Source organism: Rhinoderma darwinii, chromosome 3, assembly GCF_050947455.1.
Source record: "Rhinoderma darwinii isolate aRhiDar2 chromosome 3, aRhiDar2.hap1, whole genome shotgun sequence".
Lineage (NCBI taxonomy): Eukaryota > Metazoa > Chordata > Amphibia > Anura > Rhinodermatidae > Rhinoderma > Rhinoderma darwinii.
Window position 1 is genome coordinate 300,332,696 of NC_134689.1, and position 144,179 is coordinate 300,476,874.

A 144,179-nucleotide genomic window follows, 5' to 3' on the forward strand; every position below is an offset into this window, starting at 1 on the left:
CAGGTGCTGATAACTAATGTAATAGGGGGGGGGGGAGTCAGATTAAGGAATGTGATAGGCCTGTCTGAAAAGATCAGTCTTCAAGGCACACTTAAAACTGTGGATGTTGGGAACTAATCTGATTGTCTGGGGTAGCGCATTCCAGAGAACTGGTGCAGCACAAGAAAAGTCTTGGAGACGGGAGTGGGAAGTACAGATTATATAGAATGTTATTTTAAGGACGTTGACAGAACGTAGAGCATGGGTAGAGTGGTAGACAGAGATGAGGGAGGAGATGTAAGAAGGTGAAGCACAGTGGAGAGTTTTGTGGGTGAGAGTAAAAGCCCTTTTATACTTGCCAATTATCTGGCAAACGAGCATTCACTGAACGCTCGTTCCCGATAATTGAAAATGCTCGTTCATCGGCTGATTGTATCATTTTAAATGGCCAAAATATTATCATTGTCAGCAGCTCATCTCCCTGTGTAAACTGTAATTTAGTGTAGTGGCTGGTCTGAAAGATGAGCCTAGCTGCTGCATTAAGGGTAGATTGGAGAGGGGAGAGTTTAGTGAGGGTAGCACAAACCATTGGACACTTGCTTCAAATAATATGTTGGCCAAAAAATGACTACCATATCCTGTCCAGGGAGAATTTATAAGCCATGATGTGCTAAAAAGAGCTTGTTATAATAATAATATTAATAATAATAATAATAATAATAATAATAATAATAATAATAAAAAAATAATTCCTCCTTTTTTCAATTCTTTCCTATGGGGTCTATGAATGTTCTGTCAAAGAAATTAGCTCTAAAAATAACTCCATATATGCCACATGATGAACAGCCAACAGTTAAGACTTGATTACTTATATATATCTGATAAGCCATTTTACAATTTAATCAAGAGGTTGTCACAGCCCCGCCCATATTACTTGTATTCCTGAACAGCAATATAATCATGTGTATATTCATGACCTGTAATAAAGGATAATACCTCCACTGTGGAAGATATGTGGAAGTATTATTTAGATATTTTATTCTGGTTATCTAACTATTCGCCCAACTATACTTTAGGCTACGTACAGTATGTTTAAAAAATATTAAAGGGTAACTAAATGTTCGAAAAAATTCTGACATGTCATAGTGCATGTCAGAAGTTTTGATTGTGGGGGTCCGAGCACTGAGACCCCCACCAATCGCTAAAATTAAGTGGCAGAAGCGCTCGTGTGAGTGATGAGCCGCTTAGTTTCTGTTCGGCTTTTCCCGGAAAGCCGATGTATCGGAGTAGGGGCTCATAGATTTTCTATGGAGCCCGTAATCTGATACATTGATTTCCGGAAAAAGCCGAACAGAAACGAAGCGGTTTAGCGCTCACACGAATGCTTCTGCCATTTCGTTTTCTATGACATGTCAGAAGTTTGTCGAACGTTTAGTTACCCTTTAAGTTTATCTGCACTTCACAGATACTCATGTGACAATTTTTCTCTAACAGTGCACTGCTCTCTGATAACTGCAATCTAGCAAAACTTGTAATTTAGCCTTTAGCACTCATGTCTGAATGGAGAATAAATCATCATACAATACACCAAAAGTAAAGCAAATTCAGAACAAACATACGGTAGTCAACATTTTAGGTAAATTTAAACAGTTGAATCTTATAATAATGTTATGCAAAAGTAGAGTTTTCCTTTAACTGTGCTGTTTAGGCATATTTCTGTATATCACTGACCAATATAACAATGAAATATACGGCTTGTAGCCTATTTACCCATCTGGAAATATGATTTGTAAATTGCTCGATAAAAGTGTGTAAATATGTATTAAATGTGTTGTCCAAGATTAGAAAAACATGTCTGCTTTCTTCCAGAAACAGTAATATGACTGTCCACAAGTTGTATCTAGTATAGCAGTTCAGCTACACTTAAAGAGAACCTTTCACCTCCCCATACATGTGCAGCTGAGTGCAGCATGTAATGGGGAGGGCTGCACAAACACTGGGGAACTTTACATTTATTTTCTACCTGCCACCGTTATTTAGATATCGGTGCCGTTATATTTGGTGCCCGATATTTAAATAACCCCCTGAACAGTCAACGGGGCGTGTACTGTCAAAGGGGCGTGTTACTATGGCTGTGACACTGCCCAATCAGATATGGACAGTGCCACAGCATGAGAGATTGTGCGATTGCAGTCTTTTCATCCGAACAGGCAAGGGGGCGTGTCAGTGCTACGGACCGAGCTGTGGAGAGGAGAGCGCGCATGCGCGCTCTCATCTCTTCAGCTCTTGCGAGAGATCAGTCTTGTATTGTCTGCCGAACTGGCAAGGGGGCGTATCTGCTACGGACAGTGGCAGCGCTCCCTATCTCTTACACTGTCCGTAGCAGTGGCACGCCCGCTTGCCAGTTCGTTAGACACAGTACCAAGACTGATCTCTCACAAGAGCTGAAAAGATGAGAGAGCGCATGCGCGCTCTCCTCTCCACAGCTCGGTCCGTAGCACTGATACGCCCCCCTTGCCTGTTCGGATGAAAAGACTGCAATCGCACACTCTCTCATGCTGTGGCACTATCCATATCTGATTGGACAGTGTCACAGCCATAGTAACACACCCCCTTGACAGTACAAGAAGAAAGAGCATGACAGAGAAAATACATAGATGTTAGATAGACAGACATACATGGGATAGATAGATAGACAGACAGACAGACAGACAGATAGATAGATAGATAGATAGATAGATAGATAGATAGATAGATAGATAGATAGATAGATAGATAGATAGATAGATAGATAGATAGATAGATAGATAGAGCAAGAAAATGGCGACAGCACACTGCGAACACTAATGCCACCTAAGCCACTAAATATAAATAAATATGAATTACTGCTAAATCTAATTACAATAGGGAGGTTCTTAGCGCACATTTTGATCAAATTGTGTGAGCCCACCTGCCACAACAAGGCGACCTCTATGAGGTGGGAACCTATGCTGCACATACACCCAGACCTGGGACTAAACCTACATATTCTTGGAGATGGTAGGAAACAGCATTAGGGCGGATTTAGACGAGCGTGTGTGTTTTGCGCACGCAAAAAATGTGGCATTTTGCTTGCGCAAAAGGCACTTAACAGCTCCGTGTGTCATCACATAGGATGTGCGGCTGCGTGATTTTCGCGCAGCCGCCATCATTATGACACTCCATTTGGATGTTTGTAAACAGAAAAGCACGTGGTGCTTTTGTGTTTGCAAACATACTTTTTACTGCTGTTGCGCGAATCACGCGCGTCCCACGGAAGTGCTGCCGTGTGGTGCGCGTGATTTTCACGCGCCCATTGACTTCAATGGGTACGTGATGCGCGAAAAACGCAGAAATATAGGACCTGTCGTGAGTTTTGCACTGCCCCATAGACTAGCATAGGTCCGTGCGACGCGCGTGAAAAACACGCGCGTTGCACAGACGTATTACACATTCGTGTAAATCCGCCCTTAGGTAGATAGATAGATGTCACGGCACAGGACCGTACCGCGTAGCGGAATAGCAGCTGGTCAAACAGGTACAATACAAAGTCTATAGTCCAGGAAGGGAAGACACAACTCGACTTCAACTCTAGATGGCACAGAGGCACGGTAGCACGGGATACAGGGTACAGGCAGCAGGAACGGGTAACACTGGTAACTGGAAAACACTAGGACACTGTGAAGGATTTGCCTGACACAGCTTCTGTGTCGACGCCCGTGGTTAATCAGCCTGCATCTGTTCCTAGGTCTGCTAGAGTGACTCGATCTGCTAGTACTCAGGCTGGTAGGCTGAGGAGTGGGAGAGCCTATCGCAGCCTGGCCAGACGGTTCTAGCTCCTGCCCTTGGTCTACTTATACCTTAATTTGCTGCTTGTCCTTTCCTGTGATTCTCCTGTTTCCTGGCTCTGCTGTTCCTGCTGTTACTATTGACCTCTGCTTCATATTGACCCTAGCTTGACTGACTATTCTCCTGCTCTGCATTTGTTACCTCGTATACTCCTGGTTTGACTCGGCTCGTCCACTACTCTGTTGCTCACGGTGTTGCCGTGGACGGACTGTGCAAGTAGGCAGGGACTGAGTGCCGGGTAGATTAGGGCTCACCTGTCTGTCTCCCTATCCTGACATTACAGACACCATTTGCAAGACAAACTTTAGGTACACAACAACGCTCAGGCGAAGATCAAGAGGGCAAAGACCTTTTTATAGTCTAGCAGCATACTGGACTGATGGAAGACTTCCTGCAATTATGCACGCACTGGCCCTTTAAAGCCTTGCGCGCTCTCTGTGGCAGACAGTCACAGAACCAGGAAGTGAGTGCCAGCCTCTCTCAGGAGGGAGATGCCGCCGAGCCCTCACACGTCCATGGCCGCGGCCGTGAGAGGGTAAATCAGAACGATGGGCCGCGGCCATAGACGTTACAGTATCCCCCCTTTTACGCCACCTCTTCTTGGGACCAGAGCGGGAGAGAAGCTTCCTCACGAGGAAAGGAGCATCAATGTTTTCCTCTGGCTTCCAAGACCTTTCTTCTGGACCAAATCCCCTCCAATCCACCAAATAAAACGTCCTTCCTCCCACTTTCTTGGTGGCCAGGATCTCCTTTACTTCGAAAGTCCCTGGCGAGCTGCCAGGAGACACAGCGGAACTAGGAGTCCTGGAGTAGCGGTTCAGGACCACGGGCTTCAGCATAGAGACATGGAAGGAGTTAGGGATCTTGAGGGTGGGAGGCAGTCGAAGTTTGTAAGACACAGGGTTAATTTGTAGCAGAATCTCGAAGGGTTCGAGGAACCTCGGAGCAAATTTGCAAGAGGGCACCCTCAGCCGGATATTCCTGGAAGACAGCCAGACCTTCATACCTGGAAGAAACTGAGGAGGCTCTCGTCTTCTAGTGTCTGCCTTTCTCTTCATGCGGTCCACCACCAGCAGAATAGAAGATCGGGTTTGTTGCCATATCTGCAGTCCCTGAAGGTAGAGTCAGCTGCAGACACCTGGGACATAGTAGTGACAGGAAGAGGTATTCCAGGATGTTGGCCGTAGACAATGAAGAACGGACTGGAGGTGGTGGACTCACTAGTATGGTTATTATAGAATAACTCAGCCCACGGGAGCAGCTGCACCCAGTCATCATGCCGCCTGGAGACAAAGTGCCGCAGATAGTTCTCTATAATCTGGTTAACCCTCTCGACTTGACCATTGGACTGGGGATGGTAGGCCGAGGAGAAGTCCAACTTTACACCGAGGAGACTGCAGAGTGCTCTCCAGAACTGTGAGGTGAACTGGACCCCTCGATCCGAGACAATGTGCAGAGGCAAGCCGTGCAGACGGAAGATGTGTTGAACGAAGAGGTCGGCCAGTCGAGTAGCAGAAGGCAGGCCAGTCAGGGGGAAAAAAATGAGCCATGATGAATTTAACCTCCATGTGCCTCACATTAATAGTAATTAACCCCATCATGTTTCTCAGTCATAATGAGTTAATGTGTGAGGTACATGATGGGGTTAGTTACTATTAATGTGAGGCACGTGGAGGTTAAATTCTTCACACCTTGTGCCCCATAATAAGTGATAGAAAGCAGTTTGTTTTTTTTTTATTTACAGCGTACACATCATAAATGATGCAAAAAAATAGTTGTGCAGGTTATTACTGCCGCACCAATACCGAATATGTGTATATTTTATGTATTGAGACTTATTTTAATGTTTATTGTAAAAAAGGTGTATGTGTATTTTTTTAAATTTAACATTACTTTATGTTTTTACTTTATTTTTTAAACTTGAATGTACTGGCATATATCTATATACTGATAGTACACAGGCATATATCTATATGTTAGTACCTTAGCCTGTGTACTGATAGTACACAGGCAGTTGTTAGGACATACCTCAGTATGCCCTAACAACAGGAAATATGGTAGGACAGCCCTGGGGTCCTTCAATGGACCCTGGGCTGACTGCCCATATATGGTATGTTTCTCAATCGCGTCACAGGAATTCCCTGTGACGCGATCCAAGTTGCATCCCCCCTTCTCATTTTCCCCTGAATGCTGCAGTCAGCTTTGATTGCAGCATTCACAGGAATAACGGCGGAGATGAGAGGTTTCTTTGATCTCCGCCAGCGGGGCTGCGGCTGTGTAATAACAGTCATTGCCCCGCTCCTGACAGGAAGTGCATGTGCGGTCAGCATGAGGAGATGCGGCCAGCGCTGCAATAATGAGCGGCAGCACAGGCACTGAGGACAGAACATGGGGGCGTTTTGCAGTGCGCCCTCCATGTTCTGATTTCAGTTCCGCCGCTCATTAGTGCAGCGCCGGCCGCATTGCATCATCCTGACCCCGCGCACTTGTTGTCAGGACTCAGGAGTGCGGCAATGGCTGTATTACACAGCCGCAGCCCTGCTCTCATACATTCATGTGTTACAATACTGAGCTGTGCGGCGGCACAGCTAAGTATCGAAATACATGAAACAACGGTATCGAACCGTTTGGGGATGCAGAGTATCGAAACAGTATCGAAGTTTCGATGCATCGTGCATCCCTAATCAGGACACTGCAGTAATGTTAGTGTGTGTGTATGAGGCTGCAGATAGCGATATAGCTATATCGCTAGTGCAGTGTAAATGAACGGAGAGAAGTGTATGACGCTGATTGGTCAGCGTCATACACTCCTCTGTACAACGCCCACTTGGTCTAAAGTAAAAACACGCTAATTAAGAAACGAATTAGCATAAAGCTAAAAATCGCTCATAAAGTGGTAAAAATAGATCATTTTTCTAACTAAAAAGCACTGCTGTCACGTACATTATAGCGCCCATCTCCTTATGTAGGAGATAGGCCACTTATAATGTGGTGACAGAGCCTCTTTAAGGTTTTAAATGCAGCTTCTGCATTCGGAGTCCACACTTTGGCATTCATGCCATTTTTGGTGAGGGTAGAGATGGGACCTGTCAATGAAGAGAAGTTGGGGATAAACAGCCGGTAGAAGTTGGCGAATCCCAGGAAGCGTTGTATGGCCCTTAAGCCTTGGGGGCGTGGCCAATCCAGGACAGCTTTTACCTTCTCAGGGTCCATTTTGAGACCCTGATCGGAGATGATATAACCCAGGAAGGGTAGACACTTTTTTTCAAACACGCATTTCTCCAGCTTGACATAAAGATGATTCTCCCTTAATCGAAGCAACACCTGGCGGACATGACTCTGATGAGTTACAGGATCTGGGGAAAAAATCAAAATGTCATCGAGATACACCAAAACACAGACATAGAGGAGATCACAAAAAATGTCATTGACAAATTCTTGAAAAACCGCGGGGGCGTTACACAGGCTTAAGGGCATGACCAGGTATTCATAGTGCCCACCACGTGTATTAAATGCAGTCTTCCACTCGTCACCCTGACAAATCCGGATTAGATTATAGGCCCCCTGCAGGGCTATCTTAGAATAAATAGTTCCGAAGTCAAAGGCAATGGGTACCTGTTCTTCACCGTGATCTGGTTGAGGCCCAGGTAGTCAATGCAGGGTCGGAGGGATCCATCTTTTTTCTTGACAATGAAAAACCCGGCTCTGGCCGGGGATGAGGATTTACGAATGAAGCCCCTCTCCAAATTCTCCTTAACTGGTTGCCGACACAGGACGAGAATGCTCGTCCTGAGCGGCGGGTACTTCGCGCATTAGGACGAGCATTCTCGTCCTGTGTGACAGCCGTCTGTGCGCGCGATCGAGAGCAGGGCAACGGCTGTAATACACAGCCACGGTCCTGCTCTGACAGCGGAGAGGAGAGAAACATCTTCTCTCCGCCGTTAACCCTTTGAACACCGTGATGAAAGCTGATCGCAGCATTCAAGGAGAGGGGACTGCACTTTGATCGCGTCACAGAAGATAACTGTGACGCGATCAAAGCCCACAACTCGTATGGCCAGACATCCCAGGGTCCATTGAAGGACCCCAGGGCTGTCTGAACATATTTCCTGTTGCTAGGGCATACTGAGGTATGCCCTAACAACTGCCTGTGTACATTCAGTACACAGGCTAATGTACTGGCATACAGATCTATGCCAGTACATTACAGTTACAAAATCAAAATCAAAATGATCAATCCCTTTATGGGATTAAAAAAAAAAAGTTAAATGAATGTAAAAAAAAATGAATGATAAATAAATAAATAAATAAAAAGTAAAAAAAATACACAGAAATACACATTTTTTATAATAAATAAACTTTTTAAAATATAAGTCCCAAAACATGAAATAATATAGACATATTTGGTATCGCCACGACCGTAACAACCTGTACAACAAATGTATAACATTATTTATGATGATCGGTGTATGGTGTAAAAAAAAATATTAAAACTGCAGCGGAACTGCTTTTTTTCTGCATTTTCGCCAAAATAAAAATTTATAGAAATTAAACGATAATGTATTTGTACCAAAAAATGGTACCTACATAAAGTACAACTCGTCCCGCAAAAACAAAGTCTCATACAACTACGTCGTACAAAAAAGAAAAGAGTTATGAGCGTCAGGATGCAAAGAGGGAAATCTAAAAAAATTGTTCTGTCCTGAAGGCCAAAATTGGCCGTGTCCTTAAGGGGTTAATGTAGGCCGACTGTAATGACAGGGTAGGGAGACAGACAGGTGAGCCCTAATCTACCCGCCACTCAGACCCTGCCAACTTGCAACGACCCGTCCTAAGCGACGGGGTACAACTGGGCGACGGTCCCTACGCTCAGTAAGTGCAAGACAGACAAAACAGACAGGGGTACACAGAAGCTAGGGAAACGGGGCAGCTGCCCACGGAGACACCGTGAGCAACAAGAGTGGTGAACGAGCCGAGTCAAACCAGGAGAGAGCGAGGTACAAAACGCTGAGCAGGAGAGTGGTCAGAAAGCCAAGGTCAATAACAAGCAGAGGATCAGTAGTACAAGCAGCAGCAGCAAGCCAGGAAACAAGCATAGAAGAATCACAGGCAAAGGAGGAACAGGAAAGGCAGGTATAAATAAACAGTGGGCGGGAACTAGCTCCATCTGGCCAGGCTGTGATAGGCTCTCCCACTCCTAAGCCTGCCATCCTGAGTGGTGAAAGATGGAGTCAGTCTCACAGACATAGGAGCAGGTGCAGACTGATTTCCCACGGGCGTCGACACAGAACCTGTGTCTGGCAAATCCTTCACACCGACATAGACTGGGTTTCAGGTAAGGAGAGAGGGTATACTCTACCGTGAGGAGGGGACGAATCAGGAACTAAGTCAATAGGACAATCATATGCTCGATGTGGTGGTAACATCTTTGCTTCGTTCTTGTCGAAGACATCTGAGAACAGAGATCAACAAGAAGGCAACCCTGTCAATGACTGATGTGGAGAAGACTGAGGTGGATGGATATGCCCCAGACAGCGACCGAGACACTTGGGGCCGCCCCACTAGGGAACCTCTCCGGAGTACCAATCCAGGACTGGGTCGTGAAGACGGAGCCAAGGCAAACCCAGCATCACGGGGTTGACGGCCTTGGGCAGGACAAACAGGAAGATGAGCTCGGAATGGATGGCTCCCACTTGAAGCCTCAGCGGCTTGGTCACGGATAAAATAGGATCAGGCAGTGGAACAGTAGGCAAATGAAGCAGGTCCACAAGGTCTTGGCAGATGAAATTGGCTGCAGAGCCAGAGTCCAGGTAGGCAGAGACCAGATGAGGCCTCTCGCCTGCGACGATGGTCACAGGAATGAACAGTTTGGAGGAAAGTTCTCTATTAAATGCTGTATCGCACAGGGTTGTCTCCCCAACCAATCCTAGGCATCGGGGTATTTTGGCTTCTGGGGACACAGACACAAGACATGGCCAGCGAGGCCGCTATATAAGCTGAGTCCAAAGGTGTGTCTGCGCTGCTTCTCCTGGACTGAGAGTTTTAGCCGGTCCACCTGTATAGGGACCTCGGGTGGAGCAGTAGAAGAAGGCAATAGAGGTTGCTGGAAGTTGGGCGCCAGTCTAGGAAGCCGTCTCTCTAATCGAACCTCTTGAGATCTTTCCTTGAGCCTTATGTCCACTCGAGTAGCAAGTAGAATCAGGTTGTCCAAGGTAGATGGTAGATCCCGGGCAACAAGTTCGTCCTTGATCTCTGGTAATAGGCCATGCCAGAAAGAAGCTACCAATGCCTCGTTGTTCCAGGACAATTCTCCTGCCAGGGTCCGGAACTGCATAGTGTACTCGCCCACGGAGGCGTCTCCCTGTCGAAGGTTCAGCATAGCAGAGGCTGCTGACGAGACTCGTCCAGGCTCCTCGAACACAGTACAGAATAACTGCACGAACCCCTGGAAGTCTTGAGTCTTGGGTCCCTATCGTTCCCAGATTGGGTTCGCCCATGCTAGGGCCTTGCCGGCAAGTAAGGAGATAATGAAGGCAATCTTGGCTCCGTCTGAAGGAAAAGCTCTGGCATGCAGGGTGAAGTGGATATGACACTGGTTAAGAAATCCCCTGCACGTGCTTGCGTCTCCATGGAAACGAGGTGGCAGTGTCAGCGAGAACCGAGGATCAGAACCGGAGCTGCCAGGAGGTGTAGCTGGAGGTTCAACCGCAGGAACTTGAACAGGAGCAGAAAAGTAAGCAGCTAGCGCCGCAAGCTGCTGTGCCATGGAATCTACTGCCACAAGAAGTTGATCCTGTCCCACTCGCAGATCCTGCAGGTCCGCCTGCATGGCTTGGGAAGGCGACAGGCCCTTGAATTGACCAGTGTCGTCCATGGCCTGAGCGCACTGTCACGGCGCGGGCTGTGGACCCACTGGGCTGTACCGCATAGCGGAATAGCAGATGGCCAAACAGGTACAATACAAAGTTTATAGTCCAAGAAGGGTACCTGAGGCAATGTAGACCGTAGCGGTGGTTCAGGCTGAAGATAAGGCTCCGGCAGTAGACAAACACCCGGTGGTGTGTAACGCAGTAGAGGCAGCGGAAGACACAACTCTAGGCGCGGTAGCACGGGATACAGGGTACAGGCAGCAGGAACGGGTAACACTGGGAACTGGAAAACACTAGGAGACGATTTGCAAGACAAACTTTAGGTATACAACAACGCTCAGGCGAAGATCAAGAGGGCAGAGCCTCAGGAGGGAGATGCCGCCGAGCACTCACACGTCCATGGCCGCGGCCGTCAGAGGGTAAGTCAGAACGATGGGCCTTAGCCATAGACGTTACAATAGATAGATAGATAGATAGATAGATAGATAGATAGATAGATAGATAGATAGATAGATAGATAGATAGATAGATAGAAGAGGCCGGACTGCCGCCCAAAAAAGGGGAGGCCTATATGACAGTTATAGGAGGGAGTAGGTTTAATAAGAGTAAGTTCATGGAGCGGTCAGAGAGGGGTTGGCTAGGAGGAGTCGGTGGGAGGAGTATGGAGGGGACGCGTTTGATATAGTGTTTTTCCCGCTGTTTTCGGCATTGCGCAGGAAGCAGGAGGAGGAACAACAGGTTAGAAATTTTCTGCCGCCCCGCCCCTTTTTTTATTGTGTTGTCTGTTGTGTACGGTTTTGCATCGCACAGTCGGTTTAGCTAGCGCTTGCAAGGGTGTGTTTGGCACGAGTTGTGAGGCTGTGTGTGTGATGTTTGGGGGGGTTGCGGTGTCAAGGCAGCTGGCGAGGGTGCCCTTGAGGTTGGTCAGTACAAACTGGCGGGGGGGGGGTCGCATCGGGGGTATGCGTCCCCCAAAAAGGAATAATATTTGGAAGACTTCATAGGGTGTTATCCCTTTGAAGTAGTCTTCTGGTCGGAGCCATCTGCAGAGGTGATCGGTGCCTCTGGGACGGTTTACGGCTGGAGGTAAATAGGCGGTGGTTGCGGATGGCTAACTCAATTTAAACAAAAAAATAACTTCAACGACTTCCCCTGGCGCACTTAATGTTATTTATGTTTACTTATGTTTAATTATTTATGTTATTATTATTGATTTGTTTATTTGCATACTGACCCATGTAGGGTCATATGAATTGTTGGAGGAATTCATTGGGGAGAATTCCTTGTGTATTTATCCGAATGTTTTTCGGATTAAATTGCATTATTTTATGTTGTAAAATCAATAAACGGCTGCTGTGGCAATTAATATCCAACCTCGGGTGTCATGTGTCTTTCGTGGATAAGGGCAATAGAGGAAAAGCTAAGAAAGGTACAATTACACACAACTCTACCTAACCAGGTCTAGATAGATAGATAGATAGATAGATAGATAGATAGATAGATAGATAGATAGATAGATAGATAGATAGATAGATAGATAGATAGATAGATAGATAGATAGATAGATAGATGATAGATAGATAGATAGATAGATAGATAGATAGATAGATAGATAGATAGATAGATAGATAGATAGATAGATAGACTGACTGCTACCCTCATCCATAAACAGGTGCATTACCCCTTTAAGCTTATTGTATGCTGCCTAGCAGTAGATCGCTCATGTGCCAGAATGAAATGTACTGTAATCTCTGAATGGTGAACTGCCAGGTAAGTAACGCCGCTGCAATAAAAGGCACCCAGAAGAGTTCTGAGAGACTATTGCTTTTAAAAAATGAGCTAATTGGACTGGAACAATAAAATGTATTTGCTCATGTGGCAAGCCTTAATAGCATTTGTTCTCTGTTTATTGTCACAGGTAATGGGTGCAAAAGATAATGTTGCTTGCGGTTTCTTTGTATCTTTCTTCCCACCCCACTGCTCTGGCAAACAATGTCCACAGAACACAGGAACTCCTGAGAAGATGAAGCGGCTGAATTCCGCTAACCTGCTTCGCTTGACTGTGCTGCTCCTCAATTATCTCTGGAAAGGTATCTGCTGATTCCTCTCTGTACTGAAACATTTTTACAATTTGACTACACAAGAGAATTGCCAATTCTGCCATTATAAGATGCGGTTTATTTGATCCTTGACTTCATATGTCGTTTTAACAGAATTATCCACAACCTTTCTGCAGCTTCTTCGGAAGACTTCAGCTTTATGTTTAAATGGCAAGAAATCATATTTCTCCTGCCTTCTTACTTTCCTTCGGTCAGGAGGCTATGACAAAAAGTGACAGAGACATAAAAGTTCTAACAATGAATGCATTAGGGTAACTTGAGCAGAATAGAATTTATCATTTATACAAAATGAAAGGCAGGTGGCCAAGGATAGTAAAACAAATCCTAAAAAATTCTTCAAGCATATAAATGCAAAAAAACCAAGGTCTGAACATGTAGGACCCCTAGATAGTGGTAATGGGGAGTTGATCACAGGGGATCAAGAGAAGGCAGAGTTACTAAATGGGTTCTTTAGCTCTGTATATACAACTGAAGAAAGAGCAGCTGATGTAGCAGGTGCCAGTGCTGTTAATATATCAGTTGATATACTGAATTGGATGAATGTAGAGATGGTCCAAGCTAAATTAAATAAAATAAATGTGCACAAGGCTCCGGGACCAGATGGGTTACACCCTAGAATTCTTAAAGAGCTTAGTTCAGTTATTTCTGTCCCCCTTTTCATAATATTCAGAGAATCTCTAGTGACTGGTATAGTGCCAAGGGACTGGCGCAGGGCAAATGTGGTGCCTATTTTCAAAAAGGGCTCTAGGTCTTCCCCGGGTAATTATAGACCAGTAAGCTTAACATCCATCGTGGGGAAAATGTTTGAGGGGCTATTGAGGGACTATATACAGGATTATGTGACAATAAATAGCATTATAAGTGACAGCCAGCACGGTTTTACTAAGGACAGAAGTTGTCAAACTAACCTAATCTGTTTTTCTGAAGAGGTGAGCAGAAGTCTAGACAGAGGGGCCGCTGTGGATTTAGTGTTTTTGGACTTTGCAAAGGCATTTGACACTGTCCCCCATAGAAGCTTAATGGGTAAATTAAGGACTATAGGTTTAGAAAATATAGTTTGTAATTGGATTGAGAATTGGCTCAAGGACCGTATCCAGAGAGTTGTGGTCAATGATTCCTTCTCTGAATGGTCACCGGTTATAAGTGGTGTACCCCAGGGTTCAGTGCTGGGACCACTATTATTCAACTTATTTATTAATGATATAGAGGAAGGGATTAATAGCACTATTTCTATTTTTGCAGATGACACCAAGCTATGTAATATAGTTCAGACTATGGAAGATGTTCATGAATTACAGGCAGATTTAAACAAACTAAGTGTTTGGGCGTCCACTTGGCAAATGAAGTTTAATGTAGATAAATGTAAAGTTATGCATCTGGGTACCAACAACCTGCATGCATCATATGTCCTAGGGGGCGCTACACTGGCGGATTCACTTGTTGAGAAGGATCTGGGTGTACTTGTAAATCATAAACTCAATAACAGCATGCAGTGTCAATCAGCTGCTTCAAAGGCCAGCAGGATATTGTCGTGTATTAAAAGAGGCATGGACTCGCGGGACAGGGATGTAATATTACCACTTTACAAAGCATTAGTGAGGCCTCATCTAGAATATGCAGTTCAGTTCTGGGCTCCAGTTCATAGAAAGGATGCCCTGGAGTTGGAAAAAATACAAAGAAGAGCAACGAAGCTAATAAGGGGCATGGAGAATTTAAGTTATGAGGAAAGATTGAAAGAATTAAACCTATTTAGCCTTGAAAAAAGACGACTAAGGGGGGACATGATTAACTTATATAAATATATTAATGGCACATACAAAAAATATGGTGATATCCTGTTCCTTGTAAAACCCGCTCAAAAAACAAGGGGGCACTCCCTCCGTCTGGAGAAAAAAAGGTTCAAGCTGCAGAGGCGACAAGGCTTCTTTACAGTAAGAACGGTGAATTTATGGAATAGCCTACCGCAGGAGCTGGTCACAGCAGGGACAGTAGATGGCTTTAAAAAAGGGTTAGATAATTTCCTAGAACAAAAAAATATTAGCTCCTATGTGTAGAAATTTTTCCTTCCCTTTTCCCTTCCCTTGGTTGAACTTGATGGACATGTGTCTTTTTTCAGCCGTACTAACTATGTAACTATGTAACTATGTAACTATGTGGTCATAAACGGCTGTTTGGACACATAGCAGGGCTCAGAAAGGAAAGAGCGCCATTTGGCTTTTGGAGTTAAAATATAGCAAGAATGGTTCGTGGAGGCCATGTCGCATTTGCAAAGCCCCTGAGCGGACAAAACAGTGGAAACACCCCAAAAGGGACTCCATTTGGTAAACTACATACCTTGAGGAATCATCTAAGGGTATAGTGAGAATTTTGAACCCAAAGGAATTTGCTGAATTGATTAGAATTAACCCATGAAAATGAAATGTATTTATTTTTTCCAATAAGATGTACCGTATTTTTCGGACTATAAGACGCAGTTTTTAGCAAGAATCTTGCTAGAAAGTCCCTGCGTCTTATAGTCCGCAGTTTCATTACTCAACCCCTTCCCGAGCCATGATGTGCCGGCACATCATGGAGCGGGGGGGGGGGATGATGTATGGAGACCGCTCCATACACTGCAGATGTCAGCTGTCTTTTACGGTTCTAATGGCAGTTTAAAGGGGTTGTGCCATAAAACACATGTATCCCCTATCCTCAGGATAGGGGATACATGTGTGATCGATAAGGAGAACGGGGACCGAAAATCACCAAATCACCAAGAGCGCTGCATGAGAAGCTTTGTGTCCGGCAGCTTCATAGAGATCAATGGGATTCTTCTGCGCATGCGCGAGCGGCTCTCCATTGATCTCTATGGAGCTGCAGAACAGATAAGCCAGACACAGAACCCGGAAGTCCAGGCTTCTCATGTAGCGCTTTGTGTACCTTTCGGTTTCCTGTTCTCCTTATCACTGGGGGTCCCAGCGGTCAGACCCCCAGCGATCTCACATGTAGCCCTTATCCTGTGGATAGGGGATACATGTGTTTTATGGCAAATCCCTTTAACTAGTTAAATGCCGCGGCCAATTGCGACCGTGGCATTCATAGGGGTTTTTCTATGAAGGACATTTATGACATATCCACAGGATATGTCATAAATGTCAGATAGATGCAGGTGTCACATCTGGGACCCGCACATATCTCTAGAACGGAGCACCCTAAACCCTGTTCTAGCTTTCTGTGCTCTCCCGGCCACTTGCTTGCATGTGGAGTTACTGAAACAGCATAACTCGCTGAGCTACGCTGTTTCTGTAACTCCGATAGAACTGAACAGTACTTACGGAAACAGCGTAGCTCACATGCTTCCGTAACTGACATTCACTACTATGGGAAGGGAAACAGTAGCTTAGCGAGTTACGCTGTTTCAGTAACTCCACATGCAACCAAGTGGCCGCTGATTCAAGTCCCCTAGGGGAACTAATAAAATGTGTAAAAAAAACAAAATGTTAGATACATTTTCAGGAGTGTAAAAAAAAAATATTAAACGTTCAAAGAAACACAACCTTTTCTAATTTTTCCCCAAGCACAATGTAAAAAATTTAATAATTTGGTATCGCTGCGTCTGTAAAAGTCCAATCTCTTACAATATACCATTATTTAACTCACACGATGAGTTTAAAAATGTAGAACATAAAAAAAAAATGTGGTCACCTTAGCGCTTAAAAAATGAAATAAAAAAATCGTATGTAGCAAAAAATGGTGCCAATAAAACTACAGCTCGTCCCGCAAAAAATAAGCCCTCACACCGCTCAATCAATGAAAAAAATATAAAAAAAGTTTTGGCTCTCAGAATGTGGTGAAACCGAATAAATTATTTTTTAACAAATACTTTTTTTCGTATTTTCTGTTGTGTAAAACCTGGATGCATCTTATGGTCAGGTGCGTCTTATAGTCCAAAAAATACAGTAGTTTTAGACGGTTTCAACATTTTTCATTTTCACAAGGAATAAAGAATAAAAAGCACCCCAAGATTTGTAAAGCAATTTCTCCTGAATATGGTAATAAACCTTATTTGGTTATAAATGCTGTTTACATATATAGGAGGGTTCAGAGGAAAAGGAAAGGTATTTGACTTTTGGGGCGTAGATTTTGCTAGAATGGTTTGTAGATGCCATGTCGCATTCGCAAAACCCCTGAAGTACCCAAAAAAAAGTGACCCCATTTTAGAAACTACACCCCTAAAGGCATTTATCAAGGGGTGTAGTGAGAATTTAGACCCCACAGGTGTTTTTCAGAAATGAATACGCTGTAGATGATTCAAAGTGAAAATTGCCATTTTTCCACTGATCTGCCATTTCACTGCTCAATATGTAGTGCCCAGCTTGTGCCACTGGAGAATCTTACCCCATAAATTGTTAAGCAGGTTCTCCCGGGTATGATAATGCCTTACTTACGGACGTAAACTGCTGTTTTGGCACACTGTAGGGCTAAGAAGGGAAGGAGCGCCATTTAGAGCGTGGATTTTGGTTGGTAGTAGTTTTCTTTGAGTATTACTGGTATTTCAGTTTATAATGTGGAGGCATATGTAATCAGGGCATAATAAGAGGGTATAATAATGGGGTAAATAATACAATTATCCATAGATGTGTGGTACGCAGGGGTGGGATTAAAATTTTTAACAGGTCCCCTGTTTGTCGGACGAAGACATACGCGTCGCCGGGGGGGGGGGGGTGTCCCGGTGTTTCACAGTGTATTGCGCCATTGAAAATTATTCTAATAATAAAATAAAATAATTACGATGTTCCAAATACCCCCTACATTAAAGTGGGCTCTAAATAAAGACATTCCCAGTCCAGAATGCTTTAGTGTGGATTGCCACACTATTTATATAATTACATAAGCGTACAGACCTACCCAAACATTATATTAAAGTCACCCATTACGTATAGGCCTGTATGAGCACATTAAATATCCTAAGCGTGCTCAGCCCATTTAGTTAGGCTGTGCACATGAGAAGGGTGGAGGACAGTGTGGAGTGCGCAGTAAGCCGCGACAACTCTCCCGGCTAATGCACAGATATGGTGCCATGAGCAAGCTCAGTACATATATACAGCACCAGAACAAAGCTCAGTACAAACATATAGCACCAGAACAAAGCTCAGTACATAAGTACAACACCAGAACCAAGCTCAGTACATAAATACAGCACCAGAACCAAGATTAGTACATATATACAGCACCAGAACTAAGCTCAGTACATATATACAGCATCAGAACCAAGCTCAGTACATAAATACAGCACCAGAACAAAGCTCAGTACTTAAATACAGCGCCAGAACAAAGCTCAGTACATAAATACAGCACCAGAACAAAGCTCAGTACATAAATACAGCACCAGAACCAAGATTAGTACATATATACAGCACCAGAACAAAGCTCCGTACATATATACAACACCAAAACCAAGCTTAGTACCTAATTACAACACCAGAACCAAGTTCCGTATATATACAGCACCAGAACCAAGCTAGGAACTTATATACAGCACCAGAACAAAGCTCAGTACATATATACAGCACTAGAACCAAGCGTAGTACATATATACAGCACCAGAACAAAGCTCAGTACATATATACAACACCAGAACCAAACTCAGTGCATAAATACAACACCAGAACAAAGCTCAGTACGTATTTACAGCACCAGAACCAAACTCAGTACATATACAGTGAAGGAAATAAGTATTTCATCCCTTGCTGATTTTGTAAGTTTGCCCATGGTCAAAGACATGAACAGTCTAGAATTTTTAGGCTAGGCTAATTTTACCAGTGAGAGATAGATTATATATATTAAAAAAAACAACAGAAAATCACATTGTCAAAATTATATATATTTATTTGCATTATGCACAGAGAAATAAGTATTTGATCCCTTTGGCAAACAAGACTTAATACTTGGTGGCAAAACCCTTGTTGGCAAGCACAGCAGTCAGACGTTTTTTGTAGTTGATGATGAGGTTTGCACACATGTTAGATGGAATTTTGGCCCACTCCTCTTTGCAGATCATCTGTAAATCATTAAGATTTCGAGGCTGTCGCTTGGCAACTCGGATCTTCAGCTCCCTCCATAAATTTTCGATGGGATTAAGGTCTGGAGACTGGCTAGGCCACTCCATGACCTTAATATGCTTCTTTTTGAGCCACTCCTTTGTTGCCTTGGCTGTATGTTTCGGGTCATTGTCGTGCTGGAAGACCCAGCCACGAGCCATTTTTAATGTCCTGGTGGAGGGAAGGAGGTTGTCACTCAGGATTTGACGGTACATGGCTCCATCCATTCTCCCATTGATGCGGTGAAGTAGTCCTGTGCCCTTAGCAGAGAAACACCCTCAAAACATAATGTTTCCACCTCCATGCTTGACAGTGGGGACGGTGTTCTTTGGGTCATAGGCAGCATTTCTCTTCCTCCAAACACGGCGAGTTGAGTTAATGCCAAAGAGCTCAATTTTAGTCTCATCTGACCACAGCACCTTCTCCCAATCACTCTCAGAATCATCCTGATGTTCATTTGCAAACTTCAGACGGGCCTGTACATGTGCCTTCTTGAGCAGGGGGACCTTGTGGGTACTGCAGGATTTTAATCCATTACGGCGTAATGTGTTACCAATGGTTTTCTTGGTGACTGTGGTCCCAGCTGCCTTGAGATCATTAACAAGTTCCCCCGTGTAGTTTTCGGCTGAGCTCTCACCTTCCTCAGGATCAAGGATACCCCACGAGGTGAGATTTTGCATGGAGCCCCAGATCGATGTCATTTTCTTACTATTGCACCAACAGTTGTCTCCTTCTCACCCAGCGTCTTACTTATGGTTTTGTAGCCCATTCCAGCCTTGTGCAGGTCTATGATCTAGTCCCTGACATCCTTAGAAAGCTCTTTGGTCTTGCCCATGTTGTAGAGGTTAGAGTCAGACTGATTAATTGAGTCTGTGGACAGGAGTCTTTTATACACGTGACCATTTAAGACAGCTGTCTTTAATGCAGGCACCAAGTTGCTTTGGAGCGTGTAACTGGTCTGGAGGAGGCTGAACTATTAATGGTTGGTAGGGGATCAAATACTTATTTCTCTGTGCACAATGCAAATAAATATATATAATTTTGACTATGTGATTTTTTTTAAATATAATCTATCTCTCACTGGTAAAATTAACCTAGCCTAAAAATTCTAGACTGTTCATGTCTTTGACAGTGGGCAAACTTACGAAATCAGCAAGGCCCAGCTCGCAACCTGCCGAGCAGGAGGACGCCTTCAAACAACCGACCCTTCCAAGCCATCGGAAGAAAGTCGAGGACAGATGGAAAGATATCAACCAAGAGCCCCGTTGGAGGACGCAGATTGGCTCTGATACCGCAACCAGGTTTCGCGACCAGCATATTGCCGGTCAACCGGGGGTTCAAGATTACCACTACGACGCATCGGGACAGTCCGGGCTACGTACTCTCACCGGCGGCCCAGCTCGCAACCGGCCGAGGAGGAGGACGCCTTCAAACAACCGACCCTTCCAAGGCATCGGAAGAAAGTCGAGGACAGATGGAAAGAGATCAACCAAGAGCCCCGTTGGAGGACGCAGATTGGCTCTGATACCGCAACCAGTTTTCGCGACCAGCATATTGCCGGTCAACCGGGGGGTTCAAGATTACCACTACGACGCAAAGGGACAGTCCGGGCTACGTACTCTCACCGTCGGCCCAGCTCGCAACCTGCCGAGGAGGATGACGCCTTCAAACAACCGACCCTTCCAAGGCATCGGAAGAAAGTCGAGGACAGATGGAAAGAGATCAACCAAGAGCCCCGTTGGAGGACGCAGATTGGCTCTGATACCGCAACCAGGTTTCGCGACCAGCATATTGCCGGTCAACCGGGGGGGTTCAAGATTACCACTACGACGCATCGGGACAGTCTGGGCTACGTACTCTCACCGGCGGCCCAGCTCGCAACCTGCCGAGGAGGAGGACGCCTTCAAACAACCGACCCTTCCAAGGAATCGGTAGAAAGTCGAGGACAGATGGAAAGAGATCAACCAAGAGCCCCGTTGGAGGACACAGATGGCTCTGACACCACAACCAGGTTTCGCAAACTCAGACCACCGCTCGGAAGCGGCAAGTGAGCGGTCAACCGAGGGGTTCAAGCATCACCACTACGACGCTTCGGGACAGTCCGGGCTACGTACTCTCACCGGCGGGCCAGCTCTCAACCTGCCGAGGAGGCGGACGCCTTCAAACAACCGACCCTTCCAAGGCATCGGAAGACAGTCGAGGACCGATGGAAAGAGATCAAACAAGAGCCCCGTTGGAGGACGCAGATTGGCTCTGATACCGCAACCAGGTTTCACGACCAGCATATTGCCGGTCAACCGGGGGGTTCAAGATTACCACTACATTACCGGGCTACGTACTCTCACCGGCGGGCCAGCTCTCAACCTGCCGAGGAGGCGGATGCCTTCAACAGCCGGACCCTTCTGCGGCAGCATCGGACCGATGGAAAGAGATCAACCAAGAGCCTCGTTGGAGGATGCAGATGGCTCTGACACCACAACCAGGTTTCGCAAACTCAGACCCCCGCTCGGAAGCAGCAAGTGAGCGGTCAACCGGGGGGTTCAAGCATCACCACTACTATGCTTCGGGACAGTCCAGGCTACGTAATCTCACCGGCGGCCCAGCTCGCAAAGTGCCCAGCAGGACGCCTACGAAGACCGGTCGCGGCAGCATCGTTAGTCGAGGATCCATGGAGAGAGGTCACCCGAGAGCCCCGCTGGCGGTGTTAGGTTCTCGCCCCTGATTCCTGCTACACAACACCTAAACTGCGCCAAGCGACTGAGGTGGGAGCTGGAGAGGTGTTACTGCTAACGACCCAACACACGACAATCGGGGCAACTTGTTCTCACCGGCGATCCAGCTCGCAACCTGCCGAGATGGAGGACACCTACGAAGACCGGTCGCGGCAGCATCGTAAGTCGAGGATCTAGAGAGAGAGCACAACATAGAGCTGAGAGATGGAGCGCACTCAGCGTCCCTTACCGTTAACCATTAGGCCGAAACCGATGGTGCAGGTATTTTTGGACACCGCAACGACAACCTCGACAATCCGGGTTAACTGCTCTCACCGGCGATCCAGCTCGCAACCTGCCGAGATGGAGGACGCCTACGAAGACCGGTCGCGGCAGCATCCTAAGTCCAGGATCTAGAGAGAGCACAAGATAGAGCCGAGAGAAGGAGCGCGCTCAGCGTCCCTTACCGTTAACCATTAGGCCGAAACCGATGGTGCAGGTATTTCGGGACACCGCAACGACAACCTCGACAATCCGGGTTAACTGCTCTCACTGGCGGTCCAGCTCGCAACCTGCCGAGATGGAGGACATCTACGAAGACCGGTCGGGGCAGCATCGTAAGTCGAGGACCTGTTTAGAGAGAGCCCAACATAGAGCCGAGAGATGGAGCGCGCTCAGCGTCCCTTGCCCTAACCATTAAGGTAGAAAACCGCTGGTGCAGATAATATGGGACACCACAACGACAACCTCGACAATCCGGTTTAACTGCTCTCACCGGCGGCCCAGCTCGCAAAGTGCCCAGGAGGACGCCTACGAAGACCGGTCACGGCAGCATCGTAAGTCGAGGACCCGCGGAGAGAGGTCAACCAAGAGCCCCGCAGGAGGTCGCAGCTGGCTGCCAACTTGGTACCGGTACAACCTTGTCACCGCTCGGAAGCGGCCCAGGTCGGCAGGACATGGATTGGCATAACTGCTACGACGCGCCCCAAGACAATCCGGGCTACGTGCTCTCATCGTCGGCCTAGCTCTCAAAGTGCCGAGGAGGACGCCTTTGTCGCCCACGGGGAACCGAGGCCGCTTTCCCGGCGGCTTAGCAGCTCCACATGGGATGGGGCCGCCCCCCTCTTGAGAGGGGGGAGGGAAGCCACCATGGAGCCACGTGTGGCTTGCATGCGGGCGCCAGGCCGACACTTCCAGCCTCGGGCGAGGCGGAAGACGGCTTTGGACTGCTTGGGAGAAACAACCGTGCCCCATGCGCGGATGCGCCTGGGAGCACATCGGCAAGAGAGGCCCTTGCGAGCAGCGGACATACGGGGGCGGTCACTGCTTCCCCGTCGCTTAAAGCTTCCTCTCGCGCCTCGGGCTCCGGCGACACCAGCACGCTCTCGGACGCCTTTTAGAGTGATAGAAGCAGCACTGAGCAAACGCACCTCGCGGGAGCGAGAGGTACTGGCGCCCGCCTTAGCAGGACCGCCGGGCTTTTTGGGACACCGGCCGGGGGCGAAACAGACCCGGACGGTGTGGGAGGAAGACGCGCTCGCCGTAACCGAGAGGGCTCCAAAGCACTGCCGAGCGAGTGGTCCCTCCGCCGCCGGGTCGCGGGGAGCCAGATCAATCTGAGGAGTCTTGGACAAATCCCAAAGACTCAAACAGTGCGGGAGCACGTGCTCCTCTCACAGCTTAACGACAGGTGGCTGAGGCCGACGGGGACTTCCAGGAGGCCGGCATGACGCGACACTACATACCGGTCACACCATGGAAGTCCTTCCCTGCTTGGAACGGGTGCAGCTCCCGCTAGAGCGTGCAGCACGTCCTCCTTCACGGTACTCGGTAGGAGTCGCCAAGGTGGCCGAGCTCCTGCAACTGCTGGTCGGCCTGGGACTCCGGAAAGAATGCACCAAAGTTCTTTCATGGAAGTTCAGGCGCAGCGGACCGAACAGCGAGCGAGGCCGACGGGGACTTCCAGGAGGACACCATGAGGGGGCCGGTGCCTACAGCTCACTCCCTGGAAGTCCTTCTCGGCCACGAACGGTTAGGACTTCCCGCTAGGAAGAACCGTTCGGACTTGGAACGCGGAGCAGACATGCCCTCTTGCAGGATTTCAGGTGAAGGAGATATTTGCACCCCTAAAAGTGTCACCTGCTCAAATACACCGGGGTAAGGTGCCAAAGTACCCGGGCTCCTGGAACTGCTGCCCAGCTGAAGCCCAAAATAAAAAACTCATAGGGTTTTTCCTCCAAAACGTCAATGAAGACCGACCTGCGAGCGAGGCCGACGGGGACTTCCACGAGGCCGGCTTGATGTGCCACTACCTGCCGGTCACACCATGGAAGTCCTTCTCGTCTTGGAACAGGTGCAGCTCCCGCTAGAACGTGCAGCACGTCCTCCTTCATGGTACTCGGTAGAACTCGCCAAGGTGGCCGAGCTCCTGCAACTGCTGGTCGGCCTGGGACTCCAGAAAGCATGCACCAAAGTTCTTTCATGGAAGTTCAGGCGCAGCGGACCGACCAGCGAACGAGGCCGACGGGGACTTCCAGGAGGACACCATGAGGGGGCCGGTGCCTACCGCTCACTCCCTGGAAGTCCTTCTCGGCCACGAACGGTTAGGACTTCCAGCTAGTAAGAACCGTTCGGACTTGGAACGCGGAGCAGAAATGCCCTCTCACAGGATTTCAGGTGAAGGAGATATTTGCACCCCTAAAAGTGTCACCTGCTCAAATACACCGGGGTAAGGTGCCAAAGTACCCGGGCTCCTGGAACTGCTGCCCGGCTGAAGCCCAAAATAAAAACCTCATAGGGTTTTTCCTCCAAAATGTCAATGAAGACCGACCTGCGAGCGAGGCCGACGGGGAGTTCCACGAGGCCGGCTTGATGTGCCACTACCTACCGGTCGCAACATGGAAATCCTTCTCAGCTTGGAATAGGTGCAGCTCCCGCTAGAACGTGCAGCACGTCCTCCTTCACGGTACTCGGTAGGACTCGCCAAGGTGGCCGAGCTCCTGCAACTGCTGGTCGGCCTGGGACTCCAGAAAGAATGCACCAAAGTTATTTCATGGAAGTTAAGGCGCAGCGGACCGACCAGCGAGCGAGGCAGACGGGGACTTCCAGGAGGACGGCATGAGGGGGCCGATGCCTACCGCTCACTCCCTGGAAGTCCTTCTCGGCCACGAACGGTTAGGACTTCCCGCTAGGAAGAACCGTTCGGACTTGGAACGCGGAGCAGAAATGCCCTCTTGCAGGATTTCAGGTGAAGGAGATATTTGCACCCCTAAAAGTGTCACCTGCTCAAATACACCGGCGTAAGGTGCCAAAGTACCCGGGCTCCTGGAACTGCTGCCCAGCTGAAGCCCAAAACAAAAAACTCATAGGGGTTTTCCTCCAAAACGTCAATGAAGACCGACCTGCGAGCGAGGCCGACGGGGACTTCCACGAGGCCGGCTTGATGTGCCACTACCTGCCGGTCACACCATGGAAGTCCTTCTCGTCTTGGAACAGGTGCAGCTCCCGCTAGAACGTGCAGCACGTCCTCCTTCACGGTACTCGGTAGGAGTCGCCAAGGTGGCCGAGCTCCTGCAACTGCTGGTCGGCCTGGGACTCCAGAAAGAATGCACCAAAGTTACTTCATGGAAGTTAAGGCGCAGCGGACCGACCAGCGAGCGAGGCAGACGGGGACTTCCAGGAGGACTGCATGAGGGGGCCGGTGCCTACCACTCACTCCCTGGAAGTCCTTCTCGGCCACGAACGGTTAGGACTTCCCGCTAGGAAGAACCGTTCGGACTTGGAACGCGGAGCAGAAATGCCCTCTCACAGGATTTCAGGTGAAGGAGATATTTGCACCCCTAAAAGTGTCACCTGCTCAAATACACCGGGGTAAGGTGCCAAAGTACCCGGGCTCCTGGAAATGCTGCCCGGCTGAAGCCCAAAATAAAAACCTCATAGGGGTTTTCCTCCAAAACGTCAATGAAGACCGACTTGCGAGCGAGGCCGACGGGGACTTCCACGAGGCCGGCTTGATGTGCCACTACCTACCGGTCGCAACATGGAAATCCTTCTCAGCTTGGAATAGGTGCAGCTCCCGCTAGAACGTGCAGCACGTCCTCCTTCACGGTACTCGGTTGGAGTCGCCAAGGTGGCCGAGCTCCTGCAACTGCAGGCCGGCCTGGGACTTCAGAAAGAATGCACCAAAGTTCTTTCATGGAAGTTCAGGCGCAGCGGACCGACCAGCGAGCGAGGCCGACGGGGACTTCCAGGAGGACGGCATGAGGGGGCCGGTGCCTACCGCTCACTACCTGGAAGTCCTTCTCGGCCACGAATGTTTAGGACTTCCCGCTAGGAAGAACCGTTCAGACTTGGAACGCGGAGCAGAAATGCCCTCTCACAGGATTTCAGGTGAAGGAGATATTTGCACCCCTAAAAGTGTCACCTGATCAAATACACCGGGGTAAGGTGCCAAAGTACCCGGGCTCCTGGAACTGCTGCCCGGCTGAAGCCTAAAATAAAAACCTCATCGGGTTTTTCCTCCAAAACGTCAATGAAGACCGACCTGCGAGCGAGGCCGATGGGGACTTCCACGAGGCCGACTTGATGTGCCACTACCTACCGGTCACAAGATGGAAGTCCTTCTCGGCTTGGAACAGGTGCAGCTCCCGCTAGAACGTGCAGCACGTCCTCCTTCACGGTACTCGGTTGGAGTCGCCAAGGTGGCCGAGCTCCTGCAACTGCTGGTCGGCCTTGGACTCCAGAAAGAATGCACCAAAGTTCTTTCGCGGAAGTTAAGGCGCAGGGGGCCGACCAGCGAGCGAGGCCGACGGGGACTTCCAGGAGGACGGCATGAGGGGGCCGGTGCCTACCGCTCACTCCCTGGAAGTCCTTCTCGGCCACGAACGGTTAGGACTTCCCGCTAGGAAGAACCGTTCGGACTTGGAACGCGGAGCAGAAATGCCCTCTCACAGGATTTCAGGTGAAGGAGATATTTGCACCCCTAAAAGTGTCACCTGCTCAAATACACCGGGGTAAGGTGCCAAAGTACCCGGGCTCCTGGAACTGCTGCCTAGCTGTAGCCCAAAATAGAAACCTCATAGGGTTTTTCCTCCAAAACGTCAATGAAGACCGACCTGCGAGCGAGGCCGACGGGGACTTCCAGGAGGCCGGCATGGCGTTCCACTACCTACCGGTCACACCATGGAAGTCCTTCTCGGCTTGGAACAGGTGCAGCTCCCGCTAGAACGTGCGGCACATCCTTCTTCACGGTACTCGGTAGGACTCGCCAAGGTGGCCGAGCTCCTGCAACTGCTGGTCGGCCTGGGACTCCAGAAAGAATGCACCAAAGTTATTTCATGGAAGTTAAGGCGCAGCGGACCGACCAGCGAGCGAGGCAGACGGGGACTTCCAGGAGGACTGCATGAGGGGGCCGGTGCCTACCCCTCACTCCCTGGAAGTCCTTCTCGGCCACGAACGGTTAGGACTTCCCGCTAGGAAGAACCGTTCGGACTTGGAACGCGGAGCAGAAATGCCCTCTCACAGGATTTCAGGTGAAGGAGATATTTGCACCCCTAAAAGTGTCACCTGCTCAAATACACCGGGGTAAGGTGCCAAAGTACCCGGGCTCCTGGAACTGCTGCCTAGCTGTAGCCCAAAATAGAAACCTCATAGGGTTTTTCCTCCAAAACGTCAATGAAGACCGACCTGCGAGCGAGGCCGACGGGGACTTCCAGGAGGCCGGCATGGCGTGCCACTACCTACCGGTCACACCATGGAAGTCCTTCTCGGCTTGGAACAGGTGCAGCTCCCGCTAGAACGTGCGGCACATCCTTCTTCACGGTACTCGGTAGGACTCGCCAAGGTGGCCGAGCTCCTGTAACTGCTGGTCGGCCTGGGACTCCAGAAAGAATGCACCAAAGTTATTTCATGGAAGTTAAGGCGCAGTGGACCGACCAGCGAGCGAGGCAGACGGGGACTTCCAGGAGGACTGCATGAGGGGGCCGGTGCCTACCCCTCACTCCCTGGAAGTCCTTCTCGGCCACGAACGGTTAGGACTTCCCGCTAGGAAGAACCGTTCGGACTTGGAACGCGGAGCAGAAATGCCCTCTCACAGGATTTCAGGTGAAGGAGATATTTGCACCCCTAAAAGTGTCACCTGCTCAAATACACCGGGGTAAGGTGCCAAAGTACCCGGGCTCCTGGAACTGCTGCCCGGCTGAAGCCCAAAATAAAAACCTCATAGGGGTTTTCCTCCAAAACGTCAATGAAGACCGACCTGCAAGCGAGGCCGATGGGGACTTCCACGAGGCCGGCTTGATGTGCCACTACTTACCGGTCGCAACATGGAAATCCTTCTCAGCTTGGAATAGGTGCAGCTCCCGCTAGAACGTGCAGCACGTCCTCCTTCACGGTACTCGGTTGGAGTCGCCAAGGTGGCCGAGCTCCTGCAACTGCAGGCCGGCCTGGGACTTCAGAAAGAATGCACGAAAGTTCTTTCATGGAAGTTCAGGCGCAGCGGACCGACCAGCGAGCGAGGCCGATGGGGACTTCCAGGAGGACTGCATGAGGGGGCCGGTGCCTACCGCTCACTCCCTGGAAGTCCTTCTCGGCCACGAACGGTTAGGACTTCCCGCTACGAAGAACCGTTCGGACTTGGTACGCGGAGCAGAAATGCCCTCTCACAGGATTTCAGGTGAAGGAGATATTTGCACCCCTAAAAGTGTCACCTGCTCAAATACACCGGGGTAAGGTGCCAAAGTACCCGGGCTCCTGGAACTGCTGCCCGGCTGAAGCCCAAAATAAAAACCTCATAGCGTTTTTTCTCCAAAACGTCAATGAAGATCGACCTGCGAGCGAGGCCGACGGGGACTTCCAGGAGGCCGGCATGGCGTGCCACTACCTACCGGTCACACCATGGAAGTCCTTCTCGGCTTGGAACAGGTGCAGCTCCCGCTAGAACGTGCAGCACGTCCTCCTTCACGGTACTCGGTAGGACTCGCCAAGGTGGCCGAGCTCCTGCAACTGCTGGTCGGCCTGGGACTCCAGAAAGAATGCACCAAAGTTATTTCATGGAAGGTAAGGCGCAGCGGACTGACCAGCGAGCGAGGCAGACGGGGACTTCCAGGAGGACGGCATGAGGGGGCCGGTGACTACCGCTCACTCCCTGGAAGTCCTTCTCGGCCACGAACGGTTAGAACTTCCCGCTAGGAAGAACCGTTCGGACTTGGAACGCGGAGCAGAAATGCCCTCTTGCAGGATTTCAGGTGAAGGAGATATTTGCACCCCTAAAAGTGTCACCTGCTCAAATACACCGGGGTAAGGTGCCAAAGTACCCGGGCTCCTGGAACTGCTGCCCAGCTGAAGCCCAAAATAAAAAACTCATAGGGTTTTTCCTCCAAAACGTCAATGAAGACCGACCTGCGAGCGAGGCCGACGGGGACTTCCACGAGGCTGGCTTGATGTGCCACTACCTGCCGGTCACACCATGGAAGTCCTTCTCGTCTAGGAACAGGTGCAGCTCCCGCTAGAACGTGCAGCACGTCCTCCTTCACGGTACTCGGTAGGAGTCGCCAAGGTGGCCGAGCTCCTGCAACTGCTGGTCGGCCTGGGACTCCAGAAAGAATGCACCAAAGTTCTTTCGTGGAAGTTAAGGCGCAGCGGACCGACCAGAGAACGAGGCCGACGGGGACTTCCAGGAGGACGGCATGAGGGGGCCGGTGCCTACCGCTCACTCCCTGGAAGTCCTTCTCGGTCACGAACGGTTAGGACTTCCCGCTAGGAAGAACCGTTCAGACTTGGAACGCGGAGCAGAAATGCCCTCTCACAGGATTTCAGGTGAAGGAGATATTTGCACCCCTAAAAGTGTCACCTGCTCAAATACACCGGGGTAAGGTGCCAAAGTACCCGGGCTCCTGGAACTGCTGCCTGGCTGAAGCCCAAAATAAAAACCTCATAGGGTTTTTCCTCCAAAATGTCAATGAAGACCGACCTGCGAGCGAAGCCGACGGGGACTTCCAGGAGGCCGGCATGGCGTGCCACTACCAACCGGTCACACCATGGAAGTCCTTCTCGGCTTGGAACAGGTGCAGCTGCCGCTAGAACGTGCAGCACGTCCTCCTTCACGGTACTCTGTAGGAGTCGCCAAGGTGGCCGAGCTCCTGCAACTGCTGGTCGGCCTGGGACTCCAGAAAGAATGCACCAAAGTTCTTTCATGGAAGGTAAGGCGCAGCGGACCGACCAGCGAGCGAGGCCGACGGGGACTTCCAGGAGGCCGGCAGGAGGCGCCACTACATACCGGTCACACCATGGAAGTCCTTCTCGGCTTGGAACGGGTGCAGCTCCCGCAAGAACGTGCAGCACGTCCTCCTTCATGGTACTCGGTAGGAGTCGCCAAGGTGGCCGAGCTCCTGCAACTGCTGGTAGGCTTGGGACTACAGAAAAAACGTCAAAGTCTTTTTAAGACGGTAAGGCGCAGCAGCAGACCGACCAGCGATCGAGGCCGACGTGGACTTCCAGGAGGCCGGCATGAGGGGGCCGGTGCCTACCGGTCACTCCCTGGAAGTCCTTCTGGGCTTGGGAGGGGAGTAGCTCCCGCTAGGACGTGCAGCACGTCCTCCTTCAACGTTCCTTCGGTAGGAGTCGCCGAGGTGGCCGAGCTCCTGCAACTGCTAGTCGGTTTGGGACTTCAGAAAAAAACATCAAAGTATTTTTCAGAAGGTAAGGCGCAGCACCGGACTGACCAGCGAGCGAGACCAACGTGGACTTTCAGGCAAGCGGCATGAGGGGGCCGCTACGTACCGTTGTCGCCCTGGAACCCACCGTCGGCCTAGGGTCGGGTCCACCTCCCGCCGTGACCTCTATTGGAGATAATTCTGCCCCCTCACAGTATTTCAGATGGAGGACATATTCAAAACCCTAAAAGTGTACACCTGCTCAAATACACCGGTGTATGGTGCCAAAGTACCCGGGCTCCTGGAACTGTTGCCCGGCTGAGGCCCAAAATAAAAACCTCATAGGGTTTTTTCTCCAAAACGTCAATGAAGACCGACCTGCGAGCGAGGCCGACGGGGACTTCCAGGAGGCCGGCAGGAGGCAACACTACCAACCGGTCACACCATGGAAGTTCTTCTCGGCTTGGAACGGGAGCAGCTCCCGTTTGTACTTCCTCCTTCACGGCTTTCGGTAGGAGTCGCCGAGGTGGCCGAGCTCCTGCAACTGCTGGTCGGCTTGGGACTTCAGAAAATACCATAAAAAAATATATTTTTTTTTATTAAGAAGGTAAAGAAGCAGCGGACCGACCAGCGAACGAGGCCGACGGGGACATCCAGGGCAGCGGCGTGAGAGGGCAGCTTGGTGCCGCTATCGCCCTGGAACCCGCATTCGGCCTCAGCCGGGAACGCCTCCCGCCCTCCTCTCGTCCTGGAAGTGTCGGACTTGGAAGGCGGAGCAAGTTTGCCCTCTCACAGTATTTCAGGCGTAGAAGATATTCACACCCCTAAAAGTGTCACCTAGCCAATTACACCGGTGGGAGGCGCCAAAAGGGCCGGCCTCCTGGAATGGCTGCTCGGCTGAAGGCCAAAATAAAAACCTCATAGGGTTTTTCCTCCAAAACGTCAATGAAGACAGACCTGCGAGCGAGGCCGAGGGGACTTCCAGGAGGTCGGCATGAGGTGGCCGCGCCTACCGCTCGAGCCCTGGAAGTCCGCCGCGGACCGGAAGTGCTTGTCGGGCGAGTGGACGTCGGGACTCGCCGCGGGCGCTGTGGAGCTCGTACACGGCTGCCGCCGGGCATGCACAGCTTCCCCATGGCTCCTCTATCCCCCCACGGGTGCAATAGGCAGGCACACACTGCTCATACTCAGAGCTGGCTCACCGCCGCTGACATGCATCCTTTTCGGACCGGAAGTACATGGCGGGCGGCTTGGCGAAGCCGACGGGGACTTGCAGGAGGACGGCATGAGGAGGCCGGTGCCTACCGCTCACTGCCTGGAAGTCCTTCTCGGCATGGATCGGGAGCAGCTCCCGTTTGTACTTCCTCCTTCACGGCTTTCGGTAGGAGTCGCCGAGGTGGCCGAGCTCCTGCAACTGCTGGTCGGCTTGGGACTTCAGATAATACCATAAAAAAAATATATTTTTTTTTATTAAGAAGGTAAAAAAGGAGCAGCGGACCGACCAGCGAGTGAGGCCGACGGGGACATCCAGGGCAGCGGCGTGAGAGGGCGGCTTGGTGCCGCTATCGCCCTGGAACCCGCATTCGGCCTTAGCCGGGAACGCCTCCCGCCCTCCTCTCGTCCTGGAAGTGTCGGACTTGGAAGGCGGAGCAAGTTTGCCCTCTCACAGTATTTCAGGCGTAGGAGATATTCACACCCCCAAAAGTGTCACCTAGCCAATTACACTGGTGGGAGACGCCAAAAGGGCCGGCCTCCTGGAACGGCTGCTCGGCTGAAGGCCAAAATAAAAACCTCAACAGGGTCTTCTTTCCCCGCTGATTCCGTCAAGCCCGTTCCCTTGGCTATGGTTTCGCTAGATAGTAGGTAGGGACAGTGGGAATCTCGTTCATCCATTCATGCGCGTCACTAATTAGATGACGAGGCATTTGGCTACCTTAAGAGAGTCATAGTTACTCCCGCCGTTTACCCGCACTTCATTGAATTTCTTCACTTTGACATTCAGAGCACTGGGCAGAAATCACATCGCGTCAACACCCGCCGCGGGCCTTCGCGATGCTTTGTTTTAATTAAACAGTTGGATTCCCCTGGTCCGCACCAGTTCTAAGCCAGCTGCTAGGCGCCGGCCGAGGCGAGGCACCGGCCCCCGGCACCCCCGCCGTGCACCCGGCCGCCGGCTCCCCCCGGACGCCGATCCGGAACGTAGGGCGCGGGCCCGGCCCACTCCCACACCCCACAAGAGGGGAGAGAGGGCGCGGACCCGGACACTCAAGCCCAGGAGCGGCGCCGGCAGGACGGCGATGGGCGGCGAGGGGCGGGAGAGAGGCGCCCGCCGCAGCTGGGGCGATCCACGGGAAGGGCCCGGCGCGCGTCCAGAGTCGCCGCCGCCACCCGCCGGCCCCAGCCGCCCAGCCCCGACCCTCCGCCGGCCCGCACCCCGCGCCGCCCGGGCCCCCCTGACGGGGGACGACGGGCGTGCAGCGAGGGCGGCGTGGAAGGTGGAGAGAGCGGAGGGAGCGGGTCAGCGGCGCCTCGTCCAGCCGCGGCACGCGCCCAGCCCCGCTTCGCGCCCCAGCCCGACCGGCCCAGTCCTTAGAGCCAATCCTTATCCCGAAGTTACGGATCTTACTTGCCGACTTCCCTTACCTACATTGTTCTAACATGCCAGAGGCTGTTCACCTTGGAGACCTGCTGCGGATATGGGTACGGCCCGGCGCGAGATTTACACCTTCTCTTAGGTCATTCACTTCTCTCCATTCATTTACTCTGCACATAGTGATCCTGCGTTGTTCACTATGTGCAGCCACAAACATCCACATTAACATTACTGAAGTGTCCTGACAGTGAATAGACATCACTTCCAGCCAGGACGTGATGTCTATTCACAATCCCGTCACTTTGGTAACGTTTGTGTGGGACTTACAGCACAGCAAGCGTAATCTCGTGAGATCACGCTGTAAATGACAGCACAGCGTGATCTCGATGTGCTGTGTGAGTAAGTCACACACAAACGTTACCGAAGTGTCGGTATTGTGAATAACACAAAACGAAAAGATTCCACAGCACTGGACTGCAGGTGGGTGCACGCCTCAATTAGACCTGGTCCACGGTCCTGGATATCAAGCAGACAAAAAATGGACAGAGGTAGCACTTCCAAAAAGAGCAAGAGCTATTTATTCACCCATGCGACGTTTCAGTCCAACTGGACTTTTTTCAAGCATAAAAACACACATCAAGTCATCAGTATATAAAGGCTTGCAAAGCCCAATTGAAATTAAACAGTGATTAAGACAAAATCCAATATAAAGTTGATGATACAAAAACAAAATACAATATTAAAAGATAAATATGAATGCCAGTGTGCATGTGAATATACAGAGTGATAAATAAGGGACTGGTACAGAAAAAGACAGTCCTAGGTACATTAAAGTGTTAATGACATAATGACTCACCCAGATGTATATAATAAAAACATTCAAAGTTGTCAATAACAGAAAACCGAAACCAGGGCTCGTTCCTCTAGGTCTCAGCTGTCCAGAGTGTGTACAAATGTATAGCACACCTGTGTAATGAGACTATGATTACTACTTGCAATTCATAGCGAAATCCCGCGAGATCGCGGGTGGCTATTCCCGCGCATGCGCATTCGATAGCACGGCGGCCATCTTGGCCAGAATTTGCTATCTTAATTTCGCGCATGCGCAGTATGATTTCCAGTACGCGGCGGCCATTTTACAGACTGGAAGAAAATATCACGTCCAGGAACGTAACTAAAATGGAACAACAGGTCAAAAAATGTTTCAAACAGAGGATTATATCAGCAATAAACATTTAGTATGGGATTAATAATATGGCCATATATTGTTAGTTATATATATTTAATAGGTATACATCCGGATAAATAGTCCGAAAATGTTTGAATAGGGGAGTTAATCCGCAGCAAACACATTATGTAAAATAAGTGCTTATACTATGTAATGTTATTATATATATATGCAATAAATATGTAGATGTATAAGTATTGGAGGCGTAACGCCTCAAAATATAAAATAAACTATATGATAATGTCATAATGTGTGTACACATGTGGATACTCCCCCACATATAATATAAGCCCACTACCATAGTAGCTATCCCTGGAAGGATGTCAAGAAATGTCATATTATACTGCCCCCTTTATTGAAACAAGAAAACGGACCAAGTTGACCAGATGTAAATGGCCGCATAAAGATGATGCAAACAGTTCTATGAGGACTCCAGAACCCAGAGGAAAGAATCCAGCCCAATGTCGGAATCTGAAGAAATGACAAAGATTTAGAAAATTTATGGATATATTAATAAAAACAAAATTAATTATTTAAGATTGCAATGACAATGTCGTCATATTGAATGTGTTCACAGATACATGTATAATAGTGGACGACAGTCAGAGACCATGCATGGCACAACAGAGAGAAAACACAATCACTGTACCCATTTAGTTGAGAGCCACCCCAACTTTGAAATCAACATTCAACCCCCTTGGATGTAAAGAATCCAATCTATGAATCCACTCCAGTTCTTTACGTTTTAATTTGGCAATTATATCGCCGCCCCTCCTATGTAGGGGCACATGTTCAACGATCCAAAATCTCAGATCGCTGACCCTGTGTCCCGCTGAAGAAAAGTGTGCTGGGACTGGAAGATCAAGTTTGTTGGTTTTAATAGTGGATCTATGCTTATTAATACGCAAGTGGCATTCCTGTGTGGTTTCACCCACGTATAGCAACTTACATGGACACTGTAGTACATATACAACGAATGTTGACGCACAAGTTAGAAATTGTTTAATATGGAATATTTTCCCATTCGTCGGTGTCTAAATATATTGCCCTTCACCATGATGTTGCAATTCACGCAATTCAAACATGGGAAGCATCCCAATTTTTTGGGGGCCAAAGTTAATTGGCGACTCAATTGCGAAGACCCCACGTCCGCGTGTACCAGTTGATCCCTAAGATTTTTTTGACGCCTAAAAGCCATCATAGGGGGATTGCTAAATTCGGGAACCTCACCCGATAAATTACCGAGGATATGCCATTCTTTACGTATAATATTAGAGATCCTATAGCTAATGTCACAAAAAGTTGAGACAAATGCTACTCTGTTTGGTGTATTTTTACTTTGTGATGTCAATAACTGATCCCTAGCGACAGATTCAACCCTATCTCTCTGTTTGTAGTAGGAGTGTTCGGGGATATTTACGTTGGGCGAATTTCTCACCCATGTCATCCAAACGTGATGTAAGATGTTGGGGTTCTGTCACAATACGTTTGACCCTCAACATCTGACTGAAAGGTAAAGATTCTATCATCTGTCGGGGATGCTGACTATCAAATCGCAACACACTGTTGCGATCTGTGGTTTTATGATATAGATCAGTGACTAGTTTATCATCAACCCTATATACCATAGTATCCAAAAAATTCAAATGTGTGGTAGAGAGCTCCATTGTGAATTTAATGTCCTCATCAATAGAGTTGAGGAACTCAAAAAATTCCTCTAGCTGTGACTCAGTGCCGGTCCAAATAACAAACACATCATCTATGTATCGCCACCACCTCAGTACATGCCTGAAGTGGTGGGATACATAGACGTGACGCTCTTCAAGGGCCGCCATGAACATGTTGGCGTAAGTAGGAGCCACATTCGAGCCCATGGCCGTACCTCTTTTTTGAATGTAGAAGGAATCAACGAACAGAAAATAATTCTCTGTAAGTATTAATTCCAACAGATCCATGAGGAATAATGTACCAGCTTCAGAGTATTCAGACGTGTCCAAGGCTTCCCTCACTACATTAAGTCCTCTATCGTGATTGATGAACGTGTAAAGACTGCAAACGTCAAAAGACGCTAGGATAATATCTCCAGTCAAGGTTACATTTGTTAATTTAACCAGAAAATCTGTGGTGTCTTGAATGTAAGATGTTGCAGAAATGGCAAAATCCCTCAGTGTTTTGTCAAGAAATACTGTTATAGGATTAAAAATGGAATCCCTCCCAGACACAATAGGGCGTCCCGGCGGTCTATGTAAACATTTATGTATCTTGGGGAGGCAGTATATCACAGGGGTAACTGGATGTGTAACAACAAGAAAATCAAACAAATCTTTATCAATGATACCCCCAGCTAACGCATTCTGGAGGATACAAATAATCTTGCGCTGGATTCTAAATTTGGGATCACCAGACACTTTGGCATAGACATAAGTGTCGTTGACTTGACTACTAATTTCCTCAAGATATAGCGATGTGTCCATGACGACCAAGGCTCCCCATTTGTCGGCTGGCTTGAGCGTCAGGGACACATCACCAGCTAATTCTTTTAGAGCAATCCACTCCCCACTAGTTAAATTGGGATGTAATAGAGATGTATCCCCAATTTCTTCTCTTAGCCGACATACCTTTTCTTTGACAATACTGATAAAAGCCTCTATAATCGGATCACTAATATGCGGCTGCCACCCTGATTTTTTGAATATACCTACTTTGCTGAGCGCAAATTCACAGGACCCTCTATTATCTTGACCCACAGTGTGATCACAAAAAAACTTTTTTAATTTTATCCTGCGAAAAAAAGAATGTAGGTCTAATTCTTGTTGGAACCAGTCGACTTTGGAGGCCAGACAGAATGAAAGTCCCTTATTCAGTAATTTCAATTGGGTGTCGGATAAAGGACGTAAGGATATATTTACCGCCAATTACTCTAGTGGTTTTTCCTCTCTTTGCCTCGTGATGCTTGCCAATGTCGTCTGGTTCTCTCCGGTCTTGGGTTTAAACCGCCTTCTGTGCTTGCGGCCTCCACGCCTAGGGCGTCGAAAGTCCCCACTAAAAAAGCGGGATCAGAGAGATCTGTGGGGACATTCACTGTAGATTGCAGACGTCTCTTGTTGTTCACTGTACCCTTGCCATGTGCAACTCCTTTGACGATATGGGGTTCTTTTTGCCAATTGGTATTGTGAATAGACATCCCGTCCTGGTTGGACGCAATGTCTATTTTCTGTCAAAACACTTCAGTAACGTTAATGTGTGTGTATGTGGCTGCACATAGTGAACAACGCAGGATCACTATGTGCAGAGTATATGAATGGAGAGAAGTGTATGACGCTGATTGGTCACAGATTGGTCAGTGTCATACACTTCTCTCCACAATGCCCACTTGGTCAAAAGTAAAAACATGCCCAGTTGTCTATTAAGAAAGTCATTAGCATAAAGCTAAAATAGGTCATAACTTGGTGAAAATAGATTGTTTTTCTAAATAAAAAAACACTGCTATAATCTACATTACAGTGCCGATCACATTATGTACAAGATAGGGCACTTATAATGTGGTGACAGAGCCTCTTTAAAAGAAAAAATGCTGGAAATAGATGCCCCTGTGTGTAATGAATCTATAGAATATATGAGTTTCACTTTTTGAATTGAATTATATGTGTTTTGAGCTTGGTTGTTCTGATATAATTGTACTGAGCTTGGTTCTGGTGCTGTATTTAGGTACTGAGCTTGGTTCTGTTGCTGTATATATGTACCTAGCTTGGTTCTGATGCTGTATTTAAGTACTAAGCTTTGTTCTGATGCTGTATTTATGTACTGAGTTTGGTTCTGGTGTTGTACATGTGTATGAGTTTGGTTCTGTTGCTGTATATATGTACTGAGTTTGGTTCTGGTGTTGTGTATGTATATGAGCTTGGTTCTGATGTTGTATATATGTACTGAGCTTGGCTCTGATGTTTATATGTACTAAGCTTTGTTCTTGTGCTGTATTTATGTACTAAGCTTTGTTGTGATGCTGTATATATGTACTGAGCTTGGTTCTGGAGTTGTATATATGTTTTGAGCTTCTCTTTGGTGCTGTATATTTGTATTGAGTTTGGTTGTTATGATGAATATAACTCCAGAACCAAGCTCAGTACATATATACACAGCACCAGAACCAAGCTCAGTACATATATACAGCACCAGTACAAATACAGCTCAGTACAGAGATAATTAGCAAATTTAGTTTAACCCCTGCCATAAAAGTTTGTACGGAATAAAACTACAGCTCCCAGTATAGCCAGAACGATGGTAAGGATATGCTGGGAGATGCGGTTACACAAAAAATAACGATACATACATCATCTCGCTGCAGATCATACAGTGACTACAGTACTGAGCAATCACAGTGTAATGACGGGGTAGGGAGACAGACAGCTGAGCCCTAATCTACCTACCACTCAGTCCCTGCCTACTTGCAAGGCACGTCCTAGGCGACGGCGTACAACTGGGCGACGGTCCCTACGCTCAATATGTGCACGACAGACAAACAGACAAGGGTACACAGGAGCTAAGGGAAATGGGGCAGTTGCCCACGGCAAGACCGTGAGCAACAAAAGTATTGAACGAGCCGAGACAAACCACGAGTGTACGAGGTACCAAACACAGAGCAGGAGCGTGGTCAGTAAAGCCAGGGTCAAAATGAAGCAAGGTCAATAATGATAGCAGGAACAGCAGAGCCAGGAAACAGGAAAGAATCACAGGCAGAGACAAGCAGGAAATGAAGGTATAAATAGACCGAGGGCGGGGGCTAGAACCGTCTGGCCAGGCTGTGATAGGTTCTCCCACTCCTGAACCTACCAGCCTGAGTGGTAGCAGAACCGAGTCACTCTATCAGACTTAGGAGCAGGTGCAGACTAATTAACCACGGGCGTCGACACAGGAGCTGTGTCTGGCAGATCCTTTACACACAGGAAGAATAAACATTTACATTTAGTGACTCACCGGTGACGACTTCTCAGATTCGTTCTTTTTCTCTTTACTTTTCCATCTGGTCCAGAACTCTATGATGTCTCCGGGCCATGACCCATTTCTGCGGAAATGGGTCAATTTGCTCAATCAGATGTCTTTAGAAGCTCACTTTTTCAACATTTCTGCACCTATAAACGAAGAGCAAATTCTTACGGTACCACACTCTATGCCACTAAATATAATAGTATCATACACTGTGTCCCCGAATATAATAGTGCTACACACTGTGCCCCTGAACATAATAGTACCATACACTGTACCCCTGATTATAATAGTACCATACATTGTGCCCATGAATAAAATTGTGTCAAACACTGTAAAGTAATGCACCACACACAGTGCCCCCTGTAGATAGTGCCCCTCATAGAGCCCCCTGTAGATAGTGCCCCTCATAGAGCCCTCTGTAGATAGTGCTCCCAGTAGAGCCTTCTATAGATAGTTCTCCCCATAGAGCACTCTGTAGATAGTGCTCCCCATAGAGCCTTCTGTAGGTAGTAGCGTTCCCTGTAGATAGTGCCCTATGTACCATTCCCTGCAGACAGGGCCCACTGTAGCGTTCCCTGTAGATAGTTCCCCCTGTGGCATTCACTGTAGCGTTCCCTGTATAGGACCCCTGTAGATAGGGCCCCCTGTGGCATTCCCTGTAGATAGGGCCCCCTGAGGCATTCCCTGTAGATAAGGGCCCCTATATAGTCCCCTGTAGTTAGTGTTCCCTATATAGCCCCCTGTAGTTAGTTCCCTATATAGTCCCCTGTAGTTACCGTTACCTATGTATTATCCCCTGTAGTTAGTGTTCCCTATATAGTCCCCTGTAGTTACTGTTCCCTATATAGTCCCCTATAGCTACTGTTCCCTATATAGTCCCCAATAGCTACTGTTCCCTATATAGTCCCCTGTAGCTACTGTTCCCTATATAGCCCCTTCTCTTCACAACGCCCACTTGGTCAAAAGCTAAAAAATGCCCAGTTGGGCATTAAGAAAGTCATTAGCATAAATCTAAAATAGGTTATAACTTGGTCAAAATTTATCATTTTTCTAAATAAAAACCACTGCTGTTATCTAGATTACAGCTCAGATCACATTATTTAGGAGATAGGGCACATATGTGGTGACAGAGCCTCTTTAACCCCTTAATGACAAGCCTATTTTAAACCTTAATCACCAAGGTATTTTTTAAGTTTTCCATCGTCGCATTCCAAGAGCTATAACTTTTTTATTTTTGCGTCGACATAGCTGTATAATGTTTGTTTTTTGCGGGACAAGTTGTATTTTTTAATTGCACCATTTTGAGGTACATATTATTTATTGATTAACATTTATTAACTTTTTTCGCGTCCTAAATCTACGTCGTTTAACGTGTGGTATAAATAACACAATAACTTTATTCAGCAGGTTGTTACGATCACAACGATGTATAGTTTTTGTATGTTTTACTACTTTTACACAGTAAAAACGCTTTTTTTTCAAAATTATTTGTTTTTTTGTCTCCATATTTGAAGAGCCATAATTTTTTTATTGTTCTGCTGATGCAGTTGTATGAGGGCTTTTTTTTTGCAGGAAGACTTGTAGTTTTTATTCGTACCATTTTGGAGTAGATGCGATTTTTTTTTTTTCCAATTCAAAGTTTTTTATTAGTTTTGATACAAACACTTACAAAAACATACGGAGAAAATGTGTCCCCATAATAAAAAGAACATGACAAATGGGGCGCAGCCCAAACAGAAGGGTAAACATCACAACCCATGAAGAGCACACACTACAACAGCCATCTGGGCATCATAACGGGAAGGAGTATTGCTTAAAAGGAAATGGTAAGAAAAACAAAACGGGATGCGATATGTCATCTTCCTATACATCCTAAAATACAATGGCCATAGCATGTGAACACAATCACAGGAAGCAAATAACCCCTCAGAATAGAAGAAAGAAAGAAAGAAAGAAAGAAAGAAAGAAAGAAAGAAAGAAAGAAAGAAAGAAAGAAAGAAAGAAAGAAAGAAAGAAATAGAATAGGAGACAAACAAGGCAGGAAAAGATCAGGGTAGTTCGTGGTGAGCCTGGACTCCAGCTCGGATAATCATGGGTACATAAAAGTAAGAAAAAGCACTTAATAAATTCCTGAGTGGGGTGAGCAAGCCAGCAATCCCCTCCACACTCGCATGCAGTCCCCTCACAGACGAAATCTCATGGGTAAGGATGGGCACTGGGCCTCAGGCCACTACAGTATGGCAGGTGGGAGGAGAGAAACTGAAGCCATAGAGACCAAGTATCTGTATATCGTGCAGAGGCAGCCGGGGATTGAGCCAGGAGGTGTTCCATACGTTATATCAAGGCAACTTCCTGAAACCATTCATCCAACAGTGGAGGAATTGCCGTTTTCCACTTGCGGGGAATAACCGATTTAGCAGCCTGAAGGAGGTGCCTAATTAGGGAGCGTTTGTAGATGGGTAGTGGCATAGGGAACATAAAAAGGCCGCCTCGGGAGAACTAGGGACCGAGACCCCTGAGACCTCCAGTATGATTTTAAGAATTGCCTCCCAAAAATTCCGTAGAGAGGGGCAACTCCACCAAATATGAGACATGGATCCCCCCACAGCGCCAACATGTGTCAGGTATAGATGGGTACCATTTATGTAGGGTAGAAGGGACCCAGTACCACCTAGAGATAATTTTGTAGCTGGTTTCCTGGGCTCGTATGGCAATTGAGGCTTTCTGGGACAGGTGGAAAGATCACCTCCACTGTGCGTCAGTAAATGTCTTGTTCTATTCAACCTCCCAAGCCTTGCAGAAGGATGGGAGGTGGGGATATCACTGGATTAGGAGTAATTTATAGAGTGTGGAGATGGCATGTGCAGGGGACCGGGTGGAAACACACAAACTCTCAAAGTCAGTAAGTGGTCGGTGAAGGTGAGCCTGGTTTTAACTGGGAGTATTGAAATATGTGACGCAGTGAGGGTGTTTCAGCTGGGCAGATAGTGGTTAATGGGAACAAATTAGAATACATGGGACTAGTGAAAGACCTGCCTAAGAAAGAGAGATGAGCCTCCCCAGCAGGAAATGCTGGGTTGACGGTAACAGGGGTCAGTTGCCCCAGTGGGTCCACGAGCGAGCCTCCTATCCCAGAGGAACGTAGCGCCAGGAGGGTATGAAAAACAACAAAAAAGTCGGGTCTCCGTCTCTTCCCAGGCAGGGTCCATGGCAAAGTAGATAGGGTACGGGTACAGAGCCGTTGGGCTAATTGAACCCAGAGTTTAGAATCATGATTATGAAAAAAGTCGAGAACACGAACATGAGTCGACGCCAAATAATATAGATGACAGTCCGGCAGACCAACCCCACCCGAGTCCCTGGAGCGAGTAAGAATTGTCCTACTCAGGCGGGGGCGACCCGCTGGCCAGATGAAGGATACAAAACACTGTTGGATACGTAGCCAATAAGAGGAGGGGATGGAGATGGGGATCGTCTGCGGGAGATACAACAACTTGGGGAGGAGTGACATTTTAATGATATTAATACGGCCAAACAAGGAGAATTCCTTTTTATGCCATGAGGCGAGATCAGTGCGGATTTTGCCTAGTAAAGGGGCAAAGTTATTAGTAAACAGTTGGGAGAGGTCAGAGATTATGTGCACTACTCAATACGTTATACCCCTAGAAGGCCAGGAAAAAGGGAAATTACTTTTGAGGAGTGATAGTGTCGAGGGCGGAAGAGATACATTCAAAGCCTCGAATAGACCAAAAGGTCATCAGCAAATGCGGAGCTCTTATATTCCGTCCCACCTATGAGAATACCCTTAATATCCGAGCTGTGCCGGATGGAGGCCATGAGATGTTCCATGACGAGGATGTACAGCAATGGGGAGAGAGGGCAACCATGCCTGGTACCATTATGAATAGCAAAGGGCGCAGAGAGGGAGCCGTTTATTTTTATTTGGGCAGATGTCGAATGATAAAGGGCCATAATTTTACCTATAAGGGAAGGACCAAGGCCTATTTGTTGGAGAGTCTGGTGAAGGGCGGGCCAGGATATTCTATCTAATGCCTTTTAGGCATCCAGAGACAGGATCATAAGAGGGATGTGATGGGACTGGGCATGATGAATAATATCTAGGGTTTTCAGGGTATTATCACGCGCCTCCCAGCCAGGCACAAAGCCCATTTGATCCGCATGAATTAAATGGGGAAGGTGTTTATTTAGTCTGTTAGCAAGCAGTTTTGCATAGATTTTTAAATCCACGTTGAGTAAGGAAATGGGGCGATAGCTGGAACAGAGCTGTGGGTCTTTACCCGGTTTACTAAAAGTAGAGTGAAAAAACACGGCGCCACATGTGTGTATCAATTGTGAATTTGATGGGCAAAAGATCGTAACTGCTAACCTGCAAAGTTGAAAGTAATCTGCGAGTACAAAGCTGCTGCCGATCCCAACGCAAAACTCCAAAGAGATGCCAAAATTAATTGATAAAGAATAAAAAACGGGACACTGAGGCGCTGCTTGATAAAGAGTTAATACATTTAATTAAGGTAGTATAAATAGACAATTGCTACGCGTTTCAACGCCGGACTGGCGTCTTCCTCAGGCAAGGTGCCGATGTGTCCTCGCTCGTCTGACACGATACAGGACCTGGGGCAGGAAGTGACGTCACAGCGTGATCTCTCGAGAACACGCTGTGTGTCTGTGCACTGCCAGAAGCTGGGTGTTAACGAAGAGAAGTGGATGATGCTGATTCGTCAGCATCATACTCTTCTATTCACAACGCCCAGCTAGTAAAAGAAGTAAAAACGCCCAGATGTACATACACAATACACGCCCACTTGTACATAACTTTAAACACGCCCAGTTGTACTTAAGAAAGCCTCATTTGCATAAATATAAAAACGGTCATAACTTGGCCAAAAATGCTCGTTTTAGAAAAAAAACAACTTTACTCTTATCTACATTGCAGCGCCGATCTGCTGCAATAGGAGATAGGGGTTGCAAAATCTGGTGACAGAGCCTCTTTAACGCCCTGTCCAACATGTGTCCGTTTTTGTTACCAAACTCATAAAACTTACTCCTACAAACTTGGAGGGCACACTGCTGGGCCAAGTCTAACAGACGTCTAGCCTCTTGGCGGGCACTCTGTAACTCCCGTAAGAGTGGGAGAGAAAGCGCTCGTTTGTGGGCCAATTTGTGGGAGCTGATTTTTTGAAGGCCAAGTTTCAGGGAGTGGGCCCGTTCTCTTTTAAGGCATGTGCCATGTTTAATGAAGGACAGCGCGGAGCAAACATTTGAGCGCCTCACACTGCATCATGGGAGAAGTGGTATCACGGGTGTGATCGGACGTGAAGTGTTCAACCGTTTGCAACAGCTCAGCACCACAGACCCCATCAAGAAGCAGGGACTCGTTAAGTCTCCATGACCAGGGACCTTTAGTGAGAAAAGGAAGGTATAAGGTACAAAACACCGGGGCATGATCCGACCATAATATGTTGCCTATGGACGTGGAAATCGCCCAGGGGAGGGCATGATGTTGGAGGAGGATGTAATCTAAGCGACTGTAGGTGCCATGCGGATTAGAGTAAAAGCTAAAGTCTTTATCAGAGGGATGTTGAAGGCGCCAAGCATCACATAGTTGAAGAGGTGATAGTCTGATCGCGCCATAGGCGACACTGGAGTGACCAGTAGAATTATCTAGGGTCCAAGATAAGATTAAAATCACCGCATAACACCACTGTCCCCCATACAACCGGTATGGCAGTGTCTATGAGCTGAAGGAGGAAAGGGACCTGACCAGTATTAGGGGCGTAGGCATTGATCACTGTGAACTCACGTCCACCAATGTTCAAGACTAGGATGATATATCTAGCGTCAGTGTCGGTGACAATATTGATGACCTGATGGGTGAGGGATTTATGCAGAGCTATGGCAACGCCACAGGATCTGGAATGCGAATTGTTACTAAGATGCCAGTGTGTATAAAATTCGTGTCTAATAGGTGGGGAGAAAAAAATGAGACATAGATAACATCAAAACCACAAAAAAGGCCATACTTACTAGGTAGGTGGGTGGGTGAAAACCCGTTCCCAGCAGGACGCAGACAGGTCAAAAAATGCTGCAGAAGGAGTGTGCATTAAATAGTGATAGCCACTTCCACTAGTCTTGAGGGGAGTGGTGAACTAAGTGCTCAAAGGTGTGCGATAAATGAGTGTCAGTGTAGTGCTAAGGTGTGAATGTATGGTAAAAAAGAAATGTGTATGTATAAAAGTGTCAGAACTGTGTGATAATGTAATAAAAATAAATAAATAAATGTGATGAATAGGGGTCAGTGCTGTGAATAGTACATGGGGTGTCAGTACTATGTGTAATACGTGGAGGGATAATGTACCGGTCGTCAGGCATAGCATATCTTGCCGGATAACAGCCGATTTGTAACGCCGCTACTGTTAGCTAAAGCGGGCTGCTCTGCATGCCAAACCAAATGCCAACACATCATGCCCTCCCAGCATATAAGACCTGGCTGCGTCCTGAAAAAAAGTAGTATACATAGTAAAAAATATCCATGAAACATGGGGTATTAGTTGTTATTTTGGCCAAAATACGCAAAGCTCGCAACCCAACGTCAAGGGTCCCCAGTGCCTTGCGAGTCCCTAACTAGAACTTTTCGTTCCTAATTTAAAAACACAAGTAGAAAAAAATGGGACATAGATAACATTAAAACCACAAAAAAGGCCATACTTACTAGGTAGGTGGGTGGGTGAAAACCCGTTCCCAGCAGGACGCAGACAGGTCAAAAAATGCTGCCTAGTAAGTATGGCCTTTTTTGTGGTTTTGATTTTAATAGGCGGGGACGCCCCCCCCCCCGACCCCCCCCCCCCCCCCCCCCCGACGGGACCCCCCCCCTGTATAAAGGACACATGATGTAACTGTCCTGGGAAAGCCCTGAACGGTAAATCTCTCTAGTTGTGCTGAGACTGAGAGGTTCATTAGTCACATTCCCAAACAGTCTCAGTACAGCTGGAGAGATTTACCGTTCATGGGTCTGGGAAAGCTGGGTGACCAGCATTACCCCTCGTACTAGAGTGTGAGAGGTTCATTAGTCACATCCCCAAACAGACTCCAGTAGGAGGGGATAATGGTAGTCACCCAGCTTTCCCAGACCCCTTAACGATAAATCTCTCTAGTTGTGCTGAGACTGAGAGGTTCATTAGTCACATCCCCAAACAGTCTCAGCACAACTAGAGAGATTTACCGTTCAGGGGTCTGGGAAAGCTGGGTGACCACCATTACCCCTCCTACTGGAGTGTGAGAGGTTCATTAGTCACATCCCCAAACACACTCTAGTAGGAGGGGGTAATGGTGGTCACCCAGCTTTCCCAGAAGCAGATATAACCAGGAAAGGGCTGGATGGATGGGCTGAGGGAAAACAGGGTTTTTGGTGATCCCCCTCTGTCATTTGATTGGACCTAGGTTACCGGTTCATCAGATGGGGTTCATGTGACTATAAATCTGTCCATAACAAGAGACAGTTCACTCAGGACAAGCCCTGCCCTCATGCCATAGTTGTGTGGTTCTGTCTGCAGTGATGGCAGTGGGTGGCTCTGACACCCGCCTCCCCCATCGCGTCATCTCACGACAGAAGGGGGTGTCCGGATTGGAGACACAGCGCCGCACCTGTCCTCAGGTTGTGTCTGGTATTGCAGTTCACCTCCATTGAAGTGAATAGGACAGAGCTGTAATACCACACACGACCTGAGGGCAGGTGCGGCGCCATGTTTTCCTGGACGACCCCTGTAAGACTTTTTCCGTTTGTGTGTGTGTGTGTGTGTGTGTGGCAGAGCGGAGTGTGCACGGGCGCCGCTGATACTTCATAGCCGCTTATCAGCTGTCTTGAAGAATCAGCGGGGAGCACCCCCCCCCCCACGCACACACACAAATCCCCAAATCCCCCAAACACGCAAAATGTGCAAAAAAAAACTTGTCAGATACACGGCGTGTGAACCAGTCAACTGAAAAGTCAACTGAAAAGTCATTCACTTAATTTTCATCATTCTAAGGGTATGTTCACACGCAGTGTTTTCAGCTGAAAAATCGGAAGCAGAACCCCTACAAGCATCTGTTTCAATGGGAAATACGACGTTCTGTTCCGACAGGGCGTTTTTTACGTGGTCGTTTTCCAAAACCGGCACGTAAAAAGACGCCTGCCAAAATTAAGTGTACATCACTTCTTGGGACGTTTTTGGAGCCGTTTTTAATTGACTTTATAGAAAAACGTCCGTAAAAAACGTGGATTTGATTAAAAAAATGGATGAAAATCAGGAGCGATTTTCCCTTTGTTTAGTAAGCGTGTGAACATACCCTTAGCCTTTTGGTGTGTCCTATAACTTCTGCCAGCTGCAGAATCACACCCAAAATGGCTGCCGGACACTGCTTAGCAATTTGAAGACACCTTTTCCTGGCTTGCGGGAGGCGGGGTGAGATTCCCTCCCACATTTACGGCAGCTGTGAGTCAGGTTGCTTTGCCTTATTCACCTTGCTGTAATTCTGGGAAGTGCTCCCCATGGTGGCCAACATAGGAAAGCATGTCAAATTATTTTTAAATTTTGAATACTTTCCACCATATGGAAGAAAAAATAAATACAGCAAAAAACGTAAAAAATATAATAGCAATAAGTAACGACACTTAAAAAAAAAAGGTTTCATTTGCGACACATTCCCTTTAAAGTGTGTTTCCCAAGCAATATGTACCTTATGCTTATGGAGGTGGTGCAGGATTTGCGCTCTCTTCTCAGGCTTATTCAACCCTTTCACATTGAAGGAGGCTACAGTGAGGTCAGCCATAGACGTATGCAGAACCGCATTGTGAAACGTTCCGGAGAGAATAGGAGAGGAAGAATTCCAGGATCACCACAAGGAAGAGGACGAGAAGAGGGGGGAACAATCTAGGTAAAGAAAACACTGCGTGAGAGAAAAACAAAAACAACAACACAGAGACTGCCGTAAAAGCTAAACACAAAAATGTGAGGGACCAGTAAGCGACAGCTGCGCTCTGGATTGGTCCAGTACCTACGGGGGGAAAGTGACTGCTATCCATGAGAGCGACCAGCTCTCCCAGCATATAATAACATAAATATAAACGGCTATTATTATAGATAAATTGAGAATAGAGGGGAAGGCATATGGCAGCAGTAATGAATACAGTTTCTAAGGTAGACAACAAACTAGGCATCTCACAGCAAACAAGAACAAAAGAGGACTTCCAGGAACATAAAGAATCTCGTAAGGAAAACTAAGTCCCGGAGTGGACACACAGGGCTCCCATCAGCACAGGTCCTCATGCTGAAGGGGCAGTCTCATCAGACTGTGCATGTTCCCAGCCGCGTCCATGACCAGACCATCTTCTGGGACCCCTCGGGGGCCAGCCCCCTATAGAATCCTGGCGTGACAAAGGAGGGCGTCCTAATTTGGGTCCCCTGCCCGCAGAAGACAACAACGAAGGCCACTCTTGGATGGAGACGAAAGGAAGGCCGAGCTCTCTGTTGAAGTCAGGCAAGTCATTGGGAGATCTCAGCGTATAGGTGTGACCATCGCGCCTGACCATTAGGGCAAAGGGGATGCCCCATCTATAGATGATGCCTCGATTCCGAAGAACCTCCAAAAGGTGCTCAAGAGCTGCTCTTTGTGCCAAGGTGTGTCTGGACAGATCCGGCAATATACGTATCTGTGTCCCGTGCTGAGAGATGGAGAGGGACGCTGGTCATCAAGGCTCAGTGGACGTAGGGCTCTATGAGCACGGTCAAGTTCAATATGGGTATTTGGCGGGCGGCCCAATAAGTTGTTGAAGAAGGTGGACAATGTGGAGAAAAGATCGGGCGCTGGAATAGATTCAGGTAGACCCCCGGATACGTATGTTGTTCCTCCGATTCTCAATGTCGTCCAGATGTTGTTGCAGAGTAAATAATTGAGCAGAATGATGCTGCAGGGTGGATTGCACAGTGGCCAACGTTGCATTGTCAGTGGCCCGGTCTTGAAATAGGGTATCCACCCTAGTGGAGAGTGAGGAAAGTTCAGCTCGGAACTGGGAAAACTCCAGTTTACATTCTTCCACTATCTGTTTGGCAAAGGAAGTCATATCAGCCCTAGTGGGTAGCATTTGGACCATCTGACAAATGTCCAGGAGAGTCGCCGGTCTATTTTCACAGACAGGTACAGGTGGGGAGTGTGTATGACTTAATCCAAAAACAACCGGAATATCCTCCGGGTTGCGAGCAGAGTACGGAACATGGTGGCTGGAGGAGAGGCTAGCGAAGCCCTGGCTGTGGGCAACAGAGGGAGGTAACGGCTGATGAGGCGGGGTAGACCCCTGGTGTATTGAGGATGAGGGAGTCGGGTGGGCATGAGGGGGGCTACCCCAGGAGGAGCCAGAGGACGAAGCAGGGGAAGCTCCCAATGGTCTAGGGCCCAGGTGAGGTTGGGGGAGTACGGGGGCCTGAGCGTAGATGCGACTTTTTGATCACTTTTTATCACATTTTTTTAAAGTCAGGATTCACAGAAAACAGCAATTTTTCCATAGTTTTTTATTACATTTTTTACGGCATTCACCGTGTGGGTTAAATAATGTAATAGCTTTATAGTCTGGGTTGCTACGGACACGGAGATACAAAATATGCGTAACTTTTTTACTTTATTTTGTTTTTTTAATAGTAAAGCAGTTTGTAAGCGGAAAAAGTGGGTTTTTCATTTTTTTATGGACTGAAGCACCGGCCTGAGAAGCAAAGGAGTACCTAGAGGATTTTGGGGCCTTCTTTGTCTTAGAATATATTTTAGGCACCATGTCCGGTTTGAAGGACTCTTGCGGTGACAAAACAGTGGAAACCCCCCACAAGTGACCCCATTTATAGGTATAGTGACCATTTTGACTGCACAGGTTTTGTGCAGAAATTATTGGAATTAGGCCGTGAAAATTAAAATCTAAATTTTTTTCAAAGAAAATGTAGGTTTAGGTAATTTTTTCTCATTTCCACAAGGACTGAAGGAGAAAAAGCACCGTAAAATTTGGAAAGCAATTTCTCTCGATTAAAACAATACCCCATATGTGGTAATAAACGGCTGTTTGGACACACGGCAGGGCTTAGAAGGGAAAGAGCGCTATTTGGCTTTTGGCGCTCAAATATAGCAGGAATGTTTGCGGAGGCCATGTCACATTTGCAAAGCCCCTGGGGACCAAAACATTGAAAATGCCCAAAAAGTGACTCCATTTAGGAAACGACACCCCTTGAGGAATTCATCTAGGGGTGTAGTGAGCATTTCGACCCTACATGTTTTTCATAGAATTTATTAAAATTGGGCAGTGAAAATAAAAACAATAAGGGTATGTTCACACTGCCTTTTTTCGGACGTTTTTCGGGCCGTAAACGCCCGAAAAACGGATGAAGAATCGGAAGCAGAACGCCTCCAAACATCTGCCCATTGATTTCAATGGGAAAACGGTGTTCTGTTCTGACAGAGCGTTTTTCGCTGCGTTTTTTTACACGTAAAAATACGGCCGCTAAAAAGAAGTGCAGGACACTTCTTGGGACGTTTTGGAGCCGTTTTCCATAGACTCTATGGAAAAAAGCTCCAAAAACGGCCGTAAAAAATGCTGCGAAAAACGCCACGAAAATCGCGAGTGGCACAAAAAACTTCTGAAAATCAGGAGCTGTTTTCTCTTGAAAACAGCTCCGTATTTTGAGACGTTTTCAACTTTGCGTGTGAACATACCCTTAGACATAGATTAGCTCAAAATTTTTCATTTTCTCAACAAATAAAGGAAAGAAAGAACCCCCACTTTTGTAAAGCAATTTCTCCATGGCACGGCAATACCCCATTTGTGGTCATAAACTGCTGTTTGGGCACACAGTAGGGCTCAGAAGGGAAGGAGCTTCCATTTGGCTTTTGTAGTGCAAATTTTGCTGGATTGATTTCTGGGCGCCTGTGGGACCAAAACAGTGGAAACGCCCAGAAGTGACCCCATTTTGGAAACTACACCTCTCAAGGTATTCACCTAGGTGTGTAGTGAGCATGTTAACACCGCAGTTGTTTTGCAGAAATTAGTGTGCACCCGATGTTGCAGAGTGAAAATGGGATTTTCTCCATAAATATGTGTAAAGGATCTGCCAGGCACTACGTCTGTGGAGACTCCCAGGGTTAATCAGTCGACACCTGAGGCCAGACCTCTTAGACTGACACCGGCTCCCACCAATCAGGGTGGCAGGCTCAGGAGTGGGAGAGCCTATCGCTGCCTGGTCAGTCAGAGTTAGCTCCGCCCCCTGTCCATTTATACCTGCAGTTTTCTCTTCCTCATTGCTTGTTATTCTTTTGGATTCCTGGCCCCACTGCTGCTTGCTCCAGCCTGCTTCTGCCGTGCTTCTGCCTTGCTGCAGTTCTCCTTGACTTGACTTGACTTGCTTTGCTTTGCTTTGCCCCTGGCTTGCTTCTGTCTCCGTGCCCGCTCGGGTTACTCACTTCGTCCTGGTCCTGACTGTTCGTTCGCCGCTCCGTTTCCTCGTGGCGTTCCGTGGCTACTGCCCCTTCCCTTGCGTGTTCCCTGTTTGTTTTCCTGTGCACTTAGACAGCGTAGGGACCGCCGCCCAGTTGTACCTCGTCGCCTAGGGCGGGTCGTTGCAAGTAGGCAGGGACAGGGCGGTGGGTAGATTAGGGCTCACTTTCCCTTCACCTCCTTCCTGCCATCACAGAATAACAAGCCCTTACCTAGTCTACCATTTCTCCTACGCTGTCGCTATCATGGACCCCCTTGAGACCCTGACCCAGCAGATGCAGGGCCTCTCCCTACAGGTCCAGGCCCTGGCCCAAAGGGTTGGGCGCACCACCTCACCTCTAGAACCCGACCTCAAGTTACCTGACCGGTTTTCAGGGGACCGTAAGACGTTTCTCTCCTTCCGGGAGAGTTGCAGACTATATTTCCGCCTTAAGCCCCACTCCTCAGGTTCCGAGAACCAGCGGGTGGGTATCATCATATCCCGACTCCAGGAAGGGCCCCAAGAGTGGGCCTTCTCCTTGGCTCCTGACGCCCCTGAACTTTCCTCTGTTGATCGTTTTTTCTCTGCCCTCGGACTCATTTACGACGAGACTGACAGGACTGCTTTAGCCGAGAGTCAGTTGGTGACCTTACGTCAGGGTAGGAGACCGGTTGAGGAATACTGTTCTGATTTTAGGAAGTGGTGCGTAGCTTCTCAGTGGAACGATCCGGCCCTAAGGTGCCAGTTTAGGTTAGGATTATCTGACGCCCTGAAGGATCTGCTGGTTAGCTACCCCTCGTCTGACTCTCTTGACCAGGTTATGGCCCTAGCAGTACGACTTGACCGACGTCTCAGGGAACGTCAGCTAGAACGCTTCAGTGTGCTCCCCTCTGACTTTTCTGCGATCCCCCCCGAGGTCCCGCCTCCTCGCCCCTCCACGGAGGACTTGGAGGTACCTATGCAACTCGGGGCCTCCATGTCCCCTCGACAACGTAGGGAGTTTCGCAGAATGAACGGTCTCTGCTTCTACTGTGGGGACGACAAGCATCTACTGAACACCTGTCCCAGGCGCAAGAATAAGAAGCCGGAAAACTTCCGCGCCTAAGTGATCATCGGGGAGGTCACTTGGGCGCACAGGTATTTCCCGTTAATGTGAAACGCAATAAAATTTTGCTTCCCTTTCAGGTCTCGTTTGCTGGCCGGTCTGCCACGGGCAGTGCTTTCGTGGATTCTGGCTCATCTGCTAATATCATGTCTGTGGAATTTGCTATGTCTCTAAAGATGCCTTGTATTGATTTACCTTATCCTATCCCTGTAGTAGGAATCGACTCTACTCCCCTTGCTAATGGTTATTTTACTCAGCATACTCCTGTTTTTGAACTCCTGGTTGGCTCCATGCATTTGGAGCAGTGCTCTGTACTGGTAATGCAGGGATTATCGTCTGATCTGGTTTTAGGCCTTCCCTGGTTGCAGTTGCATAATCCCACGTTTGATTGGAATACTGGGGATCTCACCAAATGGGGTAATGAATGTCTTATGTCATGTCTTTCTGTTAACTCTATTTCTCCCCGGGAGGAGGTAAACACGCTTCCTGAGTTCGTTCAGGACTTCGCCGATGTGTTTTCTAAGGAGGCCTCCGAGGTGTTGCCCCCCCATAGAGATTACGATTGCGCTATCGATTTGGTGCCTGGTGCCAAGCTTCCTAAAGGTAGGATATTTAATCTTTCATGTCCTGAACGTGAAGCCATGAGGGTGTATATCCAGGAATGCCTGGCCAAGGGTTTCATTCGCCCCTCGACTTCTCCTGTAGGTGCTGGCTTCTTCTTCGTGGGGAAGAAGGATGGTGGTCTTAGGCCGTGCATTGATTATCGTAACCTGAATAAGGTCACTGTAAGGAACCAGTACCCACTTCCTTTGATTCCGGATCTTTTTAATCAGGTTCAGGGAGCCCAATGGTTTTCTAAGTTCGATCTACGGGGGGCATATAACCTTATCCGCATCAAAGAGGGGGATGAGTGGAAAACTGCGTTCAACACACCCGAGGGTCATTTCGAATACCTGGTCATGCCCTTTGGGTTGTGTAACGCCCCTGCTGTCTTCCAGAATTTTATTAATGAAATCCTGAGAGAGTACCTGGGTAATTTTCTTGTTGTGTACCTTGATGACATACTGGTGTTTTCCAAGGACTGGTCCTCTCACGTGGAGCATGTCAGGAAGGTGCTCCAGGTCCTTCGGGAGAATAATCTGTTTGCTAAGACTGAAAAATGTGTCTTTGGGGTACAGGAGATACCATTTTTAGGGCAAATCCTCACTCCTCATGAATTCCGCATGGACCCTGCCAAGGTTCAAGCTGTGGCGGAATGGGTCCAACCTGCCTCCCTTAAGGCGTTACAGTGTTTTTTAGGGTTCGCCAACTATTACAGGAGATTTATTGCCAACTTCTCGGTCGTCGCTAAGCCTTTTACGGACCTTACCCGCAAGGGTGCTGATGTCCTCCATTGGCCCCCTGAGGCCGTCCAGGCCTTTGAGACTCTCAAGAAGTGCTTTATCTCGGCCCCCGTGCTGATTCAGCCCAACCAAGAGGAGCCATTTATTGTGGAGGTTGACGCTTCCGAGGTGGGAGTGGGGGCCGTCTTGTCCCAGGGTACCAGCTCCCTCACCCATCTCCGCCCCTGTGCTTACTTCTCTAGGAAGTTTTCGCCCACGGAGAGTAACTATGATATTGGCAACCGCGAACTTCTAGCCATTAAATGGGCTTTTGAGGAGTGGCGGCACTTCCTGGAGGGGGCCAGACACCAGGTAACGGTCCTTACGGATCACAAGAATCTGGTTTTCCTAGAATCGGCCCGGAGGCTTAATCCTAGACAAGCTCGGTGGGCACTATTCTTTACCAGATTTAATTTCTTGGTTACCTATAGGGCTGGGTCCAAGAATATTAAGGCTGATGCTCTGTCACGTAGTTTCATGGCCAATCCTCCTTCCGAGAAGGATCCCGCTTGTATTTTACCCCCTGGTATAATCGTCTCTGCCACGGATTCTGATTTAGCTTCTGATATCGCGGCTGATCAGGGTGCAGCTCCCGGGAACGTCCCTGGGGACAAACTGTTTGTTCCCCTGCAATACCGGCTGAGGGTACTCAGGGAAAACCATGACTCCGCTCTATCTGGTCATCCTGGCATCTTGGGCACCAAACACCTCATTACCAGAAACTATTGGTGGCCTGGGTTGCCTAAAGATGTTAGGGCTTACGTCGCCGCTTGTGAGGTTTGCGCTAGGTCCAAAACCCCTAGGTCCCGACCTGCGGGCCTACTACGTCCCTTGCCCATTCCCCAGAGACCTTGGACCCATATCTCCATGGATTTTATCACCGATTTGCCTCCATCTCAGGGCAAGTCGGTGGTGTGGGTGGTAGTCGACCGCTTCAGCAAGATGTGCCACTTTGTGCCCCTTAAGAAGCTACCTAACGCCAAGACGTTAGCTTCTTTGTTTGTGAAACACATCCTGCGTCTCCATGGGGCCCCAGTCAATATCGTTTCGGACAGAGGGGTACAATTTGTTTCCTTATTTTGGAGAGCCTTTTGTAAAAAGTTGGAGATTGATCTGTCCTTCTCCTCCGCCTTCCATCCCGAAACTAACGGCCAAACGGAAAGGACCAACCAATCCCTGGAACAATATTTAAGGTGTTTCATCTCTGACTGTCAATTCGATTGGGTCTCATTCCTTCCCCTTGCTGAATTTTCCCTGAATAACCGGGTCAGTAACTCGTCAGGGGTCTCCCCGTTTTTCTGTAATTTCGGGTTTAACCCAAGGTTCTCCTCCGTCTCCCCTGGTTGTTCCAATAATCCTGAGGTAGAGGATGTTCATCGGGAACTGTGCACTGTCTGGGCCCAGGTTCAGAAGAACCTAGAGGCGTCCCAGAGCGCACAAAAGATTCAGGCGGATAGTAGACGTTCTGCTAACCCCCGGTTTGTCGTCGGGGATTTGGTCTGGTTGTCGTCCAGGAACTTGCGCCTTAAGGTCCCGTCCAGGAAGTTTGCTCCCCGATTTATTGGGCCTTATAAGGTCATTGAAGTCCTCAACCCTGTATCCTTCCGTCTGGAGCTGCCCCCATCCTTCCGCATACACGACGTCTTTCATGCTTCCCTCCTTAAACGCTGCTCCCCGTCCTGGTCCCCCTCTAGGAAACCTCCTGTTCCCGTTCTCACCCCTGAGGGGGTGGAATTCGAGGTGGCCAAGATTGTGGACAGTAGGATGATCCAGGGCTCCCTCCAGTACCTGGTCCATTGGAGAGGATACGGGCCGGAGGAGAGGACTTGGGTACCTGCTCGAGATGTTCACGCTGGGGTATTGGTCAGGAGGTTCCACCTTCTCTTCCCCACTAAACCGGGTCCTCTTAGTAAGGGTCCGGTGGCCCCTCATAAAAGGGGGAGTACTGTAAAGGATCTGCCAGGCACTACGTCTGTGGAGACTCCCAGGGTTAATCAGTCGACACCTGAGGCCAGACCTCTTAGACTGACACCGGCTCCCACCAATCAGGGTGGCAGGCTCAGGAGTGGGAGAGCCTATCGCGGCCTGGTCAGTCAGAGTTAGCTCCGCCCCCTGTCCATTTATACCTGCAGTTTTCTCTTCCTCATTGCTTGTTATTCTTTTGGATTCCTGGCCCCACTGCTGCTTGCTCCAGCCTGCTTCTGCCGTGCTTCTGCCTTGCTGCAGTTCTCCTTGACTTGACTTGCTTTGCTTTGCTTTGCCCCTGGCTTGCTTCTGTCTCCGTGCCCGCTCGGGTTACTCACTTCGTCCTGGTCCTGACTGTTCGTTCGCCGCTCCGTTTCCTCGTGGCGTTCCGTGGCTACTGCCCCTTCCCTTGCGTGTTCCCTGTTTGTTTTCCTGTGCACTTAGACAGCGTAGGGACCGCCGCCCAGTTGTACCTCGTCGCCTAGGGCGGGTCGTTGCAAGTAGGCAGGGACAGGGCGGTGGGTAGATTAGGGCTCACTTTCCCTTCACCTCCTTCCTGCCATCACAATATGCTAATATGTGGTGCCTAGCTTGTGCCACCATAACAAGACAGCTCTCTAATTATTATGCTGTGTTTCCTGGTTTTCAAAAAACCTACATGTGGCCCTAATCTTTTGCCTGGACATTTAACAGGGCTCAGGAGTGAAAGAGTACCACGTAAAATTGAGGCCTAATTTGGCGATTGGTTCACAATTGCAGAGGCTCTGATGTGAAATAACTAAAGAAACCCCTGAGAAGTGACCCCATTTTTGAAACTACACCCCTCAAGGCATTTATTTAAGGGGTGTAGTAAGTATTTTCACCCCACAGGTCTTTTCCATAAATGAATGCGCTGCAGATGGAGCAAAGTAAAAAATTAAATATTTTCCCTAGATATGCCATTTCAGTGGAAAGTTTGTGCCACTGGAGATACACAACCCAAAAATTGTTAAAAGGGTTCTCCCGGATATGTCGATGCCATATATGTGGAAGTAAACTGCTGTTTGGGCACGCTGTAGGGTTCAGAGGGGAGGGAGCGCCATTTGGCTTTTGGAGCACGGATTTTGCTTGGTAGTTGTTTTATTTTAGTATTGATGGTGATTCCGTTTATAATGAGGGGGCATATGCAAGCTGGGCAGAGTATATCAGGGGCATAGTCAGGTGGCATAATAATGGGGTAAAAAACCCAAAAGAAAAACAACGATGTGTGTTACGCGATTGGTTCACAATAACTAAAGGAACCCCTGAGGAGTGACCCCATTTTGGAAACTACACCCCTCAAGTCATTTATTTAAGGGGTGTAGTGAGCATTTTCACCAACAGGTCTTTTCCATAAATGAATGCGCTGCGGATGGAGCAAAGAAAAAATTCTATATTTTCCCTAGATATGCCATTTCAGTGGAAAGTTTGTGCCACTGGAGACATACATCCCAAAAATTGTTAAAAGGGTTCTCCCGGATATGGCGATGCCATATATGTGGAAGTAAACTTCTGTTTGGGCACGCTGTAGGGTTCAGAGGGGAGGGAGCGTCATTAGGCTTTTGGAACGCGGATTTTGCTTGGTAGTAGTTTGATTTTAGTATTGATGGTGTTTCCGTTTATAATGAGGGGGCATATGCAAGCTGGGCAGAGTATATCAGGGGCCTAGTCAGGTGGCATAATAATGGGGTAAAAAAAACAACAAAAAAAAACATAGATGTGTGTTACGCTGTGAAGCAATCCTTTCTGCACAGGCCGGTGTCGCACTGATAAATGGTGTCCTTTCTTATCCTCCTTTTGGTCCACACTCTGCACCTTTGCAGTTTAGGTAATTTTGCTAGGAAAGTGTTGTCCTGGTATAATACGGGCACCCTCACTTCCAGAAGATATGTTTGGGTCCTCCCCTTCCTGGTTCCCTAATTTTAGGGCCTTGATAAATCGCCTCTTGAAACAGAAGAAATGTTCCCCTCAGGCCGGCACAACTGCATATGTTTTATTTCCTGACTTATTGGAGCCTTAACTAATTTTATTTTTTCATAGACATAGTGGTATGAGGGCTGTTTTTTTGCGGGACGAGCTGTAGTTATTATTGGTACCATTTTGGGGTACATGCAACTTTTTGATCACTTTTTATCCTATTTTTTGGGAGGCAAGGTGACCAAAAATCTGCAATTCTGGCATAGTTTTTTTTAGTTTTTTTATACAGCGTTCACCATGCGTTATAAACTACATGTTAACTTTATTCTGCGGGTCAGTCCGATTCCGCTGATACCAAATTTATACCACTTTTTTATGTTTTACAACTTTTTGCACAATAAAATAATTTTTGTAAACAGAATGTATTTTTTCTGTCGCCATGTTGTGAGAACCATAACGTTTTAATTTTTCATCGACGGAGCTCTATGAGGGCTTGTTTTTGCGAGACGAGCTATAGTTTATATAAGTACCATTTTTGGATACATAACTTTTTGATCACTTTGTATTCCAATATTTGTAAGGCAAAGCGAGCAAAAAACTAATTCTGGTGCAGCTTTTTACAGTTTTTTTCGCTGTTCACCTCGTGGAATAAATAACATAATTATGGTCACGGCGATACCAAATATGTATGGTTTATTATTATTTTTCAATAATAAAGGACCTAATAAGGGAAAATGGCGATTGTATTTTATTTTATTACTTGAAACTTTTATTATGTTTTCAAACTTATTTTTCACTTTTTTGACACTTTTTTATACTTTTTTGACACTTTTTTTCAAGTCCCACTAGGGGACTTGAAGGTCCAACTGTCTGATTTTTTTTTCTAATACATTGCACTAGCTATGTAGTGTAATGTATTAGATCTGTCAGTCATTCACTGACAGCAAGCCGATTAGGCTTCGCCTCCCGGCGGGGCCTAATCGACTTCCGTAATGGCAGAGCAGGAGGCCATTGTTAGGCCTCCTGTTGCCATAGCAGCAGTCAGCAGCCCTGATTGCGTGACAGGGCTGACGATCTGCTAGCAACCTCTAAGATGCAGCGATCTCTTTCGATCGCTGCATCTAAGGGGTTAATGGCAGTGATTGGAGCTAGCTCTGGTTCCTGCTGTTACAGGTGGATGTCAGCTGTAACACACAGCTGACATCCACCGCTGATGGCGCCGGCTCATCTCCTGATGAGATCTTGAAGTCGGCTACGGAAGCCTTTCAGGCTCCACCTCTGAGCAGGGCCTGGAAGTCTTCCGTGCTAGGCAGACCGGGAGGCCAGTATTAGGCCTCCGGTTGCCATTGCAGCCACTGGAACTCCGGCAATTTCATTGCTGGGGTGCCAATGAGCTGCAAACAACTTAAATGCAGTGATCGCTTTTGACCGCTGCTTTTAGGGGGTTAATGGCGGGGATCGAAGCTAATTTCGGTCCCCGCCTTTACAGCCGGATGTCAGCTGTAATACACCGCTGACATCCGGTGATGATGGCACCGACTCAGCTTCTGAGCCGGTGCCAAACATTTGTCGCATGAATAAGGCAAAATGCGGGAAGCACTAGCTTTCCATGACGTATCCATACGGCAAATGTCGGGAAGGGGTTTTAACTGTGCAGTTTGTTTACATGTAGTAATTTTTCATTGGAATACAAACGATTTCTTAACAGCATTGGTTAGGGTTTGACAATAGGATGCCATTCATGTCAAATTAATTTTGACTACAATAGTCGCAATTATTATCAACGGAAAACAGTCACTACAGATCATTACCGTAACAATTATCTCTGTATGTGATCCGAATTAGTGTGATTACACTAAAATTGCTGATATGTAAACCCTCCATAGCAATAGTGTATTTTAACAAACCTCTATATAGAACTTTTCTGTTATTTTTGTAGTGGTCACAAAACAATATAAGGCCTCATTTACACAAGCGTGTGCGTTTTGCGCACGCAAAAAAACGCAGCGTTTTGCGTGCGCAAAAGGCAGTTGACAGCTCCGTGTGTCATCAGTGTATGATGCGCGGCTGCGTGATTTTCGCGCAGCCGCCATCATAGAGATGAGGCTAGTCGACGTCAGTCACTGTCCAGGGTGCTGAAAGAGTTAACTGATCGGCAGTAACTCTTTCAGCACCCTCGACAGTGAATTCCGATCAACCATATTGAGCAACCTGTTTAAAAAAAAAGAGGTTTGTACTTACCGAGAACTTCCCGGCCGTTGCCTTGGTGAAGCGTCCTTGGTGACGCGTCCTTGGTGAAGCGCCTCTCTTGCCATCTGGCCCCACCTCCCTGGATGACGCGGCAGTCCATGTGACCGCTGCAGCCTGTGCTTGGCTTGTGATTGGCTGCAGCTGTCACTTGGACTGAATTGTCATCCCGGGAGGTCAGACTGGAGGAAGAAGCCGGGAGTTATCGGTAAGTCAGAACTTTTTTTTTTTTTTACACGTTCACGTATATTGGGATCGGAAGTCACTGTCTAGGGTGCTGAAACAGTTTAACTCTTTCAGCACCCTGGACAGTGACTGTCTCCTGCCGGGTTCGGTCAAAACGAGTTCGGCCGAACCCGGTGAAGTTCGGTTCGCTCATCTCTAAGACACTCCGTTCGGATGTTTGTAAACAGAAAAGCACGTGGTACTTTTCTGTTTACATTCAGTTTGACAGCTCTTGCGCGAATCACGCAGTTCGCACGGAAGTGCTTCCGTGCGACCTTCGTGGTTTTCACGCACCCATTGACTTCAATGGGTGCGTGATGCGCGAAAAACGCAGATTTTTAGAACATGTCGTGAGTTTTTTTCAGCGCACTCACGCTGAGCAAAACTCACGGACTGTCTGCATGCCCCCATAGACTTGTATAGGTCCGTGCGACCCGCGTGAAAAGCACGCGAGTCGCACGGACGTATATCACGTTCGTGTAAATGAGGCCTAAATCTGCTATTCAGTCGTACTCATTTTATCTCTATATATCTCTAAGAATTTTCACTTTAAAAAGGACACTGGGAATCTGGATCTATTTCATATTCCACTTATAAATGAGCATATCATTTTCTACACTGCCCCATTAAATTTTGGTTTGCAAGTCACATTCATTTACAGATGATGAGAAAAATGCCCGCTCTTGATCTCAAATTAGCTTAAACATACTTAAGATGAACAGAGCACTGATTGAGATATTCATGAGTCTGTCTGTAGAGCATGGTTCAGACATGGGGATTTTCTACAAAGTAAAGCAAAGTGCGAGGTTCTGCTGTAGGTCATTATCATACAATAGAGAATAATGGGTCCACACTATAACACAATTGGAAGAGAACGTTGGCAAAGCTGGTGGAAGGGTTTTTGTCTGGCATTTTAACTGAATGAAAAAAGCATGTATAAAAGACAGCTTTTTTTAAATGTAACATGAGTATTTAGTGCCGTTTTTTTATTAGCGTCAATTTGTACATGCCTTTTTTTCTGGTGTTTTAAGTCTTATAGAGAAGCCTATGAAAAAATGCCAGAAAACAGCGCTATACCAGAGCATGCTTTGTTTTAAAAATAACGCCACTGACCCCAAAAACGCTCCAAAAAACGCCACAAACCAAGCAGCTGTACATGCAAGCTTTCTAATATTTTACCAGAGACTGTAAAGTAACACCTGTCTGCACCGTTTTTGGGGGACAAATACTGCAAGAAGAGCCACAGAAAACACAGTAAATTCTGTGTGTGAATTCAGCCTTAGGCTGGGTTCACATGACCTATTTTCAGGCGTAAACGAGGCGTATTATGCCTTGTTTTACGCCTGAAAATAGGGCTACAATACGTCGGCAAACATCTGCCCATTCATTTGAATGGGTTTGCCGACGTACTGTGCAGACGACCTGTAATTTACGCGTCGTCGTTTGACAGCTGTCAAACGACGACGCGTAAATTGACTGCCTCGGAAAAGAAGTGCAGGGCACTTCTTTGACACGTAATTTGAGCTGTTCTTCATTGAACTCAATGAAGCACAAGATTTACGAGCGTCTCAGACGCCTCGTAAAATACGAGGAGGAACTTTTATGGCTGAAACGAGGCAGCTGTTTTCTTCTGAAAACAGGCTGTCATTTCAGCCGTAAAAGCAAGCTAGCGTGTGAACATAACCTAAGGGTATGTGCACACGTAGTGACCAAAAACGTCTGAAAATACAGAGCTGTTTTCAAGGGAAAACAGCCCCTGATTTTCAGACGCCTTTTGAGCAACTCGTGTTTTTCGCGGCGTTTTTCGCGGCGTTTTTTACGTCCGTTTTTGGAGCTGTTTTCATTGGAGTCTATGAGAAAACAGCTCCAAAAACGTCCAAAGAAGTGTCCTGCACTTCTTTTGACGAGGCTGTATTTTTACGCGTCGTCATTTGACAGCTGTCAAACGACGACGCGTAAATGACAGGTTGTCTGCACAGTACGTCGGCAAACTCATTCAAATGAATGGGCAGATGTTTGCCGACGTATTGTAGCCCTATTTTCAGACGTAAAACGAAGCATAATACGCCTCGTTTACGTCTGAAAATAGGTCGTGTGAACCCAGCCTAAGGCCTCCTTCACACGTTTCATGCAGTTTTAATGGCTTTTTTTACATGTGTTTTTGGTAGCATTTTTTATTTAGTATCATTTTGTACAGGCGTACACTGACCCCAATAACGCTACAAAAACCCAAATTCTGTGTACTGTATGCACACATTCTCATATTTCACTATAACGGCTTGTCCACAAGTAGAGGAATTGCTGCGTATTTTCCGTCCGCAATTGCGGACGGAAAATCCGCAACAGAATACGGTAGCAGCAAAGTAGGTGAGATTTAACAAATCTCCTCCACGTGCTGCGTAAAATTTCTGACCAGAAAGTGATCTGTTGTGCGTATTTTTCGTACCTCAGCATGTCCATTCGTGCTGCGGAAAGTGGACTGAATTGCTGCATTTTTTCAGAGGAGATGTCACCGTCTCCCAACATTGAGAAAAATGCTGCAAATTCCGCACCATTTTATGCAGTAAAAAACAAAGGAAATCGTGCGGTTTTTCCACAGTGGAATCCTGCTGGTTTCTGCAGAATTGCTGCAGAAATTTTCTGCAGCAATTCTGTTACTTGTGGACAAACCTTAAGCTTAAGGCTATGTTCACACGGGGTCTTTTGCCGAGTTTATTGACGCGGAAACCGCGTCGCAAAACTCGGCAGAAACGGCCCGAGAACGCCTCCCATTGATTTCAATGGGAGGCGTCGGCGTCTTTTTCCCGCGAGCAGTAAAACTGCCTCGCGGGAAAAAGAAGCGACATGCCCTATCTTCGGGCGCTTCCGCGTCCGACCTCCCATTGACTTCAATGGGAGGCAGGAGAAAGCGTGTTTTATGCCCGCGGCGCTCAATGGCCGCGGGCGAAAAACGGCGCGATAATTGCTATTCACACGGAGTGTTTTGGGGGAGGAATATCTGCCTCAAAATTCCGTTTGGAGCTTTGAGGCAGATATTCCTCCCCCAAAATACTCCGTGTGAACATAGCCTTAAAGTAATATTTGGCTGCTGTGTTGTGGGGCAAAAAAACTTTGCAATAGAACCCTGCAAAAAAAACACCACATAATAGAGTTTTTTGAGCCAAACACGTAAGGTGAAGCAAAAGAAAAAATAAATATCAGTTTTTCTTCTAGTCTATTCCTTATCTTTGGATCCACTCCTGTCTTCGCCTCCTGTTTTGTGTTTGTTTGTTTTTTATAAATTATGAGAAAGTCCACATACACAGCATTATAGTTTGTGGTGTTTTTATTGTGTTTCTTTAGATCAGTGTTGTTTCTTTCATGACCGCAGCATGCTCTGGGTATGGCGTTTTTTCAAAAACGCCTGGAAAAGCGTACAAAATAAAACGAACTAAAAATGTCAACCAAAAACGCATGTAAAAAATTTAATTGAAAACGCATAATACTTATGCCGTTTTAAAATGTGTTTTAAACCGCTGAAAAAAAAGTGTGTGTGATTTAACCCGTACATATACAGGTATTGGTCTGCAGTAAAGATCTGTTGAGCTCCTTTCATCGTTCAGCAGTTGTAGTCATCTATGAACTGGAGGGAAATTCACATTAAGGACTTGTTCAGACGAACGTATAAATAGTCCATGTGACGGCCTTTCTTTTTGTCACACGGCTGTGTGTATTTCTATGGGGCTGTTCACATGGCCGTTGTTTTAACGGACCGTGTGAAGGGCCTGTGAAAAAATAGAACATGTCCTAAGTTTGTCTGTATTTATGGATCCCTCAATAGACTCAAGTCTACGAGGGATCCGTGAAAACAGGTCCCGCACGGGTACGAATTGGACGTGAAAAATTGCCGTTTTTCACAGCCGATTTTGCACACATTTGTCTGAATATAGCCTAAAAGAGTAATTTTTTTGGGGGAAATTCTTTACTGTGCAAATATGGGATCGTGTGTCTCTATATCTATCTTTGTGTCTGATTCCAATGTGCAGATTATTTTATATATTTGGCCAGCTCTGTGATTTGTATGCCCTCCACATAGAGTATAAACCGTGTCAGCCTCTTCTCCCAATGTTATAGCAGACTTATAAAAAAAAACTAAAAACAATGTATGCAGCGTGGTGAACAGTACTTCAAAAATGTCCTGTCAGCTATCCGTCACGTCTAGTTAAATAAATATTTGCATTTCCAATTAAATAATAATTTTGGAGATTCTTTTTTTAGGGCTCTGTGTTGTGTCATTTCTCTGTTATTCCTCCTAAAAATGTGTGAATGAATCGACAACTGGACATTACCATTCCTCTTGTCGGTAGGGTGGGTCCCTACATCATCTGATACGGTGAGCACTGATTGAGAAGTGTCAGAGATACATTTGATAATATCAGAGAATATCATATTATCATTTTAGAAATCTAGAACTGTATAGGAGTGCACAAATCTTTTGGAACCTCTAAGAGTTTTTTGTTGGGCCTAATTCACATTGCATTTTTTCCTTCTGTCAGAAGAATATGTCGGGAGGACTCAAGACGTATACCTCTGACAGAAAGCTGCAACGTATCCCACTGTATAGTCATTCAGTGGGATATGTTGCTCGAACCCCCCGGGCAGAGAGCTACCTAAAGTGCTGCGCCTGGAGAAGATCTTGACGCCACTTTCCATTTATGGACAATGATGTAATGAGCTTTGGGATGCCAGAGTCCCTGGCCAGAGCATCGTAAGTGCTCTGGCCATGTACTTCAGACACCAAACACACGACGACTCTATATTCACTGTGACCACAAAAACTTTAGTTAACTGTTCCTTGATGTTTGAAATCAGCCAGAGTCCCTGGTGCTATCTCTGCCTGGGTAAGCTATGTCATAAGAGCTTCCCTGGGGTAGCTCCAGTGACGTAACTGGCCAATGAATGTCTTGTGGTCATGGGGGGAAAAGGGCATTCGTGCGGGCGGGCACCGGGAAGCTCCAGCATTAACTGTTCATCTATGGGCAGTTATGTCACTGGTACTTTCCCAACCCAACGTTTAATGAAGAACTGTGTCGGATGCCATATAGTGGCATTCGGCACTCATAGGCCCATATGTTAAAAAAAGTATACAGCGATTTATATATTTTTTTTTGCGGGATCTGGCGAAATGGAAAAGTGTAGACTACTAAGCTATTCCATCCTTCAAAAAAAATATACCAACTCGGCAGAAGCCAAAAGGACACTTTTTTGGCCTCCGTTGTGCTAATGGAGCCCTATGGAAACATTTAGCATGTACATGGGGTGCTTTCTCAATGTACACACTAAATGTACTGCAGAGGTGTAGCTAGGGGGGCAGGCAGGGAGCAATTAGGATAGAGGGCAGGGGGTGCCAGCCGTAGACTCGGGAAGCAGGACACAAAATCAGTTCCCCCTGCACTCAATTGTATCCGCGTCCTTAGGACGCAGATACCATTGAATAGTCTCATGCCATTGCACTGCCTGCATCATTCCACTGGAGCAGGTCTGGTCAGAAGAGGCCAGACCTGCATCGCTGGATGATAGCGTGGGAACGAGGATAGATGAGTATGTATATGCATTGGCACATTCTACAGGGGGTACTGTGTGGTACTATCTGCAAGGGGCACAGTGGCATTATCCACAGGGGGTACTGTTGCACTATTTACAGGGGGACCTGTGTGGCACTATCTACATGGAGCACTGTGTGAAACTATCTACAGGGGCACTGTGTGGCAATATCTACATTGGGCACTGTGCACTGTGGGGTATTATCTATATGGGGCACTGTAGCATTATCTATGGAGGCACTGTGTGGCACTATCTATAGGGGGCAATATGTGGCACTCTCTACAGGTGACACAGCGTTTAGCAGAGTGCGTGTGCGTGCCGCTTTATTTTCCTGGGGCACTTTTCAGTGGACATAGCTTGTACCACTCTGCTTTACAGGCACTGCATGTTTGGCACTTTATTTAATGGGACATAGCATTTGGCACTATTTTCAGGGGGCACAGCATGTGCCACTATTTTATGGGGCACTTGTGTGTGGCAATTTAGTTTCAAAAAGTATAGTGTGTGACAAGATTAGATTTGGGGACAACACAATGTGTGACATGATTGTATTCAGGGGCATAGTGTATGATACAATTGAATTCATGAGCAGAGTGTGTGGCAGTATATTCAGGAGCACAGTGTATGTTGTTATTATATTCAGGGGTGTAGTGTGCGCCACCATGAGGAATTTATGTTAATATATTAGTGCGGATATGATGGAAAAGCTAGGAGCTGAAGACATCTGAGTGTCAAACTCTGCAGAGATGAGTCGTGGTTGGGAGTAGTCATCATGTCATGTTCTGAATAGAATTCGGAAGCAAAGGGAAAGAGCGACGCCAGTATGAGAACACGTCACCTGCGAGTCACTGAATGTAAATGTTAATTTTCTCTCTGACTGCTCGATACTGTAGTCACTGAATGATCTGAAGCGAGATGATGGGTGATCCCATTTTTTTTTTTGTGAAACAGCAACTAGCGGAATATTCTTACCCTTGTTTAGGCCATACTGGGATCTGTAGTTTCATATGGCACAAATTTACATGGCAGGGGCTAACATGAATTTGCAAATTATCTCTGTTCTGAACTGTATATTTGCTTGTATTGTATATATGTACTGAGCTTTGTTCTGGTACTGTATTTATGTACTGAGCTTGTTCTAGTGCTGTAGTTATGTACTGAGCTTTGCTCTGGTGCTGTAGTTATGTACTGAGCTTTGCTCTGGTGCTGTAGTTATGTACTTAGCTTTGTTCTGGTGCTGTATATATGTACTGAGCTTTGTTCTGGTGCTGTATTTATGTACTGCGCTTAGTTCTGGTACAGTATTTATGTACTGAGCTTGGATCTGGCACCGTGTTTATGTACTGAAATTGGTACTGGTGCTGCATTTATGCTATACATTGGGTTCTGGCACCATATCCATACATTTAGCTTGGATATGACCCTGTTTCTGAAAAGACACACTATCTATCCAAGTTTTATAATGTTGAAAATGATTTCCATTTGTGACACTGCAGATGTCTAGGCAGTAGTCCAGTTCTGTCCAGACGCGTGCCAGCATATCCTCAAATATGGACTCCACTGCTTCAGTGATGCGTTTTCTCAGGTCATTCAGATCCTGTGGTTGGGGGCCAGCTACAGTGAGTCCTTGATGTAGTCTCACAGAAAGAAGTCGCAGGGTGTTAGATCTGGCGATCGTGGAGACCAGCGCAACACTCCGGTAGAGTTTCATTCACGTATCAGCGAACATCCAAATGGAAATCTGAAGGTGCACCATCCTGCTGATAGACTACGCTTGGCAGATCTTCCTCTATCTGTGGCATAAGCCATTTCTTTAACATATCCAGGTATAAGTGGCCAGTGACAGTATCCTCGGCAAAAAAGAAGGGACCATAGAGTTTGTGCCTGCTTATTGCATAGAACACGTTTACTTTGGGTGAGTCCCTCATCTGCTCGATAAGGACACATGGTTTTTCTGAGCCCCAAATTTTAACGTTGTGGCGATTCACCTTCCCACTGAGGTGAAAGGTAGCCTCATCACTGAATACCAGCCTGTCTGCGAATACGTCCAAATCCAATCGGCCCTGCAAGTCAATGCAAAAGTCACGGCGTTTAGGTTTGTCGTCTGGTTTCAACTCCTGAAGAAGATGTAATCTGTATGGCTTACAACGCAGACGTTTTCATAAGGTAGGCCATACGCGGGTTTGTGGCACCTGCAGTTCTATACTAGTCAGCCTGGTCAACTTTCTAGAATTTTACTCGAACACGGCTCGAATCCAGTTCACTTTCTCTTCCAAATCTTCAGGCCCAGACTTTTCAGATGACATAAACACCCAGTGGTTTTGAATTGCTTCACCCAATGCGAAATGCAGTTTCTATGCGGAGCACATCTAGCAAGTGTGTTCTGAAAGGTTCGCTCTACTGTAACAACAGACCCCGTTCTTACAAATTCCAACACGCAAAAAGCTTTTTCTTGCTTTGATGTCGCCATCTCAGGTCCCACTATTCAGCTCATTTCAAATTTGGCTCTTCAAAAATGAAAGCTGTGCTGTGATTGGTTGCTGTGGGCAACTAAGCCAGTTTTGCTTTGATTTTCAGTCATTGGCCATTTACCACTGATGTTCCTCTAACACAGGCTTTTACTTTTGCATCATCATTTTTGAATCACCCTGTATTTTTATGTATGCCTATGGGTTTAGTATTCCAGAAAAAAAAAAATTCTCTAGTTCTTGCGTTGTGGAATATTTTTACCATAGGCTTACATTGTAATGTTTTTCAGCAGTGTACAAAGCAAGCAGACCATGTGTGGTTGCACCCTTAAAAATATCACAAAAAACTCTTTAGAAAACGGCAAGTTTTTAGTAGACTTTTTTCGATAGGGTTTTAAATGCAAAATAAACGTTGTCTGAACCTAGCCTAAGTGGAAGTCCCCATTAAATGCTATCTCTACAATTAGTATGATATGTTCTGACCTTTACTAAAGGCCGGATCAATTAAAGACGACCAATATAATGATGTAGAACTTGATTAAGTACCTTTGAGTAATAACCAATCTCCATCTGTCTTATAGCTTCGACTGTTAATGTGCGCACATGTGAGGGTTATCCTGGACAGGGTGATGTGTATCACACAGGCTTCCACTGTCCACGATTAAGTGACTCTCAAGATCACATGTACTGCTGCTGGCCCGGAAACGAATCCTTGAAATACTGCTGTAAGCAGGAAGAGTTTGAATCTGTGATGAAAGTAAACCTGTCAGAGAAACTTGCCACATATATTTATAGGTATGTCTAGAATATAGCTATTACATTCTGGAGTGATTATAAAGTATGTATAGTAGAGGTGAACATAGGCCGGTACAGGCATCTTAGCCCTAAACATCTGGGGTTTTTTTCTATTCAAGATGTATTGGAGCAACTAAAACTTTTTTACAAATGTGCATATAGCCTTTAAAGTGTACCGAAATTGTGCCATTCTAATGGCATCAGGCATACCTGTTAATGTTTGTCTTTCTTCCATGTACAAAATAGTAGTCTTACTGCATCTATGCTGATTATATGTTTTAGTTGGATAATATTTTTCAAAGCAAATCTGTTGTTGAACTCTTTCCATTGGACCATCTACATGATCCCCCAAATAAATATGCTAGTGCTAAAATGTAGTCTGTGGTAAGTGTAAACTTGTTTGAAGCAAGAAGTGAGAGCTTCTTTGACAGAAGGTGGGTAGAATTTATATACTGTGCAGGGTGTCACATTTTGGACTCTGATTGGTACTTAGAGGTGCCTTTTATTAGGTCACCCTCTAGAGCATCTTTATAAGGGCACATTATAGATGCCCTGATATAATGAGGTTTGCCCTAGCAAGAGACCATATTTAAGATGTCAGAATTACCTGTAAATCACACCTGATATTTGGTTATTTTAGTTGTCCTAATGCCTCTAACATTTAAAATAAAGAAATTATATAAAACAGTAATTTAGCAGTGTAAATTATAAAATATATATTGACTTTTATTAATAAAAATATATTAGGAAAATAATGAGCGCTTGTTTGAAAAGCAGTAATAATAATAATAATTTAAATATTTGCCATTTAATACTAAAGAAATCCTATTAGGCTCCATTTGACTACATTAAAACAAGACAGGCTCTGTAAAAGCAGCTCATGTCCAGCCTTGCTTCTTCACTAGTGCACTTCGAGTCAGTGCAGACATGGAAATAACGTAGTGTAGGCGAAATTGTATTTTAAAAGCTAGTGGGAATGTACAGTAAAGATTGAGTCTATACAGAGTCTTAAAAAAAATCAAAAGATTATTTCTATTTTTAAATACTGTAAACTAACTTTCTTAGAAATCAGAATTCTTGTACTGCTGTTAAAACTGAACTGTAACAGGTACATTTGAAGTCAACTCGTTTTCTTGTCATTTTCTTAGGAGCCCTGTTCCTCTGCTTGGCATTGGCTTCTATGGACTCTTGATCCTTTCCTTGATGATTGTAGATTTCATTTATTACTATAGACTCAATAAGACAGCCTTCTACACCATGCTGAGTCACACGTGGATAGGAAAGCATCTTATCCTTCCCTTTTTCCAGAAAAACTTGGAAGTTGGCATTCAGCAAAGGAACAAAGGTGTAACAGCACGGATGACAGCAGATGCCAAGCATGATGAGCACAGACCTTTAGAAGGCAATGTGTGAGGATGCTGCGGGGGTGGATTCACAATGGATTGCTGATAAATATTACTCCGCTCACCATAGACAAAGGATATATTTATTTCACAATATGACAATCAGAAGCTTTATGAAAAGAACATTCCTTTTATTCTGTTTGTAAGGACATTACATTGGAAGGTTGCTTTAAAAAATGTAGCAATCTCACACTATGCTATTGGATGTATACACCTTTCAGATGAATGTAGAGAGTATGAAAGGAGAATCTGGTATAATTGCCTTAAGAAGATGTGTTTAGCCAACAGCGCTAGGCTGCAGAGCATTCGGAAAACCTCCCGCTTACACTGCCCCAGAATAGTGTATGTGCAAAGAAATGTTATAATTGATGTTTTGTTTTGCATTAGTTATGCATTTCATCCTCCTCCATATAGCATGATGTTAAAAAAAATGGATAGGCAATATACATGATCATACTTCTTTATAATTATATACACTATTTGCTTACTTCTTAACATTTTACTCTGTGAAGTACCAATGCATTGGGAAAAACAAAGCATTATAAAATTCCTTTCAGCTAAAATAGTTACAAAAAGCTAATATAATACTAGTGTGAACAAGGTCTTTGTAGCATTGTAGCACTACTAGTCATAATTGTGTTTTTGTCTCTAAGGCTAGTTTCATACCACCTCTATGGTGATCATCTGGCATATATGGCGGGTAAATCTACTGATGTAATCGCCATTGTAGCCGTAAACTTTAATAGAAAAATGCATTCCAAAAGGATGTCCTTTTGAACATATGTTTGGCCGATATACATTGCAACACAGTTGTCTCAATATTATTGAAATGCACAGTTAACTACATTTTGCAATACAACCAAGCTGTAAAAAAAATATTTTTATGGTTGACGTACAGTGGCATATTTCTGCCATACGCTCGTCAGACTGTTCCAAATGGTACAGCCATACGTAATCACTGAAAAAGCGCAAGACTAGTCTTTATGATATTTTCTAAAATAGTATTGTTTTCTTGATATATCCAAATGTGAACTGAAGTATTATAACCCACCAATAGATTCTTCATTATTCGCCAGGCCCATGTTCTTGAAATCTGCAATGTATGTAAACAATGCAGCCGTGGGTGAGGTTTTGTCGTGTCTAGAGGTCACATAACCAAGTCAAGTGACTGCCATGACTAATAGGGTTAGCCCTAGACGTGTACAGCACAATAGCACCTGGAAGATGCAGTCACGCTGCAAGTGATGTCACATTTTAGAAGAATATATTGGTGATTTCTGACATTTAAGCAGCAAAATTTGTCAATGTTAAGAAAAAAGTACTATTCCCAGAAAATGGCTGTCAGTTATTAGTATTGCCCCAAATTCTACCCGCTAAAGACTGTCGGCTGAATTTCTATGCATGCCTTGGGCCATCTTTATTCTAATGCGGTATTACATGCTATGATTTGATATGTGATTTTATTAAAATAATTATCTCACTAAAGATATTAGGGCAGATTTAACACTGTCTTAAATTTAGACAGCTTAGAATAGACTAGATGTGCCAAATTTATCAAAGTGGCTCATGCTAGATGATACATTTGGACACTTCTGTCTAACTTAATACCACCTCTTGGTTGGCTTACTTTAGAACACTTTTTTTAGCAAAAATTTTGCTGCAATTGGCTTTAAGTCACGACCCTTTCCAGTCACACCCCTTCGCAGATGAGTTGCATAAATTGTATTTAACACATTATACATTTTTAGGAGGGAAGAAATTTCACGAATTTACTTGTTGCAATGATGGCATCATATTACAGGACCACGCTCAAATTCAGTGAGCTCTTTATATTGACCCACTCTTTCACACATTTTTGTAAAGGCAGACTGCATGGCTAGGTACTTGATTTTGTACATCGTGACAATGGGACTGAATGAAAAACCTGAATTCAATGATTTAGTTTCCCAATACTTTTGTCCATATAGTGTGTATCACTAGTATACGCCATCAATGTCTAATCAGGGGGTCTAATTGCTTTAAGTTCTGTGACTTTTCTTAATCAAAGTGGTGGCGGCACTAGAAAAGCGCTGTGCCACTTTGGCTCTTGGTGGTCATTTACAGAGTTGAGGTGGCTGAGCCCTCGCAGTGCTGATGTAACTTTATTCTAGCGTTTGCCGTGGGTCACTGCAGTCAGACCCAACTGATCAGACATTGAAGGCATATCATAGAGATATTTTATTAATAAGTAAGTAACCCAAGGCAATTGTTTTCAATTGACAATAATCGCTGCAATTGAAAATTGTTTGACATATTAAAGCTTGGTTCACACGGTGCGTTTTTGTTGCATTTTTAACATGCATTTTTGGGGTTTTTGTTGATGAACTCCCATTGGGAGACCCAACAAAAATGCATTTTTTGGTTTTGGTTGATGAACTCCCATTGTTAAAAACCCAACAAAAATGCACCGTGGGAACCCAGCCTAAAAGGATTTAAGACAATCACCAAAATGTAGCTTGTCAAGTTGTTAGCATAGGAATGACTGGCTTCCAAACATCAGCTTACGATTATAAAATTGACCAGGTCATGCATGAATGTTCCGGTCTTTTATTTCACTAATGGATTGGTGTTGTAAAGAAGGTGACATAGAGCAGTGACATGTTTTGTTGTAGAGACAATACACATTATAATGGTGAAGGTTCAATATGAAGATCTGATAAAGAGCTGGGAACTCTATCCACTTTTCTATTTCACTAGCCATCTTATGTACCCTGATGGTCTCTTAAAACATCAGGAAGACCAAATTGGCTTCATCTATACTATTTATCAATTATTTTTTGTTTCAAATAATGTTACATTATACATTCATTCAACAATAAATGGATTTAAAGATAAATAAATAAAAAATAATAAAAATTAATCTGAGATACCCAAGCTGCCCTTCATACTTATTGCTTATTGAGATGAATGTGGAACTAGTAGAGCTTCACTTTTGGGCACATTTTAAACTTTATGTATAGAATAAAAACAAAGAAATATTGCAATATATTGTTTGCAGCATTAGGGAATGTTCACACGAAATCGCTGATTTTCCGTTGCGGGTTTTCCCCATTGAATTCGACAGGGAGGTAAAACCTGCAACAAATATCAGATGTTACGATTTTTGCAGGTGAACAGCTGCGATTCCGCCGCAAAAATCGCAACTCAGGAAAAATAATTATACTTACTCTGCTCTCTATACTTCTCTGTCCAGGCCGGCCTCCTGGGAAAACGTTTCATCCCATATAACTGCTGCAGCCAATTACAGGCGGCAGCAGTCACTTGGGATGAAACGCCATCCCAGGAGGCCAGGCTGACGGACATCAGAGGGACACTTCGCCATGACTACAGGTAAGTATAAGTTGTTTTTTTTGTTAAACTGCTATTTTCGCAGTGGACATTCCGCCCGAAAAACTGCACCACAATTTGGTGCTGTTTTTTTGGCTGGAATTCCCTGCGGGGTACAGGGCGAATACGCTGTGTACTTTTATGTAGCGCATCCGCCCTGTATGAACATATCCTTACAGTAAACAAAACAGTAGCCATGTGGCTACAATCAGCAGGTATGATCTTCCTGCTAATGTTGGGAGAAGGGACCAATGAATGGCTGATCGCTCCTCTCTGTGCCTTATTCCAGAATTCTCATTAGGTGTCAATCACTGAAGATAGATGCTGTGTAAACGTCCTCAGATTTCAGTAGTGCACAGCCATTATAGAGACAGATTACAGCACCACTGTAATGTAATGCATATTGTCTGTTAGTCCAATATCCCATAAATCCAATGCTATTTAAACATGCCCAAAATAACCTTTATTTGTATGTTGTTAGTAAGTACTGGGCATCTCTCAGAAGAAGCGGCTCATTGCAAAATGAATATTACTGAACTTTACTTATGCTTGATATTTATGTTAGTTAATGGTAAGAAACAGCAGGAGAAAATCAGGAATGAGATCTCAAAATGAAGCAAGCGTAGCACTGGGAGCAATATACCACTTGCTACTAAACCATTTACTAATTGTCCTTCCATGTAAAATATAAGCCTGGTGCCTTGTTCCCAACAAAGACGAACTGGGCAGAGGTAGAATGAATACTTAAGAATTTGTAAACATGCCATTTTGTGTTTTCTAGCAATAACCATTGTAAACTAATTTAGAAGAATAGCAATATTAATGTATCATAATAAAATAAAGCAAGCTTTTATGAATTGTCTGTTGTGGATTGTTACATATTGATACAGCTGGTGTTTCCATCATAACCTATTTCAGTGGGATTTCAATGGGTTGCAGAAAATGCAATCATGCTTCTTTCATAGGGTGGCCCCATACCTCATAGGATCCTCTAACACATTATTTATACAATAAAGTCATAATTTTACTCCTAATGCATCTCCATTCACTCCCTTCTTAACCTCCCTTGCAAACTGCTGTGTCAGACACCGCACCATACAAATTCTGCGCCGTGCAGTCAGGAATCCGTTGAGAGGGGATGGAACAGGAAGGCATTAGGAGGAAGAGTGCAGGACTCTTCCTGATACGGAGGACTGTATATGGTTAATTAGAATACGGTGCGTGGAGGCATTAAAGATAATTTTTTGCGTTTTGACATCTTATAAAGGTATGTGGGCAATGCTTTTCAAAATACTATACCAGCGGACCAGCGGTGTAAGCCCCTTGGGAGTGAAAAATCTGGTGACAGACTCCTTTTAATGTTGGGTGGGGGGGGAGACCCTTCTAACAAAATTGGATTTTCTAAAGCGTCAGATAGTTCCGGACTTTTTGGAAAATAACTTTTTTTTTTTTTTTGCTGATCTGCTGTTGAGAACATGTCGCAAACATTTAATTTTAGATAACTGAGCTTTTAAAAAGGACCCGTCACCTCTCCTGACATGTCTATTTTAGTAAGTACTTGTATTCTTTGTGAAATAAAAGGAACATATTCTGAGAACTCTGCATTGTGACGTTTTTCTGTTATTCCACCTAGAAATGTATAAATAGACTGACAACTGGGTGTTACTATTCTCCTTGTCAAAGGGGAGTGTCCCTACACAGTCTCACTCTGTAAGCACTGATTGGACAGTGTCAGTCTGTGTAGGGACACACCCCCAACTGGTAACACCCATTTGAAAATGTTTTTATAAATTTCTAGGAGGAATAACAGGAGGAATGGCACAATGTAAAGTGCTAAGAAAAGACCTAGAATTGTTATTTTAGCAGACATTAATCACTAACAGATAATCTCATGAACAAAGATATCCATTCATAAAAATAGAATTTGATAATCGAAAAGCAATGTCTTTTCTGCTTTATTGAATATTTATAATGTTCTGATATCTCATCTGGGTCTTTCTTAATTAGCTTCCAGCATTAACCTCAGGGTAGTATCTGTCATTTCTGCAGTCTACCGTGCAGAATTTTCACTGCTCACGTCCATGGTAGCTTCATCCTAAACCACAAGAAAAAGTGGGCAATTATTTAATGTAAATGAATCGCAGTGCTAAAACTGTGACATGTATAAAACACATGCAAACATGTATATAGGGATGTAGCAGAAAATAAATTGTCATTTGTTTCTTTGTACACTGTGATAACTCTGAGTTTAAAGGGGTTTTCCCATTTTAGACATTTATGGCATATCTACAGGATTTGCCATAAATGTCTGATAGATGAGGGTCCCAGCTCTGGGAACCGTACCTATATCAAGAACGAGGGTCTCCCGACCCCCGTATCTCCTGGGGCGGCAGCCACTGGCCTCAGAATCCAGACGGGAACTAGAGGACAGAGGGTCGCGCGCGCGTGCATGCTGCTCTCTCCATTCTGTTCAATAGGAATTATGAAAACAGCTGCGGGTCCCAGAGCTGAATATGCCATAATTGTCTAAGATGGAAAAATCGTCTTAAGGAGTTCTAGGTATTCTTATATATATAAAATAGAGTATTAGTAAATCTCCGCTTACACTGCGTAGGCATCAAATGGCAAACATCACCCATGGGCTCCTACTATAGAACAAATGATACCACATGGTATACGTTTGTTGCGGAATGCCTCTGCATAAGAATGCGAAACAGGAAAATATTTTTCCAGTTCTCTGAATGCAACCAGCAGTGTAAACAATGGGTGTTTTTATTCTGGTAGCTAAGGCTACATCCAGTGATATGTACTAAATATATACTAGTCTTTCTCAATGAATTAGAATATCATCAAAAGGTTAATTTCGGCACTTCAATTTAAAAAGTGAAACTCATATATTATATAGATTCATTACACACAGAGTGATCTATTTCCAGCATTTTTTTTTTATTTTAATGTTGATGATTATGGCTAACAGTTAATGAAAACCCAAAATTTAGTGTCTCAGAAAATTTGAATATTGGGTAAAAGTTGAAGATTGTAGACTCATGGTGTCACACTCTAATCAGCTAATCAACACAAAACACCTGCAAAGGTTTCCTAAGCCTTTAAAAGGACTGGTCTGTTGCTCAGTGGTCCAAAGTCCTGTTTTAAGATGAAAGTAAATTCATTGGGAAATCAAGGTCCCAGAGTCTGGAGGAAGAGTGGAGAGGCATCAATCCAAGTTGCTTGTGCTCCAGTGTGAAGTTACCACAGTCCGTGATGGTTTGGGGGGCCATGTCATCTGCTGGTGTTGGTTCACTGTGTTATATCAAGTCCAGAGTCAGCGTAGCCGTCTACCAGGAAATTTTAGAGCACTTCATGCTTCCCTCTGCTGACAAGCTTTATGGAGATGCTGATTTCATTTTCCAGCAGGACTTGGCACCTGTCCACACTGCAAAAAGTACCAATACCTGGTTTAATAACCACAGTATCACTGCGCTTGATTGGCCAGCAAACTCGCCTAACCTAAACCCCATAGAGAATCTATGGGGTATTGTCAAGAGGAAGATGAGACACCAGACCCAACAATGCAGACGAGCTGAAGGCCGCTATCATACAACCTGGGCTTCCATAACACCTCAGCAGGGCCACAGGCTGATCGCCCTCATGCCACGCCGCATTGATGCAGTAATTCATGCAGAGTCGGAGCCCCGACCAAGTATTGAGTGCATATACTGTACATACTTTTCAGTAGGTCTACATTTCGGCATTAAAAATCATTTTTGAAATTGGGCTTATTTAATATTCACATTTTCTGAGAGACCAAATTTGGGGTTTTCATTAACTGTTACCATAATCATCAACATTAAAAGAAAAGATGCTGGAAATGGATCACTCTGTGTGTGAGGAATCTATAGAATATATGAGTTTCACTTTTTTAATTGAATTACTGAAATAAATTAACTTTTGATGATATTCTAATTCTTGGGAAGGACTAGCATATATATATATATATATATATATATATATATATATATATATATATATATATATATATATATATATATATTAAATGTCATTATTTTTATTATTAATTTGTTTCTTATTTTATGACTAAACATCTCTATTTAATAAAACCCTTTAACAAAACATAGTGAGTTTACCTACTGTCCCGTTCTCCATAGTAGTAGGAGGGTTCAGTACAGGTGATGAGTGGTGTGCACCGTATTTATAAAATGTTTCCTACATTTCTGAGATTGCTAACTAGAGACAGATAAAGAAGTATCACTATATGAAGTCATTTTTTTTTATCAAGCCTCTTCCTCATCAACACCCATGCTCTTTATCATAGATGCTGCTACTTCCCCCCCCCCCCCAAGACCAAATCCAATGACCACAAAGCACAGGACTGCCCTTTTTTTTTTTTAAATATTGGGGGCAAACAAAAAATACAGCAAGCGAGTAACAACACTAGAAAATAATACAGCTACATACTTTTCATACTCTTTCAGCAACACAAAAAAAGCTTATGATTATTTTGGTGTCTACTCCTTTTATCTTGTTTTAATCCTTTTTCACTCCCCTTCTCACTCGACCTTTCATCTTCTACAATGATCATTAACTGCACTTTTCCGCTGAGTAGAGGCGGGTTGCTTAGGCCTTGTTCACAAAGTGCAGATTTGATGCACATTTTGAATGTATTTTCTAAGCCAGAACCAGGAATGGAACCGAAACAGAAGAATTATATAAAGGAAGAATTTAAAGGGGTTATCTAGAGGCAAAAAATTATCGAGCATTGATTTCCTAACATAATAAGAAAGCACTTCGAGGTGAAAGTGATTAAAATATGTTTATGTGACTCCATTTTGCGGCATCCATCTTGTATATCTGGCATCCATCTTGTAGCTTAAAAAAAATCAATTTTGTAATTAAGAAGTCATGTTGCTTTAAGATAATATATCCATGCCAGCATTGTCTGAAACCATTATATGTTTTTGTTCCTGAACTGCATGTTTAGGCCATATTCATATGTTCTTTGGGTGTATTCACACGGCCGTTTTTTTTAACGGCCCGTGAATAATGGCCGTCAAAAAATAGGACATGTCCTATTTTTGTCCGTTTTCATGCCTGACGGCCCCCATACAAGTCAATGGATCCGTTTTTAACGGCTGTCAATACATGTAACAACCGTTAAAAATGGATTTGTGACATGGAGATTGGCAAGGGAACTACTAGTTCCCTTGCTGGCTATTTGTGGCTCGATGACACTAACCGATGCAGCACCGACCTCTTCAGGTGTGGTCTATAATCTTCACAGGTTCTGCGAAGGCGACGCGATGATGTCATCACGCCGCCTTTGCAGATCCTGTGAAGTCGAGAGACCTTACCTGAAGTAGACAGCGCTGCATCGGTGAGTATGTAGGGCATTCATGTCGGGCTGTGTGGCATCATATACAGGGAGCTGTGTGGCATATACAGGGAGGCTGTGTGGCATATATAGGAAGGTGTGTGGCATCATATACAGGGGTCTGTGTGGCATATACAGGGAGGCTGTGTGGCATATATAGGGAGGTGTGTGGCATCATATACAGGGGTCTGTGTGGCATATACAGGGAGGTGTGTGGCAACATATACAGGGGGCTGTGTGGCATATACAGGGAGGTATGTGGCATCATATAGAGGGGGTCTGTGTGGCATCATATACAGGGAGGTGTGTGGCATCATATACAGGTGGTCTGTGTGGCATCATATACAGTGAGGTGTGGTATACAGGTGAGGTATACAGGTGGTCTGTGTGGCATCATATACAGTGAGGTGTGTGGAATCATATACAGGAGGTGTGTGGCATCATATACAGGGGGCTGTGTGGCATATACAGGGAGGTATGTGGCATCATATATAGGGGGTCTGTGTGGCATCATATACAGGGAGGTGTGTGGCATCATATACAGGTGGTCTGTGTGGCATCATATACAGTGAGGTGTGTGGCATCATATACAGGAGGGGTGTGGCATCGTATACAGGGAGGTGCGCGGCATCGTATACAGGAGGTGTGTAGCATCCTATACAGAGAGGTGTGTGGCATCTTATACAGGGTGGTGTGTGGCATCATATACAGGAGGTGTGTGGCATCATATACAGGGAGGTGTGCGGCATCGTATACAGGGAGGTGTGTGGCATCATATACAGGAGGTGTGTAGCATCATATACAGGGAGGTGTGTGGCATTATATACAGGAGGTGTGTGGCATCATATACAGGAGGTGTGTGGCATCATATACAGGGGGCTATGTGGCATATACAGGGAGGTATGTGGTATCATATACAGGGGGTCTGAGTGGCAGTATATACAGGGAGGTGTGTGGCATCATATACAGTGGGTCTGCGTGGTATCATATACAGGAGGTGTGTGGCATCATATACAGGGAGGTGTGTGGCATCATATACAGGGAGGTGTGTGGCATCATATACAGGGATGTGTGTGGCATCGTATACAGGGAGGTGTGTGGCATCGTATACAGGGAGGTGTGTGCCATGGTATACAGGAGATGTGTGGCATCATGTACAGGAGGTGTGTGGCATCATATACAGGAGGTGTGTGGCATCATATACAGGAGGTGTGTGGCATCGTATACAGGGAATTGCGTGGCACCATATACAGGAAGGCTGTGTGGCATCATATACAGGGAGGCTGTGTGGCATCATATACAGGAGGTGTGTGGCATCATAAACAGGAGGTGTGTGGCATCGTATACAGGGAATTGCGTGGCACCATATACAGGAAGGCTGTGTGGCATCATATACAGGGAGGCTGTGTGGCATCATATACAGGGAGGCTGTGTGGCATCATATACAGGAGTTGTGTAGCATCCTATACAGGGAGGTGTGTGGCATCTTATACAGGGAGGTGTGTGGCATCATATACAGGAGGTGTGTGGCATCATATACAGGGAGGTGTGTGGCATCATATACAGGAGGTGTGTGGCATCATATACAGGAGGTGTGTGGCATCATATACAGGAGGTGTGTGGCATCATATACAGGGGGCTATGTGGCATATACAGGGAGGTATCATATACAGGGGGTCTGGGTGGCAGTATATACAGGGAGGTGTGTGGCATCATATACAGTGGGTCTGCGTGGTATCATATACAGGAGGTGTGTGGCATCATATACAGGGAGGTGTGTGGCATCATATACAGGGATGTGTGTGGCATCGTATACAGGGAGGTGTGTGGCATCGTATACAGGGAGGTGTGTGCCATTGTATACAGGAAGGGTGTGGCATATACAAGAGGTGTGTGGCATCATATACAGGGAGGTGTGTGGCATCATATACAGGGAGGTGTGTGGCATCATATACAGGGAGGTGTGTGGCATCATATACAGGGAGGTGCGTGGCATCGTATACAGGAGGTGTGTGGCATCGTATAGAGGAGGTGTGTAGCCTCATATACAGGAGGTGTGTGGCATATACAGGAGGTGTGTGGCATCATATACTGGAGGTGTGTGGCATCGTATACAGGGAGGTGCGTAGCATCGTATACAGGGAGGTGCGTGGCATCATATACAGGGAGGCTGTGTGGCATCATATACAGGGAGGCTGTGTGGCATCATATACAGGAGTTGTGTAGCATCCTATACAGGAAGGTGTGTGGCATCTTGTACAGGGAGGTGTGTGGCATCATATACAGGAGGTGTGTGGCATCATATACAGGGAGGTGTGTGGCATCATATACAGGAGGTGTGTGGCATCATATACAGGAGGTGTGTGGCATCATATACAGGGGGCTATGTGGCATATACAGGGAGGTGTGTGGCATATACAGGAGGTGTGTGGCATCATATACAGGGAGGCTGTAAATAGTGTCTAGGTGAACATGTGACCTTCTTTTGGGTGTTTTCAGGGGGTTGGGACAAAAAAAGCCTGACCAATGAAATTAATCAGTTTTTTAAATGGCCATGAAAAACTGATGCAAAACGGATGTCAAAAGGCCATTAAAACCGGACAGACGGACAGGAAATGGATGCAAATTTAGAGACACACTTATGCAAAATGGCCATGAAAAACTCGTGTGAATGTAGCCTTAGGCTCTGTTCACATCTGCGTTGGGGCCTCCCTGTAGATTATGCCACACACCTCCCTGTAGATAATGCCACACAGCCTCCCTGTAGATGATGCCACACACCTGCCTGTATATGATGCCACACAACCTCTATGTATATGATGCCACACATCCTTCCTGTATATGCCTCACACCTCCCTGTATATGATGCCACACACCTCCCTGTATTTGCCACACAGCCTCCCTGTATATGCCACACAGACCCCCTGTATATGATGCCACACACCTCCCTGTATATGATGCCACACAGCCTCCCTGTATATGCCACACAGACCCACTGTAGATGCCACACAGACCCACTGTAGATGCCACACAGCCTCACTGTAGCTGCCACACAGTCTCACTGTAGATGCCACAGCCCCCCTGTAGATGCCAGAGCCCACCTGTAGATGCCACACAGCCCCTGTGTAGATGCCACACAGCCCCCCTGTAGATGCCACACAGCCCCCCTGTAGATGCCACACAGCCCTCCTGTATATGATGCCACACAGCCCAACATGAATGCCCTACATACTCACCGATGCAGCGCTGTCTTCTTCAGGTAAGGCCTCTCGTCTTTACGGGATCTGCGGCGACGCGATGACACATACTCACCGATGCAGTGCCGACTTCTCCTGGTCTGGTCGCTAGTCTCGCGGGATAGGCGAAGGCGATGACGTCATCGCGCCGCCTTCGCAGAACCCGCGAGACTAGCGACCAGACCAGGAGAAGTCGGCGCTGCATCGGTGAGTGTGTGTCATCGAGCCGCTGATAGCCAGAAAGGGAACTAGCAGTTCCCTTGCAAATCCCCATGCCACAGATCCGTTTTTAATGGTTGTTACATGTATTGACAGCCGTTAAAAACGGATCCATTGACTTCTATGGGGGCCGTCAGGCCGTTAAAACTGCCAAAAATAGGACATGTCCTATATTTTGACGGCCATTATTTACGGACCGTTAAAAAACGGCCGTGTGAATACACCCATATAACATCATTGTTCTGAAAATGGCCGTGTGACGGCCGTTATCACTTTCGTGTGAATAAGGCCTTAGTCTTTCTTGCTATGGAGAACATAGATAAATATTTACCCATTTTATTATAAGAAAAGGAGTCTACGTTCTGCTGCTGTATGGGAAAACAGTTTGCTTAGGCCCCATTCACATCGCATTTGTGCCATCCGCCGAGCGTATAAGTTTTTTTATAAAAACGTGGACCATTGAAAACGTATACAAACGTGTAACATTTTCATTTTAGGTCTGTGTTTTTTATAGCATGTACGTTTAGCGTATACTCATACGTCGGTATACGTTTCTGTCCGTTTTTTACCTAAAAAAGGTATACTTTTTTTTTTTTTTAAAGTGGACACTGATAGAAAAAAACACCGGATAGATTTACTGTATGTAAATGTATACGAACATATAGCATTGCGTTTACAGAATAGCAGACTACGCTTTTCAGTACTTTCAAAAAACAGTATCCCAACATAAACCATGACAAATATAGACCAAACGGATGCTATTTTGTTCTACGTTTCACCCATTATAGTCTATGAATACGCCGAGCTATACATTTCAATACTTTTTTAGTATTTAAAAACGTATACGCTCAGCGAATAGCACAAACGCGTGAATGGGGCCTTACTGTAGCGGTGGGGGCATTATGACTCTTTAGCCAGGATGACATGGTATATTTTGGAAAATTATAGTTTTACATTTAAAAAGTATTTTATGTCTGTGATTGGCTCAGTACGAACATTTTCTCAGCATACGCTATTGGATAAACCAGAGGCAACATCACATTGTAAACGAATGGCTGAAATCAAGCTACTCCTTTTTCGAAAGATATTATTGTATTTGCTTTGATCAATAAAGGCAGAGAAGGATATTTGTGTATACAAAGCAGGGTCTCTGTGTCTTCCTTCTCCCTGATATATCGATATAACCTATGGATTTCTGCACGGTACCACCAGATCAAAACCTAGTCATGTTGTCCCGGAAGCTGTCGAGTTTTCTTGGTTTTAGTGATGTGCCGACACCGCTTCACGTGACTCAGGGCTGCCTCGCCTTCTAGTTTGTGTCGGCAGAGCAAGCCATGGAGAGAAGGGAGGACTGGATGAGTGGATTCAGAGTAGGACCCTTGCGGAGACCTGTGTGATAGCTATGGACTGAGATGCTTCTCCGGAGTACCGACACTTTTGCCAATATGCACGGTACCACCGCCGTCTTATACACACTATACAGAGTGACAGAGAGGTGGCTGCCCATTCTCTCCATACACGGCATGTGTCACCCATGCAGCGGTTCAGGCTAATGATGACAGGCAAGGGAGCGATCGGACGCCGCTCCACACAGTCCACAATCCGGAGAAACATCTTAGGCCATAGCTGTCACACAGATCTCCGCCAGGTTCTACTCTGAACCCACTCGTCCAGTCCTCCCCCTCTCCTTGGCTTGCTCTGCCGATACAAACTAGAAGGGAAGGCAGTCCTCACGTGAAGCTGTGTCAGCACGTCACTAAGGTCTTATTCACATGAACGTGAATCTCGTCCGTGTGCTGTGCATGTAAATCACGAACAGCACACGGACCCATTGATTTCAATGGGGCCGTTCACACATGCAGGAATTTTTACGCAGCGAGAGTCCGCCGCGTGAAACTCACTGCATGTCCTATATTGGTGCGTTATCACGCATCTACGCGCCCATAGAATTCAATTGGTGCATGAAAACCACGCACAGCACACGGATGTACATCCATGTTATGTGTGTGATTTGCGCATCAATTCCATTAAAAAAAAAGAAAATGTGCACCTTTCATTTATTTATTTTTTGCTGACGTAAAAAACGCATGACATATGTGCATAAAAAAACACAGACGCGCCCCCCCCCCCCCCCGTACATGGATCTGCATTGCAAGAAAAACGCTGCATTTTTTACGCATGCAAAATGGACACGTTCGTGTGAATCTAGCCTGAGACCCATTAAACTCTGCAGCTTCTGGGACCACGCGTCTAGGTTTTCATCTTGCAGTACCGTGCAAAATTTAAAGTACAACTATATTAGTAAGTGCTTTCTTATTATGTTAGGAAATAAATGCTCCATAATTTTTTGCCTTTGAAATGTGTCCTGCCCTCATCTTTGTCTTACTACTCTAACATCCGGACGGTAGCATTCAGGAATACAGCACGGGCAGTTGGCAGCTATAAAGGAAGGAGCCAAGAAGTTATTCTATTCCCTCGCTGCCCCTAAAAGTCTCTGTATGAACACAGCAAAATATGCAAGGGGCTGTAGTAAGGATTCAAATGTGGAGGATGCATCAGACTTCAAGTATACCAATTACCTATTTGTTGGATCCTCTGAAGTAAAATCCCCCCCCCCCCTACACTGCTATGACTAATGAGGTAATAGCATTGGCAAGGGAAGGGGGTACCAATGCAGTCGGAACTGGCTGCTCAGGCCGCGCACGATTCATCACCTTATGCATACCTCCCAATCGTCCCGGTTTCTCACCGCTGTCTCGCCGTCCCGGGCGGTCTGCAAAATGTCCCGCTGGGCGCTGCAGCTGTATCAAAACAGCTGATCGCTGCTGACAGACGCCCTGCATGCCAGACGACTGCAGCAACGATCAAAAGAAGGCAGGAGTCTTGCGGCAGTGTTCTCACTGGGATCGATGCCGGCACGGGAGTGGACCAGTCCAGTCATCTGACCTGTCATCTGACCTCACCGGTCAGGGGGGCTATGTGTCTGTCGCTATGTACAGGGGGGCTGTGTGGAGCAATCTACAGGGGGGCTGTATCTGGAGCTATCTGCAGGGGGGCTGTGTGTGGCGCAATCTACAGGGGGGCTGTGTGTGGAGCAATCTACAGGGGGGCTGTGTGTGGAGCTTTCTATAGGGGGGCTGTATCTGGAGCTATCTACAGGGAGGCTGTGTCTGGCGCTATGTACAGGGGACTGTGTGTGGAGCAATCTACAGGGGGGCTGTGTGTGGCGCTATCAACAGGGGGGCTATGTGTGGAGCTATCTACAGGGGGGCTGTATCTGGAGCTATCTACAGGGGGGCTGTATCTGGAGCTATCTACAGGGGGGCTGTATCTGGAGCTATATACAGGGGGCTGTATCTGGAGCTATCTACAGGGGGGCTGTGTCTGGATCTATGTACAGGGGGGCTGTGTGGAGGAATCTACAGGGGGGCTGTGTCTGGCGCTATGTACATGGGGGCTGTGTGTGGCGCTATCTACAGGGGGCTGTGTGTGGAGCTATCTACAGGGGGGCTGTATCTGGAGCTATCTACAGGGGGGCTGTGTCTGGTGCTATGTACAGGGGGCTGTGTGTGGAGCAATCTACAGGGGGCTGTGTGTGGAGCTATCTACAGGGGGGCTGTGTGTGGCGCTATCAACAGGGGGGCTATGTCTGGAGCTATCTACAGGGGGGCTGTATCTGGAGCTATCTACAGGGGGCTGTGTCTGGCGCTATGTACATGGGGGCTGTGTGTGGCGCTATCTACAGGGGGGCTGTGTGTGGATCTATCTACTGGGGGGCTGTGTGTGGAGCTATCTACAGTGGGGGCTGTGTGTGGAGCTATCTACAGGGGGGACTGTTTGTGGAGCTATCTACAGGGGGGCTGTATCTGGAGCTATCTACAGGGGGCTGTGTCTGGCGCTATGTACAGGGGGGCTGTGTGGAACAATCTACAGGGGGGCTGTATCTGGAGCTATCTACAGGGGGATGTGTCTGGCGCTATCTACAGGGGGGCTATGTGTGGAGCTATCTACAGGGGGGCTGTGTGTGGCGCTATCTACAGGGGGGGCTGTGTGTGTAGCTATCTACACGGGGCTGTGTGTGGAGCTATCTCCAGGGGGGGCTGTGTCTAGCGCTATGTACAGGGGGGCTGTGTCTGGCGCTATGTACGGGGGGGGCTGTGTGTGGTGCTATCTACAGGGTGGCTGTGTGTGGAGCTATCTACAGGGGGGCTGTTTGTGGAGCTATCTACAGGGGGGCTGTGTCTGATGCTATGTACAGGGGGGCTGTGTCTGGCGCTATGTACAGGGCGGCTGTGTGTGGAGCTATCTACAAGGGGCTGTGTGTGGAGCTATCTACAGGGGGGCTGTGTCTGGCGCTATGTACAGGGGGGCTGTGTCTGGCGCTATGTACAGGGCGGCTGTGTGTGGAGCTATCTACAAGGGGCTGTGTGTGAAGCTATCTACAGGGGGGCTGTGTCTGTCGCTATGTACAGGGGGGTTGTGTCTGGCGCTATGTACAGGGCGGCTGTGTGTGGAGCTATCTACAAGGGGGCTGTGTGTGGAGCTATCTACAGGGGGGCTGTGTGTGGAGCTATCTACAGGGGGGCTGTTTGTGGAGCTATCTACAGGGGGGCTGTGTCTGATGCTATGTACAGGGGGGCTGTGTCTGGCGCTATGTACAGGGCGGCTGTGTGTGGAGCTATCTACAAGGGGGCTGTGTGTGGAGCTATCTACAGGGGGGCTGTGTGTGAAGCTATCTACAGGGGGGCTGTATCTGGCGCTATGTACAGGGGGGCTGTGTCTGGCGCTATGTACAGGGCGGCTGTGTGTGGAGCTATCTACAAGTACACAAAAAGAATGAAGGGGAGACCCCAGGTAGTTGGCAGGCACACTATTAATTGACAAGAGAAAGAGGATCGCCCTCAGGCGACGAGCCAAATTTCCCAACTACCCAAATAGATTTTTCCTTATATAAAAAATAATTAATCTTTATTCGCTACTTGTAGCAAGACAGACCACACAGATACTTTTAAAATTCTCACTATCATAGATCCGGACGACAATGATTTGCCTGTGTGTACAAGCAATAGATAGATGCCAATCAGGCATATGTGAATAGGTTCAGCAATTTTGATTTTAATGTGTCAACTAGGTAGATAGTAAGTCCGGACACAGATAGGATTTAAAATACGATTAAGAGCCCCCCCGACATGTTTCGCTACAGAGTAGCGTCCTCAGGGGTACACGGGGCTAATGGCGACGCGGCGAAACGGAAGCTACTGATATGGACAGATAGATTGACGTGTCATAGGGGTGTGTCAGGAAAAGCAGCCAATCACGCCATGGAAGACACATCAGTGGCGTGGAGGCAGAGGGTCAACCAATAAAAATCAAGGTAAGGTTGGCAAATAGCAGGCAAGCCAGAGCGCAAGCGCAGATCAGCAAATCCGAACATAGTGTCTTTATTGTAAGCCGAGTTCATAGGGACTCGTTAGCGCATGCGCAGATCTAAGGTTTTGTAACATAGAACGGAGTGACAGTTTCCCATCAGATTTCCAACAGAGGCGCAAGCGCAGCAGCGCAATATGTGCCCTCTGAAGAAAAATGTAAGTGAGGTGAGCCGAGGCTATAGAGGCGCAGGCGCAAAGATACAAGATCTGGACTTAGTATGTATATAACATGCCAAGTCACAGAAGCACTAAGTGGCGCATGCGCTGTAGTGTTATGCTAGAACTTAGAGATAACGCAACGAGTCTACAGTGGCACATGCGTAATTGTACCAATATGTGACTTAGGCAGAAGGGGAAGGGGGGTCCATGAGACACAAGTCACAGTCAGTGGCCACATTAGTGAGCTGCAGGGGATAACGTTTCCCATCGGATTACCACAACAAAAGCGCAGGCGCAAAAGCGTCGTGTGTACATTTGATGAATAGGTCTCCCTCTGCAAAAAGGTCAATAAAGGTCGACCCTCCAACTAAACACCAAGGAGGTAAAAGGATATACTCATACACGGTGAGTGTTAGTTGAAACGTCATAAATAATGTCCATATCAAGGATATCTACTCCGTTCATTAGTTATGGGGTAACTATCCCCCATGTTTTTGAATATATGTATGTCGCCATGGTTGTGTAGTACTTGTCATAAAGAATAGATATAGTTGAAGGTAGAAAGACCTCACATTGATAGTGTGGGGTCAGGAGAGTAATCACCAAAATACAGCATTTTGGGAAAGGTGCGGCAGGGAAAAACCACATGATATATAGTGAGGGGCACAGTGGCAGTGTTATGTCCACTATTTACTGATGAAAAAATTGGTTAATTTAAACATAGACTCATAAGAAGGCACTGAAAGTAAAACCCTCATTCAGACCCATGGGAGACATAGTGTTGAGGCGGTAAATCCACCGTGCCTCCTCCTGTAGGAGTCTACGGTCAAGATTACCAGCTCTGGGGCCCATTTTGATCTGGGTAGCCCCCCAGAATTTAAGTAGTCCCAAGTTCCCTCCATGATGTGCATGGATATGTCTTGAGAGGGTAGTGTCTTCTCTATGCTTTATAGTACTAAGATGTCTAGATACGCGTCTTCTCAATTCTTGCACCGTTTTTCCCACGTACAGCTTGGGACATGGGCATCTAACGATGTAGATGACCCCTTTGCTCTGACAGTTAAGAAACTGTTTGATGGAATATGTTTTCCCATCAGTGGGAATAATAAAGTCTTTAACAGTTGGCATGAAGGGACAGAAGGAACACCTACCACAGGGGTGAAACCCTTTTACTGACGTTGTGAGCCATGTAGATGGAGCACTAGTTGGAGTAGAATGATGACTATGTACCAAAAGGTCACGTAAGTTCTTCCCCCTGCGGTAGGTGATGCTTGGGTTAACAGAAACAGCATCCTTGAGATCGGAATCAGCAGTAAGTATATCCCAATGTCTTCGTAAGATTTGGGAGATTTGAGGGGAGCAAACATCAAAAGTGCCAATGCAACGAATGGCGCTAGATGATCCAGTCTTGTTAGCTATATTTCCCTTATTTGATAGAAGGTCTGTTCTCTGGGATGCCCTCGCCCTTGCATAGGCCCTATGCAGCCATTTTTTGGGGTATCCCCGTGCTCTAAACTTATGGTAGAGTTTGTCACACTCCAATTGAAAGGATGTTTCACTAGAGCAATTACGTTTAGCTCTTAAGTACTGGCCTATAGGTATCCCTTTCTTCAGGGCTGGGGGATGGTAACTATCCCAGTGTAAATAATTATTTGTGGCTGTGGCCTTCGGGAGATGTCAGTTTGGACACCGCCACCAGGGTCCAAAGAGATCTTTAAATCAAGAAAGTTAATGGCATGGTCATGTATCTCAAAGGTGAACTTCATGCCAATATGATTAGTATTGAGTATAGACATGAAGTCAGTGAAGGTGTTGACATCCCCATCCCAGAGGATGAGGATGTCATCTATATATCTACCCCAAAAGGAGATATGTGAAGTGAAAAAAATTAAATCATCGGAAAAAACGATAGTGTCTTCCCACCACCCTAAAAATAGATTCGCATAAGTGGGTGCACATATAGTGCCCATAGCCGTGCCCTTAATTTGATGATAATATGTTTTATCAAAAGTGAAGTAGTTGTGTGTAAGTAAATAACGTAAAAGTGATAGCACAAAATTATTATGTTGTTGGAATTGAGTTCCTTTGGTGCTCAAATAATATTTTACGGCGGTGAGTCCCAGGTCGTGCTGAATGTTAGAATATAATGACTCCACGTCTATACTCGCTATCATAGTAGTGGGAGTGACATTGATCTCATGGATCCTGGTGACGGTGTCCTTTGTGTCCTTAAGGTATGAAGATAGGGAAGAAACAAAAGGTGACAGTATTTCGTTCACATAACGACTAATCCCTTGGGTCAAGTTATCATTGCCTGAAACAATGGGTCTTCCGGGAAGAGGAAGAATTGCTTTATGGACCTTTGGTAATGCGTAAAAGGTTGCCAAAGTTGGAGTGGAATTGTAAAGACATTTAAATTCATCAGTGGTGATGAGATTGTCATTCTTAGCAGCATTAAGGAGATTATACAGTTCAAGTAGATAACTGACCGTAGGGTTGCCCCCCAGGATGGCATAGGTGGTATTGTCATCCAATAGTTTATGGACCATAATGACATAGTCGACACGGTCCATAACAACTATATTTCCCCCTTTATCAGAGGGCTTCAAGACCAAGTCATCATTTTTGCACAGGTCATCTAGTGCCAGTCTCTCATTATGACTGAGATTGCCAAAGATCTTAGATCTCCCACCCTCCAACTTCTTAAGGTCATTGCAGACCATCCTTACAAAGGTGTCAATGTGACTATATTGAGAGAAGGGGGGGGGTCAGTTTTGACCTAGGGCGTAATGATGAGAGTGGCCCCACAACATCAGTAACTCCAAATTCACTCTCATGTATGAGGCCTTCCAGATCCCTCAAGGTATTGGACTCTACGCGGTTTTGTCGAGTACTATCTGGAATATTGTTCTTAAAATATTTATGTAGGGCCAATTTCCTTGCGAATAGATTGATATCCTTTACCCACGTAAATTCATCAAAGTATGGTGTAGGTGTATAGGAGAGGCCCTTCTTCAGTAGAGTTAACTGATGGGGGTTCAGATGACAGGAGGATAGATTGAATATCTGCATCTCTTCATCCCTTGATGAGTGAGTGCTAGATGTTAAGACTTGGTCCCCCAGTTTAGGCTGGGTTGGCCTAAAAAAGGAAAAGTGGCAAGGGGGCCAATAGCTGAATTGGCCATATTTTCCCCTATATTCTGACTTGTATTGATACGGGACTGTGAGTGACTGATCGGTGTATTTATGATGTTTGGCATAGATGATAAAGAAGGTACAGAGGGCCTGGATAAAAAGCTGGAGGTGGTAGTAGACGGACATCCCAATGAACGGTTAGGGTAATTCGTAGTTGTTTGTTGTTTAGGTATAGTAGGTGTTCTTTTGGATAGACTAGGTTTATTGTTCCTAATTTTGCGTTTCGTGCCCAGCCTTAGATTATCAGTATGTCTTAGGTCCTCCGTGCCGGAAGTGTCCGACTCCGAGAAGTCTGTGTACACCGTCGTACGTTTAGAGATAGGATAAGAGTTAGTTTTATACGTATAGACCTGTCCCAGGTCGAAATCCCTACGGTCACGAATATACTTCCAATGCTTGCGTTCCTTGATTTCTCCCTGTAGTTTTTCAATATTTTTTTGCAATTTAATTTCAGAGGTACCAAATTCAGGACAGGAATGAAATACTTGTATGTCTGCAATTTCCTTCTCTAATTGACTACTAATCTTACTGTAATTCTGTCTCTCAAAATCCAAAAGGTACTGGAGCATACGTGTGGAACTATCAGTAAGGAGTTCTTCCCAGCCCTTAATAAAGACAGTGTTATCCCTATAGGAGTTGGGTGTGATATTGATTCTTAGGCCCCTATATACTATTTTTTGTTGTATATAGGTTTCTAAGCTGGCTACTTCCCAACAGGATCGTACGTATTTTTGATACGTTTTCTGAAGGTCCCTAAATGCCGTCTGTACGTCAAATTGATGCAATGGAATATTCTCAACGGAAAAAAACGATTGCTGCATCAGCAGATAGTGTCTCTATATTAGGTTTTTTAGATAGAAACCCTGCCATATCAAGGCTTATAAAGCGTAAGTGAATCAGTATGTTGTTCCAGTTAGGAACGGGGTCACGATACGGGTAATTAACCCAACATTATAGTACACAAAAAGATTGAAGGGGAGACCCCAGGTAGTTGGCAGGCACACTATTAATTGACAAGAGAAAGAGGATCGCCCTCAGGCGAAGAGCCAAATTTCCCAACTACCCAAATAGATTTTTCCTTATATAAAAAATAATTAATCTTTATTCGCTACTTGTAGCAAGACAGACCACACAGATACTTTTAAAATTCTCACTATCATAGATCCGGACGACAATGATTTGCCTGTGGGGGGGCTCTTAATCGTATTTTAAATCCTATCTGTGTCCGGACTTACTATCTACCTAGTTGACACATTAAAATCAAAATTGCTGAACCTATTCACATATGCCTGATTGGCATCTATCTATTGCTTGTACACACAGGCAAATCATTGTCGTCCGGATCTATGATAGTGAGAATTTTAAAAGTATCTGTGTGGTCTGTCTTGCTACAAGTAGCGAATAAAGATTAATTATTTTTTATATAAGGAAAAATCTATTTGGGTAGTTGGGAAATTTGGCTCGTCGCCTGAGGGCGATCCTCTTTCTCTTGTCGAGCTATCTACAAGGGGGCTGTGTGTGGAGCTATCTACAGGGGGGCTGTGTCTGGCGCTATGCAAAGGGGGGCTGTGTCTGGCGCTATGTACAGGGGGCTGTGTGTGGAGCTATCTACAGGGGGGCTGTGTGTTGAGCTATCTACAGGGGGGCTGTATCTGGCACTATGTACAAGGGGGGCTGTGTCTGACGCTATATACAGGGGGCTGTGTGTGGAGCAATCTACATGGGGGCTGTGTGTGGAGCTATCTACAGGGGGCTGTGTGTGGCGCTATCAACAGGGGGGCTGTATCTGGCACTATGTACAAGGGGGCTGTGTCTGGCGCTATATACAGGACGCTGTGTGTGGAGCAATCTACAGGGGGCTGTGTGTGGAGCAATCTACAGGAGGGCTGTGTGTTGAGCTATCTACAGGGGGCTGTGTGTGGAGCTATCTACAGGGGGCTGTATCTGGAGCTATCTACAGGGGGGCTGTATCTGGCGCTATCTACAGGGGGGCTGTGTGTGGCACTATCTACAGGGGGCTGTGTGTGGAGCAATCTACAGGGGGGCTGTGTGTGGAGCAATCTACAGGAGGGCTGTGTGTTGAGCTATCTACAGGGGGCTGTGTGTGGAGCTATCTACAGGGGGCTGTATCTGGAGCTATCTACAGGGGGGCTGTATCTGGAGCTATCTACAGGGGGGCTGTGTCTGACGCTATATACAGGGGGGCTGTGTGTGGAGAAATCTACAGGGGGGCTCTGGTGGATGATTTTTCCATTGACCGGTAGCAGAGTTACACAACTGGAAAAAAAAATCCCCATCATGTAACTCTGCTACATGTCAATTGAAAAGTCATCAACCACAGGGTCTCCCTCTTGACTTTCATTGTTCTCAGCCTTTTGGCTTGTCCTGCAGCTGCTGCCGCCGTGATGAGAAAATGTTATACCCAAGTTAGGAAAAGTAACACAAAGACAATATAACCGGATCCATGATATCTGTGATATCCAGACAGTCTAGAGATCCGCAGTGACAATGTGCGCGTGTTATTTGCAGAAGGATCTGGTCGTGATTTGATGTGTTTATGCGGGATATTGGGCGTGGTTAGGGGCGTGGCTTAAAATGTCCCTCTTTTCTGAATTCAAAAGTTGGGAGGTATGTTTTATGGCTCAACACAGCACATCCCTGCGTAGCCATCATTTATAACAATAAATGTGGCAGGGGGCCCAGTTGCTCACCACTGGGGATCCCCATAGTCAAATTGCTAATTCCTATAAGAAAAAAAGAAAGAAACATGATTACATTGTGCCTGAATTGTTCTTCTACCCCCTTCCCTCTGTTCAGTGTGCTGACTACGCCGCGGTGATGTTGTGTCTATAGTGACTATATGTTCGTGTTGTCCAATTACTATAATCTGTGAGGGTCTATAGTGTCAATTCAGACGTTGCGTAAAGACTGCTTTTTTTCCGCAACGGAATTCGCTGCGGAAAATCTGCAGCAATTACAGTAGCAGCAAAGTAGATGAGATACAACAAATCTCATCCACACGCTGCATAAATACTGACCGGAAAAAACGCTCAGAAATTGACCTGCGGTGCAGAATTTTATTCCGCAGCATGTCAATTGTATTTGTGGAAACGCTGCTTATTTGTTGCGGGTTTTCCCCATTGAATACAGTGGGAAGGTAAAAACGCACAGAAAAACGCATCAGAAAACGCACTTTTTTCCTGAGAATTTCCTGCGGTTTTGTTGCGTATTTAGATGCAGTGCTGCTTGTAAGACAAATATGAAAATGTCGCATGTGCACTAAGGCCAGACGCAAACAACATTTTTAATGTGCGCTAAATCTTGCTGGTGTTTGGAAGCCTTCACCGATTACATTCAATATATAAGAAAATAAAAAACTTTATTCCTTGAATATATTTGCCATTCCCATTAAAAAAAACGTGCACCTTCAACTTCAAGTATACTTTTTTTGCACTGTGCTGCTATGAGGAATAACTTTCTGACTAGTGAGAGCTGCCCTAAATGACAATATCAGCTCTGCTACATCAGTTCCACTGGAATTACTGCCTCGTCCTATCCCCTCATAGTTTGTCCTACATTGTTCTGTCTATGCCGCTATTAGTATCATTAATAATAAAACAGCCTCAGTTCTCTATGACAACCGCAGAGCCGTCTGGAAGTACAGAACTTCTGACAGTCACTTCCATATTAGGTATTGGCAGGGCGCTTTTAATGGCGTCACGGTGGGCGGAGCCAGGCGAGGAATGTGCCGGTGTAGATCCTACTGCAGTGAGGTGTACAGCGGGAGCAGTTGCTGGGAAATATCGCGGCTCCGGTTGAGGCCTTCATCGTAACGCGGAGATGGGGGAGACTAGCCCGGTCAGTACGGAAAAAGCGACGGGGGTTGTGTATAAGGAGTGACGTGGAAAATAATATTCTGGGTGTTTTTTGCTCGTGGCGTTGTGTGTTGCTGTATACCTGCTTCATAGAGAAGTCAGGTGATAAGTTGTCATGGACTCCACTTCTTTTTTTATAAACTAGGTTTAAAATATAATTAACTTATGACAGAATAAGGCAGGGGTTGCACAGTGACGGGCAGTGTTCTATTTACATGCGATTACAATGCGGCTTTTGTCACCTATGATTGTTAAATTACATTTTTTGTAGCTGCTTTTTGAGACACTCGCCAAAAAATGCAACTTAAAGGCATATTCACACAGAGCCGTTTTGGTGCAGTTTCTGAAGCCACAAACAGGAGTGGATTTAAAAAAAGAGAGGTAAAGTCTTGCCTATGTATTTCCCCCTCCCTTTACGATCCACTCCTGGTTGTGGCTTCAAAAATGGCACTGAAAAAATGCACCAAAACCTCACTGAATGAATATACACTAATTCCTTTAACGTTGTCACACCACCAATATAAAAGCGGTTTTAATTTCTTCACATAACATGGGGTCTTTTATTAATGGTGTAATGCTGTCTAAACTTATTGAAAATGTTGTCTAAGATGCAGTACCAAATGTTGCCCTTGGACAAAAGTGGCGCTGTTTCCGGGAAAAAAAATGTTAATTTTTTTTTCTAATCTCTTTCAACCCCTTTTATTAATTGTTGGGGAACACTTTTAGTGATGTCATTTGCACAATAATTTTGTGTAGGTTTCAATGCTGCTTAAAATGACTGCATTTAGGACACATTTTTCAGTGTTAAAGGGTTTATGTCGTCACAGACATTGGTGGCATATTGGTAGGAAATGCTGCCAATGTCTGATCTGCGTGTGTACAACTTCTGTGACTCCCCCTGATCACTGGAGCAAACCGCTAACTGGATACTGCTACATCTAGGACTGAAAGCAGAAAAGGACGTCCAGGTGAAATGCTCCACTACTCCTCCTGTCAGTGAATGGGACGCTATTCCTGACTGAAATAATCACTATACAATGTGCCGCTTGGGTTTGTTACATTTCTTTATATGTTGTCTGCTTTTTGTAGATGAATTCAGAAAATCTTCGAGAAGATGGTAACAAGCACTTTAAGTCTGGAGATTATGAAATGGCGTTGTCATGTTATACAAAAGCACTCAAGTTATCTGCTGATAAGAAGGATGCGGCCATACTGCATCGGAACCGCTCCGCCTGCCACCTAAAGCTGGTATGTATAGAGAACCGGAAATATTTCACAGGGAGATGTGCTGGGACTGGTGTATCGACTCCGGAATTTATAGTAAAGTTGCGCGCCTGCCGGAAAACATAAAACCTACTGCTGGACCATGCCAGGCCGCTCAGAGAGGCGGTGGAGGACCTTCATCAATCTACTGATACAGTGCAGCAACAGTTTACATATCCAGCGCTAGAAGGTCCATCACCTTAGAAACCGGCCTATTTTGGGCCTTTACTTCCAAGTATTTTTTTTAATTTTTTTTAGCGTTGCTTTCCAAGAGCCACAACTTTTACATTTTTCTGTTGATATAGCCACATGAGAGCGTGATTTTTGCGCGACTAGTTGCCTCTTTTAATGGCTCCATTTTGGGGTACATATAACTCCTTGATAAACTTTTCTTAGCTTTTTGGGGGGGGAGGGTAGAGAAAAAAAAAACAGCAATTCCTCCATTTTTGTTTTGCATTTTAAATTTACACCGTTCACCGTGTGGTATAAATATGTCAATTCCTGCGTGCAGAATTGCTGCGTTTTTCAGAGGAGATGTCTCTATCTCCTAAATGTGAACACTGTCTAACACTATTTATTCTCGCTGCCCTACTAGCATGGCCATTATGGATTTGTCATTCCCCTATGAGCTGTATCTGACCTGTAAGGCTATGTTCACACGGGGTATTTTGCCGAGTTTTTTCACGCGGAAACCGCGTCGCAAAACTCGGCAGAAACGGCCCGAGAACGCCTCCCATTGATTTCAATGGGAGGCGTCGGCGTCTTTTTCCCGCGAGCAGTAAAACTGCCTCGCGGGAAAAAGAAGCGACATGCCCTATCTTCGGGCACTTCCGCCTCTGACCTCCCATTGACTTCAATGGGAGGCAGGAGAAAGCGTATTTCTCGCTGTTTTATGCCCGCGGCGCTCAATGGCCGCGGGCGAAAAACAGCGCGATAATTGCCGCGAAAATCGGCGTGCAGGGAGAGGAATATCTGCCTCAAAGTTCCAAACGGAATTTTGAGGCAGATATTCCTCCCCCAAAATACTCCGTGTGAACATAGCCTAAGAGCAGTTTTGTCAAGAAATATTGCAAGCCAGCTAAATAATTGTCCATGTATTTACAGGAGGATTATGCAAAGGCAGAAGAAGATGCATCGAAAGGTAAGTGGTAGTAAACTTTTTTTTTAATTTACATACTGTTTGTTACAATGTTATTCTGTTTTTATGTCTTTCACATTTTTCCTAAATGGCCATCAGAATGCACCAATACTGTAATCGTCTGTCTTGTTTTTTTTCCATGGAGATGGAAATGATCTTTTTTATTATTTATCTTACAATTCTCTCATCATGCTCCATACTTGTAGTTATTTTAGTTTAATAAATTGATCTACTCTTGCTCTGGAATAGGTCAATGGACAATTTTGTTTACAATTAGTTGATTTATTCCATAGCTATTGAAGTGGATGCAGGCGATGTGAAGGCTCTGTTCAGGCGCAGTCAAGCCTTTGAGAAATTGGACAAATTAGACCAAGCAATACTTGATCTTCGAAGATGTCTCGCTCTGGAGCCCAAAAATAAAGTATTTCAGGATGCTGTGAGAAACCTAGGCGAACGAACACAGGAGAAGGTATTTAGTTTACACAAAGAGACATATTTTGTTTTTACTAATTAATAGTATTGAGAAATAAAACAAATGACTAATTAAAGGGGATTGTCGAGTCTCCTATAAATAAAGGTTAAAGAAACATTCCGGAATTTTTTTTATTTTGCGCATATCATGCTAACTCACCAGCAATAATCTAGAAGTGCAATTTGTTTCTTCCCAACTCAGGCCATTTTCACATCTTCGTTCCTCCATCAGAGGAGCAGTACAACGAAAACACTGGAAGCGCCGGTTCCGTTTTACGACTGACACCCCCAGCTGCCGACGGAACCCATTGACTTTGTTGGATTTCCGTTGAGGTGTCCATGCTTTACCGGAAACAATAGCGCAGCATGCTGCGCTATTGTTTCCCTTATTTTCAGCCGGATCTGCGACAGTGGCCCTTAATGGGACTTCGAATGCAGATGTGAACTTATTCTTAGTGGTATCTATACATTTTGATCCCTTTCATTATCGAAGCTGGTCATGTGATCTTAGTTTGACCACCAAAATAGACCATGCTCTCATGTGCAGACAGGAGGTCAGTCTCCCCTGTGTAGATGACTTCCTGTGAACTACAGGATTACATCATCATCATCTATCTGACACGACACCTCACTACACCCTCCTTGTTCCTCCATGCATATAGTGCTGCTGAAGAGAACATTTCTGCCTTATCTGATAGAGCAGGAGTGCTGGGATATAATAGGTGAGTTCATACAATGATTAGCTGCAGAGTTACAAAATTCCCCCTGACTCACACTAACTGTCTATATTATCTTTGAGTGCTGTGTGCAGAAAGTCCAGTGCATTTCTATGAGATGCTGCCTTTCACTGTCTCCTGCTGTTAAGAGATGACCTGGAGAAATCTATCAATAGCAGGAGGCAGGGAAGACATGCTGAAGCTGCATCGCAAAGGATACAAGGAACTTCTGTCCTCATGTTGCAGAGTCTCAATGTCGGTGATCTATCATTTTCTGCACTTAGACAGGACTCGGAGCAAGTGCATTGATGAGACTTCACCTCCTCTCTCTCTCTCTGCAAAGCAGGAAGCATCATGGGAAATGTAGGCTGCATGAGGGGAACCAAATTAGAGGGGAAGAAGGAGCCACGATGGCAGACAACCCATATATGGGACATTAACTAAAATAGGTATACACAAGAGCCTCTACATTATTCTTTAATAATAGCCTATGCTATACTGCGCTATAGAGGCAAAAAAAAACTAATTGCTGGTGTTGAGATCTTTAAAATATTGACTTTAAGCGACTGCCCGATGGGGGATGCTTTTATTTTTCAGTGTTGGCTGATTTTTATCTCTGCTCCATTGGGGATAGCTATGATCAGTGTCTGCAGTTTAGCTTTATGGTAGTTTTAAGCTGTAAACGAAGTTTGAGGTAGTCTGAAACCTGACAGTTGTTGTTTGGTTAAATTGTTTATGCAGAGGCAATGAAATGTGACGTTTTTGCTTTTCCTAATATTGTTTTACGCATTTTAAAATGTATTTTCTATAGGTTCGACTCATGTCCTCTACAGATTCCCGTGTAGACCAGATGTTTCAAATTTTGCTTGATCCTGATGAGAAAGATGTTGAAAAACAACAGAAGGTAGTAAAAGAAGGGAAAGAAATTTGAAGTCATGGTGGGCTCGGAGGATGTTAAGTTATGTATTTTACGTTTGCAGGCTGCACAGAATTTAGTGGTCTTGGCTCGAGAAGATGCTGGAGCAGAGAAGATTTTTCAGAGTGACGGGGTCCGTCTCCTGCAGCGGATGCTAGAAACTAAAAAATCGGACATGATTTTGGCTGCTTTGAGGACACTGGTTGGACTTTGCACTTGTCACCAGTCTAGAGTAAGATTTCTCTCCAAACTTAAACTTTGATTTCTAAGACACTGAACAAATCATCTTATCATAAGCTCATCTGCACAAATATCTGTATTTATTTTATATGTGTATCTAGAACGTGCTGCTCTGCGGCAGCCATATATCTGACATGCTAATGTCGATCGCCTTTGTTGCACAGTCATTTTTCATTTTAATTGCACTACTTAGAATAAAAGATATTCCGCTCCTGGTTTAAAACATAGCATGTCCTGAAAAACTCGCATTTTAAATGGGTTGTCCCAAGATTGACATTTATCACATTTGCCGAATGACTGATTGCTTGGGGCCCCACCGATCACTACAAGGGGGGGTCCCGAGCCCCACATTGCTCCTCATGTACAACCTTAGTAAGGAGTAGTTAGAATAGAGCGGCCATCGAGCATGCACGCTGCCACTCTATTCATATTCTACTGTACTGACTGAGATACCAAAGTTTTTTTTTTATTGTGTTTTAGAATTATAATGACTATGGGGATTTGTTTTCACTTTGTTCTCAGAGATTTACTCTCTTCTATAGTATACAGCTACAGGAAATGTGATCATTCTGAAGATTTTAATGGCCATTTAGTTAATGTGTGAAATATATTAGTAAATACTTACATTTTTATACTTTTTAGAGAAGGTTTACATGTAGTCAGTAGTGGCGCTGCAGAAAACCAATTAATAACTGGCTATTTTACAGAAATAAATCCAGGAAAATATTCCTCAAACTGTTTGGAAAACCACTTCAATATACTGCAGTTTACCCATTGAAGTTAAGAAATAAAGTCAAGGCATGTTCACAATGCAACTGCAACGAATATGGCTTGCTACAGTTTTAACACCTTAACCCTTTGGCAACATGTGACGTAACTATGTCACAGCCGCCAAGGGGGAGTATGGAGCGTGCTCATGGGCTGAGCCCGCTCCATACACAGTTGTTGTCGGCTTTATGTAACATCTGACATCTCACTGCAATGGCCAGGGTCAGAGTTATCCACTTTAGCTGTTTAATCCCTAAGATGCCGCGGTCAATATCGCCTGCGGCATCTAAATTGATAGAGGGTGATGCCCCCAACATCACTAAGTGCTATGTGGGTGAATGCTTTTTTTATAGACGCTGTAAATGCAACTTTAGGTCTCACTGCTGATTGGACTTAAACTCATTTATTTAGTTTAATGTATAACTTTTTCAGTATAGCAGCTCTTCAGGTTGTGACAAGGTATAGCTTGAGATGGATTAAATAATTAGCACTAATATTCTAGAGTATGGATTAGGGTTCTCGCGATACCACAATTTGGACTTCGATACCGATACTTTGTGTAGTATTGCTATACTCGATACCAAAACGATACTTTGCCAACAGTAATAAAAACAAAATAAGTTCTTCCATTTTCTGATGCGAGGTGTGATGAATTTTGAATGTGCCTCACATTAACCCCTTAAGGACGCAGCCTTGTTTTGGCCTTAAGGCTCAGAGCACATTCTGCTTGTAAAACAGACGGTTATACCACCCAAAATAGTTACTAGTTCACATTTCCCATATGTCTACTTTAGATTGGCATCGTTTTTTGAACATTATTTTATTTTTCTTGGACGTTACAAGGCTTAGAACATAAACAGCAATTTCTCATATTTTTAAGAAAATTTCAAAAGCCTTTTTTTTAAGGTACCTGTTCAGTTCTGAAGTGGCTTTGAGGGGCCTATGTATTAGAAACCCCCATAAAACACCCAATTTTAAAAACTAGACCCCTCAAAGTATTCAAAACAGCATTTAGAAAGTTTTTTAACCCTTCATGCGTTTCACAGGAATTAAAGCAAAGTGGAGGGGAAATTTGCAAATTTCATTTTTCTTGCTGAATTTCAATTTTTTTCTGTAACACAGAAGGTTTTACCAGAGAAACACCACTAAATATGTATTGTCCAGATTCTGCAGTTTAGAAATGTCCCACATGTGGCTCTACTGCGCTCGTGGACTAAAACAAGCCCCAGAACCAAAGAAGCACCTAGTGCATTTTGAGGCCTCCTTTTTTTTTTATTAGAATATATTTTAGGCAGCATGCAGGTTTGAAGAGGTGTTGAGGTGTCAAAGCAATGGAAACCCACCAGAAGTGACCCCATTTTGGAAACTACACCCCTCAAGGAATTAATTTATGGTTGTTGTTAGCATTTTGACCGCACAGTTTTTTCACAGCACCTATTTCTATTGGGCTGTGACATTAAAAAAATTAAATTTTTTCCAATAAGATGTAATTTTTGATCAAATTGTCTTATTTACACAGGGAACAAAATACCTTATTTTGTTGCCCAGTTTGTCCTTAGTGCGGCAATACCCCATTTGTGGTGATAAACTGCCGTTTCGGCCCATGGCAGGGCTCAGAAGGAAAGGACCACCATTTGGCCTCCTGGAGCTTTTCTGGTGCTAAGACATGTATGCAGAAGCCCCTGAGGTACCAGTACAGTTGAAACCCCCGAGAAGTGACCCCATTTTAAAAACTACACCCCTTAAGACATTCATCTAGAGGTGTAGTGAGCATTTTGACCCCACAGATACTGTGTAAAAGATAATGCACAGCAGATGGTGCAGAGTGAGATTTGCAATTTTCTATATATATATATGGCATGTCAGTGTCCGATATAGTGTGCCCAGCATGCGCCACCGGAGATCTACACCCCATAAGCTGTAATGTGGGTTCTCCCGGGTACGGCAATACCCTACATGTGGCTGTTATCAGCTGCCTGGGCATACGGCAGGGCTCAGAAGGGAAAGATGAGGGGGATAAGCTGTGCGGAGTGCATCAGGGTAAATAAAAAATTAATGGATGTATGATAAATCCGAAAACAATCTTTCATACAGAGCCCTGGTTTTTCGGGACACGTGTCGCATTGGTATATTGTTTCCCTCCTTACCCCCCTCTTATAGACTTTGCACCTCTTTTGACCTTTTCCCTTCTTGGCAGTTTGGGGAACTTCTCCTGGAAAGTGTTGCCCTGGTACGATGCGTGTGGCCTCGCTTCCAGAAGTACTGGGTGCCCCCTCTTCTTGGTCCCTAAAGATTAGGTTCTTGATAACCACCTCTTGAAATTCCAGGAAAGTTCCCCTCTGGCCTGCACATCGATGTAGCACGTACACATTGTACAATGCCATCTTTATGATGTGCCCGGCCAGCTTCTTATACCACACCCTCGATTTCCGCATGGCGCTGTAGGGCTTCAGGACTTGATCTGACAAGTCAACCCCTCCCATGTACCTATTGTAGTCCAGGATGCAGTCTGGTTTGGGGGTCTCTGTACTGGTACCTCGTACAGGTACATGGGTACTGGTGTGGCCATGTATTGTTGTCAATACAAGGAGATCTCTCTTGTCCTTGTACTTGACACACAATATGTTTCTGCTAGAATGTGCCCTGCTCTCACCCCTTCTGAGTGTTTGCCCAAGCAGAGTCTTAGGAAGGCCTCTCAGATTTCTTCTAGCAGTGCCGCATGCCACAGTATTTCTGGAAGCGAGGCACTGAAGAGTGGGACGCTGGTATAAAAATTATCCAGGTAGAGGTGGTAACCCTGGTCCAGCAGTGGGTGAACCAAATCCCACACAATGTTTGCATTAACTCCCAGTAAGGGGGGGGGGGGCATTCTGGGGGCTGAATACTGGTGTCCTTCCCTTCATATATCCTAAATTTGTACGTATACCCTGATGCACTCTCGCACAACTTATACATCTTCACGCCATACCTTGCCCTCTTACTCGGCAGGTACTGGCGGAATTGAAGCCTCCCTTTAAAATGTACCAGGGACTCCTCAATAGAAATACACTTCTCGGGGGTGTATGCTTGGGCAAACCGGGCACTGAAATGGTCTAATAGGGGTCTCCGTTTGTACAAACGGTCAAAACTGTGGTAATCTCGGGGTGGGCACTGCTCATTATCCGTATAATGTAAAAAGCAAAGTATTGCCTCATAACGCATCCTGGACATGGCCATACGGTACATCGGGGTGTGGTATAAGATGTCCGTGCTCCAGTAGGTCCTAATGGATGGCTTTTTCAGAAGCCCCATGTTCAAGTGAAGTCCCCAGAACTTGCCCAACTCTGCTGCATCTACAGGGGTCCACCTGTGGGATTGGGCATAAAATGATGTGGGGTTCTTAGTAATATACTGTTGGGCATATAAATTCGTCTGGGAGACCATAAGATTTATAAAGTCATCAGTGAAGAAGAACTTGAAAAAGTCAATTTCACTGAGCCCTGCCGTATTACATTTTATCCCTGAGCTGCCCGTGTACTCTGGGATTTGGGGCTCATAAATGTCTGGTGTGGGGGTCCAAATGGGGTCACTTCGCTCGGGGGCTTGAACTGCGGCGGGGTAATATCGCTCGGGGGCTTCAACTGTAGTGGTGGTCCTGGGGCATCTCCTAGGGGGTTCCTCTTCTTCATCACTGGATGAGGAGGTGGATAAGTAAAACAGAGTCTCACCACCCGACGAGACTGTGTCGGAGGCAAGAAATGAATATGCCTCTTCGGCACTAAGGCTGAGTTCACACGACCTATTTTCAGGTGTAAACGAGGCGTATTATGCCTCGTTTTACGTCTGAAAATAGGGCTACAATACGTCGGCAAACATCTGCCCATTCATCTGAATGCGTTTGCCGACGTACTGTGCAGATAACCTGTCATTTACGCGTCGTCGTTTGACAGCTGTCAAACGACGACTCGTAAAAATACAGCCTCGTCAAAAGAAGTGCAGGACACTTATATACATTATATGCAGGACACTTCTTTCAGACGTAATTTGAGCCGTTCTTCATTGAACTCAATGAAGAGCAGCTCAAAATTTACGGCTGTCAGAGAAGCCTCGCAAAATGCGAGAAGGAGCATTTACGTCTGAAACGAGGCAGCTGTTTTCTCCTGAAAACAGTCTGTCTTTTCAGACGTAAAGGCCACTTCTCGTGTGCACATACCCTTAATGTCCGTTGGGACATGTTTGATTGCTTCCCTAACTAGGAGCAATATGCTGCTACCTAAACCAGCCAAAAATATTGATGTTTTTATAGAACGAGTGGGCTTCTCTGAGACTAAACCTAACTAGGACGAGGGTTCCTAACACTAAACCTAACTAGATTTTATTTGAACTTTCCTGAGACTAAATCTAACTACGGCGACTATTCCCTGACACTAAAGCTAACTAGATTATTCCGAGCTTCCCTAACACTAAACCTAACTACGGTGACGGGTGCCTGACACTAAACCTATCTAGATTATTCTGAGCTTCCCTGACGCTAAACCTAACTACGGTGATGGACCCCTAACGCTAGATCTAACTACGGTGACGGATTACTGACGCTAAATTCCCTGACGCTATACCTAACTACGCTTTTTGACGGTTCCCTGACACTAACTAACCCTAATACTAAACTAACCAGTTAAATTATCTAAATTAAGTTGTTTTTTTTTTTTAAATTTTTATATATTTTTTTGTTTTATATGTTTTATAAAGAAAAAAATAATCCCCAGGGACCAAGAAATTGGTCCTGAAGACTAAGAAGTGGTCAGTGATAGGAGATCACTGACCAAAAACGTGGGGGGAACACAAAGAGGAAGGGTACAGGACCGGGTAGTGGATTGGGGAGGTGGGAAGCAGAAAAAATTTGTTTTTAACTTCTTCTTTTTTCACTTTTTTTCACTCTTTCTCTTCTCTCTCTCTCTTTCTCACAACCGCTCTCAGCGCCTCGCTATCTCCAACAGGGCGTTCAGGGCGGATGTGAGGTCAGGGAGAGTAAGTGAAGCAAGCGATCGCCACTATTGGACAGTTACTCACTAACTAACCAATAGGAGCGATCGTGGAGGCGGGACCATCGCGTCCGGTCCCGGCGTTTTGAGCTGTGATAGCTTGCTGTCGGAAACAGCACCTGTCACAGCTCGTGCACACACCGGGGGAAAATGGTGATGCATTTTCCCCGCGACTAAATATTCCGTCGCTGAGCGCGAAGGGGTTAATAGTAATTAACCCCATCATGTTTCTCAGTCAAAATGGACAACATTGGGTTAGTGTAAGGTACATGATGGGGTTAATTACTATTAATGTGAGGCACATAGAGGTTAAATTCATCGCACCTCGTGCCTCACATTAATAAGTGAAAGAGAAGGTTTTTTTATTTTATTTTTTATAGTGTACACATCATAAATTACGCAAAAAAATTGCGTTTCAGGTTATTACGGCCGCGCCAATATGTATATTTTATGTATTGAGACTTATTTTAATGTTTGTCAAAAAGTGTATGTGTATTTTTTTTATTTAACATAAAAAAATGTTCTCTTTAATGTACTGGCATATATCTATGTGCCAGTGCATTATCCTGTGTACGGATAGTACACAGGCAGTAGTTAGGACATACCGAAGTATGCACTAACAGGAAATCTGGTCAGACAGCCCTCGGGTCCTTCAATGGATCCTGGGCTATTTGCCCACATATGGTATGTCCCTCGATCGCATCACAGGGATTCCCTGAGACACGATCCAAGGCGCATCCCCCTTCTCATTTACCCCTTGAATACTGCAGTAAGCTTTGATCGCAGCATTCAGGGGAATAGCGGTGGAAATGGGATGTTTCGCTCATCTCCGCCGTTAGAGCGGGCCCGCGGCTGTGTAATATACTGAAAATATGCTTCGTATCGAAATACATAAAATGACGGTATTGAACGGTTTAAGGGTGCACGGTATCGAAACCGTTTCGATGTATCGTGCATCCCTAGTATAGATACAAGTGAAACATGAGCGCTACAGTAAATTCCGTGTTTCGAGTTGTCAGATTGGTTATGTCTTAAAGTAGAGTTTGAGAGATCTCTAAATGTCCAAAATCACTTTTCTGCATTGATCAGTGTATTCAATGTTTAAGTCCTATAGATCTTTGCATACAATTTTTAAAAAAAAAAATATATGTGTAGGATACAAATCTGCAACAGTTGGTTATGTTTCATGTTTTTGTGCTCTTGTATGTCTAGACAGTATCGGTCCTCAGCACTGTGGCTATGGAGACATTTTGTGCAGTGATGGCAGTGGACAATGAGCCAGTCTCCCTTGCTGCTTGCAGTGTCCTGCATGCTATGTTTGATTCTCTGAAAGAAGGCATGACCAAGGATATTCGAGCGAAGGAAGGTGCAATCGTTTTGGGTAAAATGCTTTTTATTAGTACTATGACAGCAAAAAAGCATGTTTACCATACATGATTGATTGAAGTATGTTTTATTCAAGATCCTTCTAAGGAGCTGAAGTCAATGATTTATCATCTGTTGGAAATGCTAACTCAATCAAGCGTCTCATCACATGGCAGGGAAAACGCCCTAAACCTTCTTATAAAGGTGGTTCCACGAAAGTCACTACGTGATCCCAACAATGGGATGACATTGTGGGTTATAGATCAAGGTAAGTAGAGCCTTTAACCATTTTAGAAAATTAAAAAAAACAGTAGCTGAAACTTAAAGCAACGAACGTCTGTACGTTTAACACTCAAGTCCTCCCTTGTACATATTTTGCGCTGTCTATGGATGTAATAGACACAATAGCTGTGGTAGTTATCCTCAGTCATGATATAGGCAGAATGTACAGTAGCAAGATGGTGCGCTGTCAGTGCATAAAGTGGGAGGACATCCTCTGAAGATCAGGAAGAGAAGAGTCAGCTAAGAAATAATGCAGACGTGTGGCATAGGGCTAGGTGTTTTGTACTATTGGCAGATCTCTGCATTGCCTGAAGGAGGGGTTGATCGCGTAACAACCAGAGTTTTATTAAAGTCTGACTAATTGGATGAACATGATCATGTGGCTGCATTCGCTGCACTTTAAGGGGTAGTCCCACAATGGACATTTATCACCTATCTACAGGTTAGGTGATAAAAGTCTGATCACCGATACCCCCACCAATCACTAGAATGGGGGTCCCGAGCCCCCTTTCCTCGTCCCTACACAACAGTATTGAGAAGTAGTTTAAATCAAGCGGTGGTCACGCGTGTGCCCTGCCGATCTATGCAATGTCTATGGGACTGACAGAAACATACAATTACATCGCTTGGTTGTTTGCTTCGGCACTATAGACATTGCGTGTAAAGGCAAGGCGCATGGTGGCCAGCCTTCTCAAAGTTTACAAGAAGCTAATTTCTCTACCTACTTTAATAAAAATGATTAAATCTGCCAACCGGGAACAAAACTCAGTAGATAATTGTGAAATGTGTTTCTTAACGAACTGTTTTATTTCACACTTTGAGACACGTGTCCTGAACAGTTATTGTTGAAATGTGGAAATCTGTTTTGAGAATGATTCCTGTAAAGTACTCTTTGTTTGGCTTAGGTTTGAAGAAAATACTTGAAGTAGGAGGTTCACTTGTAGAGATCCCTGGTAGCCTGGCAGTTACAGACACCACAAGAATGAGCGCTTCTGTACTTCTGAACAAGCTGTTTGATGACCTTAAATGTGAGGCAGAACGGGAGAATTTCTACAAGCTCTGTGAGGATTATGTTCGGTAAGAAGACTTCGGTCTTGTTCTCACGGCTAACAATTCATTCTGATTCTGAGGCATCAGATATGGCGTGAATTCTGCTTGAAAAAAGCCTCCTATTGCTTTTAATGGGAGACCACCACGTTGTTTAGACGGGGCAAAATTTTCATCAGGCGGAATAGCAAACTGCCTCTCTGGGAAAAAAAGGAGTGGAATGCCACTTCTTGATGCGGTTTTCACAACGTATTCCTGAGCAAACAGCGTCGAGCAGATTATCCCCATTGAATGGGGCTGCTTTGCGTGCAGAAAAAGTGACTATATTTACCATAAAACCATGGCAGAAATTAGTGGAATGTTCCTGCAGCGCCACCACAGGGGAAGTTCAATATTACATATTGCCCATTTAAAATCAATGGGTTATCTGTGTAATGCAGGACAGGTCCTCCAGAGCGAGACATGCCCTTTGTTACCGCTATTTACTCTGGCCAAGAGATGAGAATCCTGAACAGAAGACTCCCCCTTATTAACGAATTCCCTAATCGGGTGTATGGACTTTGAGTTTCTAAACTGGATAAATTCTTTAAGCTACAATCGGATGTGTTAAACTTCTAGATCATCAAAAATGTTGAGAAAGACTGGGTTCACACGTGGTCAAAATGCGTTTGTTTGTTTTTTTTTGCTGCAACGTGTGAACCCAGCCAACGAAGAGAAACTGCTGTATCTTGTTTGATTGTCATTTAATTAGGAATGAAAGCCATTTCCTAACATAGCTTGTTTTGACTTGATACTCTTTAAAGGGATTGTCTCATGGAGACTACCTTTTTTTAAAAAGAAGCTGGCCCAGTGACTCTGAATTCTCGAATCCCTGCATCTGGCTATACATTTTCAATGCAGAATCTATGTAATTTATTGATATTCCGGCTCTTATAGAGTGGCTCTCCGTTCTGGGTTTTAAAGAGGGGGCTCCACCCATGATGTCCATATGCCTTAATAGGGCACATGGATAGGGGTTGCCTTTGAGACCCCTTCAACTATTTTTTTATTTCTTAATTTGAATAATCCTATTCATGATTTGTAAACTATATATTGCTTGAATTTCCTTATGCTCAGGAACTTGTTTGAAAACCATGGTATAGACGGAAAGCTGCGTGCAATACAGACTGTTTCAAGTCTGTTGCAAGGCCCATTTGAGGCTGGGAATCGAACTCTAGAACTTTCTGGCATAATGGACAGCATCATAGCTCTCTGTGCCTCAGAACGAGAGATTGACCAGCAGGTGGCAGTTGAAGCGCTCATCCATGCAGCTGGAAAAGCTAAGAGAGCCTCCTTTATCACTGCCAATGGTGTGACGCTACTCAAAGATATATACAAGAAAAATGAACATGATGCTATCCGTATTCGAGCCTTGGTGGTAAGTCTGTGTTCTAATTTTTGGACTTGAGAAGCACATATGCACTGTTCCCTACTTTCTGGTTACAAAATCTGTGATATTCCTTTTGTAGGGTCTATGTAAGTTGGGATCGGCAGGAGGAACAGACTTCAGCATGAAACAGTTTGCAGAAGGCTCCACTCTTAAGCTAGCAAAACAGTGCCGGAAGTAAGTTGCATATTTACTACCTTAATTAACCCCTAGGCGCACCACGACGCAACTGTACGTCCGGGTGGCCAGTGTCTTAGCGCACGGGGACGTACAGTTACGGCGCAGTTCGCGGTACACACTGTCGGCGATAGTGTGCACTGGGAGGCCAGCTGTCACTGACAGCTGACACTCCACTGTATGCCGATCAGCGGCTTATTTCCACTGATTTCGGCAATTAACCCCTTCATTGCGGTGATCTATTGTGATCTATCGCCACAATTTAGGGGTTCTAGCACATCGGCAGACCTCACAATGAAATCGTGAGGTTTGCAGATGGCTAGCATGGCAACCGGAGGCCAAGTAATGGCCTCCGTGTCTGCCATGTACGGAAGCCTATCAGGACCAGCCTCCTGATAGGCTTCCTGTCAGTGACAGGACATCACTGCCGTTCAAGATACACACTGTCGGTGACGGTGTCTGTGAGATTGTGTATCAGGAAGCGGGATTTCAGCTGTCCCTGACAGCTGACACTCCACTGTTGCCGATCAGCGGCTCATTGCTGCTGATTTAGGCAATTAACCCGTTAAATGCGGAGCTCGATTGCGATCTCCGCATGTAGGGGGTTTGTAGCACATCAGCAGCCCCCATTCAATTGTGGGGGCTGCTGATTTTTGTGATGGCACCCGGGGTCCAGACAACGGCCTCCAGGTCTGCCATGTATGCAAGCCTATGAGGATAAGCCTCTGCTGATCCTCGTAGACTAACTGTCAGAGTGACTGTGACGTCACACTGACAGTTGGAATACATTACACTACCTAAGTAGTGTAATGTATTCTAGCAGCGATCAAAGCTGCAGGTAAAAAAAAAGTATAAAAAGTAAAGAAAAAAGTAAAAAAATGTTAAGGCCTTATTCAGACGAACGGGATATACATCCGTGCAACGTGCGTGATTTTCACGCGCGTCGCACGGACCTATATTAGTCTATGGGGCCATGCAGACAGATGCGTTAATTTTACGCAGCGTGAGTCCGCTGCAAAAAACTCTCGACATGTCCGTTCTTTGTGCGCATTTCGTGCATCACGCACCCATTGAAGTCAATGGGTGCGTGAAAATCACGCATGCCACACGGAAGCACTTCCGTGGGACGCGCGTGATTCGCGCAACAGCTGTAAAACTATGAAGGAAAACAGAAAAGCACCACGTGCTTTTCTGTATACAAACATTGTGTCATAATGATGGCGGCTGCGCGAAAAGGACGCAGCTGCGCATCACATGGTGATGGCACACGGAGCTGTTAAGTGCCTTTTGCGCACGCAAAACGCCGCGTTTTTTGCATGCGCAAAATGCACTTGCTCGTGTGAATCCAGCCTAAAAATGTTTTACAAAACTATAAAAAAAAAAAGTTTCTTATTATAGGTAAAAAATGAAAATGTTAAAAAAAAACCAGTACACATATTTGGTATCACCGCGTTCGTAACGACCCAATCTATAAAACTTTATTTTTACCGCACGGTGAACGCCGCAAAAAAAACAAACTAAAAACAATGCTAGAATCACTATTTTTTGGTCACCACCCCTCCCAAAATATAGACTAAAAAGTGATCAAAAAGTCGCATGTACCCCAAAATAGTACCAATAAAAACTAGAACTCGTCCCACAAAAAACAAGCCCTTACACAGCTTTTTTTACTGAAAATAAAAAAGTTACGGCTCTCAGAATATGGTGACACAGAAAATAAATTATTTTATAAAGAAGAGATTTTATTGCGCATACGCTGCAAAACATAAAGAAACCTATATACATATGGTATCGCCGTAATCGTACCGACCCGCAGAATAAAGTAAAATTGTCTTTTATAGTGCATTATGAACGCCGTAAGAAATAAAGAATTTAAAGCGCCAAAATCACTGTTTTTTTGGTCACCAAAGCTCTAAATAAAATGTAATAAAAAGTGATAAAGTGGCATGTACCAAAAAATTGTACCGATAAAATCTACAGCTCGTCGTGCCAAAAATAAGCCCTCACAGCGCTCAATTCATGGAAAAATAAAAAAGTTATGGCATTTGGAAGGCGTGGAGTGAAAAACTAAAATGGAAAAGCATAAAAGGATCAGTCCTGCAAAGGTTAATTAATTTCTATTAAAAAAATAAATTATTACCACATGTGGGGTATTGTCGTACTCGGGAGAGATTGCGTTACAAATTTAGGGCGACTTTTTCTCCTTTTATCCCTTGTGAAAATGAAAAAATTCAACATTTTAGTGGACAAAAATGTTTATATTCATTTTCACGGCCTAATTCTACTAAATTATGCAAAAGACCTGTGTAGTATAAATGCTTACTATACACCTAGAAAAATTCCTTGAGAGGTGTAGTTTCCCAAATTGGGTCACTTTTGGGGTGTTTCCACGGTTTTGTTCCCTCCAGGGCGTTGCAATCGCGACATGTCACTAAAAACCAATCCAGCAAAATCTGTTCTCCAAGATCCAAATGGCGCTCCCTCCCTTCTGAGCCCTGCTGTGCGTCCAAACAGCAGTTTATTACCACATATGGGGTATTTCCGTAATCGGGAGAAGATGCTTTAAAAAATGTTGGGGTGCATTTTCTTCTTTATTCCTTGTAAATATTACAAATTTCTATGTTTTTTCAGAAAAAAAGTAGATTTTAATTTTTACAGACCAACTCCAATAAATATAGCAAAATACCTGTGGGGTCAAAGTGCTAACTATACCCCTAGATAAATTCCTTGAGGGGTCTAGTTTCCAAAATGGGGTCACTTTTGCACTGTTTTGGCACCACAAGACCTCTTCAAACCTGACATGGTGCCTAAAATATAATTAAAAATAAGCAGGCTCCAACATCCTGTAGGTGCTCCTTTGCTTCTGAGGCTGGTGTTTCAGTCCAATATTGCACTAGGGCCACATGTGGGATATTTCTAAAAACTGCAGGACCTGGGCAATACATATTGAGTTGTGTTTCTCTGGTAAAACCTTCTGTGTTGCAAAAAAAAAAGAAATTTGTAAATTTCCCCTCTACTTTGCTTTATTTCCTGTGAAATGCCTAAAGGGTTAAAATACTTTCTGAATGCTGTTTTGAATACTTTGAGGGGTGCAATTTTTAAAATAGGGTGATTTATAGGGGTTTCAAATATATAAGGCCCTTAAAACCACTTCAGAACTGAACTGGCCCCTGTAAAAATAGCCTTTTGAAATTTTCTTGAAAATGGGAGAAATTGCTGCTAAAGTTCTAAGCCTTGTAACGTCCTAGAAAAATAAAAGGATGTTCAAAAAACAATGCAAACATAAATTAGACATATGGGAAATGGTAACTAGTGACTATTTTGTGTGGTATTACTATCTGTTTTATAAGCAGATACATTTACATTTAGAAAAATGCAAATTTTTGCAAATTTTGGTGTTTTTCACGAATAAATATTGAATCAACCAAATGTTGATGGGGATGTTTTTTTTCGTATGTCCAACTGGGCGTGTATTGTGTTTTTAACTGGGCGTGTTTACTTGTTTTACTAACTGGGCGTTGTGGAGAGAAGTGTTTGATGCTGACGAATCAGTGACCAATCAGCATCATGCACTCCTCTCCATTCATTTACACAGCACATAGTGTTCTTACTAGAACGATGTGCAGCCACATACACAAGTGTCCTGATAATCAATACACATGACCTCCAGCCTGGATGTCATGTGTACTCAGAATTCTGAAACTTCTGAATCTTTTCTGTGAGATTCCAGCAAGCCGCGTGTAATCTCGCGAGATTACGAGGTAAACGAGATTTCGTTTCCCTTGCTGGAAATCTCACAAAGGATTCAGAAGTGTCAGGATTGTGAATACACATGACGTCCAGGCTGGAGGTCATGTGTATTCATTATCAGGACACTTGTGTATGTGGCTGTACATCGTTCTAGTAAGAACACTATGTGCTGTGTAAATGAATGGAGAGGAGTGCATGATGCTGATTGGTCACTGATTCGTCAACCTCAAACACTTCTCTCCACAACGCCCAGTTAGTAAAACAAGTAAACACGCCCAGTTAAAAACACAATACACGCCCAGTTGGACATACGAAAAAAAACACGCCCAGTTGTCCATTTCAAAGCTCATTTGCATATATATATATATATATATATATATATATATATATATATATATATATATAAAATAGCTCATAACTTGGCCAAAAATTAACGTTTAAAAAAAAAACAAAAAACGTTACTGTTATCTACATTGCAGCGTCGATCACATGCAATAGGCGATAGGGATTTGAGAATCTGGTGACAGGGCCTCTTTAAGAGGTTTGTGCTGCTTTATTTATTTATTTTTTAAACTTCTGTATTTTATTAAGATTTTCATATTATCTTTAATAGAAGAAAAGTACAAGAAGCACCAAAAAAAACAAAAGGCATTGCAAATGTTCAAATAGGGCAATGCAGTGCTCAACCATATCGGAGTCAAAACTGTAGAAGGGAAGACAAAAAATAAAAAGGGGAAGGATGGAGGGAAAGAGGTGTGCACCTTTTTAATTGCTCAAATAACCTTTTACTTGGACTGGTGTAAAATACACTGGTCTTAGTAAATGTTAGTCTAGGAATGAATCAAAGGGTAAGCTACACTCGGCCTCTGTATCATTTTAACACAACTTTGTATTACGCTGCAGGTGGCTGTGCAATGAGAGCATTCAGGCTAGCACCCGACGTTGGGCTGTGGAAGGCTTGGCCTATTTAACCTTTGATGCTGTTGTGAAAGAGGAGTTTGTAGAAGATAAAGCAGCTATTCAAGCAATGTTCAGTCTAGCAAAGGTACAACATGTCGTAGGTTCATAGAGCACTGTTTCTGTCGATGGGTGCATAAATAGGGGCCCAACCCACTGTAGACTGTGAGAAGTACTACGCACACCAGTTGATTCAAAGAAAATATTTTTATTCTTATGCTAGCGTGCAACGTTTCCGTCTAGTCCTAGACCTTCATCAAGCACTGTAGTATACTGGGCGTACAGCGTGACAGCGCAATGGAATCCATAGTATTTTTCACAGGCAAAGGTACAAAATTTACATAACCCTTATTAATCCTAAATTACTTAAAATGAATAAATATATAATTGTACCGTGTTAGCAAGTAGATAGAAAAGATGAAAATTGAGATTCCTCAGTAGTTACCTTTTTAATGGCTAACTGAATAGATAATGGCAAATAGCAAGTTTTGAGACTGTTTATGCATAATTTATATATATATATTCCGATTTTGTGTTTATTCAGGTCTTTTCATCAGGCGTGGTTTAACCTCTGAATGGTCCCCGGTTATAAGTGGTGTACCCCAGGGTTCTGTGCTGGGACCACTATTATTCAACTTATTTATTAATGATATAGAGGATGGGATTAATAGCACTATTTTTACAGATGACACCAAGCTATGTAGTAATGTTCAGTCTATGGAAGATGTTCGTGAATTGCAAGCTGATTTAATCAAACTAAGTGTTTGGGCGTCCACTTGGCAAATGAAGTTTAATGTAGATAAATGTAAAGTTATGCATCTGGGTACCAACAACCTGCATGCATCATATGTCCTAGGGGGAGCTACACTGGCGGATTCACTTGTTGAGAAGGATCTGGGTGTACTTGTAAATCATAAACTAAATAACAGCATGCAATGTCAATCAGCTGCTTCAAAGGCCAGCAGGATATTGTCGTGTATCAAAAGAGGCATGGACTCGCGGGACAGGGATGTAATATTACCACTTTACAAAGCATTAGTGAGGCCTCATCTAGAATATGCAGTTCAGTTCTGGGCTCCAGTTCATAGAAAGGATGCCCTGGGGTTGGAAAAAATACAAAGAAGGGCAACAAAGCTAATAAGGGGCATGGAGAATCTAAGTTATGAGGAAAGATTAAAAGAATTAAACCTATTTAGCCTTGAAAAAAGACTAAGGGGGACATGATTAACATCTATGAATATATTAATGGCACATACAAAAAATATGGTGAAATCCTGTTCCATGTAAAACCCCCTCAAAAAACAAGGGGGCACTCCCTCCGTCTGGAGAAAAAAAGGTGCAACCTGCGGAGGTGACAAGCCTTCTTTACTGTGAATCTATGGAATAGTCACCGCAGGAGCTGGTCACAGCAGGGACAGTAGATGGCTTTAAAAAAGGCTTTTTCTAATTTCCTAGAACAAAAAAATATTAGCTCCTATGTGTACAAATGTTTCCCTTCCCTTTTCCCATCCCTTGGTTGAATTTGATGGACATGTGTCTTTTTTCAACCGTACAAACTATGTAACCCAAAATCTGAAGAGTCACATATTTATACATTTGTGATAAAGTAGTCTCAAAAGCTTGCTATTTGTCATCTTTTCAGTTAGCGATTAACCCTTTGGTGTCAATTACAGAACTCTAATGAATAGTTATTCCTATAAATAGTCCGTCTCAAATGAGAAGGGAACAGCCTATGGCTCCCAAATAGACATGATCTATAAACCAAAATCAAACAAAAGGAACATATAGACTAGAACAGGGGTCTCAACCACGCGGGCCCTGAGGCTGTCATCTGCGGGACACAGCCGCTAGTATAGTTTCCGCTCCGGGACTCTGTGGAATCCCCTGACATCACTGTCCATATATGGACACGCAATGTCTGGGGCTTCCCCAGAGTCGGAGTCCCGGCAGAGCGCTAGTATAGGCTCTGCTCCGGGACTCTGTGGAGTCCCCTGACATCGCTGTCCACATATGGAGAGCGATGTCTAGGGCTTCCCCAGAGCTGGACAGTGATGTCAGGAGCACAGCTGGAGTCCCAGGCAGAGTGCTAGAAGCGGCTCTACTCTGGGACTCCAGCTCTGGGCAAGCCTCTGACATCACTGTCCATATATGGTACTGTGGCAGCATCTACAGAGGGCACTGTGGCAGCATCTGCAGAGGCCTCTGTGGCACTATCTTAAAAGGGGCTGCCCAATCTTGACATTTGTGTGTCTGCCAATTGAGCCGCCGGACTGCATTTAGCGACACTTAAACTGCAAAATTGGATTGTTGAAATGCGGCCCGTCAACTTCTAATTTTTACTATATGTGGCCCACTTATCCGACCGAGTTTGAGACCCCTGGACTAGAATATATATATATAGTTTTTTATTTATTTTTTTAAAAAACAGGCAGCACTCAAAAAGCCTTTTTCAAGCTCTATTGAAGAGCTGAAACGTTGCTGTATTGGACTGATGGAATAAAGCACCTTTTCTAATTTTGCTACAACTTTGAGTGCTGCCTGTTTTTAAAAAAAATATATACCTTGGGAGACTATGGCCGTATCCCTGGCGGGCTTGCACCCTCATTTTTATGAGACCTGGACTGTGCGGTTGAAATTTTTTTTGTGTGTGTATATATATTGTACCAAAGAGATGTTTGTTTTATTAATTTAACTGGTTGCCGACACAGGACGAGAATGCTCGTCCTGAACGGCGAGTACTTCGCACATTAGGACGAGCATTCTCGTCCTGTGTGACAGCCGACTGTACGCACGATCGAGAGCTGGGCAACGGCTGTAATACACAGCCACGGCCCCGCTCTGACAGCGGAGAGGAGAGAAACCTCTTCTCTCCGCCGTTAACCCTTTGAACGCCGCGATGAAAGCTGATCGCGACGTTCAAGGAGGGGGGACTGCACTTTGATGGCGTCTCTGAAGATAACTGTGATGCGATCAAAGCCCATAACTTGTATGGCCAGACTGCCCAGGGTCCATTGAAGGACCCCAGGGCTGTCTGAACATATTTCCTGTTGTTAGGGCATACTGAGGTATGCCCTAACAACTGCCTGTGTACTATCAGTGCACAGGCTAATGTACTGGCATATAGAGCTATGCCAGTACGTTAGTTACATAATAAAGATCAAAATGATAAATCCCTTTATGGGATTAAAAAAAAAAGTTAAATGAATGTAAAAAAAATTAATGATCAATAAATAAACCGTAAAAGAAAATACACAGAAACACACATTTTTTTAATAATAAATAAACTTTTTAAAATCTAAGTCCCAAAACATGAAATAATATAGACATATTTGGTATCGCCCCGACCGTAACAACCTAAACAACAAATGTATAACATTATTTATGATGATCGGGGTATGGTGTAAAAAAATAAAAATTTTAAAACTGCCATACAACGCCATATTGGTTTCCATAGAGTGAGATATGATATTATTTTGCTACATTAAGTAAAAGCAGCATGGCAAGGAATATACGTTGAGGATATACGTCTATAAGTAAAGGTCAGTACATATCACAATAGAGGTGTATTGAATCACCACCTTGAAAAACTTCTGACATCAAATATTCATGCATATAGTACTGAAACCTTGCCAGGAAAAGAAAAGATTAAACTCTTACTGCACTGCACTTTATTTCATGTGAGTAACTGGCGTGTATTGCCGCCACTAAATTTTTATTTTTGTTGTTGCTTAAATTAATAAATTAACGCCCTCCTCCACACCTTTTGGTCATGTACTCTTCTTACCTCATTTTGGGAAGGCGTTAAACGGGTGATAATTGAGGTCGCAGACACTGGCATAACCATGGATGGGGCCTTCTTCCTACTCCATCACTTCGACATTCCGGTGAATGTATACAAACGCTCCCTGCTTCACTTTTTAGTGATGGCAGCACATCATTGCATCCCACTACGATGGAAGGATTCCTCTCTCCCTACCTTGTCCCTCTGGGTTTCAAGGGTCAACGACCTTATGCACATGGAGGATCTGACCTCCATCATTCACGACTCGCACACCAAGTTTAGCCAAACATGGACTCCTTGGATTGCTTTTCAGGATTCTGACTCCTATAAAGACATTATACGAGAGCTGAGTACTGCACGGCAGCCCGAGTAGCGCTCTTTGCTTTGAGGGATGTCATGGTGGGACACCCCACTCACTTTAATCTGCTCCTCACCCTCTACTACTTTTTTTTTTTGTAACTTTCTCTTCGTTCTCTGTACTCTACTCTCCTGCGTGGGAATATTGGCTTTCACAGCAGTTCTTTATATGTACGCTGCATTTATACTTTCTGTATTCTTATGTAATTCTGTACCCCAAATGTTTTACAAAATGGACCTTTTCAGTCATGAAAATAAAGATTTTAAAAAAAATTAATAAATAAACATCTCTTTGATACTATATATATATATATATATATATATATATATATATATATATACATTCTAGTATATATATATGCTCCTTTTGTTCGGTTTTGGTTTACATACCTAATGAACCATAGAAGAGATACGGGGACCACTAAAAAACATAATGGAAGGGGTGCAAAAAAAGCGACAATATGACTGAATCTTATACAAAAAACAACTGCTCAAAAAAAAAAAGTTATGCACATCCTCAATATTGCAAAATGAAAAAAAAAGCACAAACACTTTATTATGGTACACAAAAATACACACATACACCCAAGAAACAAAGAAATATAAAACACAGGTAAAAAAAGAAATGATGCGACCCTCATGTGGTGATTGTTCTAGTAATGGGGTGAGACCAGATATGTGTTTGGCTTTAAAGAAATAAAAATAAAAAACTGCATTAAAATCTAAAGAATTGTTTCTCTAGTGACTGTGAAATAACCATTGTCTTCGATCAGGTGGTTGGGGGGGCCGGGGTTGATTAATTGCAGGGATTTTTACATTTAGGGATAAAAGTACTGCAAATGACTATTTTTCCCAGAAACGTAAAACATATGTTTCCTTCTCTAGTCACAGGACAAGACTGTAATTTTTGCGGTTGCATCCACCCTCGTAAACTTTACAAACAGCTATGACCGAGAGGAAATAGACGCACAAATGTTGGAGCTGGCAAAGTATGCAAAGCAGCATGTTCCTGAGGAACACCCTAAGGTAAGGAGCGCGACCAGCTCTATCTGACAATGTTTGTTTATATTTCTGTACACTAAGTTGGTCACATGCATAATGTAACAAAAAATGTTGCTGCACAATCTTAGGACAAGAAAGAATTTGTTGAGGCGCGGGTCCACAAACTCCTGGCAGCAGGTGTGGTATCTGCTCTAGCGTGCATGGTGAAGAATGAAAGCCCGGCATTAACCGAATCATCGAGGGAACTGATTTCAAGGTAATTCATGTTCGTTCTGCTTTATCAGACATTTCAAAATATGAGACAGGAATTTTTTTTCCTGTTTTATGTTAAAGAGGCTCTGTCACCAGATTTTGCAACCCCTATCTGCTATTGCAGCAGATAGGCGCTGCAATGTAGATTACAGTAACGTTTTTATTTTTAAAAAACGAGCATTTTTGGCCAAGTTATGACCATTTTCGTATTTATGCAAATGAGGCTTGCAAAAGTACAACTGGGCGTGTTTACAGTAAAAGTCCAACTGGGCGTGTATTATGTGCGTACATCGGGGCGTGTTTACTACTTTTAATAGCTGGGCGTTCTGAAGAGAAGTATCATCCACTTCTCTTCAGAACGCCCAGCTTCTGGCAGTGCAGATCTGTGACGTCACTCACAGGTCCTGCATCGTGTCGGCACCAGAGGCTACAGATGATTCTGCAGCAGCATCGGCGTTTGCAGGTAAGTAGCTACATCGACTTACCTGCAAACGCCGATGCTGCTGCAGAATCATCTGTAGCCTCTGGTGCCGACACGATGCAGGACCTGTGAGTGACGTCACAGATCTGCACTGCCAGAAGCTGGGCGTTGTGAAGAGAAGTGGATGATACTTCTCATCAGAAAGCCCAGCTAGTAAAAGTAGTAAACACGCCCCGATGTACGCACATAATACACGCCCAGTTGTACTTTTACTTTTCAACACGCCCAGTTGTACTTTTGCAAGCCTCATTTGCATAAATACGAAAATAGTCATAACTTGGCCAAAAATGCTCGTTTTTTAAAAATAAAAACGTTACTGTAATCTACATTGCAGCGCCTATCTCCTGCAATAGCAGATAGGGGTTGCAAAATCTGGTGACAGAGCCTCTTTAATGAAGCTTATTCATTTTAGAATGGCAAGATAATATACAGGGGCGTGCATAAGTAGGTATACAGTTTAAATAATAGGTAAATATAATAGGTATACAGTTTAAATAGTATTTTATACAATAACTTAACAATTAAGTACAATTTCTTATATGCTGACATTGGCGGCCCTCACTATTTACACATTGCTGTAATCTAGTTTTTACACTCAAGCACACTTGGGCACAAGGTTCTTTATTGGCACTCATTTATTGGCATGCTTCTTATATGAACTGAATCATGTTATCAACCAAGCGTGGTTTTCTTGAATATACCTTATCTTTGATAACTCCCAGTAAGAAAAAGTCCATCGGGGTAAAATCTGGTAAACGAGTTTGTCATTCAGCCGTGCCTCATCTACCTACCCTCCTATTGGGTAATTTTTCGTCAAGAAAATGACGCACCGCTGAAGCATAGTGAGGAGGGGCTCCATCTTGCTGAAAATAGAAGTCTTAATCTTCATGCTCCAACTACAATTGTGGTATTACATTTTCTTGGAGCATGTAAGGTACAGGTCTGAGGTAACCGTTGTATTGTAGAAGATAGATCCAATTACCCCTTTACATGAAAGGGCCGCCCAAACTGTAACCCTAGGGAGATCCAACTGTTCTTCAATTGTTGCAAAGGGGGTTTTCTGTTGAGCAATAAACACAGTTAACCAGCCTGAAAGTTTGAAGTTGGCTTCATCAGACCAAGTTATCTTTCTAATAATGCCATCTTCTTGTGTTCCTTCATTCATTATTGCCACACAAAATTGTAATTAGACTGTTTGAAAAATCTCCCCCTGTATGTTGTGCATAATTCCCACACTGTTGGGAAGATCTCCGCTTGCATTTAGTGAATTGAATCATTATATTTTACACCGAGGCTGAAAACCTGTTTAAAAAATATTTTGCTCTTGAATCAGAGTTCTGTTATAACCGGCTTTTAGTTCTTTAATTGTAATTTTTATTGGACGCCAGTTTTCTGGCAAAGAAATGTCTCAAAAATCAAAATTTTGCACAAAAATTGCAACTTTTGCAGCATTTGCACCGCTCACACCATTTTAACAAAAAGAAAGCAGTGCTTTGTGAAAGGCGACATGGCAATTCGCAAAACGACAATTTTACTATGAAAAGGAATTGGCGTTAATTACAACGGGAATTTATTAAATTAGACTCATTTTACTTAAACCTATTATTATGCTTTTAAACTGGCGTGTGAAAATCTCCCCCCATGTGCTTTACTATTTTCTCAAGAGCTCTTGCTCCTGAAGCAGCCCTAGATTTAAAAACCGTGCTGCTTTTAAATACAATGGCAAACGTTGCCAAACACAATGTGGTAGAAAACTGCCATTATATATTCTATTCTATGACCTGCACAACAGATCTGTGACGTCACTCACAGGTCCTGCATCGTGACGGCCACATCGGCACCAGAGGCTACAATTGATTCTGCAGCAGCAACAGCGTTTGCAGGTAAGTCGATCTTACCTGCAAACGCCGATGCTGCTGCAGAATCAACTGTAGCCTCTGCTGCCGATGTGGCCGTCACGATGCAGGACCTGTGAGTGACGTCACAGATCTGCACTGTCAGAAGCTGGGCGTTCTGAAGAGAAGAGGATGTTACTTCTCTTCACAGCGCCCAGCTAGTAAAAGTATTAAAAACGCCCCGATGTACGCACATAATACACGCCCACTTGGACTTTTACTTTTAAACACACCCACTTGGACTTTTGCAAGCCTCATTTGCATAACTACAAAAATGGTCATAACTTGGCCAAAAATGCTCGTTTTTTTAAAATAAAAACGTTACTGTAATCTACATTGCAGCGCCTATCTGCTGCAATAGCAGATAGGGGTTGCAAAATCTGGTGACAGAGCCTCTTTAAACCTCTTTTGTCCACACAGAATAGGTTTGCTCTTAAAAAATAAATACATGAATACTGTTCTCTTCCCTCTAGGGTCTTCTTGGCTTTGGTGGAAAAATCTGAAGACCGAGGAAATGTTGTAGCTCAAGGAGGAGGAAAGGTAATACATTTTGACTTTAGTTAAAATAACTGGGAATAGACGGTATGTTAATCTTTCTGAATATGTTGAGGGTTTAACAATATGCCGGCTGTGAGGCTACATCTGGGGTGCTAACTGTATTTGTTAGAAAATGTTAATATCGTTTTCAAAAAGATGCCCCAAAAGTTGTCAACCAACTAATGGCAAATATAGTTGATAAAGAAGAAGAGTACTCCCAGAATAAAATATTTTAAAATGTTGCAAAACAAAATTTAAAATCGGACTAGAGAGGACTATGGGGTTAAATTAAAGTGTAGCTAAACGTTTGACAAACTTCTGACATGTTATAGTGACATGTCAGAAGTTTGAATTGGTGGGGGTCCGAGCTCTGAGACCCCCCACCAATCGCTAGAACGAAGCAGCTGAAGCGCTGAGCCGCTTCGTGTATGCTCGGCTTTTTCCGGAAAGCCGATGTATCGGAGCACGGGCTCATAGACTTTCTATTGAGTCCGTACACTGGTACATTTATTCACGGAAAAAGCCAAACAGACACGAAGCAGCTGACCGCTCACACTAGCGCTTCAGCTAGTTTGTTCTAGCGATTGGTGGGGGTCTCTGTGCTAGGACCCCCACCAATTCAAACTTCTGACATGTCACTATGACTTGTCAGAAGTTTGTCAAACGTTTAGCTACACTTGACTTACAGAATTTTAGCTCATCCTGATGCCGGAGGGACCCTTATAAGTGCCAACTGATCAACCCATTTAATATTAATATAAGAGATAGGCCCATCTCCACCATATTGTGTCATGTGACATTATATCCATGTTATCACATTTTCCTTGGTTTATGCTCCGCTACTCCATAAAGTATTTGGAATCTTCTGATTTGTTGCAGGCCTTAATACCATTGGCTTTAGAAGGAACGGAAATTGGAAAAACCAAAGCAGCACAAGCACTGGCTAAGATAACGATCACCTCTAACCCTGAAATTGCATTTCCCGGTGAACGGGTAAGTACCCGCAGACAACATCCAAAGGATTGGTCTGCACATCAAATAATCTGCTATATACTCAGATTATTAAAAAAAAAAAACGGTGAGATGCTCCCCTCATGGTGAGGTATATTATTTCTGACTGCTGGACAGAGAGGAAAAAGTAGTCCGATTTCTTCAGACCTGAGCACTGACTGTGTAGATTACTAAATAACAATGGGGTCCTCTACAGATATGATATTCCAACAATGCAAGAGCAATGTTGTGCCCTACCTGCTTAACCCCTTCAGGACTGAGCCTGTTTTGGCCTTGTGGATGCAGCCGATTTTTTTCAAATCTGACATGTCACTTTGTGATAATAACTCCGAAATGCTTTTACTTTTTCAAGCGATTCTGAGATTGTTGTCTCGTGACATACTGTACTTTGTTAGTGGAAAAATGTGATCAATAAGTTCAGTATTTGTTTGTGAAAAACACCAAACTTTAGAGAAAATTTGCAAAAATTGGCATTTTTCTAAATTTAAATGTATCTGCTTGTAAAACAGATAGTAATACCACACAAAATAGTTACTAATTAACATTTCCCATATGTCTAATTTATTTTGGCAGCGTTTTTTGAACATCCTTTTTTTTTTTTTTTTTTTTTTCTAGGACGTTACTAGGCTTAGAAATTTAGCAGCAATTTCTCACATTTTCAAGAATATTTCAAAAACCTATTTTTATAGGTACCAGTTCACTTCTGAAGTGGCTTTGAGGGCCTTATATATTAGAAACCCCCATACGTTACCCAATTTTAAAAACTGCACCGCTCAAAGTTTTTAAAACCGCATTTTGAAAGTTTCTTAACCCTTTAGGTGTTTCATAGGAATTAAAGCAAAGTAGAGGGGAAATTTACAAATTTCTTTTTTTTGGCAGAAAATCAGTTTTAATAAAAAATCTGTAACACACAATGTTTTACCAGAGAAATGCAACTCAATATTTATTGCCCAGATTCTGACGTTTTTAAAAATATCCCACATGTGGCCCCTAGTGTGCTGATGGACTGAAGCACCGGCCTCAGAAGCAACAGGGACACCTAGAGCATTTTGGGGCCTCCTTTTTATTAGAATATATTTTAGGCACCATGTCAGGTTTGAAGAGGTCTTGTGGGTCCAAAATAGTGGAAACACCCCAAAAAAAGATGCCATTTGGCAAACTACACCCCTCAAGGACTTTATCAAGTGGTATAGAGCATTTTAACCCCACAGGTTTTTTTCTTGAATTGAGTGCAATTCGTCTGTAAAAATTGAAAATCTAATTTTTTTTCCGATAAAACTTAGAAATTATCAATTTTTACAAGGAATAACGAAGAAAATCTACCCCAACATTTGTAAAGCAATTTCTCCTGATTACGACAATACCCCATATGTGGTAATAAACTGCTGTTTTGACACACGGCGGGGCTCAGAAGCGAAGGAGCACTATTTGGTTTTCGGGTGTCATGTCGCATTTGCAAAGCCCCTGAGCGACCAAAACAGTGGACATCCCCCAGAAGTGACCCCATTTGGGAAAGTACAGCCCTAAAACGAATTTATATAGGGGTATAGTGAGCATTTTGATCCCATAGGTTTTTTGCTGAATTGAATGTAATTATGCCGAGAAAACTTCTATTGTCATTTATTCTTTTTTTTTTTTTTTACGGCGTTCACCGTGCGCTAGAAATTACATATTTTATTTATTCTGCGGGTCGATACGATTACGGCGATACCATATGTATATAGGTTTTTCATGTTTTACGGTGTTTGCGCGATAAAATCACGGTTTTGAAAAAAAAATGTCGTTTTTGTGTCGCCATATTCTAAGAGCCACAACTTTTTTTAATTTTCCATCCAGAAAGCTGTGTGAGGGCTTGTTTTTTGCGGAACAAACTGTAGTTTTTATTGGTACCATGGTACATGCGACTTTTTGATCCCTATTTATTCAATTTTTTGGGAGCTGAAGTGACAAAAAATAGCGATTTTGGTATCGTTTTGTTGTTGTTTTTTTTTATGGCGGTCACCGTGCGGGATAAATTACATTATATTTTGCATAGTTTGTTTTTCTTATAATAAAGGGCTTTATAAGGGAAAAGGGGCAATTATTAATGTTATTATTTTGAAATTTCACTTTTGTACCTTTTTTTTTTTTCTTTTAGTCCCACTAGGGACTTGAAGACCTAATTCTTGGACCCTTGTTATAATACCTGTCCGTTTCACACCTAATCGCCTTCCATAGATCGCAGACCGGAAGCCTTTGTTAGGATTTGGGTTGCCATTGTAACAATCGGCCCCCCGCAATCGTGTAGCTGGGTGCCGATATTGTTGTAACAACTTAAATGCGGCGGTCACTATTGATCCGACCCGATGTTTTCCCCCAGTACTAAGGCTGCTAGTAGCCGCCTGTACTGGGAGATGCTGGGCTGCGGGGTGTCTGTGTGCTCTGTTAGGAGCACACGTAGATTAACGGGCTGCAGGCACAAGGATCAGTGCTGCAGCCGGTTAATCTACGTGGGGTGGTCAGGAAGGGGTTAAACGTCTTATCCGAAGCCTTGGCCAGCCAGGCATTTCCTCCTGTGGCTACTGCAGGGAAAATGTAGAATTGCATGGCAGTCGTTCAAATGTGTTAGATGGACGTCTCAAGTCTGCCAGAACAGGAGCAACTTTTACATACCCCCTGTTGCGGATCTTGTTTCAATATTTTCTACTACCACCAAGATCTTTGACATCCATATTCCCTAAAATGGCATATGGACAGGAGTTGTCTTCATGAGGCTGTGTTCACATCCGCGTCTGTGTTCTGCTGAGGGGTTCAGTCTGATGTTTCCATCGGGTTAACTCCTCAGCGGAAAGGCGAATGGAAACCTCAGCTTCCGTTTCCCTCACCATTGAACTCCGTGTTGACTGAAACCTAGCTAATGGTTTCCGTCTGTCACTGTTGTGACAGGGTTCCGTTGTTCTTGACGGACCCAATAACGCAGTCGACTGCTATTTATTCTGTCAAGAATAACGGAACCCTGTCACAACGGTGACGGACAGAAACCATTAGCTAGGTTTCCGTCAACCATTGATATCAATTATTATATATATCAATTATTGATATCATTATTTATTCCTCATCATCCACTTTCCTTTTTCCAACAGATTTATGAGGTTATTCGACCCCTGATCAGCCTACTTCACCTTAATCGCACAGGCCTGCAGAATTTTGAGTCACTGATGGCATTAACAAATCTTTCAGGGATCGGTGAAAGGCTGAGGTGGGTAATATGTCAAACTAATCCCTGGTCATAGGGACAGACTTTGTGTTGAACTGATGATACATTGTGAGTGATAGCACTTTATAGACAAATTATTAATGGTTTGCAATATGTTCTGCAGAGGTAAGATCATAAAGGAGAAAGCCGTCCCAATGATTGAGGGTTATATGTTTGAAGAGCATGAAATGATTCGTGTTGCTGCTACTGAGTGTATGTGCAACCTGGCAATGAGTAAAGAGGTAAGGATGACACATAGAATTCTGTAGGTTGATAACAGACCCTGGTCTATCAAGTACAGCCTTTCCCATGTTTGTTTTGGTTTTTTTTTTGTTGTTTTTTTTTACTCACAGGATAAACTTATTCCATTTACTATGTTAATAATATTATTGTGATGTACATAGTCACATAGTTAGTACCGTTGAAAAAAAGACATAGGTCCATCAAGTTCAACCAAGGGATGGGAAAAAGGGAAGGGAACAGATGCTGGAAACCTTGTAAAAGTGATAATAATGAGCTTTCATGTGATAGAATGTCACAAAAAAACCAAAAACACAATCAACTATCATCCATGATGTGGCTGGTACATTGTCTAGAAATTCTACAAAATACATATAGTTACATAGTTCGTACGGCTGAAAAAAGACACATGTCCATCAAGTTCAACCAAGGGATGGGAAAAGGGAAGGGAAACATTTCTACACATAGGAGCTAATATTTTTTTGTTCTAGGAAATTATCTAAGCCTTTTTTAAATCCATCTACTGTCCCTGCTGTTATGGCTCCTGCGGTGACTATTCCATAGATTCACAGTTCTCACAGTAAAGAAGGCTTGTCGCCTCTGCAGGTTGCACCTTTTTTTCTCCAGACGGAGGGAGTGCCCCATTGTTTTTTGAGTGGGTTTTACAAGGAACAGGATTTCACCATATTTTTTGTATGTGCCATTAATATATTTATATAAGTTAATCATGTCCCCCCTTAGTCGTCTTTTTTCAAGGCTAAATAGGTTTAGTTCTTTTAATCTTTCCTCATAACTTAAATTCTCCATGCCCCTTATTAGCTTCGTTGCTCTTGTTTGTATTTTTTCTAACTCCAGGACATCCTTTCTATGAACTGGAGCCCAGAACTGAACTGCATATTCTAGATGAGGCCTCACTAATGCTTTGTAAAGTGGTAATATTACATCCCTGTCCCGCAAGTCCATGCCTCTTTTAATACACGACAATATCCTGCTGGCCTTTGAAGCAGCTGATTGACACTGCATGCTGTTATTTAGTTTATGATCTACAAGTATACCCAGATCCTTCTCAACAAGTGACTCCCCCAGTGTAGCTCCCCCTAGGACATATGATGCATGCAGGTTGTTGGTACCCAGGTGCATAACTTTACATTTATCTACATTAAACTTCATTTGCCAACTGGATTCCCAAACACTTAGTTTGTTTAAATCTGCCTGCAATTCATGAACATCTTCCATAGTCTGAACTATATTACATAGCTTGGTGTCATCTGCAAAAATAGAAATAGTGCTATGTAATCTATTATTTAGTCTTAACATGGAGTTTCTCTTTAAAATACTGCATGTTGCCCTTGGAAACGGACAGCAGTTTATGTGGATTTTGCTGTCAGATATATGACAAAAAAAGAATGGCTATAATGGTGTAGCGGTCATCTGATCTCAGAATTCTGAATTAAGCTTTAGACAAAAATGGAGATGAAAATATAATGAAGCTTAAGATCGGTACAATAAAAACAAAGGCGATAATTGTTTTCCTTTAAGGTAACAGTAATTTGTCTTATTCAATGCTATAGAAGAATCAAATCGACCTATTAGTATTTTTCATAGACGTAATATACAAATGATTGACCTTTCCCTAGGTGCAAGAACTATTCATGTTAGAGGGATCTGATCGATTGAAATTGATAGTTTTGTATAGTGGTGAGGATGATGAGCGTCTACGCCGTGCCGCAGCTGGAACTCTTGCGATGCTGACTTCTTTGGAGCCAAAGATTTGCCAGAGGGTTACACAAGTGGTAAGGGACTTGAGAAATGTGACAAAATGGTAATGTTAATGTGGACCGATTTCAAAGAGTACATATCAATCCAGAGATTTTTTAAACCCATTTTCATCTTCAGGGTATGTTCACCTAATAGCAAGAGCCTTATATTTTTTTTTTATACATGTATCTATTCAGGCTACTTGTGGGGTGTTAGGGTATGTTCACACGCACTAATTACGGACGTAATTCGGGCGTTTTTGCCCCGAATTACGTCCGAAAATAGCGCCTCAATAGCGTTGACAAACATCTGCCCATTGAAAGCAATGGGCAGACGTTTGTCTGTTCACACGAGGCGTATATTTACGCACCGCTGTCAAATGACGGCGCGTAAATAGACGCCCGCGTCAAAGAAGTGACCTGTCACTTCTTTGGCCGTAATTGGAGCCGTTATTCATTGACTCCAATGAATAGCAGCGCCAATTACGTCCGTAATGGACGCGGCGTTCAAGCGCCTGCACATGCCGTTACGGCTGAAATTACGGGGATGTTTTCAGGCGGAAACATCCCCGTAATTTCAGCCGCTACGGACGCTGTCGTGTGAACATACCCTTAGAGCGACAATGCATGAGATAGACTGGGTGGAATTTCTTAAAACTTTTTTACAGAAGTGTTGTGGCGGAGAAAAATTGCAAATAGCACACAAGGGCTCACGGCACTTTTCTAATAAGTGGGCAGAGCTTAGCTGAAGGGCGGGACCTACAACGGCACCACAAATGTACCATAATTTGCATTATTGCTCAAAAGATTCCACTTTCTGGTGCACGGATGGGCAGAGATGCGCTTCTTAATAAATTAGGTGCATTTTACTCCATCTTTCTTTATATTAACGTCCGTCTTAATAAATTCCTTCCCCTGTGTGTAGTTAAAAACTTAGCTCCTCACCTACTGGATGTCCTTCTATATACCAGGAACGGTAAGTCTGCTTGGTGCACCGTCATCTATGGGCTACGTATTGCTGTACTTTTTATACAGATTTACCTGAGTGCCTTATTAATTAACTAGAATTCTTACATTTACCTTCTTTAAGGACTGATATTGTCCCCATGTTTTTAATGCAATATGTGTTTGGCTATTGGTAATGGGTTGCTAGTCACCTTTTTGATTATACGCTAGGGTGTGTTAGGGCAGGAGGCTCCTGTGCAGGGCCGCCCTTTTCAGGGCGATTACGCTGCTATGCTATTAAGGTATGCTAACTCAGGTCAGATACGCGCTGTAGCCCATGTGACCGGTAAAACCTGTGATTGGCTGCAGCAGTCACATGGGAGGAAACGCCAGGGGGGGATAAGTATGGACATTTTTTTCATTACGTTTAAGGGTTTTTTTTGGGGGGGGGGGCAGAATCGCAGCGTTTCCGTTGCAGAAATGGCAACATTTGCTGTTTTATTGCAGCTTTTACCTCCCATTGACTTAAAGAGGCTCTGTCACCAGATTTTGCAACCCCTATCTGCTATTGCAGCAGATAGGCGCTGCAATGTAGATTACAGTAACGTTTTTATTTTAAAAAAACGAGCATTTTTGGCCAAGTTATGACCATTTTTGTAATTATGCAAATGAGGCTTGCAAAAGTCCAAGTGGGTGTGTTTAAAAGTAAAAGTCCAAGTGGGCGTGTATTATGTGCGTACATCGGGGCGTTTTTAATACTTTTACTAGCTGGGCGCTGTGAAGAGAAGTATCATCCTCTTCTCTTCAGAACGCCCAGCTTCTGACAGTGCAGATCTGTGACGTCACTCACAGGTCCTGCATCGTGACGGCCACATCGGCAGCAGAGGCTACAGTAGATTCTGCAGCAGCATCAGCGTTTGCAGGTAAGATCGACTTACCTGCAAACGCTGTTGCTGCTGCAGAATCAACTGTAGCCTCTGGTGCCGTCACGATGCAGGACCTGTGAGTGACGTCACAGATCTGCACTGTCACAAGCTGGGCGTTCTGAAGAGAAGAGGATGTTACTTCTCATCAGAGCGCCCAGCTAGTGAAAGTATTAAAAACGCCCCGATGTACGCACATAATACACACCCACTTGGACTTTTACTTTTAAACACACCCACTTGGACTTTTGCAAGCCTCATTTGCATAACTACAAAAATGGTCATAACTTGGCCAAAAATGCTCGTTTTTTTAAAATAAAAACGTTACTGTAATCTACATTGCAGCGCCTATCTGCTGCTATAGCAGATAGGGGTTGCAAAATCTGGTGACAGAGCCTCTTTAAATAGGAAAAACATGCAATAAAAGGGCAGTGATTCTGCAGCATAAATTTTACATGTTGCGAATTAAAAACCTGCAGGTCAATTTATGAATGTTTTCTCAGCTGATTTTTTGCCCCCACAGCACGTGGATAAGGTTTGTTTAAATCTCCTTCAATTTGCTGCTAGTGTAAATGCTGTGGATTTTCCGCCACGTTTAGGCTAAGTGCGAATCCAGCCTTAGGGTTAAAGGGGTTTTCCACTTTCTGAAAACTGATGATCTATCCACCGGATAGGTCATCAGTATATGATCGGTACGTATCCGACTCTCGGACCACGCACCAATCCGTCACTCTGGCTGTCGGACGATGTTGCCGGAAGCAGTTGGCCCCGGTCAAAGAATAGCGGTCGAGCTGCAGTATTGCATCTCTGCTCCTATTAAAGTGAATAGGAGCAGAGCTGCAGTTCCGCCGACTGGCCGCTATGTAGTGGTCGGAGCCTTCTGCTTCTGGCTCCAACTACTGCATCCCGTTCCAAACATCCGGTGCACTGAAGCAGCCGGAGTTGCGGATCAGTGTGGGGTCCGGATGTCAGACACGCACCGATCATATAACGATGACCTATCTGGTGGATAGGTCATCAGTTTTCAGAAAGTGGACAATCCCTTTAATGACTAGTCACATTAGTGTCAGAAGTTAGTATTGATAGGACCCTGGATGCATCAATTAGATCCTGGTCCTTTCTATTTGTAATACCCGGTTGGCGAGATGACATGATGCCCCATAATAAACTTTGATTTGGTACCCCACGTCAACTGTCACGGGCAATGTTGTAATACTTTTCAGAGTTCATGGAAATTGGTGGTTTATGGATCTTTTTAGTTTTAAAGGGTAATAAAATGTATGTTTTTAAGAGGTCTTGCTGGCCAGTAATATTTTTGGCACACCTTTTCTTTATCAGTGTTTCAGTGATAGTATATAGTAAAGTCTTTTTAAGGCTTCGTTCACATATCCGTTAGGTTTCTATTCTGACGTTCCGTAGGATGATTCCGTCAGAATAGAGACCTGACTGACACAAACGGAAACCATAGGTTTGCATCACCATTGATTTCAATAGTGACGGATCTGGTCCTAATGGTTTCCGTTTGTCTCCATTGTGCAAGGCTTCAGTCATTTTGACAGAATCAATAGTGTTTTCGACTATGCTATTCATTCCGCCAAAACCTGGAGCCCTTGCACAACTGAGTCAAACGGAAACCATTGGGACCAGATCTGTCACTATTGAAATCAATGGTAACGGTTTCCGTTTGTGTCCGTCAGGTCTCTATTCTGACGGAAACCTCAGACGGAACGTCAGAATAGAGCCCTAACGGATATGTGAAGGAAGCCAAAACTGCATTGAAAAATGGTCTTCTAGACTGGTGGTTCTCTCAAACAAGTCTGGTCTAGAAGGTTGTCTTTTATTTTTCCCTCCTCTCTTTTACCCGGAGTGTTCTCTCTATCCACTGTATGTTGTGTTTTGAATGGTAGGCATTGACGTTGCTACAAGTAATAACAATCACATTCATAGCTTGGCACTGCTTCAGGGCTTCACAAGGCAATGCTTCTATGTGATATTGGGGGTAATGGACATCTATTCTTGCATAAAGACAATATAATGCTTTAACACATCAAATATATTGTGACGTTTTATTTTAATCTGGTCATGATGATCGCAAGCACGCTAGAGTTGTCATCAGGAATGTAGCTCTAGCTCTTCCACCGTGTAACATATGGAGTATTATCTAATGCACTCAGAACATGTGTGAGCAGAAGGGGCAGAGCAGCGCTAGGATTACAAATGGTAACTTTATACGTGAGCTACTTGTGTTTAGACTAGTATGGATTAGTTGTGGAGAACATAAAAAAAAAACATTACAGGTCCGGCATCCCCCCCGGTGATAAATCTGACTGACCGTAACCATGAAATTGATTTGCTGCATTTCATGTTCCTGTTATTGCATTAGTGTCTGTGGTGTTCATTGATTTTGTCTGGGAGTAATGTGACATTTATAATCTACTGTAGATTCTGCGTTAAAATCTTTAGCTAAGACTGGAGAGTAATTGGGTCTAATGTTTAGGCTGAAATTGAATCTACGCTTATGACTCACACGGTCAGCAAATGTTGAGGCCCTTTTACAACGGCAAATGAACGGGAACGAGCATTCATATGATTGTTTGTTTTCCCGATCATTGCCCTGTGTCGTTTATTCAGCAATAAATATTATCGTTGTCAGCAGCACATCTCCCTGCTGCCGACATGATGGAAATGTATGGGGACGAGCAATCGTAGAAACGATCGCTCGTCCCCATACATAACCAATCATTGATTCTTGTAAAAGCAGCAAACGATCACCGATCTTGATCTGCACTCATTTTCACGACCCATGTTGGGCCGTGTAATAGGACCTCAAGGTAGAATCTTTGTAATCTATCTTCTTTCGCCTATTTGTGTATTTACCTATGATTAACATTTTTCTAATTATGCTAGACCGGTAAACTAAAGGGGTTTTCACGTGATAAGCATTGATGGATATGTTTGTTACATACATCACGTCTTTGGAAAAGTTCTGCATACATCGTGCATCATACCTAAGCACTCTCATTTGTTCCTGCTTTTTAATCCACACATGTCTAGAAAATAGTGAATTTGTGCCTTGTATGCATTGCAGCCTCCATACTGATCTGTGAACATACCTGAACTTTCTCATTGCAGACTGTCCACTGGTTAGAGATTCTCCAGGCCCTGCTTCTAAGTGAGAACACAGAACTCCAGCATCGTGGTGCTATTGTAGTCTTGAACATGACGACTGCAGACAAGGCGTTGGCAGAGAAGTTGATGGAGAGTGAGATGTTTGAAATCCTTACCGTTCTTGCAAAAAACGAGGAGGAAGAAAAGAAACGTTCTGTGGCGCGAGCTGCACAAGAGTGTTTAAACAAAGCAGTTGAGTATGGACTTATTAAACCCAACCAGACTGCCGAGTCTGACTAAGGGCTCTCCAAAGTCTTCAAGACTCCCCATTGGTTTATGCTTCTAAAATTCTACACAGAAATGTGGCTTGAATGATTCCATACACTGACAGCAAGTAGTGATATTGAAAACCGCTCCGCATTAAAAATCCAAAGTATATTATAAAGTTGCATAACTAATATACAAATAGCTATTTTTTACATAAAACCAGAAAACGACTTCGATCATTCCAGCTTTATTAAAGGTGTTATCCTATTTTGGACATTTATGGCATATCCACCTCTGGGACCCGCACCTAACTTTAGAAAGGGGCCCCCTAATCCTATTCTTTTATAGGATCTTCTCCCACTACTTCCCTGCCATTGTCTGATGAGGTGGTCGGGAGTTACGGAAACTGCTGAGCTACACTGTTTCCATATGTCGCATAGAAGTGAATGAGAGTTACGGAGACCGTGTAGCACAGCAAGCCTTGCTGTTTTCAGAGCTCCCGAGTTCTGGATACAGCATAGCTCGCTGTGCTACACGGTTTCTAGGACTCCCATTCACTTCTATGGGAGTTACGGAAAAAGCATAGCTCTGCGAGCTTGACTGTTTCTGTAACTTCCGACCACCTTGTCAGACAGTGGCTGGGGAGCTGAGCAAGATGGGACGGACGGCCCCCGTTCTAGAGATAGATGCAGGTCCCACAAATGCCATAAATGTCCAACATGGAAAAACCTCTTAAAAGGCTTTATAAACATTTTAAGAGGCAATTATTATTTTTTTTTAATAAAAAGGTGTATCTGTGTTTTTGGTGCAGCTTTATAAATACTTTTTATTAAAAATAATTTTTACTTTTTTAGATACAGCTGTTCTGTATTCTCTACATAGAGCAGCTGTATCTAACTCTTTTCACTAAACTTGACAGTCTCGCGGACCTGACGGGTTCTGCGTGTCTGACATGCAGGATCCACCTGTAAGCTATCACATCTAAGTAATGAACCCTGTCCGGTCCGTGGGACTGACTATACAGAGCAGCAGCTTCTAGCGCTAATCACTGAATCAGAGACTATAGAGCAGCTATATCTTAAAAAGTAATTTTTTATAAAAAGTATTTATAAAGCTGCACCAAACACACTGATACACCTTTTTATAAAAAATAAATTAAAAGAAATTGTCTTTCAAAGGTTTACATAGCATTTAAGTCTGTTTCCAGAGACTAACTCCAGAAAAACGAAAGTGGATGACCAAAAACTGAGGGTGGAAAGGTTTTGTTGCAATCATGGGGGTAAACATTTTACTGTTTGTGGCTCACAAATCACAACTATGTTTTCCATGGTGGAATGGTTTACAAATACAAGTCTTAATATTGTTGTAAAGCACTACAAATACCGCCACATCTTGCAACATTTTCCTCCTTATGTGACCTTATTTTTACAATTGTACTTTTTATTTTCACTGAATTTTTTCCTCTAAATTGATTCTGTACTTTTATCTAATATAACTTAATACAAGCAGTTTTGTGCACATAAAGGCATTTCATGCTGCTTTACCATCTAGGTTATTTATCAAGGTTCAGTAATAATTCATGGATATAAATAACTTTTAGGTGTTGCTTTGGTTTGCAGAAAAGACCTGCTTATTTCTAAACTCTGCATCTCCAGGATAACAGCGCTGTAGAATAGGAAAGGGACAATTAATCCATTACATTTCCGGCGTGATATTGGCCAAATATTGGATCCGTTTATCTTCATTGAGGCATTCCATTATGTAATATTTACTCATTAGCAAGATGAGGTAAGTCCATATCAGTCTGCACACAGGCTTTGTTTGTAGTGTGTAATCAAACAGAGACCTAGGTCTGCATAGGAGCTGTAGACACAAAACGATTTATTATATTCAAGATTGTTTGCCCCGTGCACATACCCATTACATTAACTGCAGCATTGAACACCATTTCATTTTTTCATTTAAATGTGTCCAAATTTATCTTTTATAGCGTTTGTAAATCCATTTTTCTGACAGGGTTCCAAGTACACTGCACAGACCTAATTAAATGGTATACTTCTGACTCCTCACTAAGGGCATGTTCACATGGAGTTTTTTGCAGGCAGAAAAATTTGCCTCAAGATTTTGACCTTCCTGCACTTTCTCTTCCACGTTTTTGCGACGTTCGGCTGCTTTCTCTGCCTCCCATTGATGTCAGATGGGAGGTCAGAGTTGGAAACGCCTGAAGAAAGGGCATAACGCTTCTTTTTCCCACGACTGTTTTTTTTTTTTTCCCATCGTGGGGAAAAAAAAACACATCCACCTCCCATTAAAATCAATTGGATGCAATTTCGGACGTTTTTTGGCAGGGTTTCCGTGTCAAAAGCTGCGCCAAAAAACTCTGTGAACTAGGCCTAAGGGGAGCTTTCTGTACATTATTTATACATTGAACTGTATACAGTAAGTTCCCCTAGTAACGACTGCAGGCAGCCAGGCTGTTGTTTCATTCTTATGCTATGTGAGCAGAAGGAGAGTATTCAGTGCTTTACCCCTATAATGATATATTAATCCCTAAAATAAAACCATTTAGCAAGTTAACCCACCTTTTTATGGATAAACTGTAATAAAATTTAATTATTGAATAAAATTAGATACAGAGATGGTATAAGGCCAGATTCACACGAGCGTTGCGTTTTTGCGCGCGCAAACAACGCAGCGTTTTGCGAGCGCAAAAACCATTTGACAGCTGCGTGTGTCATGCGTGTCTGATGCGCGGCTGCGTGATTTTCGCGCAGCCGGCATCATAGAGATGAGGCTTGTCAACGCCCGTCACTGTCCAAGGTGCTGAAAGAGCTAACTCTTTCAGCACCCTCGACAGTGAATGCCGAACACAACAGCGAAAAACCTGTAAAAAAAAAAGATAAAGTTCCTACTTACCGAGAACTTCCCGGCCGTTGCCTTGGTGACGCGTCCTTGGTGACGCGTCCTTGGTGACGCGCCTCTCTTGACATCGGGCCCCACCTCCCTGGATGACGCGGCAGTCCAAGTGACCGCTGCAGCCTGTGATTGGCTGCAGCCTGTGCTTGGCCTGTGATTGGCTGGAGCTGTCACTTGAACTGAAGTGTCATCCCGGGAGGTCGGACTGCAGGAAGGAGACAGGAGTAATCGGTAAGTTAGAACTTCGGTTTTTTTTACAGGTTCATGTGTTTTGGGATCGCAAGTCACTGTCCATGGTGCTGAAACAGTTTAACTCTTTCAGCACCATGCACAGTGAATCTCTCCCGACGTCGCGGACCGGAAATTTTTTTGCCGGGTTCGGCCAAAACGAGTTTGGCCGAACCCGGTGAAGTTTGCCTCGGTTGTCGGGGTTCGCTCCTCGCAAAGACACTCCGTTTGGATGCTTGGAAACAGAAAAGCACGTGGTGCTTTTCGGTTTTCATTCATCCTTTTCACTGCTGTTGCGCGAATCACGCTCGTCCCACGGAAGTGCTTCCGTGTGGTGCGCGTGATTTTCACGCACCCATTGACTTCAATGGGTGCGTGATGCGCGAAATACGCAGAGTTATTGAACCTGTCGCGCTTTTTGCGCAGCAGACAAACGCTGCGCAAAAAGCACGGACTGTCTGTACTGCCCCATAGACTTGTATTGGTCCATGCGTGCCGCGTGAAAACCACGCGGCCCGCACGGACCGAATACACGCTCGTGTGAATCCCCCCCTAACTGCGATTAGAATGACTCAAACAATAAACTTAACAAGTGTTAAGTGACATTGGCTCCAGCCATGCCAGGACCATGATCCTCCTCCTCCTCCTCCTGATCATCCTCATCCTCCTAATCATCCTCATCCTCCTAATCATCCTCCTCCTCCTAATCATCACCATCCTCATCCTCCTGATCTTCCTGATCATCCTCATCCTCCTGATCATCCTCATCCTCCTGATCATCCTCATCTTCCTGATCATCCTCATCCTCCTGATAATCCTGATCATCCTCCTGATCATCCTCATCCTCCTGATCATCCTCATCCTCCTGATCATCCTCATCCTCCTGATCCTCCCATCTCCATCACGCTGCGCTGTAAATAAAGCCGGGCATGAATGAAGAGAAGTGTATTATGCGGATTGGTCAGCGTCTTACACTTTTTTCTATACAAAAAAGAAAAAAAGCCCAGTTGGGCTCTTACAAAAAATTAGCATAAATGTAAAAATGATCAGAACTTTGTTTTTTTTTTAAACTTTTATTATTGACAAACACAAAAACAGTAGTTACCTACAACAAAGCGTTTATTAGATTGGGTAGGAGAAGGGAAGTATTAAACTAGTGACAGAGCCTCTTTAACTGGCCAAAATAGGCCCGGTCATTAAGGGGGTAATCGGCACCGAATGTTTGTCCTAAAAACATGATAAAATTCACTATAAGACATGAACCTGGGGAAAGTCGGTGTCGATGAGATTTCAACAAATCTCATCCCCCCCAGAAAAAAGCAGCCGAAAAAAACACATAAATTGACATGCAGTGCGGTTTTATCACCCAAAGTATGTAAATTAAAGCTGTGGAATCGCTGCTCTTCTGTTTCGGGTTTTCTCCATTGAATTTAATGGGGTGCTTAAACCCGCAACAAATGGAGTGTGTTGCAATTTTTGCGGCGGAATCACTGTGATTCCGCTGCAAATGTCGCAAGTATAAGCGAAATAAAAAAAACGTATACTTTCCCAGAGTTCATCGCTTCTTCTCCAGTCCAGCCTCCTGGGATGACGTTTCATCCCATGTGACCACTGCAGCCAATTACAGGCTACAGCGGTCACATTGCCTGCAATGTCATCCTAGGAGGCTGGACTACGCACAGAAGAGAGGGAGGGGGTAAGTATGAACGTTTTTGTTTTTTTCCGGGCGCTATGTGGTGCGGTTTTTCGGACGGCTTGCGGTGTTCAGGGCCGATACACTGTGCAGCTTGATGCAGCGTCTCCACCCTGAACACGCTGTGTGTGTGTTCCTGCCCTAAGGATTTTCTGCAACTGATTCTGATGTGGAAAATACGCAGTATAAGGCCTTATTCACACGAGCGTGTCTGCATTTTGTGCACGCAAAAGCTGTGTGCCATCCGTATATGGTGCGTGGCTGCGTGATTTTCACGCAGCCGCCATTATTGTGACACTCTGTTTTTATGTTTAAAAACATAAAAGCAGAAAGTAATTTTGTGTTTTCATTCATTCTTTTTACTACTGTTGCGTGAATCACGCACGGCACCCGCAAGTGCTTCAGTGTGCCGAGCGCGATTTGCACGCACCCATTGACTTCAATGGGTGCGTGCTGCGCAAAACACGGGCAAGTATAGGACATGTCGTGCGTTTTACGCAGCGCACATACGCTGCGTGAAAATCACTGACAGTCCGAACAGCCCCATTCACTAACATAGGTCCATGCGTATCACGGACGTAGTGTGTGTGTGTGTGTGTGTGTGTGTGTGTGTGTGTGTGTGTGAACATACCCTAAGGCCTTATTCACACGATTTTCAGACCTTAATTTTGGGCGTTTTACGCCTGAAAAAGCTGCTCCGTTACGCCCATTGCTTTCAATGAGTTTTACGGTGTTCTGTTCTGACGAGGTGTCATTTTACGCGTCGCTGTCCAAATACGGCGCGTAAAAAGACGCCCACGAAAAAGAAGTGCATGTCATATCTTGGGATGTTTTTGGAGCCGGTTTTAATTGACTCCATTGAAAAACAGCTCCAATAACGACCGTAAAATACGCTGCGAAAAACGCGAGTTTCTACAAAAACGTCTGAAAATCAGGAGCTGTATTTTCAGAAGTTTTTGGTCACTGCGTGTGAACATACCCTAAGGCCTTATTCACACGGACATGTCTGTTTTGCGCACGCAAAAGGTCCATGTGTCATCAGCATATGGTGCGTGGCTGTGTGAATGAGGCTTAATGAGATACAGCTGCTCTGTATTCTCTATGCAAAGCAGCTGTATCGTTCGCTATGACCTGAATCGGTTAGTCCCGTGGACCTGACTGGTTCAGTGATGGGGGGGGGGGGGGGGTCACGCAGGATTCGCCTGTTATCTATCACATCTAAGTTCATAACTTAGATGTGATAGATTAAAGGTGTATCCTGCGTGTCAGAGACACGTAGGACCCGCTGACACTGAACCTGTCAGGTCTGCAGGACTGACTGATTCAGGTCATAGCGAACGATACAGTTGCTCTCTCAAAAAGTAAAAATAATTTTTGATAAAAACTATTTATAAAGTTGCACCAATCACACTGTTGAAATTTTTATATAAAAACAAAACTTTCAAAGGTGTACATAGCCTTTAAGTACGGTTCACTTGAATTCGTGAGGGGGAGGGGCTTGAAGCTGTAATATGGATGCTAAAATTCGGCTATATGAAGACCCCTACGTCTGTACAGTTTTCACTGATTAATGAAAATAATGACTTTTTAAGCTGGGTTTCCACTTGCAGATTGTATCCTTATTGTGATGCTGTGGATATTAGAATGATCTGGGTTGACTGTTTACACACAAAGATATTTTGCTAGAATAGGTTAGTCTTGCAGGAAAAATCGAGTATATTGCTGACAATCACCACCCTGCTATTCTCTATGGGGTTTTGGCTAAGGGTCAGTTCACACTGAGTTTTTTGATCTGGAAACCGCGCCAAAAAACGTCCGAAAAAGCCTCCTATTGATTTCAATAGGAGGTGGTGTTTTTTTTTTCTTGCGTGCGGAAAAACCGGCTCGCGGGGAAAAAAAGCGACATGCCCTATTTTCGGCCGTTTACGTCTCTGACTTCCCATTGACCTCAATGGGAGGCAGAGAAAGCGTGTTTTGTGGTGTTTTTTTGCCCGCGGCACTCAATTGCCACGGGCGAAAGACGCTGCCAAAATCGGCGTGCAGGCACAGCAAAATCTGCCTGCAAAAAAACTGTGTCAACCCAGCCAAAGAATCACTGTTTTCTTGCTATAATTTTAATATGTTCCAATGGATCTGATTTGTAATGGAAAAATGTGTGTAAATAAATGTGCCTTTTAATGTCTGATAACTTCACTTGCAGAATAATACACTGTACTGTTAAATGAATACACAAAACAAAGCATTATGTAAAACTTGTGTTAGTGTATGCTTAAAAATGAATCTTTACTCTATGGCACAGGCCATTTATTTCCCCCACATTTTTTGGAAAGGGATTGTCTGTTTTGCGGTGATTGGAGGAAGGGAATCAATCGGGTGTTCCCTCTATAATAGCTGCTACACAGAACAAGTCTGACAGGCCATACGCTGCGCACCGCACACACCCGTTCTTGAATTCTGTATAAAATAAACATTTTGTATGTGAAATAATTGGACTACATTTACAGCGGATATGCGATCCTTCATACGGTCTCATAGTTGTACACAACTTATGTTAGTGATAACAACATTTGACTTTGTTTTCGTTTTCAATTGTTTGTTTTTGTTTCCATGCACTGCTTATTTATATTCCATTATTTTTATACAAGCAGAACAAGTTTGTCTCATGGATAATTTATTTGTCATTATTTTAGATTAAATCAATTTGCCACAAATGTATTCAATTGTTTATTTTATTACAGTCTTCAATATCTACGAGACCATATGTGTTCTGTGTTAGTTGTCCAAGGGGTTTTCCCCATGTTGGAAATTGATGGCATATCCACAGGATCTGCCATAAGTGTCCGATAAAAGTCCCACCTCTGGGACTTGCACCTAGCTCTAGAACAGGGTCCCTTGTCGCTGGGCAGTAGAGTTTTCCAGATACATTTGTGAAACGGATCTAAGTGGAAGTTGCGGTTTCCATAGCTACAGAGACCGCATACTCGCTGTATTATGTTGTTTCCGTAACTTCTATGGGGAGCTCCGAAAACAGCGTGTTTGGAAAACCCAGCCAGAGGTGGGACTCGCATCTATGGCACATCCACAGCTTATGCCATAATTGTCATAAATGGGAATACTCCTTTAACCCCTTGGCAACATGTGACATAACAGTATGTTACAGCCATCAAGGGGAAGTATGGATCTGGCTCATAGGCTGAGCCCACTCCATAAACAGTGGGTGTCAGATGTATGGAGGAGTGGGATTCAAATATTTAACAGGTTTTTTGTTTTGCTGACAACTTATGTACCTGGGGGGAGGGGTCATGGTGTGTTACACCATGGAAAATTATTCCAATTGTCCAGTAAATCAATTACATTATTCCAAATACATCATATTTGGACTTTAAATAAATATTTTTTTTCTATGTATCAGTAATCTCCTAGAAACTTTCCAAGTCTTGTGTGACTCCGTCTGGAATGTTTAACAGGATTGCCACACTATGTATATAATTACACTAGCATACATACCTAACCGCACGTTCTATTAAACGCACCTGTAATGTATAGACGTATATGTGCACGCATGGTGAGAAGGGTGAAGGACAGTACACCGTGCGCAGTATTACGCAACAAATCTCCCGGCTAATGCACAGATTCAGTGCCTATATATAATACCAGCACAAATGCAGCTCAGTACAGAGATGATTTGCAAATTCAGTATAACCCACTGCCATACAGGTATGTACATAGTAAAAATACAGTTCCCAGTATGGTCTGAACAATAAGTATATGCTGGAAGCTGCTTTTTCACAAAAAAGAATGAACCACTTATCTCGCTTCAGATCATACCGTGACTGATCAGTACTGTAGTCAGAGGGAGAATAAACATTCATGTTCAGTGACTTACAGGTGATGACTTATATTCTAGTCCTTTTTTCTCTTTTCTTATCCATCTGGTCCAGACCACCACGGCTACTATAAACAAAGATATAATTCTCATGGTGCCACACACTATGCCCCTAAATATAATGGCACCATACACTGTGCCCCTGAATACAGTTGTATCAAACACTGTAAAGTAGAGCCACACACATTGCTCTATTGTTGATAATGCCACAAAAACTACATACTTGTTCCTGGGCCGTAGGCCTGCCCTCACCAGCGAACAAGCTGTAATTTTAACAACTGATTCAGGAAAGCCAGCCGGATCGCACCCCTGGAAGTGTGTTGCAGACAACATCTCACTGTAACTACCAAGATAGGGGATAACTGTGATCCCGGACGTTTAACCACAGCATCTAAGCTAGTAGAAAGAGGGACCGGCTCCCTCCGTCAGCCCATCACCCTGCCACGTTGGAATTGTGGGGTGATGATGGTAGTCATGGGAACCTAATGAAGGCCCTCAGGTCTGCTGTCTCTCTGCTCCTATTAAGTACTACTCCCCATTTAGGGGACTAAAGAAAAAAAAA

At 44.7% G+C, this 144,179-nt stretch overlaps 2 protein-coding genes across 4 annotated transcripts; both read left to right on the forward strand.

The window, feature by feature from the left end:
* The first annotated feature begins 12,636 nt into the window (after positions 1 to 12,636).
* On the forward strand, positions 12,637 to 71,228 carry LOC142748133 (protein shisa-like-1a). The gene is made up of 3 exons (XM_075855261.1): positions 12,637 to 12,805; positions 69,082 to 69,295; positions 70,444 to 71,228. The coding sequence occupies exons 1-3, from the start codon at positions 12,637 to 12,639 to the stop codon at positions 70,706 to 70,708; spliced, it is 648 nt and encodes a 215-aa protein (XP_075711376.1). The 3' UTR covers positions 70,709 to 71,228.
* Positions 71,229 to 95,385: 24,157 nt separating this feature from the next.
* Positions 95,386 to 142,432, forward strand: UNC45A (unc-45 myosin chaperone A). 3 transcript variants are annotated; one of them, XM_075858126.1, is made up of 21 exons: positions 95,386 to 95,549; positions 96,656 to 96,814; positions 97,934 to 97,970; positions 98,261 to 98,436; positions 99,966 to 100,058; positions 100,135 to 100,302; positions 107,312 to 107,480; positions 107,562 to 107,732; positions 108,652 to 108,823; positions 109,910 to 110,210; positions 110,302 to 110,396; positions 115,050 to 115,191; positions 120,127 to 120,267; positions 120,372 to 120,499; positions 123,345 to 123,411; positions 124,288 to 124,401; positions 127,542 to 127,657; positions 127,779 to 127,896; positions 129,532 to 129,687; positions 134,652 to 134,879; positions 136,514 to 142,432. In XM_075858126.1, the coding sequence occupies exons 1-21, from the start codon at positions 95,532 to 95,534 to the stop codon at positions 136,532 to 136,534; spliced, it is 2,790 nt and encodes a 929-aa protein (XP_075714241.1). In that variant the 5' UTR covers positions 95,386 to 95,531; the 3' UTR covers positions 136,535 to 142,432. The 3 variants fall into 3 exon arrangements, with proteins under 3 accessions (XP_075714241.1, XP_075714242.1, XP_075714240.1); XM_075858127.1 differs by having other exon boundaries at positions 136,550 to 142,432; XM_075858125.1 differs by lacking the exon at positions 136,514 to 142,432 and having other exon boundaries at positions 134,652 to 135,341.
* The last annotated feature ends 1,747 nt before the right edge of the window (positions 142,433 to 144,179 follow it).

Excerpts from the sequence above, each read along its gene's own strand:
- LOC142748133 (XM_075855261.1), top strand. The coding sequence starts at position 12,637 with ATGGGTGCAAAAGATAATGTTGCTTGCGGTTTCTTTGTATCTTTCTTC. Across the intron at positions 12,806-69,081 it reads CCTCAATTATCTCTGGAAAG|CTTCGACTGTTAATGTGCGC; the intron begins GTATCTGCTGAT and ends TCTGTCTTATAG. Across the intron at positions 69,296-70,443 it reads CTTGCCACATATATTTATAG|GAGCCCTGTTCCTCTGCTTG; the intron begins GTATGTCTAGAA and ends TCATTTTCTTAG.
- UNC45A (XM_075858125.1), top strand. Across the intron at positions 124,402-127,541 it reads TTGCATTTCCCGGTGAACGG|ATTTATGAGGTTATTCGACC; the intron begins GTAAGTACCCGC and ends TTTTTCCAACAG. Across the intron at positions 127,897-129,531 it reads ACCTGGCAATGAGTAAAGAG|GTGCAAGAACTATTCATGTT; the intron begins GTAAGGATGACA and ends ACCTTTCCCTAG.